The sequence below is a fragment of the Meriones unguiculatus genome, chromosome 7 (genome assembly GCF_030254825.1).
Source record: "Meriones unguiculatus strain TT.TT164.6M chromosome 7, Bangor_MerUng_6.1, whole genome shotgun sequence".
In the NCBI taxonomy this organism is placed as follows: domain Eukaryota; kingdom Metazoa; phylum Chordata; class Mammalia; order Rodentia; family Muridae; genus Meriones; species Meriones unguiculatus.
The window spans coordinates 91,064,770-91,207,207 of NC_083355.1; the positions used below are offsets into that span (position 1 = coordinate 91,064,770).

At 48.8% G+C, this 142,438-nt stretch overlaps 3 protein-coding genes across 7 annotated transcripts; 1 reads left to right on the plus strand and 2 right to left on the minus strand.

The window, feature by feature from the left end:
• The first annotated feature begins 7,964 nt into the window (after nt 1-7,964).
• Dnal1 (dynein axonemal light chain 1) lies at nt 7,965-35,671 on the plus strand. The gene is made up of 8 exons (XM_021660052.2): nt 7,965-8,088; nt 13,538-13,576; nt 15,954-16,063; nt 18,476-18,531; nt 22,656-22,711; nt 26,470-26,596; nt 27,832-27,972; nt 30,481-35,671. Exons 1-8 carry the CDS (start codon nt 8,086-8,088, stop codon nt 30,519-30,521), a joined length of 573 nt encoding a protein of 190 aa, XP_021515727.1. The 5' UTR covers nt 7,965-8,085; the 3' UTR covers nt 30,522-35,671.
• A 1,613-nt stretch (nt 35,672-37,284) lies between these two features.
• Pnma1 (PNMA family member 1) lies at nt 37,285-39,341 on the minus strand. Its single transcript, XM_021660036.2, has one exon. The coding sequence runs from the start codon at nt 39,080-39,082 to the stop codon at nt 38,021-38,023; it is 1,062 nt and encodes a 353-aa protein (XP_021515711.1). The 5' UTR covers nt 39,083-39,341; the 3' UTR covers nt 37,285-38,020.
• Nucleotides 39,342-40,355: 1,014 nt separating this feature from the next.
• On the minus strand, nt 40,356-108,719 carry Mideas (mitotic deacetylase associated SANT domain protein). Of its 5 annotated transcripts, none has more exons than XM_021660045.2 (13): nt 108,564-108,718; nt 62,978-64,627; nt 61,835-62,134; nt 53,257-53,602; nt 51,459-51,525; nt 50,825-50,967; nt 50,605-50,708; nt 49,895-49,970; nt 49,201-49,289; nt 47,038-47,187; nt 45,730-45,942; nt 44,177-44,373; nt 40,356-43,880 (listed from the first exon to the last, which is right to left on the minus strand). In XM_021660045.2, the coding sequence occupies exons 2-13, from the start codon at nt 64,382-64,384 to the stop codon at nt 43,718-43,720; spliced, it is 3,255 nt and encodes a 1,084-aa protein (XP_021515720.1). In that variant the 5' UTR covers nt 64,385-64,627; nt 108,564-108,718; the 3' UTR covers nt 40,356-43,717. The 5 variants fall into 5 exon arrangements, with proteins under 5 accessions (XP_021515720.1, XP_021515719.1, XP_060243830.1 ...); XM_021660044.2 differs by lacking the exon at nt 108,564-108,718 and adding an exon at nt 82,919-83,055; XM_060387847.1 differs by lacking the exon at nt 108,564-108,718 and adding an exon at nt 82,056-82,438.
• Between the last annotated feature and the right edge of the window lie 33,719 nt (nt 108,720-142,438).

The window sequence follows — 142,438 nt, forward strand, 5'->3', positions numbered from 1 at the left end:
AGAAAGAAAGAAAGAAAGAAAGAAAGAAAGAAAGAAAGAAAGAAAGAAAATGGCTGGAGACATAGTTCAGCGATAGAGTGCTTGCTAAATTGTCTAAGTCTGCTGCTATACATTTTAGACAACTGGAAATTCTTAATTCTTCCAAAGTATCACGACTTAAGCTCGGCTGTCTTATATGCATGTTTTCTTTTTGTAGATTTTCTTTTTGTAGATTTGGGGGCTAGAGAGATGGCTCAGAGGTTAAGAGTACTGGCTGCTCTTGCAAATGTCCTGAGTTCAATTCCCAGCAACCACATGGTGCTTCACAACCATCTATAATGAGGTCTGGTGCCCTCTTCTGGTCTGCAGGTGTACATGCAGGCAGAACACTGTATACATAATAAATAAATCTTTAAAAAATATTTTAGATTTATTTTATGTGTTTGAGTGCTTTTGCCTGCCTGTATATAATTTATACATATATGTAAACATGGGGGATATTTCAAATTCAAAACATAATGGAAAGCACATAGACTATATATATAGATATATTCTTCACTGTGTAAGATTCAAGAAGTACAGATAAAAAAGCAATTACCTTAGCTCATTTCCCAATCCCAGCTTTCTACTGAGGGCAACTTACTGTTGAAGAGACTGATACTGCCCTAATCCCCCTGAACGGTCACCTTGACAACCATTAGGGACTTTCCACGACCCTGATTATCGCCCAGATATATAATGACTCCTGAATGTACATCCTAAACAAATGTTACCAGGTTCCCCCAACCCACTCCTGACAAGGATTCGTCGCGGTCCTTCTGGTTTATTTGTGGTTTGTTTCTCCTTTATGAATGCTCTGAATCCAAGCTCTGAGTCCAAGAGCTCTTGGTGGCCTGCTCTGTCACGGGCTTAAATAAAGGACTGTTATTTGGCCTTACATGCATGGTAGTCTGTATTTTCTCGACTGGATTATAATACTGTTGCTAATCTGAAAACCCCCTTCTAGAACCATTTTTATACGCATAAAAGCAAACACATATAAAAATAGAATGTGTGGCTATATTTTGTGGGTTCAGTACCTTTTCACTCAAAACCAAAACCCATTCAAGTCATATACCGTAAGGGTCTGGGTCTTCTTCCACATACAAAACAAAACAAAACAAAAGCACTGAAACGAGTGCGAGGCAACAAGAGGATAGAGGTAGTTGTGTCCTAGGACGTGGGCGCTTCCACTAAGCAAGTTTAGGGAACACTGTCCCCTGGTGGCCAGTGAGGGATTTTAGATTTTAGGATCTGCGTCTATTTTCAGCCAGAAATCACTGCTCCGCTTTCGCTTCTCTTTTTCTCTGAGCGGTAGGCTAAGGATGAGAGCTTGCATCTTGCGTGCTGTCCCACTGTTAGATGGAAGCATAAATGTGACCATCCAAGCCTTGCTGCTGTTTGTACAGCCGGACAAACTTGGAAACCCCCGGCCTCAGCTTTCACGATGAAGCCTCGATTTTAGAAACAATCCTGAGACAAACTACCTGTCTGCAAAGGCATTAATTAGCGGCGAGGTAGCCGCGGAAACCAGGCTGCACCTGAGAGCTGGTTCTCTCTTTGTGGGTTCCGGGGATCAAATTCAGGTCACCGGGCTTGGCGACAGCACCTTTACCTGCTGAGATACCGCCCATCCCTCACCGTCCTTATTTCATTTTTGAGAATCTCTCACTAAACCTAGAGCTCGGCGTATCCAGATAGACTGGCGAGCAGCCATCCAGCCCCAGGGATCCTCTGCACCCAGCACTGCGCCTGCCAAACACTAGGTGGCGCTAGAGTCCAAGTGCAGTCTAACCCTTTGAGCTCCGGTCTTTTAACCATTCCTTGGGCACCGGATTACAATTTGGGTGTATCTCCTTACAAAGGCCTAATTGCTTTGAAAATAAAATGTGTTTTGGGTAAATTCGATTTATTGCTGTAGTTAGAATATGTAATTATTTAGGAGATCTGTGTTGGTTTAGGGAAATGGATGAGCTGCCTGATATCTAAAAGACAAAGCAATCAAGGAGCTAACTTTATGATTGTTGCTGTTATTGTTGTTATTAATTGAGATTTGAGAGAGGGCCTAATACTGTGGTTGGCCTAAAACTCCCTAGGTACATCAGGCTGGCCTCAAACTCACAGAGAGCCGCCTGTGTCTGTCTCCCAAATTCTGGGATTAAAAGTATGTGCCACAACGCCTGGCAAGAAGTTTATTCTACAACAAACCAACAATAGAGTAAGGAAAAGATGAAGCTCTTTTTTTTTTTCAGTCAAATGACTATAATGACAACCATAATCAGAATTATTGACTAGGGAAATTTGATAAAAAGATAATTCTAATTTGAGCTAATAAACCTCTTACCTATACAAAACCTTAACAGTTAAAGACTATTACAACTAATTTTATAATTGCTAATCATGTTGCAGATGCCAGTTTTCTTTTTTTTTTTTCTTCGATACACACCTTTGCTTAAAGAGTAAGGATTTTTTAAAAAACATATTTGGTACAGTTTTCTATCATTTAACATTTTAGTTGTTCTTATCAGTCTCCAGATTTTCCGAATTTTGGGAAAACATTTCAATATTATTTTATAACTTTCTCTCTACCAGGGTGATGGTGGCGCACACCTTTAGTCCCAGCACTCAGGAGGCAGAGGCAGGCCTGGTCTACAGCATGGGTTTCAGGAGAGCCAGAGCTACGCAGAGAAACAAAACAAAGCAACATTCTTTTACCCAGGCCTGAAATAATTGCAAACTGACACAAAGCCACATAGTCGGGTGAATAGCTTTAAGAATCTACTCAATGATTTTGCAGCATATAAATAAATAAATGAAAGAGGAAAAAAAGGAAAGGAAAAATCTATTATGTAATCTCTCTTTTTGTTTGTTTTCTGTTTTTCTGAGGAGACAGGGTTTCTCTGTGAAGCCTTAACTGTCTTGCACTCATTTTGTAGACCAGGCTGGCCTCCAACCCACAGAGATCGGCCTGCCTCTTCCTCCCTGAGTGCTGGGGATTACAGGTGTAGGCCACAGAGCCCAGCAAGCTTTTGTTTCTTGTGGAGCTGTTTTTAGCCTTAGAAAATATGAAACTCAAAGTACTTTTTATAGTTTTGTGTTTGTTTGTTGAGACAGGATAGATCTATGTACTCCTGGCTGTCCTGGAGCTTGGTGTTTGCAAGGGGCACAATAAAAATAAATAAATAAATAAATTAATTAATTAATTAATTAATTAAAAATAAATAAATCACTGACATGGCTGCTCCATAGGTAAGGGAAGGTTTTAGATTAAGAGAGAGAGAGAATAGCCAGAGGCATCTGGCAGAGTCGGTCATGGCTACCTCTCAGGGACAGAGAGAAAAGACAGGGAGAGGAGCAGCTACAGGAGCTGGGAAGAAAGCAAAACTGCTGGGAGAGTCCTGCTAGCTCAGTTAGAAGGGTTACGCTGTGATGGAAGGGGGGTGGCTTAGCAAGCACAGCCTGGGAACCTGTTGGAGGCTTGTTGGAGTTGACAGAGATCTAGATGCCCTTTCCTGAAGTTGGGGGCCCGTGGGAGCGGATAAGAAAGTAATGGCTCTTCCTGGCAAACAGAAAACCACTTTATATGATTTCCGAGGAATGCTGAATATTTGCCCGGTCAGAGTCCAGCCTGAGCTGAGAGAAGACTGCTTTCCTTGAGCGGTTATGACCAGGCTGGGCTGGCCTCAGACTGGCACAGAGAGAGAGCCCTCCTTCACCTGTCTCCCCAGGGCTGGGATTAAAGGCGGAGCCACATGCCCGGCTCACAGTATTGACTGATACAAAATGTGTCCAAATATGCTGAGCTATTTTGCAGAGAGAAGCAAATGTCTGGTAACATGAAGTTGATAGAGTGGTAAATGTGTAAAGTGGGGGTTTCAACACCACACGCATAAAGTAAGGATGTGTTCACTCCATGGTATGGTTGTGGTTTTTATTGTAGCTACGAGGGAGGGTATACCTAGAGGCGTCTGGGAGAGTCCAGAGCAGGGAGAGAAAGCAGTAGACTACACATGGCCAGTGCTGTCACCTGCTTGACCCGCTTAAACTCTGCAGGCCCTCCACTGGGACCTGCTTTAGTTCCTAGCATAACTGTGGCTCCTCTGGCAACACCTGCTGTCGCCTGTAGCATATCAGAAGCCATTTTGCCTCTAGGTCTCCATTTTGATTACAAGGTGAAATAGAGTTCAGATTCGCAGACCCTACCTGCCTGAGACCAGAATACAAGTCAATGGTTCAACACTTGCAGTAGATGATAAATACATGTTCTGCTTGAGTTCAAGATAAATGGAAGTTCTACTAGCGTTAAGACCGCAACATCCTGCTAGGTTCCTTTCTCCCGGAATGGTGGGGAACTGGAAAGCCCCCAAACCTATACCCCAGCTTTAAAATGCTTTGTCTAATTACCTAGATACAATATACTTGGAACAAAATTGATTATGTTCAGCTAGTCAAAATGATGTATTGCTGCCCGCCCCCTTCCTACACCTGGTTACCTGGTTACCATTGTGTTTGTTTGTTTGTTTGTTTGTTTTTTATATAAAAAGCCTGCCTTAGAAACAGACCAGCATCACAGTCTGGTTATTTAGTGGTCAGTGTCTTGATCCTGTAACAGCCAGTATATACTGAATGAACGGGGCCACAGGAGGAGGGGGGGACATCGAGGGAGGAAGAGAAGAGAGGAAGAAGAGAGAGAGAACAAGAGAGGGATTCAAGAGAGCTCATTGTTGAAGTGGCTGGGTTATCTATAGGAATGAGAAGCCGGGAGAAGTCCATGAGCTAGAGCAGTTTAGAGTAGGAGGCAGGGTGAGAAGAGCTGAGGGGAGCCACAGACACCGAGTGTGCCTAGAGGCCAGCATGTGCTCTGGTCTGCTAACAGGAACCACAGTTAGACGTCTGTGCAGAGTTCCTTTTGGACCTGACAATAAAACAAAACATATTTATGGTCAGTGGATTCCTGGCATGACAAAGTGGAAATATAAGCGAGCACGCAGACGACACTGGCTTACTGGCATTTCACTAGGAATATTAATTCCATAGGCTATAATCCATAGTTTCTTGGTAACGTGAGTAGTCTTCTGGTCATCGGCTAGTTTTGAGGACCAGATTCACACATATAATTGGTAAGGGATTTTTTGACAGGCAAGGGGGAAGTCTAGTTAGTAGAGATGGTGTAATAATATATTTAAAAATACCACACACAACAGATCTGTTAAGGAGAGATTTATTGTACGGAGGTGGGGAGAGAGAGACAGTGGGACAGTGGAAGAGCAGAGGAAAAGAGAGAAAAGGGGATAGGGAGAGGCGCTCCAGGAGAGAGAAGTCGGAGAGGGGAAGAGAAACTGAGGCAGAGAGAAAAGGAGGGAGGGGCAAAAGGCAGGGGCTTTTATTGCGGCCCCTGGCAGGCTCCAGGGGATATCATCACAAGGGGGTAAGCAACCTAGAGGAAGGCTTCCTACAAAAAAAAAAAAAAAAAAAGAGGAGCTGGGGAGGGGCAGTGAGGCAGGAATGAGGACGTTAGGCTGCTTCTCACATAAGGCAAATCACACAATATAAATGTAGATTCATCGGAAGCAGCTCTTGGTCACCATGCAAGAGAGGGGGTGGGGAGAGAGAGAGAAGAGAGAGAGAAGAGAGCACCAAAATGTCTGGATTATATGTTGAAGGGGAAGGGGAAGTCCCTGCCCTGGAAAGTTCAGGGTAGAAGGCCAGGTATGTCAGCCATGCTCGGCAGCAGATAGGAATGCTGGGAGAAACTGGGGCTGTTTGCCTCAGTTCTGGAGCACACCATTTCAGCTTTTTTGTTGATAATAAACTGATAATGTGCAAAGTGGCTGATGTCTTTTGAAAAACAGGGGTTTGGATATGTTACAAATACATGTTTTTATTTTCCTTTAATAAACATTTTATCATTCCTTATTTTAAAATGTGATTGCATTATCTTATTTCGTAATTAAATTTGTTATTTTTAAATTAAAAAAAATCACACCACAGAGCATTCAGGAAACACATGAGCAATAACATTGTATTAGTCAGTTTGAGCTGCCATGATCAGCTTCCACAAATTTATTTTCTCACAGTCTGGAGCCGGTGAGTTAAAGATGGAGGTGCTGGCCGGGAGGTCCCCGGATGGCCTTTTGTATCTTGCTGGTGGTCCTCCCAGTGTCTTTTACTCTTATAAGGACATGAGTCCTCGATTATGGCCCAATTTAACCTTCAAAGCCCTGTCTCTAGATACTGTGACAGTGACATTCAGATGTCAGCCTGTGAACAATCATTAACAATCATTCCACCTCCACAACACAATTTTAAATATGTGCTTGCACATTTTTGTGTGTACTATGTAGATTTTAAAGAGGATCCCAACAAACTATTTTGCTTGGCACCTTGAATTTTTACTTAAAATACTTAAAATACCAATCAATGCCTTTGGTTGGTAATAGCCTCGGGTGGTGAGGAAATGAATCAAACTGTACCGGAAAAGAGCCCCTGGCCATAAAGAATGTCTTAGCCTCAGCCTGACGGGTCACTCTGGTATCCAAAACAATCCATCCTGCTCCCAGTATAACTGCAAAGTAAAAGAGCTGTCAAGTTCCGCTGGCTACCTACCTTATGTCTCCAAGCCCCTCTAAGTGGGCTCAACCTTCATCCTGGGGAAAGCTTTGGTCCCCTCGCTCTCCCAGTAAAGCACTTGAGATCAAGTCTGTCTGCTTCTCTGCCTGCTGTTTTTCCCCCTTCACTTTTCATGTGAATAGATGCATTTCCACAATTTTGTTTGTTTGGTCTTTGTTTTTTGTTTTGTTTTGTTTTGTTTTTGCTTTTCGAGGCAGGGTTTAGCCTTGCTAAGGTGTATGTAGCCTTGGCTGTCCTGGACTTGCTTTGTAGACCAGGCTGGTCTCAAACTCACAGTGATCCGCCTGCCTCTGCTTCCCCGAGGGCTGGGATTACAGGTGTGCGCCACCGCGCAGGCTCAAAAACAATTTTTCTGTTTTTGTTTGGTATGCTGAGTATTACTTACTAACCAATTCTCTCTTGCCGGCATTTGGGTTTTCTTATTCCCATTAAAGCTTTGAACGTATTTAATCCTAGCAGTCAGGGAAGAGGTGGATCACTGTGAGTCTGAGGCCAGCCTGATCTACAAAGCAAGTTCAGGACAGCCAAGGCTACAAAGCGAAACCCTGTCTTGGGGAGGGGGGTCTTTGAACAGGTGTGTGCGCTGGGGCCAGTTACACACGCACTTCCTTGACTGTCTCTTGGGATGAAGGCTAAGAACTTCCGATTTGGTTGCAAAGGCACAGAAGTTTACAACGCTTTTAAATACCTATCACCGACAGCCGCTCAAGAAAGACTGCATCAGTTGTTCGCATCCGTGTATTTCTCCATACCCCTAGCAAGTCTGTTAAAGCATGAGTCTGTCCATGAATCCCAGCACTCAGGAGGCAGAGGCAGGCCAGTTCCAGGACTGCCAGCGCTGTACAGAGACACCCTGTCTGGGGTCGGGGGAGCAGGAAAGACAGAAAGTCTTATCTATTTAAATTTTCTAGCTGACTTCTTAGGGAAGGGGAAAAAAAAATACCCCGGTTGCACAGAAACCAACGTTTTGTAATACCTTTTTAAAGTGTGCAACTGAGATTTCAGGCGCCTGAGTTCTCCCTTGGAGGACTTAGGGTAAGGAAATGAGAAGCTCACAGTGTATTTTCTGGGTGTACTGCGGTAACCGTTAATTACCGTTTAAATAAATTTTAAAGTCTATTTTTAAAAAAAGTCCTTTTGTATCAGAAATGCAAACGTTATCAGGAGGCCTGAAAGTTCCGAGCTCAAGGTAACAAGGGCACTGGGAAAGCACCTGACTACTCCCGCGCGTGGTTGACTGAGCTCCGATGGACACCAAGCGAGCTGGAGGACCCGGGGGGCCGCCAGCCGTCCCACAATGCCCCGCTCGCGCCACCCGAACGGCGGCGAGAAAGGACCGCTGCCGGGGCCGCGGAGACGGAGCGCTCCGGAGGTGCGCCTGCGCGCTGACCCCGGCGGGCCCTAGCAACCGGAGCAGTGACGGTAGCAACCGCCGGAATGGTGAGTACCCTCCGGGCCTCGCAGCTAGACCCGAGACGGGATTGGGGGTGGGAAAAAGGGGGTGACCGTGGGGTGTGGAGGGCGGCGGGGCGCTGGCACCGCGCGAAGCGGGAGGAGGGGAATGCTGGCTCCGTGGAGCCGCAGGCCCAAGGCGGGAGCAGCCCGGGCAGGGGGTGGTCTGCGGAGAGGGAGGCCAGAGGCTGACAGGAAGTTGGGTTAAACTAGACAGGACTCTTGACAGAAGAAAAGGGAAGGCAGCTGGGAATTCTCCGAGAAGCGGGTCGGTGTGGGAAAGGCGACAGGACGGGCGCGCTGGGGAAGAGAGATCTCTTCCTACGGCCGTGATTTTAACTCTCCTCAAGCCCTGGTTGGATGGAGGGGTCGGGGCTGGACGCGGAGAGCTCCAGCCTCCGTGGCTGTGCTGTGCCCCAGTGCCCTCGTGGTGAGGGGGAGTCCTGTTACCTGGAGACGCTGTTAAAGCTCTCTCTCTGATGGGTATATTGGACCGGCGTTCCTAGCGTGTGTGAGATCCTAGGTTGGTTGGCTTTCTAGCAGTGCACAAGAAAAGAAAACCACTGACAAAACAGTGTCATTAGCAGGTGTGTGTGTGTGTGTGTGTGTGTGTGTGTGTGTGTGTGTGTTCAGTGCTACGTCAATGCACAGAAGTTAAGGCTAGGGTATTAAAATCATGAAGAGCTCATGACTCCCTCATACTGCCTGAAGATGGGCCTGGTCCTTCAGAAATGCAGGTCCACATATGACTTTTAAGATTTTCCAAGTGTGCCACCGTACGTGGCTACTTATTTTTAGACTTGCTCTCGCTGTGTGTGTGGGTGCCTGTGGAGTCCAGAACCCCCTGGAGCTGCAGCTACAGGTGGTCGTGAGGCACCCAGTGTGGGTGCTGGGACGGAACTGTGGGCCTGTGCAATGCAGCAACAAGCAGGCAGATCCCAGTTCAGATGGTTGTGGATTCTGGGAATTGAACTCAAGACCTTTGGAAGGGCAGACAGTGCTCTTAACCACTGGGCCATCTCTCCAGCCCAAGACCCACATTTAATATTATCGAAATACACCTGTACATAATTGATGGCCTCTTTTATTTTCTGTTTTCGAAGAGAGGGTTTCTCTGTGTAGCTTAGGCGTGCCTTGAATTTGTTATGCATCCTTGGCCGGCCTCAAACTTTTGATCCGCAGCCTACTGAGCCGTAGGAACACGGGCATATGCCATTATGTGTGGCAACTCTTATTCTTAGCGGTGTATGAAATAAGGGTATTATTTAATTAGTAGAGTTTTTATATTTGAAGAAATGTAGTGTTAGCATACTTTTTTTTTTTAAATCGCAAGTTCCACCAGCCAGAAGTTTGCTGGAGATGAATAATAGAATTGTATTTTACATGAGCTCTGTCCTCACCTGGCCGGCTGTATCACGATGTCCACTTGCTCCTGTAGGAATTTTTGGCTCCTATCTGTAAGAGGAACCAGTATTCTACAGCAACTCATATTGCAATAAACAGCTAGATGGCTTCTAACCCTATTCCAACAGTGTTGTGAAACTGTTCTCTTATGTGTCCCTTTTTTATGGGTCCCGGCAAGGGTTTCTCTGGGAAATAAAAGTGGGAGTGTTCAGTCAAAGGGTCTGTGTGTACTTAATTAATCTTCTCTTTCCGGGCTGTATAGAGCAGTTTTCACTTCCTCCACCATTGCATAAGAGTTCCTATTTCTCTATAGTTTTGCCAACTTTGCAAATCTGAAAATGTATGTGTGTATATATATATATATATATATATGATATTCTTTTGTTTTATTTTTAATTTTTTTTATTTTCAGAAAATACATGCTCTTGATAGTCTCATTAGTTTCCGGGTCAGGCTGTGAATTGTTAATTCATAGTTTTGCTAATTTAAAACTTTCTGTTTGTGAATTTTAGTAGCTTCTTTTTTTGTTTGTTTTTTGTTTTTAGGTTTTTGTTTTTTCGAGACAGGCTTTCTCTGTGTAGCTTTGGCTGTCCTGGATTTACTTTGTGGACCAAGCTGGCCTCAAACTCACATTGATCCTTCCCTCCCCGAGCGCTGGAACTACAGGCGTGTGCCACCACACCCGGCTTAAAGCTTCTTGTACATACTAGATGCTGTTATAGTCTTTTATTGGTTTCAGGTGGAAACCGTCTTCTCCCAATTATGTTGTTCGCTTTGTCAGCGTGTGCTTCCCCTACTCAACCATTTGTACAAACAGCGTTTTTCCTTTGGGGCTTCTACATGGACCATCATTTGCACTTAGTGGCAGTTTAATTTCCTCCTTTTGATCATTCCAATTTGTACTTCTTTTATGACAACACTGACAAAGAACTCTTTGTATTGTGTTAAACTAGCAGTGATAATGGACAGCCTTGATGTGTTTAGGATCCTAAAGAAAATTATTTTAATGTTACTGTCCCCGTTAGTCCATATTGACCGTCTTATTTAGGAGACATATTTTCTACACATAGATGCATATAACCTGGTTCCATTTGCTAACCTAACTTTCACCTTCTAACACATTATTTAATTTACTTAGTGCTTGTTTTGCTTATATTTACTTATATTTTTATATTTATTTACTTTATATATGCATATGGTGTATATATGGTTACATATATATCAGATTTAGACATCTATGTGTGTGTATTTTATACACAGTCACATATCTATCCTTATACTTCCTTTAATAGATGTAAGTTCTAGGAAGGCAGGAATCTCTTTTGTTCACTGATACGTCAGAATGAAATAGAAATCCCGGCGTGGTGGTATACACCTGCCATCTCAGGACCCAGAAAGGACAATATGACATAGAAGAATGTTTATCACAGAGCAGACATACAATGAACAGTTGTTAAAACAAATTCCCCCAGGTATGGTATTTGTTTCAGGTTTATTTTTTATTTTTTGATTTTATTAAGTAAGGATTTCTTTACACACACACACACACACACACACACACATATATATATAATTTACTTAATATTATTTCATGTGCATTGGTGTGAGGGTGTCAGACCTCTGGAACTGGAGATACAGACAGTTGTGAGCTGCCATGTGGGTACTGGGGATTGAACCCAGGTCCATCTGAAAGAGTATTCAGTGCTCCTAGCCACTGAGCCATCTCTCCAGCCCTAAGTTGGGATTTCTATTTGACTCTCAACTGACTACTTCTACTATCTAGTGTAGAAATGTATATGTATTCTGCACTTACTAAAAGAAACATTATCCTTTACATTAATCCATTAATTAATGATTGGTCTGTTTTGCTCCTAATATTGCTGTGCCTAGTATTTTCTTTCTTCTTTCCTTCATTCCTTCCTCTTTTTTATTCTGAGACAGAGTTTCCCTGTGTAGCCCTGGCTGCCTTGGAGCTGCTCTGTAGACCAGGCTGTCCTGGCCTCTGCCTCCCAAGTGCTAAGATTAAAGGTGTGTCGCCACCACCCAGCATGGATGAACTATTTTGATCATGCTCAGTATACATCATACTTGGCCTTGAGAATTCTGATGTCATCTCCAGAATCAAATCTACATTGAAAAAAAAGAAAGAGGTCTTCGTGATACGGCTATGACACCGTTTACAGTGGCCTCAGAAATGTGCAGCTTTTCCACACTTTCTAGGTTTTGAAACAACTTGTATAACAAAGAATATGTTCTTGAAGGGCTATTAGGACTCAGGTGTAAACTGTGTAGCCTTGGAGCTTTGGGAGAAAAGAACAGGCTACATCTCTGATTAGCATTTGAATGTTTTAAATATTGTGGTCTGTTCAGAGTTTTTGATGGTAGCGGTTCTGTTTCTCTAGGAATACATGTCTTGTTCAGGTCTTAAAGCTATTGCCATATTTTGCTCCTAAACATTTCATTTCTAGAATCTCTGTAGTATGTAGTTATTGATAGTTCTCGTATTCTTTATTTTTTTTTATTTGTGTATCTTTCATTTTTTTCTGGTCAAGCTTGCAAGAGACTTTAAGAACCACCTTTTAGTGTGCGCAATCATTTCTGGTTTTGATGTCTCCCTTTTTCTTCTGCCTTCTTTGAGTTTGCACTGATAACTTTTAAGTATGTTGAATGCTTAGCTCCTTTCTTTCTTATACCATGTTTTCTGGCAATATACACGAAGATAGAAATTTCTTATCAAATTTTGACTTCCCCTTCCCATCCCGCCCTGGCCACTGGGCACTGACCCCAGGACTTGAACAGGGGAGGGAAGCATTCCAGCTGCCGAGGTTCACTGCAGCATTTTGTTTGCTCTCTTCGAACTTATAAGAGCCTTTTGATGAGTAATTAGAACAGTATTCTACTCCTAGGTATTGTAATAGCTTATTTTTCCTGTTGTTTATGGTTCCTTTTTTTTTAAAGCTCCGATAATCCATTAAGAACATCTGTTGTATGCTTTCAAAGTTTTTAATATATTAAATTGAATCAAAGATGCTCTTTGTTATAAGATGAAACATTTTATGTTCTACTAAGAAAGAAAAAGTTGGAATTAAATTATACCAGATAATTTCCTGTCATTTTGAGTTCTCATTTTGTACTTATTTTTTGTGAGCCAGGTATGATTGCTCACACCTGTAATCCCAACACTAGGCGAGGCCAAGGCAGGTCTGGTCAACAAAGCAAGTCCAGGACGGCCAAGGCGACAGGGTCTCGGAAAACCAAAAAAATAAAATATATTCACTTTTATTTATTAGGTTTAATGGTGTGTGTGTGTGTGTGTGTGTGTGTGTATGTGTGTGTATGTGTGTGTATGTGTGTGTATGTGCTCACATAAGTGGCCAGAGGTACAGATCTCTTGGAGCTAGAGTTACAGATGGTTGTGAGCTGCTTTGCATGGGTACTAGGAGCTGAACTCAGGTACTTTGGAAGAACAGCAATTGCTCTTAACCACCTCAAGGTCTCTCCAGGCTCTTTGTACTTCTTGATAGAGCTCTATACTAACAGTTCTTTTACATATATTTAGACATACAGGTTTTTGTGGTCAGGTTATTCTTTGCAGACATGAAAAGAAATATATATAATAAAATTAATATTTTTCTAAAATTTTACTAGAGCTATTTGCCAGAGTGACTACAAATTGTTCCTAGTTAGAATGTGCATTCACTTTTCAATGTTAAGTTATGAAAATATATCAGTGAAATGAGATCTATTCTAATATCAAATATTGAAAGCTGTAGTTTTCGTACACCAAGTTGGAGTTAAATGTTTCGATATCACACAATCGTTTCCATATTTTCCCTGAGAGGATTTAAAGAGATCATTTGGTCCTTGGGAGAGAACTTAATCTCTTAATCATGCTTATATCATAGAGTTTCAAAGAAAGAATTGAGTACTTTAATGGTAGAAGTCAAGGCCAGAAATGATTGCATTGAAACTGAATCAACAAATCACAGCACTAAAGATGGCTTTGCTTCTTTTCCCTTTTCCCCTCTTTAAGGCAAAAGCAACAACAATCAAAGAAGCCCTGTCCAGATGGGTGAGTAGATGGCTTTTCCTTCCTTAAGAAGCTACACGAGGAAAGTTTGAACTGCTGTTTACATCCGACCATTTAGCAAAAGAGAATCTTGATTTTGTGGCAGTGGGTGCCTGAGCCTCCAGGTAGTGAAAGTGTATAGGGGTTAACATGTGATATAAATACACACACTCATAAACACAAATGGTATCAGGCAGTGTAGAAAATCTGAGTACAGTGATGGATCTTATCAATAACCCTGGTTGTGATATATTATAGTTCTGCTGAACATTATCACACACATCTTTGAGGGTGTGTGTGTGTGTGTGTGTGTGTGTGTGTGTGTGTGCGCGCGCGCGCATGCGTGGTGCTGGCGGTGGGTGGAGCCCAGGGCCTTACTCATGCTAGGCAAGTACAGTACTGTGGTGTGCACAGCTAACTCCTGAATTACTGTTCTAACCACTGAGCCGTGCATCTACCCTGCTTTCTAGCGAGACTTTGAATAAAAGTCTGTCAGCAGCCTAGGTATCTGGGAAACAGACAGAAGTGAATAGGATAATGAGATATTTGAAATCTGATTTAGTGCCCATAACTTTCTGCATTTGTTCTAACTGCGTTTTAAGGATTCATTTCTTGGTTGGAACGGGGTTGGGGGATGGCTCAGTAGTTAAGGTGTTTGCTGCAGTTCAGCTCTCCGGCACCCAGGGAAAACACAGGCGCACTAGCACCTGTAAATCCCAGCGCTGAGGAGGTGGAGCCAGGAGGACTCCTGGGGATGACCAGCCAGGCTAGCTGGCCTGTGAGCTCCAGGTTCAGGGGGGACACTCAGAAAGGAGTGTAGATGCTGGGGGTGAGGCTCAATGGTAGTGTGCTCCCCAAGTGTGCACAAGGCCCTAGGGTTGATCCCTAGCACCACATAAAATGGCGCAGGGTGATGCTGCCTAGAATCCGGGCATTCAGCAAACGAAGGTCGTATGACCAAGGCTGCAGGTGACTGCATAATATGTTCCCCGTCAGCCTGAGATCCAAAAGACCCTGGCTCCAGAAACCAGAAATAAGGGTGACTGAGGAAGACCCAGTCTCGGTCTGAGGCTTTCACAGGCACACTTGCACAAGTGTGCTTACACACATGAACACACACACAAACACATTTCTGCTGGGTCAAATATTCCATAACATTTGTTAATGAAAGAGTATAGACGAGACTCAGATTTGATCTTCCTTAAATTGCATTTTAGGACTTTACCTATTCATAATAACTAATATTTGGGGGTTTTGTTTTAGCTTCTTTTGGTTTTGGTTCATAGATTCCGTTTCTAGTTAGATTATGGCTAACAGTCTTCGCCTTTAAGATCTTTGAAGCATTAAGTATATTCCTTCATTGACTAACCCAACATTCTCCTTTTAACATTTAAAAGTCTTAACTGACATGTAATGATTGTACAATGTGAGTTTTGGTACATATTTAAAACAGATAATTATTCTATCAAGGTACAGATCTTTGACCTGGGATTTTTTTTATTCTTGTAATAAAAATCTTCTTTTGTAGCTCTTTGGGGATATGTGATTTATGGCCATAGCACCCTGATTGCACCCAGTCTTTTCTGAAATGTACAAGTTTACCACAGTCACTCTACTGTGCCAGAGAACACTCCAGCTCGCTCCTCCTATCTGATTTTGACTTTCCTTCCTTTTCTTCCCAGCCTCTGGTAACCATTAGTCTACTCTTGACTTCTGTAAGATAAGATCAACATTTTTAGCCTTCATGCACGAGTGAAAACATGAAATATTTATCCTTCTGGGCATTTTGCATTTCATCCAAAACAAACAACAACCAAAAAAAAAAAAAAAAGAGAGAGAGAGTCCTTTCAGCCCATCATGTTGGCACAAGTAATCCAGCACTGAAGATTACTAAGTGTCAGTTTCCTATGCCCAAACCTAGAAATGTGATGAAAATAAGCATGAGAGACCAGGGGATCACTTCGTTGGTAGAGTGCTTGCTGCCAAAGGAAGCTGAGTTCGGATCCCCAGAAGCCATGTAAAATGCTGGGCCTACTTCTTGGGTTGAGGGAATGAGGACATGAAGATGCCAGGGCATCCGCCTGCCTCTGCCTGCCAAGTGCTGGGCTTAAAGGCGTGTGCCAACACTGCCACTGACTCTTAGAGGATTTAAAATATTACAAATCAAAGTCCTTTCCATTTGTGAGGTCTTAACAGTTATCTGGCCCAGGTATATAGAAACATGGCTATTAAGGCCAACAAATGCCAAGAAGTGAATGGTGAATAATCTAAGTTATTAAAGTGTAATAGTTATTTTGAAACCCACATTGAAAGACCTTGTGAAATTCTGACTTCTTTGGCAACCAAGGATCATATTGTGCCAAATTAATTCTTCCCATAGGAAGAAAAGACTGGTCAGAAGCCATCTGAGGCCAAAGAGATAAAGCTATATGCCCAGATTCCTCCGATAGAGAAGATGGATGCCTCTCTATCCACACTTGGTAACTGCGAGTAAGTTTCCTCTTCCCATCTGCTTATTGCTGTTAAGTTTTCCTCCCTTTTCGCACACAGACTGGAAAAATGGTTTATTTCTTTCTGTGGTCTTTGTTGTTGTTTATTGTAATTTCTCTCTTGACAAAGCCAAATGTGAATAATTATCAGTTTATGAGATTATTGATAGAGCAATACTGAACAATACAAGCTTTTCTTGTGCAGTTTTTCTAAAACAATTGTAGATAGAGGTTCCCTAGTCTTCTGGGAGAAGCTAAATAGCACAACAAATTATTACTACTGTGTTAGTAGTCCACTTCCTAAGCAGGGAGATAGTAGCTCAAACCTGGGCAAACTTCAAAGACTCTGTTTCAAAATAACATAAAAAGTAAAAATCAGAAGGTCAGGGGAAGGACACTGGAGAGCTGGGTCCATGGCTCAAGCACTTGCCAGCCATTGAGAGCTGGAGCTCTCCAGAACCCCACATCAGGGCTGGGTAATGCCAAGCTCAGAAGGCAGAGACACGACACCACCAGAGCAAGCTCTCCATGTCAGTGATTGAGAGACCCTGCCCCAGTGAATCAGGTGGAAGAGAGGCGGAGGGTGGTTCAGGAGCATAGGTCATCAATATCGGGTCTCCACCTGTGTGCGCACACATGCACAGCACACACACAAATGGTAAAAACTGGGCTGCGGTCAAACTCATTAGACGAGTCCTTGCCTCGCACTTGTATGTGCAGGGCCTAGAGTTCCACCCACAGTACAGTAACAAAGTAGTAAAACAATCTAACAGTTTATTGTTTATTGCTTTCTCTTGTAATGTTACCTAACAAAATCAAAATCACATTTACTTACTAGATGCCTGAGAGACAGCTCAAACAACAAAACAAACGAAAAACCAACAACTTTAAAATATTGTTCAAAATGCCTGGAAAATACAATAAATATGAAAAAAAAAAGAATTAACATCAACCTAGGTTGCAAGACATTGTGGGACTAGTATTAGCATTTTGAGAATAATTCTAATTAGGCTGGGCATGGTGTTATATGCCTGTAATCTCAGTCCCTGACAGGCTGAGGCTGGTAAGTTGAGGCAGGAGGATCATTAGCACAGGGTCAGATAATGAGATTCTGTCTCATAAAAAACAAACAAAAAGTTCTAACTGGGATCAAATTATATCCATTTTGTAATCTTACTTTCCAAGTCTTTAAATACCAGATGATATTAATTCCTTTGGTTTGTTTTCTAGCATCCTGTACAGTTTTTAGCAGTGTTCTGTGCTAACTGGACACAGTTGTACTCTGAGACATCATATTTGTGCTTTCATGCTTCCTTGTCTCTTGTCAGGGCTGTAGAATACTCTAGAGTTCCCGAGGTCCTTTCCTGTCCTTCACCCTGCCTTTATCTAATTGTTGCCCTTTCTGTAGTAGATAAGCCCAATCCCAGCTTCTCAGAAGCAAATGTCTCCTAATGCAACCCTAATGTCTTACAGTAAGCAAATTGGACTGCTCTTGGACAGTCTCTGAAAACCTGTTAGACTGAGATCTTTGGAGTAAAAGAAAAAGCAAACATAGTTAGTTACTGATTGCCACTCAGTCCTTGTGATAAAAACATACTGCAGCACAGGAGGAAAAGTTTGCTCCAACTATGACTTCAAAGAAATCAAAATACATTTTTGCAAAGCCACCGACAGGCAGTGAGTGTGAGGTTTGTGTGACACACCAAAGCACACCCTCAGAGCGTGAAAGGAAGAGGCAGCCTGCTTGGGTTTTTGCAGACATCTTTTGGACAGGCTGCCTAAAGAGGAATTAGAGAATTCCTTCCGAAGCATAGGCTTAGATTAATTTAAAGGCATTCCTTTTTCTGTTGGTAGTGCTCAAGAGTGGGCGAGTGACTAGAAAATATGCAGCTTTGACCCTTTACATGCCAGGTATTTATATAGTAATTGCCTTTGCTTTTTTAAGCAGATTAAAAATGAATAATTCCTGTTCAAGTCAAATCATGAGGGTAAGATACATGTTTGAGGGTTTTAATTTTGGCTCTGCCACTTTGTAACTGTGTAATATTGGGAAAATGTTTAACAGCTTTGTACCTCAATTTCATTTGTAAAATGCAGTAAAAATAATATCTCAGAGGACTACGAAATATTGGATCAAAGGGTACATGTACTAAACATTTAATAATAACACCAACCTGCCCTTAAAAAGTTCGCTTTTCATTCTCTACAACGAGCGTATATTAACTTTAATAATCAATGGGGAAAGGATTTCAAAATGAAGAAATAACTTCTATTACTGAAGCAGAAAAATGGATTCAGTATAAAAAGAAACATGAATTAAAAATCTTCCATGGGCATTACTATTAAGAAGTAACTTCTGACATTCCACTTAGGTTTTTCATATTAATTAAAGTTCTCCTTTGTTCTTTTAAAGGAAGCTTTCCCTGTCTACAAACTGCATTGAAAAAATTGCTAACCTGAATGGCCTAAGTAAGTGATCCACAGTAACAGACGGCTCTTGAATTTCTAGTTATTGGAGCATACATTCCAGAGACACTGTGTCATTCCGGAGGCTGGCACCTGTTTTTATCACAGCAAATGTCAGATGATAGAGACTATATGTAAACCATGTCTTAAGTTTCGTTATCTGAGAGACTGACAGAGAGAGAGAGAGAGAGAGAGAGGAAAAGAGGAGAACCAGATGGTGTGAGACCTCAATATTTAAAGTCCTCTGAAAACTTTTATAGACTTAAAGTTGGGATGGCTGAGACGACGAGGTTTCTGATTGTGTCTTTTTTTGTTCAGATTTGTCTTGTGTGTGTTTTGAACTTGTAGTTAAATTGTAGTCCTCACTGTCCCTGTGGTCTCTCTGTGAGCAGTGCCACTGCCCGCCCTCCCAGCTGTCATGGCTTCCTATTCGTAATGGCTGGTTAGTTTCTAATGGCTGCTGCAATGTAGTGACTTGAGTGACAGAAACTTATTCACTAACCGTTTTAAAAGTTGCAAATATGAAATTAGTTTCACTGAGCCAAAAATCAAGCCTCTCTCAGACTTTTAGGAAGAGTCTTGCTCGTTCCATTTTCTGGTGCATGCCTCATTCCTTGGCTTCTGACTTCATCGTGTCAGTTTCTGCTTTTGTGGTTCAAGTACTTTCTGTTGTGTCTGTGTCAAGCCCCGTGAGAACACATGTGCACTTCAGCACACCCGGGTAGTGAGGATGGTCCCTGTCTCAAGAGTTCTTCCTTTCTTTTGTTATTTTGTTTTTCTTTCTTTCTTTCTTTCTTTCTTTCTTTCTTTCTTTCTTTCTTTCTTTCTTTCTTTCTTTCTCTTTCTTTCTTTCTTCTTTCTTTCTTTCTTTCTTTCTTTCTTTCTTTCTTTCTTTCTTTCTTTCTTTTTCAAGACAGGGTCTTACTGTGTAGTTCTGGCTGTCATGGAACTTACTATATAGACCAGGCTGGCCTTGAACTCACACAGATCTGCTGGCCTGTGCTTCCCAAGAGCTGGCCCTCTGGCAAGATCTTAGGGCATCTACAAAGGACTGTTGTGCCACACAGAGCAACAGTTGCAGGCTCCAGGGACTGGCCTGTAGGTATCTCTGGGGGAGCCACTATCGGTCTACAGCACTCTCACCACACAGCCCCTGCCCCAAGCCTGCCACTGAGCCCTTCATGTGGAGCCTCAGCTTCCCCCTAAGCCTTGCAGAAAAAAGAATACATCTGAATTTATTATACATTCCTGTAAATATACAAATCAAATGTCATGCATAAACTGGGACCGTTTGGAAAACAGTTTATACCCTCATAGCGTAGGTTCTAGTGTGCATTTTAAACTTCATTTTTTTATGTCAGTCATAACACTAAATTTGTGTGTTGTGGGTGTGTGTAGGTGCACATGTGTGCATGTGTGTTTAGGCAGAGGCCAACATTGGCTGTCTTTCTTCAAAAGCCATCTACCTTGTTGTGTAAAAAGGGTTTTTCTTCAGCTGGGCCATGGTGGATCATGCCTTTGATCTCAGCACTTGGGAGGAAGAGGCAGGCGGATCGCTGAGTTTGAGGCCAGCCTGGTCTGGAGAGCAAGTTCCAGGAAATCCAGGACTACACAGAGAAACCCCGTCTCAGGAAACCAGAATAAAATCAAGTAAAATAAGGCTTTTTAACAAGCCTTGTTGCTGGCCAAGTAGGCTAGGCTAGCCAGCCAGTCCCATTGTTCTGCCTGTTTTCACCTTGCTCCACTGGGATTCAAGCATCCAACGTACCAGCTTTTGTCATCAGACTCAGGTCTTCATGCTGGCACTGGACTCTCCGCCCAACCCACAACACACTAAATTGATTTCACTACCTATTACAGGGTCATGGCTTCTCATTTGAGAAGCCTCTGGACTCTTCTAACCGCATCTTAGCTGACCCTTTCTCTTTCTGCTCGTCAGTTAACTTACTGATGCCAGGTGCTCATTCTGACAACACTGTTCTCCCAGACCAGAGACATGTTAGTCGTTCATCTTTGCCTGATAACATTTAATGTCTGGTGTTGCACTCACTCATCCAAAAGCTTGTACTGCCAGGTCATTCTCAAACATAAGCATACTTTTTTTTTTTTTTTTTTTGCTTATTTGTTAGTTTTCTTTGATTGCTTTTGTTTTTGTTTCAGACAGGGTCTCACTGTGTAGCCCTGGCTGCCCTAGAATTCTTCACTGTGTAGATCCAGGTAGCCTCAAACTCACAGAGCTCTACCTGCCTCTGCTTCCTGGGTGCTGGGATTAAAAGTGTGCATTGCCATGCCTGGCCATACATTTTTTTTTTTTTTTAATAACTTTTGTCCATTTGCTTATACAGTGCTTCTCATCGAGTACAGTTTCATCATCTCACAAGAAAAACCCTGTAAGAAATTAAGGTCAGGATTAAGAATACCATGTTTAAATGCCACCTTCTGAGCTAGAGAGATGGCTCAGAGGTTAAGAACACTGGCTGCTCCTCCACAGGTGCTGAGTTCAATTCCCAGCAACCACATGGTGGCTCACAACCATCTATAATGTAATCTGGTGCCCTCTTCTGATCTGCAAGCACATATGCAGGCAGAATGCTGTATAAAAAAATAAATCTTTTTAAAAAATGCCACCTTCTCTCTAAGACTTCTCAAATGTCCACCACCGTAATCACTACTTTGAGAATATTTATAATAATTTAGTTTGGGTTTTAATATTTACCTACTGATATAATTATTGTAAAGACCAAATGAGTTCATGCATATAAAGGATAGACTTGTATATGGTACATACAAAATGATGACCAAAGCTGGATGTGGTAGTGTATGCACATAACTGAGCTACGTGGGAGGCCGAGGAAGGAGTTTGAGGCTAGCATGAGCAACCTTTGTAGGACCTTGTCTCAGGGATAAAACCTTGTTCAAAGGGGGAAGGATTGAAGCTAGGCATGGCAGCTCATGCCTATGCTCTCAGTACTTGGGAGACTCAGGCAGAATGATCTTTGCAAGTTCAAGGCCAGCAACATAATGCTACACCAGCCTGGGCTACAGAGTGAGACCTTGTCTAAAAAGAGGGGGAGGCTGGTGTTGAATTTCAGTGGTAGAATGCTTGTCTGCTGTGTAGAAGGCCTGGGTTCAGCCTCCAGAACTAAAAAGCAAAACAAAAAGCCTTCAGGAAAGATTAGCAAGGGTCAGAGTTGGGTGCGTGTTCCGTGCTTTGGGGGAAGCACCGCACCTTGGAAACCCTCCTGTCTTCATGTGAGGCAGACCCCTTACCCCATGATGAATGCTTGGGAGAAACTGTAGGAGGAAGGATTTGCTTTGGCTCATGGTTTCAGAGTTTTCAGTCAAGCTCATCTAAATCGTTGCTTTGGGCCTGAGAGCAGATGTACACCATGGCAGGGTGTCATGGCAGGGCGCTTGGTTGTGCTTCCCAAAAGTGAGAGGAAGAGGCCGCAGACAAGGCGTATCTCCAGGGTATACCCACACTGGCCTACTTTCCCCCTTGTCTCCAAGTCCTAGTTCCCACTGCCTCCCACTAATGCTACATATTCTGGGTCCATCAAGGGATTAATCTAGTAATGAAATCAAAACCATCATGATCCAGTCAGTTCCCTGAAGTTCCACCTCTGAAAAGTCTTGTGTTTGGAACAAAGCCTTTAATACATGAGCCTTGTAGGCTCATATCCGAACCATAGTGTCTGTCCCAGTCCACTCTGCACCCCCGTACCTCACTGTCTTTGAGTATTCAGGGCTGGAGGGAAGTGTCCACTGCTACTAGGCTTGCATCTAAAATGGTGCCTTCATTTCCATTTTCACTGACTCACTAATAATTTAGGCTATTTCAGGTTTTTCCTCTGCCTGGATGTCTTTGTAATTAAAGTAACTACAAAAGACCACTTGTGGGACTCTTTTTTCCAAAGTGGATTCTGAGACATGAACTCGGGTTGTCAAGCTTGGCAGCAAATGTCTACTAAACCGGCTTGCCTGCCCCCTTGCCTATTTTGTAGTAGAGTCTCTTCAACTGACTATGTAGAGATGCTTATTCTGTAAAGTTTCTTAGACTGTTGCTCTGCTAGATTCACGATAGTGTGTCTGCCTCTCACAAACAAAACGCTTTCTTTCCATGACAGAAAACTTGAGGATTTTGTCCTTAGGAAGAAACAACATAAAGAACCTAAATGGACTGGTAGGTTGGTGTTTATTACTTTTTAAAAAGCATGTATTTTTCTCATAAAAATAACATTGTTTGGCTTTTTGAGACACGGTTTCTCTGTGTAGCCCTGACTGTCCTGGAACTCACACTGTAGACCAGGCTGGCCTGGAACTCAGAGATCTGCCTGTCTCTGCCTCCCTCTGAACCCTGGGACTAAAGGTGTGTGCTATCACACCCAGCTGAAAATAATGTTTTTATATTGTAGACAGTTACAATTAGAAAAACAAATATGACATGTAGCCACAAACCACTGACAGTTTAAAACTGCTCACATATTGCTTGACTGCTTTATTTTTTCAATTCTTTGACAATTCACTAAAGTGAATTGTACTATGCATGCTGTTTTGTATCTCTTTTTTACCTTTATTTGTTTATTTTTGAGTCATATTTATTTCTAGTGTGTGTGTTTGTTTATGCTTGTGCCATGGCAACAGTGTGGATGTCAGAAGACAGAAGACAGCTTGAGAGGATTGGTTCCCTTCCATGCGTGAGTCCTGGGAATTAAACTCAGGTCACCGGACTTGGAAGAAATCATGTTTATGCTCTGAGCCATCTCACCAGCTCAGTGTCTCCTTTTAAAATTTAATATGCACAACTTTTCATGTAATCTGTTCAGTAAGTCCATGTGATATGTTTCCTGAATGCCTACGTGTGTGTATTTGTTTGTGTACACACCCTGGCATGCCTATGGAGGTCAGAGGAAAATGTGTGAGACTCTGTTCTCCTCTCCATCATGTGGGAACTGGGGATTAAACTCAGCTCATCAGGCGTGAGTCATCTCACTGACCTATATTTATTTGTTTGTGTGTGTGAGTTCTTTTCATAAATTCTCACTGCTTATCTGCTACCTTCTTTTTCTTTAGCTTTATATTATTTTCAACAACTTCTAGGCAAGTCCTCCCTCTTTTGCAAAATGTCTATGACTTTTCTTGAGTAGTTTACTCTGGAGAAATTTGATAATCACTTTTTAAAATTCTTGAATATAAATTCCTTTTGAAAATCTTAATAGAACTGTATTAAATGTATAAACTTATTTGAAAAAGATTAATGTTTTAATAACAATACATTTTTCTTACAGGAAGAGTTACTCATTTTGTTGTTCTTTCACAAAATTATATAAGTTTTAATTCCTTTAAGGCAGTGATTCTCAACCTGTGGATTGCAACACCTTCAGGGGTCGAATGACCCTTTCACAAGGTTCACCTAAGACCATAGGAAAACATAGCTATTTATGCTACGATTTATAGTAGCAGCAAAATTGCAGTTATGAAGTAACAATGAAAATAATTTTATGGTTGAGGTCACCACAATATGAGGAACTGTATTATAGGGTTGCAGCATTAGGATAGTTGAGGACCACTACCATAAGGCCTTCTGCATTTCTTCAGCAAAAACGTATTCTTGAAATTTATAGTTCTTGTTGCTTCGATGAAGGAGGCAGGTTTTCTTCAGCAAGTAATGGCCTATGAGATCGGAAGCTGTTGCTTTAGCTGGTTTGCAGCTTAGTGGTGGAGTACCTGCCTTGCATGTGTAAGGCCAGTGTAAGGCCAGCGTAAGCCCAGAGCTTCCAGAAGGGAAATGCATTGATTTTATGTGGTTGGGCAATCAGTTACCAACAATCCTTAAACAAGCCTTAAGAATTTATAAATCACACATGCTAAAGTCTTGTAAGCAATGTTATATTACCTGAATTCTCTTTTTAAGATTTATTTATTTATTTATTATGTATACAGTGTTCTGTCTGCATGCACACCTGCCTACCAGATCTCATTACAGATGGCTGTGAGCCACCATGTGGTTGCTGGAATTGAACTCAGGACCTCTGGAAAAACAGCCAGTGCTCTTAACCTCTGAGCCATCTCTCTAGCCCTATCTGAATTCTTTATACAAATCAAGCAGTAATGATCTGTCACTATATGATCCAAAATGATCTTAAGAGCCTCCAATAAGAACTTCCCACTTTACACTTCCTGACATCCTAGTCCCAGGGAAGAGCCCTAACTGTTGTATTTCCTTATTCACAGTGTGGTTCGGATTGAACCAAGAGCGCGATGCTTGTTAGGCCCAAGCTCCATGAGCTAAGCCGAGGCCCAGATCTTTTCAGTTTTTAACAAGTGTTTTTTCTGCTACCTCATCACACTTCATGGAGATATGAGAAAGACAGAGATCTAAGGCAATGAAATTGTATATAATGAAATTTAAATTATCTGAAGACTAATTCTTTTGCTATAAAGTTGTATGTGATACTGTAATTAGATCCTTTGGGAGAAGATACCAGAATATTCAGTTAGAGAACTTAGTTAAGTCATACTTTTTGATATAGGAGTGTCAAGATAGACTATAAAATTTTTTCTTCACTTTCTACTTGGAAAGTTAAAACTAAGAAGAAGTATGGAGTTGAGATGAGAGAATTAACTTAGGCTACCCTATTTTCAACTTTGCTCTTTTGTTTTACCACTATGGAAAATGCATTAAGGAGCTTATTCTATCTGCAGACTTTTAATAGACAATTACCCAGAGTTAGACCTGAGCCCAGTAGTCATCATCATGTAGATGTGTGTAAGTTGTAAGGGTGGAAGAGAGACACAAATGGAGACCGCGTGCATCCTGCCCAGTGCTTTGTTTTACAGGAAAAGATCGTTACATTTGTCTAATAGCTACTGAAAATAGTTGTGCAAATGGTGATGGTTTAAGAGGCAGTATGATACAACTTTTATGCTATAATACAAAGACAAACTGTTTAAAACTGAATTTTATCTATCAAAACGATGAGGTCTAAAGAGATTGGTAGTGTTTGCTCCATAAGAATAAGGTGGTTGTGTTTGACCCCCAGAACCCACTTAAAAGTTGATAGTATGTGGTTGTAATCCCAGAGCTGGGGAAGTAGAAATGGGGCCCCTGAGCCTTGCTGCCCAGCCAGCCCAGCCAAGTTGGTGACCCCCATGCCAGTGAGAGGCCCTGTCTCCAAGAACATGGCGGGCAGCTCCTGAAGAAGGAAGCACATGCACAGTGACAGTGTGGCTTGAGGGACGGGTAGTGAGACTGATAGGCAAGGCAGGGTAAATTTAGCAAAGTGGTCATGGTGTGTTCTGGATAGATGGGCCCCTAGCAGTTTTTTTTTTGGGGGGGTGGGGGGGGTGGGTGGTCTTTTTGTTATTTGGTTTGTTTTTTTGTTTTTGTTTTTGTTTTTTGTTTTTCCCCAGAGCTGAGGACCGATCGCAGGGCCTTGTGCTTGCTGGGCTAGTGCTCTACCACTGAGCTAAATCCCCAACCCCTCTCTCAATGTTTTAATAATTATTTTTTCTCTAATAAATGTTGGGGAAAATGTGAATTTTAGAGCAAGTTCTGGGACTTAATATAAATGAGATCTTAGAGCCCTATACAACACAAATAACTGGTTTATAGAAAATAAAATTGGTTTATCTACTTTTAAGTTTTCTCAGAGTCAAATAATATAACCTATTAGAAAGTAATTTTTTAAAATGATGGTGCCATTACTTCTCGTGTGATTTCAGTAGCTATTGCTGAATGTTTGTGAAGTAATTGTAGAACACAGTTGAGACCCACTTAGTGGGGAAGGGAATGTTCCGTGTCTTCATCAGATATGACTTCCACCACGAAGTGTTAACTCTTCAGCGGGTGGACATGGAAGTCTCAGGTCTCTTTAAAAGGAAGAAGACAGGCACAAAGGGTTAAAAATAAGAGTGTAGATTCCATGCTTTCTTTTCCAGGAAGCAGTAGGAGACACATTAGAAGAACTGTGGATTTCCTACAATTTTATTGAGAAGTTAAAAGGGATCCACGTGATGAAGAAACTGAAGATTCTCTACATGTCTAATAACCTGGTCAAGGACTGGGGTAAGCTGAGATCACCTCTTGCTAGTTCCCTCCTCCTGTTCATGGAAAAAGCCAACAGGAGCTGGGCATGCGGTGATGCTCACCTGTAATCCCCACATGCAGGCCGAGGCGGGATGGAGTTTGAGGAAGTGAAACCACCTCACAGCACTGATAAAAAGAGAAACCATCCAATCAGGGAAAAGTATACAAAAAATAGGAACCTTTATTTTTAAACACAGAGAAAATGAGCTTCAGGAGTAACTATAGAAATCCCAACATTTCAAGTACAAGAAGTGTATACTTAACTACTTACTTAGTCTTGCCCCATAAACATGGGGATCTGCGTTCAGATGCCCAGGACCCCTACAAAAGCTGGAATAGACAATGGGCATCTGCAATCCAAGTGCTGTGCGGAGGTGGAGACAAGGGTCCGAGGGCTTAATGAACAGCCAGTCAAGCCGAACCAGTGAGCCAGGTCCATGGAGAGGTCCTGTCCCAAAAAGTTAAGTGAAGAAGATTCAGGGAACACATCTGATGTCACTTCTGGTCTCCACATACAGACACGCACACACACATACATGCACACACTCATGTACACATTGACTTATAGCGAGTATGGTTGTGTAGGTCCTGGACTTGTTGATCATGAAAAAAAATGTATCTTCTAAAAACTAAAGAAATTCATTTAAATGTAAAAAACCTGGCATACTGATTTGATGCCTACATTGCTTTGCTTCTTTTTTGGTATGTTATTTTTTTCAGCATATTCTAACATCCTGCTGCATACACCATGAACAGTGCTGAACATTGTTCCAACACCACATAGTTCACAGCTGAGAGGGCACGTGTTTAGTAAGCCAGTATTTCTAAAACTGTTGTAAGCTCTGTGGTAAGGATTTGAATGAATCACTTTGGGAATTCAGAGGTGAGGGGAGGTGCAGAGATAAAGGCGGCTTAGCTTAGGCTGCCCTGATGCAGCAGCTCAGAGATTGATTTGCTCTTCTCTGCAGCACCAACCCTTCTCTGTTTATCCCATCATTAGGGCAGCATTGAAGGTTCAAGAGATAGGTCTCCCCCCATCCCATAATATCCTCAGATAATGGCTTTCTATTGTAAAGTTTCCTTTGATCTTTAAAATCTTAACCACTGCCCTGCACAGTCACATGTAGACCTAGTGATTGGATTCTGTGTCCAGAACCATGAGAGGACAGAAGCTCCACAGCTTCTGACGTGGAAAGTGTTCTCTGTGCTCACAGCTGAGTTTGTGAAGCTGGCGGAGCTGCCGTGCCTGGAAGACCTGGTGTTTGTGGGCAATCCCCTGGAGGAGAAGCAAGCTGCTGAGGGCAACTGGATCGAAGAAGCAGCCAAGCGTGTACCCAAACTGAAAAAGCTGGATGGTGAGCCGCCCTGGGACTGGGAAATAGTTTTTGTTTATTAGGTTTCTGTTGTTGTTTGTCTTTTGAGACAGTGTCTTACTATAAAGCCCAGGCAGGCCTAGAACTCCCTATATAGTCCAGGCTCACAAGTTCTAGGATTAAATCTACCACACCCAGCCATAGTAAGACATTCTTACTATCTCTCTGGGATGATGCCATCACTGTAGAGTAATTTATTAGGAAACCTGTAAAGGCCAGTGATCCCCAGCAAGTGTGACAGATGTATCTGTTGCCTTCATTCCCAAGACCCTGGAGGTCTTTCCACACCGGTGCTGTGGAAATAGGCTTTTTGTTTGTTTGGGTTTTGTTTTTGAATGAGATCTATGGTGATCATAGAAGTCTCTCTTGAAATAAATCACTGGCATTCCTTTCTTGCCCTGTCCCAGGACCCCAGCTCCCTCTCCTGCAGTCCTTGGGAAGGACTGTTCTAGTCTGGGCGGAATCATCACCCCCCTTCTTCACATTATTCTCAGTCTAAGTTCTTCAGAGACAGAACCAAGTATGTCTGTGGTCTGCCTTTGCTTTCTGTTTTGTCCCTAAAATAATTATGCGCACAGCCCAAGTCCCTGGACAGAAGAAAGGAAAATGCCCAGTGCTGGTGACGGTGGGGACAGTGACTACCATGCTGTCCATGTGTAAAGGCATATTTCCCACATTACCTTCATCCCCGCACTCAGGCTAAGTCATCCAAAGTAAAGGACCGAGTCACTCTCTCCACAGCACAGGTGTGCAGCATAGCTGTGGCAGGAGCAGTCAGGAGTCCTACAGGAATCTCAGGAATGGGGACAATACATACATCCGTTGTAGTCGTTGGGACCACTGACTTTAGTTTCAGCATGTATAATCGTCACTATTATCAGGAAAATGAACGTGGGCTGGGGTGGTGGCTCAGTTGCTCAGACGTTTGCCTTCTAAGCATAAAGCAAGTACAGTCTTTACGTAAGGACTTGAGTTTGACCTCCAAACCCATGCAAAACAACCAGGTGTTGTAGTGCAAGCTTGTGGTCCCAGCCCTGGGGAGGAGAGGACAGCTGGATTCTCCGGCTTGCTGGAAGCGCCTATCATAATCAGGGAGCTTCAGGCTAAGAAGGGACTGACTAACCCCCTCCCCCAACATGCATACAAAGTGGAGGCGCTAAAGAGGTGGCTTAGGAGTTAAGAACACTTGCTGTGTGATCATGAGAGCTGGATTCAGATCCCAGCACCCGCATAATAAGCCAGGCATCCCACAAACACTTGTGACTCTAGCTTGGAGGATCTGATACAGTCTCTGGTCTCCAGGGACATTATCCTCATGTGCAAAATTCCACAGAGTCCACATTAGGGGTTCTGTTTCACTCTTTTGTTTGTCGATTGGCTTTTAGATAGGCTCTTGCCATGAAAACAATAAGGCGTGTAAATAAATAAAATCTTAAAGAAAGAGCAAAGGGGACAGCACCTGAGGAGCCAAGGCTGAGGTTCTCCAGCATCCACACATGGACACGTGTGTGCCCCTGCACACACACACACACACACACACACACACACACACATCCAAAACAATGATGAACACAGTAAATTAAGGTTTCTTGTGCTCTTTACAGCCTCTCATTCCTTCTCCCCACCACCCAGCCTCTCATCTGTCTCTAGATCAGTCTGCTCTAGAGCTCTAAATGAGCCTTGCTAAATGTTTCCCTAGGCCTAAATGACATGACACAGCAACAGTCATGAGGCAGATAAGTTTCCAAGAGACTAGTAATGTGCTATCCAGGCTATCCAGGAGTGCACAGTTAGTTTTGTGACTCTTTAAGTGGTTTAGACTACATTTGCATAAATGAATATTTAACATTAAAAAAAGAGGACCCAGAGTATAGTTCAGCGGTAGAGTATGTACTTACCATATGTAAGATCCTGGGCTCAGTCCCCAGCACCAAATAAAGTAGGGGGTGGTGGGTGGATGAAAAGGAAATACAAGGTACATTAGAGTCTTGAATTTCAGCCATTCTGTGCTCACCTTTGGTTGACCTCTAGAGACCCTTTGAGGTTATTTGTTTTCACTTCTTTTAGAGGTGCATAGAGGAAGTGAAATCCTTCCCTTAAGAATGAAACAAGCAGGCCTGGCACAGTGGGACACACCTGGAATCCCAGAGCTCAGGGAGGCAGAGGTGGATCTCAGAGTTCGAGGCCAGCCTGGTCTACAGAGCAAGTCCAAGACAGCCAAGACTACATAGAGAAACCCTGTCTGAAAAAACCAAAATAAACAAAACAAAAAACCCCAAAAGAATGAAAGAAGCTAGGCATGGTGGTGCACACCTTTAATTCCAGCACTCAGGAGGCTAAGGAGGGTGGGTCTCTGATGTTAGAACCAGCCTGGTCTATATAGAGAGTTCCAGGATAGCCTGGGCTATAGAGAGAGACCTTGTTACAAAAAAAAAAAAAAAAAAAAAAAAGAGAGAGAGAGACCAGAAATAATTTTCTTTTTCATTTTAGGTACTCCAGTAATTAAGCAGGATGAGGAAGATGAAGGCTAAGGCTGTACTTTCCACTTTGTGTTAATTTATTTAAATGTTATGAGAACAATAGATAAGTTTTGTATAATTGTCTATTTTAAAGATTTTGTGGGGGCAGAGTTCTTATCATAAAACACATCTCTCACTTCCATCCTTAAAAAAAAAACCTTTTAGTGTTTCTCCCTCAAACTATTAACACCAATGTCAGTCCAGTCCCATCTTTGGAAACTACAAATGTCCAGAGTTTGTCCATTTACATATGTCAGCTGTCTCCTAAAATTCATAGACTGGTCATTTGTAAGAGCAAAGGGACCTGTTATCTGTACTGTTATTTAGTATTTTTTTAGGCCAGGCATTTTAAAGATAGGCTTTCAAATCTGTACGAGGTTCATGTCCTTATAACTCGGAAGCACAAATGCATCACCCCATTGGTTCAGAAGGCAGCGTGGTGATGGGAAGCATTCCTATTAGAACACAGCTTACCTGGACCCAAGGGCCCGACACTGGTGAGAAAAGGAAGAATGACTGTCGTGGGGTCTTCTTAGCTCGTGTTATATTTACTTCTTTTTCCAAAAACGTCTGCGCTGTCCACTGGAATTCGGGACCTAACGGATGGCCACTTAAGTCACTATGCACGACCAGACACCCTGTTGTCCCCATCAATGGCTAACTCAGCTGGCATGGCCAGCTCTATAGTAATGTGATTCCATTAACTTTTGTGGACCTTGCTTTATGCAGAGTTTTAAAAATAACTTCTCATATATTTAAAGCGGTAGTCAGTGGTTCTAAGTATCTACCATTAGTTTGTAAAAACTTTTCCTGAATGATTTAGCCTGCTGCCCTTTGTTTCATGGTTATAAGGGTACAAACTTAAAGACTGAATTTGGTACCTCTAAATAAAAAACAGTATTTCAAAATATATTTTTGAGACTATCTAAAATAGCTTTTAAAGTGTATCATGTAAGTGGTACGGAGGGAAGAGAGAGATGTTTCAGGACGGATCCTAGGCAAATGGCAGTATATTGCAGAGTGTCTCCTGTGGAACACTGTAGGTGTCTTAAGATCTGCAAAGCAATAGTGTGGAAATTAGAATGTATCATATAAGAAAAATATAAAATGTAAAAGGTCATCAGTGCCAGATGAAGTCATTGACTGATTGAGGAGAAGTCAGGAACCCCTGCCAAATTGTGCCTAAAGTCTCAGCCAGAGGCTGATTCTTGGTTCAGCCCCATCGATTCTACCTGGGAGTAATCTCAGTGAAAGGGGCAGAATCTTTTTTTTAAACGATTCCATAAGTAGTCTTGGTATGAAAAACTTACAGCTGTCATGCCACTAAGAATGGCTTGGTTCTGTAAGAGTCACACTGATCAAGAGGGACGACTGCTTTGACAATCATCTCTAAATTCAAGCAAAAATGCCTAGTCTTGGGCTGGAGAGATGGCTCGGAGGCCTGTGCTTGTTGCTCAGGACCTGAGTTTACTTCCCAGCACCCACGTGTAGGCTCACAGCCTCCCAGACTTCCAGGGTAGTAGCCGATGCCCTTTCTGGCATCCCTGGACACCAGACATACACAAGTTACGCAGACATACATGGAGGCAAAACGCCATACACATAATAAATTTTTACAAAGAATACCCAGCATAATACCTTATGCACGCCTTTTTAGCTTTTCCCCCTGACTGGCTTAACATTCAGAACCATTGGCATTTCCCCTGTGAGCCACAGTGGTGGGGCCTCATTCTCCTGGGTGGTGCAGAAGGCTGCAAGTGGATGGAACACTATTGTTACTTGAGTTTCGAGGAGGCAAGCCCTGTTACTACGTGTGGCTAGACTTCCTGAAAGGTACCCTGGGAGTGAGGATGGGAAGTGGATGACTTCATACTGCATCTGTGAAATGACTTAGAGTATGTGTTTTTGTTTTTTTCCAAATTCTGTAATTGGAAAATACCCCTCCATCATTTCTTAATGTCTTTTAATCACTGGTGGTTCTCAGAGATATGTACGGTGCTTTTCTGTATCCATTTGACACAAAAACCATTTTCAGCTCCTCTCCACAAATATTGGAATGTCTTTGATGCATCTCTGTTCCTGGAATTAAAGCCAAAATGCATTCAGTTTGAAAGTGGAATGGAAGGCCAGCCTAGTCTATAGAGCAAGTTCCAGAACAGCCAAGGCACAGAGAAACCCTGTCTTGAAAAACAAAGAACAAACAGAAAAAAAGAAGAAAGAAAGAAAGAAAGAAAGAAAGAAAGAAAGAAAGAAAGGAAAGAAAGAGAAAGAAAGAGGAGAAAAGAAAGAAAATGGAATGGAAGCTGGATATATGAAAGAGTTGAGGATATGAGGCTATCCCCCAGATCATTCTGTAAGTCTCCTTTTACTCCTAAACTGTAGTTGAGATGAGATGGGGCTTATGCCAATCAGACTGGAGATGGATCGGACCAACTTGTACTAAATGCTGTCGGTGTTCATTTGAACTTCTGCCCTTAGAGATAATGCTAGAGTGCTGGAACAGCCCAGTATTTTATTGTTTTCACCGTCGATATGATGGTATATTAGAATTCCACTTTCTGTGTTTCCTAATTCTTAGCTAATGGCCATATTATCTAGCCAGGTCTTGGAAGGCCTTTCTTCTCCTTTCTTACTGCAGCGGAGGTCCTCGGGGTCCACTGTTTACATTCTGGTCTCTGTAACTCACTGTGGTGGGGCTGTGCACTGTAGGCTGCTTAGCCGCACCGGTCTTTTACCCCCTATATGCCAATAGCTCCTCCTCTCCAGTTTTGGTAACAAAAGATGGCTCCAAACATTGCCCACTGTGCTCCGGAACAAAGGGAGATAGCCAGGTTCTCCCCTAGATAAGAACCAGTGTTTCTCGTTCCAGCATTCTTCTCTAGGCCGCGGTCACTTTTGCTCTGTAGTCAGGTGCTGCTGGAATTACTGTGAGAGAAAGTGACATGTTTTAACATCATGGCTGGAGCTGACCAGTAGTGTGGCCCTTTTGCCCAATGCTGATTTCATGTTCTGCTGTCTTAGAAACTTGGGCCCTGGAAGCTGCATCTTCTGTGTGCAGGATCTTAGCTCCAGTTACTCACCCTGCTCGTCTTAGGACAACGGTTAATCACTTCATCTCTCAGTCATCTAAAACAACTGTGTGATAGATTCTGTTCTGCCTCTAAAGCTTAATATTTGGAATATGCTTTAGAAGATGTGTCATCATGCATAGATTTTTCTTTTTTTTTGCAGATGTTGTCCGTCATTAAGTCTAGGCAGCACTGTGCTCAGTTGCTCATGCGTGAGCATTAGCTGGTGGACTTCCAGTGTGACTGGGACTCTGTGATTAGAAGGGTGCTGTGCCTAACTGGTCAGGAGCGTGGGTGCTTCCTGCAGCTGCCCTACATGTGGCTCTGGAGTGGAAACTTGTTGTTGAGTAGGTATTTCTTCAAATGCCTATGCCAGGCATCTGAACACAGAGCAAGGAGTGGTGAGAAATTAATCTGTCATTGGCTCCGAGCTGGTGAAATGGAAAATAGAGCTGGGCTCAGTGGCACACGCCTGTGATCCCAACATTCAGGGAGGCAGAGGCAGAGGCAGAGGCAGAGGCAGAGGCAGAGGCAGAGGCAGAGGCAGAGGCAGAGGCAGAGGCAGAGGCAGAGGCAGAGGCAGAGGCAGGTGGATCTCTGTGAGTTCAAGGCCAGCCTGGTCTACACAAAGAAACCCTGTCTCAGAAAACAAACAACAGGCCAGCCCAGAGAGTTTGGATTTAATCATTTACTTTGGAAACTGGGTGGGGGAAGAGAGGGAAGTGAAGAGTTACTGTCTGACTGAGGTAGTAGCCTACAGTTCACAGAGACTGTGAACACTCAAGCCTGGGTAAAGGGAGAAAGCAAACTGCAAGCTCTCCTTTGCCACAATCAGCCTTGGACACGCATGTGGGCTGGCAATGCGTCCACAAGCAATGAAGCCAGACTCAGTGCGGCAGAGCGTTGGAGCTGGTTCTCACAGCTGACTGACGTGTTCCTGGATCTTAACCTAGTGTGGCATCCACGCTCCGTACAAGTGTAGGCCAGGTGAAAGTTAAAATGCAAAGAGCTACATGAAGAGTCACTGGACTTTTAGAGTTCCATGTTTGTGTATCTGCCCCTGCCTTTTATTCTTCCTTAACTGCATGAAAGGAAACAGAAAAGCAGAACTAGACTTCTAGCCTGATAGAAAGTGGTTCAGTTAACACGTGGAGAAAGTATAATCATAGTCTCAATAATTTCCCATATTGGGCAGATTAGCGAGGACCCAGACAACCAAATTATGAGCTAACAAATTTAACAAGAAGGTAGAGAGAGTAAACTATTTTTTTAGAAGATTTGCACTTTAAAATTATGAGTGTGGTGGTGGAAAATACTTCCAAAGGGGAGGTGGGGAGCTACGGAGCCTGCACACAGGTGTCCCAGACTCAGGCTCCAACACTTGCTCACTCTAGCCACAGTTGCTGTCTTCATGGTCAGTTAGGATTTCCTGCCTTTCTTTCCTATTTGGGTAGTTATATTCAAGGTCGTCCTATTCAGAATAGAAACTTTGGGTATTTTCTTTCCTCTATCTAGATTGTCTTTCCTTATTTTTTCAATGTTTATTTTTTGGTTTTTCATGGCAGAGTTTCCCAGGATGCCCTGGAACTCACTCTGTAGACCAGGCTGGCCTTGAATTCAGAAATCCACCCTCCTCTGCCTCCTGAGTGCTGGAGTTAAAGGCGTGTGCCGACGCCACCTGGCCCATATCTAGATTTTAAAAATTCAATTTAGTGTTGGCTGCATAACAGGGGGGAGGGGATCTGGGCATCTCCGTCCCTGGGAGTCCCTGCCTGTGACGATGTTGCACTCCTGTCACAGCTGATGAAGAGCAGAAGTCCACACACAGTCCAGCGGCTTCTCCCAGCTTGTCCTTCAAGGCCAGGAGCGTCATTCTCAGAGCATTGGCTTCTAGAACCATGTTCATTCTGAAGAACATTTTAACATCTGTTAATGCTTTGGTAATAATCTTTTATACACAGGACTTTTGTAGCATGACTTTATGACTAAACTTATTGTGCGTTAAATTATTTAGTAATATTGACTTTCTGAATGTTATTTTGTGGAACTTGTTTTAAAATAGTAATAAATCATGTTATTTTATAGAAAAAAAAAGTCCATTGGTTATTGTGTTTTAGTTAATAGAGTAACTCTCATGATATTTGATTTTTGAAGCAATTCAGCTTTCAGTCCTTGCATGTGGTGACAGGGCCAGAGAGGAAAGACACATAGAAATGCTGGGGAAGAGAGAGACAGACAGAGCACACAATGGGTTTGAGGAGACACTTTCCTTCTTTCTCTTTCTTCCTTTCTTTAGTTGAGACAAGGTCTCAGCCCTGGTTGTCCTAGGGCTCACTTTGTAGAGCAGGCTGGCATCACCCTCAGAGATCTGCCAGCCGCCTGAGCGCCAGGATTAAAGGCATGTACCACAACACCTAGCTGAACTCATTTCTTCTTCTTCTACTACCAGTGAGAACTCCTTTCCCAACTTCCTAATCGCCCACCATTGTGTGTCCACTGGAAAGAGTGCTTCCGTGGTCAGCAAGCTGCTCCTGCACTTGATTACCCCAGTAAGCCTAGCCAAAAGACGCCTGAGAAGCAGGCCAACCCAGCAGGGTCAGGAGCACCAGACCCTTTGCCAGCGTTGTCTGTACTGTCAGCCAAAACAATTTTGCTACAGAATAGAACTACCATGCCATTTCTACTCTCCCACAGCTCTGTGAATGCACCTTTCTAAAACACAGTATCTTAAAATTCCGGAGCTCACAGCGAGAAAAACCTCAAATCAAATCATAGTTACTTTTAATTTACTGTTTCCTCGCCCAAAGGATGTGTGTGTCTGTCAGTGTTAACATCCACGGGTTAAGAGTCACAATTAAATGGCTCCCGAGTCCCGTCACCCCGTTCTCTGCCCGAGCTGTTGGTCCCCTGGCACCTCCACAGAGCAGAAGCTGGGGGATAGACAGGCGTGTGGCTTACATTACAGCAGCTCTGATCACACCCCTAAGAGAACACTGCACGGCCCTTCCACATTGACCCGGAAACTCAGAGAAGGCATCTGCAGCCACAGAATCTCTAGGGCCATCTTGGTGTAAAAAGGCCGCTGGGAAACAAATACCTCGCACACGTGTGACCTGACCACTGTTTCACCACTGCGACAAGGTGTCAGTCACACAGCGACTTTAAAAGAAAACGGTTGCCAGATAGCCTAAGCCGCATCTCAGATTTCTGTCAAATGTCATAGAAACACACATCAACTGTTGTCACTTGCCTCGAAGAAGCCCTGTGAAAACCGAACCCGCTAAGAGATATTGTGAAAGCCAGATGTGGCAGCACCCTGGAGAAAGAGGTGGAAGATCACAAGTTCAAGACTAGCCTGTGCTCTCTAGTGAGCCTGTACCTAAAAGAAATAGCTGGGGGTCGTGGCTCATACCTGTAACCCCGTTCTGTAGAGGCTGGGGGCAAGAGGATTGCTACAGGTTTGAGGCCAGCCTGAGCTACAGAGTGAATTTCAGGCCAGCCTCTCAAGAGTGGGACTGTGACAAAGAAACAAAATCACCAAGGAACACGCCCAACAAGATGTGTATGTGGGCGATATTGAGATTTAAGCTCATAGCAAGGGGGTCTAAAAAATTTTTTTTTGACATGAACAAAAATCCTTGTAAGAGAAAAATACACAGAGCTGAATTACATTGAAATTCTTTATACATCTCAGAAAAAAACAAAAAGGCTTTTCAAATTTTTATTTGTATACATCTATTTGGTGACTTCAAATTTAGAACACGTAGCATCAACATGACCAATAATTATATGACAAATATTTGAAGAGAGAGAGAAGTGCAGCCTGTTCATGGCAACTTCCCCGGTGATTTATATATGTATCCTATGCCAGGAAGAATCGATTGTACAGCCCATAAAAGCACTTTTTTTCTAACAAGCCACTTTTAGTCCCAGGATACTTTTCAGGTAAACAGATTCCAGTGTCCACCATGAGAAACTAGAAGTCTGCATTTTCAAGATAAGCAATATCACCTAATAGAACCACGTTCTTTCCATCGATACAAATTAGGAACAATTTACCGTGAAACTATCCACAAAGTTAGGAACAAACACAGGGGTTGGTGCCGCGGGCCAGGCCTGCGCTTAGCATCTGAACCTGCAGCCTCACAGTCATCTTGATAGGAAGTGTCACAGCTTCACGGTTCTCACAGCTGTCAAAATGCCACCAGGACGGCTGCCCTCGGGCATTCATTTTCGGCAGAATGACCCACCTCTACTGTTGCAGCTCGTGCCAATCACACAGTTCCGTGGATGTTGCTCGCATGTGCAGGCCTGACCCCTGTATCCCGTCCGTCAGAACACAAAACCAAACCAAAGCAAACCAGGAGGCTCGGTGTTTACTGAGCCAGGCAGGCTCACAAAGCTGCACAGGGCTAACAGAAGCAGCCGGGCCTCTTCAGGGACTCAGAAGTGGCCCTCCAGGCCTAGCTGCAAGAGGGCTGCCTCGGCTTCCTCCTCCTCCTCTTTGGCTTCCTCTTCGCGAATCTGCACCAGCAACTGGAAGAGGTTGGGTGCGGGTCTTTCGGCAGCCCCGGTCAGCCACAACTGCCTCCGGATGGCCCCGCTGTGGTTGGCCCCGGCGATGACCTGCTCCAGGCGAGCCTGGTTCACGTTATCTTTATCAATGGCCCCCTTCTCCACTACCTTCTGCAGCAGGGGCTCCAGGCGAATGACGTAAGAAGATAACTTTTCTCCGGGGTTCTGGTAAGTGTTCAGAAATCTGACCTGGGCGGCCCGGGAGCTCTCCACGCTCCCAAACACCTGCTCCAGAGCCTTCAGGCATTCTGCGGTGGTTATGGCTGGGTTGCTGGTCTTGAGGATGCGCACGACGTCAGCCGCGGGGCCCCTCAGACTCTCCATCAACCGCCGTCTCTTCTCTGTGTCAGCCACCTGCCAGTCCTCTATGATCTCATTCGAGTGCTCCAGCCAGGAATCAAAGGTCTCCTCGCCGGGCCCGGGAATGTCCCTCCCGGAGAAGAGCGTCAGCTTCTTATACCATATCGACTCGACCAGTGGCTGAATAACATTATCCAAAATACACTTGAGTATCTCTGCCGGCATCTCCGGGCCTGGAGCTGGAGCAGGGTTCTGAAACCCAAGCACACGACCAACATCTTGCACGCTCCACCCTTCCCTAGCTAGAAAGAGGTTCAGCCTTTCCAAAAACTCCGCGTCGGAAGTGGGGGGTTTGAACACCACTTTCCAGAGCCCTCCTTTGCCTGGCATCTCCCTGGGGATCAGGGAGTACTCCACCTCCCCAGTGAGCTCTAACAAGGCAGCTTTCGCGTTTTCTTCCCTCCAAAACATCCTCCCCAGTACTCGGTAGGGCACCTGGGGCATGGCGGCTTGGAGAGTCTCTTCGATCTCAGCCTCATCACAGTTCACGGGGATGCCCCAGACCAACAGAGCCCTCTGAGAGTTCACGTCCATCCCCCTGCACCAGTCTTCCAACAGGGTCATAGCCATGTCGCCCAACTATCAGTGAGGGTGCCAGTTCTACGAACACCGCTTGGGCCGGCCCACCACGGCGCCACAGGACCCAGGACAATACGACATGCTCACCTACCCCCGCTAGGCCGGGGGGCGACGAGCCTCAGGCAACCACGGTTCCCGAGCGACCCCGGAGTCCCGGCTCGCCCCTTCCGGAGTCAGCGCTGGGAACCGAACCGCGGGTCTCTCCCCTGGGGTCCGGGCCGGGGTGGGCTGGCTGCCGCGGTACGTGGCGTCAGCGCGGGCAGGGCGAAGGCCTGGTGGGCGTGGGGCGGCGGGCGCTGGGCGGGAGCTGGCCGGGGGCGGCGCGGGGCGGGGCAGCTCCTCCCACCGTCCCCGGCCCGGCGCGCGGGCGGTCGGCGCGGGCGTGGCAGGAGCGGGGCGCCCGGGTCCCGCGGCGGGAGCCGTGCCAGCCGGCGAGCACCGGGGACCGAGGCCGCGGGGAGGCGCGGAAGGCGGGGGAGCCAGGCGGGAGCGGCAAGGCCCAGCGCCGGCGACCACGCGCTCTCGCAATGGCCGCCGCGGTGGAAGGCGGAACCGGTCCCCGAGCCTCCCCAGGGTCGCCGTGGCAACCGTGTCCATGACGACGGAGATGGGCGGGCTCCAGCAAATCTGGCGGTTGCTATGGTACCAAGGCGGCGTTTGAGGAGTCTATTCTATGCTGGCGCATTTCTCCCCCCTTTCCCCGCCCCTCGTATTCCCCAGACTTTTCTTACCAATATTGCTAAGCATCATTTTTTTAAATCTAATTTTGCTACATATTTAAGTTGGCCTTATCGATATTCATCTACTATGACCTGTCTCATGCTGCTCATCCATTCTATGCATTCACTCTATGCTATGAAAACACCCAGCGCTCTAACTTCCCTCTACCACCTGATCGCGTTCCGCAGCTGCTCTGCTCCTCCCCATGAAAGAGAAGCGAGAATGCCATCTACAGGTTCTTGCGGGAGACTGGGCTGTCCTGTCTAAATTTTATAAATGTACATAAGACATGTATATTATATGTAAAAACATTTACATGTTGTACACACGTATGTACGTAACAACAAAACTTATCTATGAAGCCAGGCAAACTGCAAACATTTCTCCTTCTTGGAGAAATGTTCCCCTTAGTGAATATATAGGATAACAAAAAAGAAATGCGTATGGCTCCAAAATGTGGGGGAAGTTCCCTTCGAGCAAAGCAAGGCCTATCAGTCCCAGCTGATAAAAGCACCCCTATAAGAACGTGGCATTCAAACAGTAATTTTTTTTTAAAACCTTATTTAATAAAAGGTCTTAAGATACAGAACATTCAAAAGTAAATAAGTTACATTGGTACATTACAATCACATCAGCAAGATTCTCTTTAGTGTATTAATTTCTTTATAAAAAGCACACAAAAAATAAAATTTTCAGTCTTGTCTATCACAACTGTACAGCAAAGAGGTAATATTTATATATATATGTACACTATTTTTTAATATGTAACAGTCTTTTTTAAAAAGAGTGCCACAGGCAACAAACACATGAAAGGCAGTGTCTGATCATTTTGTTTCAAAATAAAAGGAATATACTTATTTTTATGCTAATAAAATATCTGTACAATAATCACAGACTGTCAAGGCTGTCCCTGTGCTCTGTCCTCTTCCACAAGGCTTTCAACGTTAAGAGACAAGTGAGGAAAAGTTCTAACAGCTGCAAAAATTTTTTCGAGGCAACAAACACAGCCAAATGTGGGTTAGACACAACTGTTTTATAAAAATATGCATACTTCCTGTAAAAACCTACGGGGTTAGGCTATGCCAGTCGAGTAATAAATAACTACCCAGAAAAGTGAGCCCCAATAAAAACATTTACACAACTGAGGCTTGAGGATGTGATGTGGTCCTCCTTCGTCTTTAACATCTGGCACAAGAGAAGAAAGAGGTTAGGCGACTGAGGCAGTTAAATATAGGCAATCCCTTTAGACGTGAGCAGCACAGGGGCCTCTGTGCCAGGGGTGAAGGTGGAGGTGGCGTAAGGGTGGGCATGTAACCTTAGCTGTGAGGGGGCTGCTGAAGGCGTGGAGGGCAGCAGTAGGAGCGCTGCCTCCTTAGATGGGGGAGACCTCAGAAATGGTCCAGAACACAGGCACTAATGTCAGTTTCATGCCCTCTGAATGTAGGGGGAGGCTGGGAGATAGGCGGGGTGACATGGTAGAGGGGGGCTATTGTAAAGCTCAACTTGTTATTCTTAAAGCAAAGGGCTCTCAATAGGAAGGGAAAAAAAAAAAAAAACCAAGCCCAAAATGTGTTCATGAGAAAGCACCAATAAAGATGTGCCTGCGCCAGCCTCTGTGGCTACTTGCCAAAAGAGGATCTGCCTCAAAATATTTCAGCCTTCACACTGCACCCTGGGGCGTGGGCCCCTCTGAAAGCGTCTGGTGGGATCACTACCTGAAGGTACCATCTTGACTTTTTTTCTGGTTTATATTCACCTGGTCTGGTCTCTGTAAACTTAGAAAAGTAGAATCACTTTTTTTTTTTTCATTAAGATTTCCAAGGATCAGCTGGTACCACTGAAGGGAAGTCTCATGAGGCTGAAGGGGTCTGGTATCACATGTCCACCAAGGCGCCTGAGCCAAGTATGATTTCAGTAGGAAAAACGAAACAGAGAAAAACCTTGGGGAAACGTAAGTAGCACTTTGGGGCTAAGCTGTGAAGGCACTCGTTATACAAGCGACTTAGAGGAGAGCCTAAGTGTGTTGTCCTCCTGCTTCTGGAGGGCACCGAATTTTTGCAAGCTCGGACTTCGAGTTTGTAGAAGCCTAGGAAAGAAACAAACAGGGAAACCGAAGGTTTAGGTAACTGCAGGGATCGGGGGGGGGGGGGGGGGCGTTTCTGTTACTTGCACAGACAGCTCTCATAGAACCCTATCAATGTGTAAGTGAATGTAAAAAATACCCAACAGTACATAGCTTAAAAACGAAACTCCGCCTCTCTTTCCAGTTTCCAACAGGGCTGTAGGTATTTCCTAAGAATAGTGAACAAATCCTTTTTACCTCTTTACTAACACTGACAGGGTCAGACACACATCCAGACTTTCTTCTGTACAACTGAAGTTAAGTAATGGTATCAGAAAAATAACCTAGGCCCCTTATGGAAATGGAAAGCAAAGGGGCCTCTAGAACATTCTGACCCTTTTGGTAATTCCATGCCAAATATGGTTGTGGTGGTGGTTGTTTTTTTTTTTTTTTTTTTCCAAGCCAGAATCCAGGCTGATAAAACAAAACTAGAATTCTGGCTTCCTGCCAACTCCCTCAAGCATTTTCAAAGTACAGAAAGGGCAGGACAGAGAACTGCCTTTGATCTCACCCACATCTGCTAGTTTCCTGTGACTGATAACTCCCCACCTTCCCAGCCAGCTCGGTGCTACCATCATACCTACTGGCAAGAGCAATAAGGTAAGGGACCCGAGGGCCTTGGAATCGGGGGATGGGCTGGGGATGCCAAGAAGGTGCCTTATTTTGGGATAAATGCACTTGGACCTCTGCAAAGCAAGAGGCCCCTGGTCCCTGAGGATGTTAAAAATTAAATATTAGCAATAAATAAATAGTTCCCAAATGACACGAGTCAAGGAATGAAGGCTCCTGTCTAAACTAGTTAGGAGACATCCCCCTCCCAGGGAAGGATCCAGAAATCTCCAGCATGCAGTATGGGGGGGGGTGAATATCGACATTAAGTGAGGTGTACTGGGGTTAGGTGTCGGCTACCGTGAGCAGGACAGGCGAGAAGGGAGCTGGCACCGAAGAGCAGGCCAGGCCTTTCCAGGACCTGCTTGACGCTCCCTTAGCAGCCTCCAGGACCCAAAGGTACAAGCCGGTAGGTAGCAGGGAGGGTCATCAGGCGTGTGGAAAGATCCCTCAGGCCTAGCTCGGCATCTTCCCGCCTCTGTACACTTCCCTTCTCTATAGCAGGCTGAGAGCAGAGGCATGAATACCAGGTCCTTCCTCAAACGTTTGAGAAGACTTTTTCCCAGCCCAAGTCGGGCTGTTAACAAGCAGCAAACGGATTGACTGCCCTCGGGGATACTCCTGAGGAAGTGGTGACCTTAAGACGGGACCATCGGAGCAGCTCCGGGCCTGGGCACACTTGCGCAGGGACAACACAGGTGTTAAGGCCACCATTCTCTAAGGAGTCCCTTTTGGGGGGGGGTTCGGAGGGGGCGCTTAGGGCGAGGTTTGCACAGCCGTCCAGGTCCTCTGGGGAAGGAGAAAGAACGCTGCCACGGGGTGGTGGGCTTGTGCTTGGCTTGCCATGGTGGTGGCTCCCTAGGGACCTGGGATGAAAGAGGCAGAGATGCAAAACAGACTGGCGACAGCAGAGATCGGAGAGGCCGCTGCAGAGCCCTTCCGGCCCGTCCGGAGGGGCCGGCTCTCTCAAGGCTCCAGGAAAGCAGAACTCGGGGGACAGACCAGATACGGAGAGAGAGAGAGAACTGGGTCCTGCAGCCCTTAACACTGTCCAGGGCCTTTGTCGATAAAAGGGCCTGTTTATTTTTCATCGGCGGGTTTGTTTTGCAGGGCAAGTTCCGCGTGACCCTCTCCTGGCTGCCTCTTGAGGATCCGGGGTGCGGGGCGGGGAGGGCTCAGCCCTTCTCGCCTTCGCCACTCTCTTCCCTCAGCGCCTGCTGGTGGGCCGCGGCCGCGGCGGCCTCCTCTTTCTCCTTGAGCCTCAGGGCCGCCGCCTTCTTCTCCTGCTCCGAGTGGCTCTTCATGTGGGCGCTGCGGCTCTTCACCTTGTAGAACACCCTGGCGCGGGGCAGGAGGGGGGCAGGGTGAGGGGCCGCCACCCCGGGGTCGGGCGGTGGCACCCTTCAACCACTCCCTCAAACCACAGTCCTCCCCACCCAGCCCCGCTGGTGCTCACCCCACTGGGGACAGTGCCACTCGGCTCCTCCCGCCCCATCCAACCATCTGCTCGGTGGTGACGTCACTGCCCTGGAAACCAGCGAGCCAATCCAAAAAATCCCGATCCCGGCGCCCCTCCCCCGCAGCTCCGGGACCCCAGCTTGGGTGAGGGCCCTGCGGAGACCCGGTCTTCTCACCTGCCGCACTTTTTGCAAGGGAACGTGTTCTCCTGGTTTTGCGTCTTATTGAAGGCCTCGGCTTTTTTCTTCTTCTCGGTGAAGGGCAGCGCCCTCCGTGACTTCCCCGGCCCCTCCCTCGGCTTGTCTGAGGTCTGAGCGCCCGCAGACCCCGGGGCGTTGGGTTCGTGGCTCCGGAGAATGAGGACGTCGTTGGCCTGGAGACAAGCAACAAGAAGGGTGTGTTTAAGAGGCAGGTGTGGATCCGGAATTCTGCTACCCCGGGCAACAGAGGGGCCCTAAAAAAGTCCATACAGATATCTCTTCCCCACCCCACCCCCAGGCCTTCCAGTAACCAGACCCCTTGGCGACCTCCAGGGGGGTTACTGCAGCTTGGGCTGGCTCTAGCTCTCTCACAGAGAGTGGTGTGCCACGCACTGGCAGTTATATCACTACTTCTTAACTCTGTGCTCATGTTTGCTGACATTTAGTCCAATCATGTCTCCAGGCCAGAAAGGCAGGTGGTAGAGAGGCAGGTCCTCAGACAGTGTAATGAAAGGGACAGATGTGACGGGTCACTTGCCGAGGGAGTGCCAGTGTGTGTGGGGGAGAGGGGAAGAATGGGTGTCACAGAGCAGAGGCCCCACAGGGTACACCCCAAGGAGGTGACTTCTTTGGCCCCAGCTGGCCCTCAGAAGTGATAAAGGTGGCCTGGGTCACCCCTCGGAGGGTTCACAAAGACGGCAGAACTAGACAGCGCTAGCATGGCAACCACACAGCTCCTGACAGGAGCGCAGGCCAGCTCAGAGGAAGCCAGCAGCTGTGTCTGCTGACAGGTGTTCCACAGATAAGCATGTACAAACTGCCATCTCTCCGGCTTCCTGGGAGGACTCTCCTGACAGGGGAGCCTCGATGAGAGGCCTTGCTTAGCCTGTGAAGGGACAGAGCCCAAAGCCCTGGGTGAGTCAAATGGCATCCCTGGACCCGACTTCCCCCCTCTTTCTGAGTACCAGCTAGCACTTCGTGTGGTTCCTGTGAGGAACTGGTGAGGTCATGGACACAAGGCACTCAGCCAAGAGCATGAAGGCATGAAGGGCCACTACTGGTTTTCTCCTAGGCTCAGCTCTTCTTCAGTCATGTCAGGCAATGCTCTAGGGCAGTCATGACTGAGCTCCAGCTTATGAACGCTTCCCCCACGTTGTACACATCCACTGGATTTTCACAAGACCGTCTACCTCTGCACCTCAGACACAGAAACGCTTCTACAGTGCGCGTGCGTGTATGTATATATGTGTGTGTGTATAACATTCATGTATCTTATATATTGTATATTTATAACAGAAAAACAAATTGCAGACTGGATCATGCTGTCTCCATCACCTTCAACCTCAGTTTGCTCAGCTGTACAGTGAGATTTATAATAGCTCTTCATACATAGGGTTGAGGCCCAAATGACGACATGAGATTCCTGGTCCACTTCCTGAGCTACAACCACCGGGATCACCATGGTCTCGCTGTCCTCCCATCCACACCCCCCAGGCCTGGCTCAGGGAGGGAAGGTGGAGGTCACTTACCACCTCATTGGCCTGTAGTGTCTGCGTAGCTTTGACAGCAGCGGCCCGCCGGCTGCGTTCCTGGCCCTCTTCCTGCTCTCCCTTCTCCCGGGCTTCTGGCATCTCCTCCTCCCCCTCCTTCCTGGGCTCCTTCACTTCCCTCTTGGGCTCCAGCCTCTTTTCACTTGGGGACTCTCTTCGGGGAGGAGGCACCCTGGGGAACTTCTGAGAAGTCTATGGGCAAGAACGCTCTCAGTCATTCCAGAGTGCAGACTATGGTCCGGCCCAGGCTCCGGAGTACCTGCTGGTCCTGCAGCCCTATCTTGGCCCAGGGCAGCCTCCATCCTAAGTCACAGCCCTCCCATGGCCAGTTGGCCCCAGAAACAGGATAGTCTTGACCTGGGGTGCCCTCACAGTGAGACTGGATTGGTATGGAGGAAGCAAGCCAGGACCCACAAACCACCTGGCCTCCTGGATAGATGCCCAGAATCTTCTGGGCGCCCTTTGGGCAGGGTGACCTCGTGTAAGGCAGGAGCTCGGAACTCCAACTTAACTATCTGTGACACTGTCTCTATCTCTACTCCCCATCTGCAATCTGGGGACCCAACTACTCCCTGGTCTTAAAGTTAGCATGCCACCAAGTATAGACTTGTAACCTAGAGACAATGTCAAGAGGATTCATGGGCACAGAACTAAAGTGCAGCATCTTTCAAGGGTGAAAGTTGGGGTTGGTGCTAATGTGCCTCTTCTGCTTTCCTAGACCTGATAATCTGTTTAAGCAAGAAGCCAGCCCTGTCTCAGAGTCCTGGCAGGCAACCGCAGCATGTAGCTGGCTTTTCGTAACAGTGTTTGGTTTTCATGTGTACTTATTTTTCCCCGGTACCTTCTATTTATGGGAAACAATCCTGGTTTTCTATTGAGGATTATAATATAGAGCTTTCCTTTTGAGAAAAGAAAAATGAGTTGACTCAAAAAGGAAAATCAATAATGGAAGTTGTGCGGGACGTAACAGGAACAGTAAGAGTGGCACGCGTTGAGGCACGGACAAAGCGGAAACCCTGAAGGCGGTGCGAGAAGGGCTAGAGCTCAGAAGCAGCATTGGCGGCCTGCTCCGAGGACGCAGCAGGGTGAGGCTGTGCCTCCGATTCGCCAGTGTTCTACACTGGCAGTCGACAAGGGAGAACTTAAGTTCAGGGCCTGGATCACGGGTCCCTGCTCTCCTCTCCACCCTCTGTCCTGTAAACCCGGAGGCTTGTCCTGAAGCTTCTGGTGGGGTCTGGCCCCAGGCGCCACCGAGCGTGAGGCGGCAGGGGCCGGCGAGGGGCTCACCTTAACGTCCACTTCCACCTCCTCCTGGGCCGACTTCTCATCACTCATGTCCACGTCGCCGAAGGTGAGCGTCCCATTTCGGCCAATTTTCACCTGTTTCTTGTAGGTATAGTAGAACTCCACGCACTGGGCCACAGTCTTGGTCTGGATCTGAATAAAAGACAAAACTGGCTCAGAGGGGGCCCGACTCCACCCGCCTCCTTTAGCCTTAGGCCAAACAGCTAGACCCCAAACCCTATTTCTGAATGCTTGCTCGGCAACAAACCCCTGCCCAATAACAGAGGCTTCTGCAGCGTGTCAGCGAATAACACCAGGACCAGAACTTCCGGGGAGATTTGCCTACGGACCACATATTAGAGGGCTGTGACCTATGAGAGCCCCAATTCAAGAGGCAGCACTGGGGCAGCAGGGCCAGGGGGGACCCAGAGCCTTGCCTGGGTCAGGATCTGTAGTCTAGCGGTACGACTGAACTCATTCTGATCCCTCATAAGCTTTGCAGAAGTTCCCCAGGCTCTTCCCAGAGTCCCCAGGTGAAAGGGGCCCACCATCCTAATTTCTGCTCTGCACATGTAAGCAATGAGCGATGTGATGCTTGAAAGCTTGATCGTCTCCACAGGCCTCTCAATCCGCAGCTGAAACTGCTCGCTAACACTAAGGAGAGTTACAATTGAAGATAATCCCCTAACCCTGTACTAGGGATTGAACACAGGGCCGTGCCCATGCTGGGCAAATGCCCTTCCATTAAATAGTACTTCCAATACTACCCCCGTTCTTCGTTAATTTTAAGACAGGATCTAAGTCATCCAGGCTGGCCTTGAACTCACTTCAGTAGACCAGGCTGGTTCTGAACTTGAGTCCTCCTGCCTCACCCTCCCAAATTGCTGTGATTACAGGTCTACACCTCCAGGCCCAGCTGGAGCTTACTTTCAGTGATTAGCTGAAACAGGAGGGAAGAGAGTTGTGTGTATTTCATGGGTGTGTAACAGGATAAATGGTAAAACTGTAAAATCTTAGCCAGGCATTAATTAATGGATGTCCGTGAATTACCCTTCGACACTTTCTGTACCTTTAAATTTTTAAAACATTTTTTTATATATTTTTATTTCACGTGCACAGGTGTTTTGCCTGCATGAATGTCTGTGAGTTCCTCTGTAGCAGCTCGTTGTGTGTGCTGGGACTTGAACCTGGGTCTCTGGAAGAGCAGCCAATGCTCTCAACTGCTAAGCCCTCTCCCCAGCCCCCGTTTGACAATTTCAAACTAAAGTAAATAATATCTGGCATCTTCCGAATGCAAAGCCAATAGAGCAGTGCAAACTCCCTTCATCCACCAGGGAAACAGTTTCCGCTCCTCTCCAGGGAGCAGTGCCAGGCGAGGAAGAGAAATGTCACAGTGTCATGTCCAGGAGGATTCTGGGAAAACCGTTAAAAAGAAAACGTTGGAAAACCCAAAGAGGAAACAGAAGGCCCTCAGCTTTGCTGCTAACCGCCACCAAAGGGCTGTGCATCCTAAGGCACGTCACTCCACCTTCCTAATTCCTGTTTTTTCATGTGTGAAGAGCAAGTGATATGATGCTAGAACGAACCACAAGATCCTCTCCATTGCCCAACCCCCTCTTCAGGGGGTGGGGAGTTGGTTTTTCCAGACAGAGTTTCTCTGTATAATAGCTTTGGCTGTCCTGGACTTGCTTTGTAGACCAGGCTGGCCTTGAACTCACAAAGATCCACCTGCCTCTGCCCCGGAGTGCTGGGATTAAAGGCGTGGGCCTCCACGCCCAGCTCTGAGGGACCTCTCTAACTCTGACATCTAGCTCTCCCATTTTGTTCCAATTTTAGTATTATGTGTTGCCGAATCAAGCACTGGCTCTCCCATTTCCTAGAACTATTTGACCACTGGGCTTGGTTTGGGTGATAAAGTCCCACACAGGGACTGTTTGACACTCCCCTACCTGGCCCCTAGGGTCAGCCATCTCTCTAGGCTTAAAGTCCTGTCTGGAGAGCTCAGAAGTCAGCAGATCCTCTCTGCAAGCCGTGTGGCTTACAAAGCTGTCTCTGAGGCTACTTAGCGGCAGCGATCTAACTTCAGTGATGGGGCTTGAACTCAGGCACACCGGGCAAGCACCGCTTGGTGAGCGGCCACAGGACCCCTCCCTCGCCCCTGCTCACCAGCTTCTGCACCAGGAAGAAATCTTTCTTATAGATGGCAATGCCCTTGTTGAACAGCTTCCTCTCCGCCATCTTCCACTGGTCAGAGCCTGCAGAGCAAAGAAGGTGCCAGGCTGTGAGTCAGGCAGGAGCCTGAGCATCTGCACTCTGACCCACCGAAAGGTGAGGCTATCGCATCTGCCTCCCAGCTTCCTAAAGCCTCAGCCCCCGAATGAACATGACAACCTGTCTCTCCAGGTCTGAGAAGGACTAAGAACCTTTTGGGGCTCCGCCTGGTAGAGACAAACGTGGAGCTAACAGAGGCTCACAACAGTAGCTGCTGGGATTGCATGACTGCACCAACATCCCTCTTACAGTACCGCATCTAGAATAGCACAAGCAAGGCAAGGCTAAAGCTCCGGAAATCAGCTCTGGCTGCACTCCCTAGGTTTCTGACCTTTGTACCTCTGACCTAGTGTCTCTCTCTCTCCCTTTTTGCCTGGCTTGCCTACCCACTTTAGGCTACCCCTCAAGGGCACAGGGAGCCCCCAAGAGGGCTACTCATCCTTGATACTAGTTTTCCTGCTTTGGCTGTTGGCTGACTCTCCCTGTCCCAATCCTCATTCCAGGATGTCACTCAGCACTGAGCAGGGGCCTATTCCATGCTGGAGCCCCTTGAGGCTCTGGGCCACAGGCCCACCGCAGTCAGGCCCACCTGTGTAGTGATACGTTGCCAGCGGGTGATTGTGGGGCCGCAGGGGCTTCTTCAGTAGCAGCTTATTCAGCGTTTCCTGGAGGGGACGAGAGAACAGTGAGGAAGCTGGCCAACAGCCACAATGAAAGATGGAGTAGCCCAGGCTTGGGCAACGCACAGAGAGCCTCCTTGGGTGTCTGGGTAAACACTTACTCTTGCCTGGCTTAACTGCATGGAAGGACAGGCTGCTGAGGATTCAGGCCATAAGGCCATTGCAGGAATGCTTTAAGGGAGCCAACGACCAAAACAAGTAGTATGGACGGAGAATGCCCTCGGTGGCAATCCTATCTGGGTGTGGGGATCTTACTGATCTAGAATCAGGGGTTAGATTCCACACTAGGACCTTTCATACCCAGCCAGGGTTTGACACTTAAAGAGTTTCCTTAGGCCAAACCCCAATAGCCTCTTCTTTGGTTAGAGCCCTTGTGGCTGCCTCAAGTCACTATTCCAAGTCATCCCCATGCTCAGGAGGCAAAGGCAAGGCAGAGGGTCACGATTTCGAGAGGGTTAAAAAAGAGAGGAAAAAAAACCACACACACCCACAAAGACGTATGCAAAACAGCAAACATAAATAAACATTTTATACCACCAGGCCTGGTTCTAGCAGCAGACAGGGAGAGATCAGCACCTGCCTTCCTAAGGGACCTCTTGAATTGACAAGGTTGTCTTACCAGGATGTCCCCCCTGGATTCATGCAGATAGTGCAGAGCCAGTTCCTGGTTGGTGCCAGCACCGGGGAAGATGCTTGAACAGGCAGCTGTCAGCAGGTCATCCACTAGATTCACCGGAAGGACAACAGGAAGTCATGCTCAGGGCTGAACCTTGCAGGACCCAGCCGGCCCATCTGCTCACCAGCCTGCCACGCCCCGCTCACTGGAGATCTCTCCTTACCCTGCCTTTGCTTCTCTCGGCTGCTCTCAAGATGTTCCCACGGCTGCCACACCAGGTCAGCCTTATGGGGATCTGCAGCTGCCAGGGCCCGGTCTCTCATCATGGGAATTTCTGCTTGGAACCGGGTACCAACGTTGATCCGTCTGCAGGGGTGGAAGGGCAGGGAGTGAGGCCTCACCTTGTAGGGACAGAGAACCTGACTTTCTCCCTAGAATGGGAAAAAAACGGTGCAGTTGGCAGATGCTGAATGCAGCAAGGCCATAGCTGGACGTAGGGAATCTGGCTTCTAGGGACAGTGAGGACACACTGGGCCCTCAGGCTCAGGAGGGGAAAGCTACTCCTCCACATTTGACAAGTAAGGAGAGTCTCTTGGAAACCCCCACCCCACCCCCAGCTCTCCCTAGTGACACATTGAAGCCAACCTGGTCCCTCCCTTTCCTCTCTGCAACTTCCACACGAAAGCTGGCAGAGGACGGCAGAGCCCAGGACAGACTACAGAAGCCCTGAGAGACTGCCTGGCTCTATGTGGCCTCCACACAGCCCTGCTCTTGCTCCCAAGGCTAGTCTGCAACACATCAGGGGCCCTTGGCCACCCACACGCCACGGGGCCACACACACGCAGGGCTGCACTTACGGTTCGATGCTCACAGGGGTGGCCTCCCCCATCACCGAGAGGACGGGTGGGGTGACTTCAGAACTGTCTATGGGCAAAGAACATGCTGGTGAATGGCCCCTTCCTCCCCTCAGGGAGACACTCCCGTCCTAGTCCGCCATCCCGCACACACAGGAGTCACAGCGGTGACTCACCGAGTACACTCAGAACTTAGGCACCTGGTCCTTGCTCTGCAACCTGATGACTGTGCAACTCAGGCCCTTTATTGAGCATGTGCGGGCCTCAGTTTTCACATCTGCAAAAGGGGGCTGTTTCTTTCTGTCTCCTTGCGGGAATGAGAATTCTGAATGAAGCAAGAGCCTGGAACTCCCGTTTATTAGCTAGTATGCCAGCAAGACCACCAAAGCCCAGCTCCTGCTGCCAGGAGCTCCCACTTTATACAACAAGCTTCGGTGCAGAATTATGCTTTGCTTCTCTTTTATTCTAGCAAAGAGGCTGAGCGCAGGCAAGCCAGGGAGACAGTACAGGGGTCTCTTTTCATTTCCTCTCTGGAATATTTTTTTTTTTGCCTCACTTTTCCTTCAACTTAACCTGACTGCATCAAGATACTCCCTTCCTCAAAACAAAACAACACACAAAACCTCTGTTGCTGCCCCCCTGTTAGCATGACACAAAACCTGAAACCCTCAGCCGTTCAAGGCCGTTCCCTGTGCCCGCCCCTCCCCCCACCCGAGCCCAGCCTCCCGACCACAGGGGCTAACCTCGAGGCCCTCCTTCCCCCTGCTCAGTCCAAGTGCGCTCCTGCAGCATGCTGCCTGCCCCTCCCACTCTGCAGTTCAAGCTCAGCTCTGTCTCCACCCCCTCCCAAATTCCTTCCTTATCTATCCAGGCTTCTGCAGGCTACAAACAGTGTCAGCCTCATTCACTGGGTGTCGGTCCTACAACTGCTAGGAACCTCTGTCTTCCTACCTCCCAAGCTTTCTGGTCACTTCCCGAATGATCCCGACCGCACTTTCTTTAGACTAGGCAGTGGTGTCCCACACATTCTTGGAGCCCGCAGAGGATACGGTTCAAGGTCTTATACCCAATGCTCAGTAAACACCTGTTGGGCCGGCTGACATCTTCTCGGCTGTCCGCTCAGCACAAACCAAGCCGGAGAGAGAAACTTCCCAGGGTAGAAAAACCTACTACTGCTTGCCAGCAAAGGGCAATTTCCACCCACAGACACCAGGAGGCACTAAAGAGCCACACCAAGGATGAGTGGGGTCAGAGGTTAACAGGATGAAGAAAGTAAGGGATCAGGTGACTCCACTTTCCAAGGTTTCCCAAGAACCCCTTTGTGAATTGGACTTTTTTTTTTTTTTTTTTTGGTCTCACACCATCCAGGCCTGTTCTTGACCAAAATGACTGCTCAACAGGCATAAAGGACCAGATCAGTCACCTACTATGAATGATGCTAACGTCTCTGATCCCCACCACCATCCACGGAGGAGGTAGCCATTAGGCTGAACCATAGGGAACTGCTATTTGTCAATCAGCTGAATATCGGCAACTCCATCATCAGCCAAGCATGACTAATCTAATCCCTGCCGAACACTGAAGGGACTGAGGTCTGAGCAGTTCGGCTTGCACGGGGAATGTGACAGTCAACAGTGGCACGGGGATCAGAATCCAAGCAGGCCTCATCCCAGGCCCCCTGCCCTGGGGGGGTGGGGGAGATTGCAGAGTTCCTCCTACAGCGTCCAGCCGCTATAACCACCCAGCAGACTGACCGGTCCCTCTGACCTTCCCACCACCACGGCCACCCGAGGTCACTCACTCGAGCGGAGCAGGGTACGATGGGCGCTCTTTGGCGTGACGGGAGGAGGAGCTGGGATGCTGCTGGTTGATATGATGGCATTGAAGTAGAGGCCAGAGCCTTCCCGGACGGGGCTAAGGATGGGGGGTGGCGTGTAGGGGGGCAGCTCAAAGCTCCGCTCGGAGGGGTGGTCGGCAAGGCGGACAGGAGAACGGAGGTGGCTCTGGTAGGGGGTGATGTTGGAGTAGACAGGAGGGGCGATGAAAGTGCCAGCCTTGGTGGGGATGATGAGGGGCTCTGGCCGTGGCCGCTGCTTTGGTTTCCTCAAGGAAGGCTCCCCCTCCAACTTGACATTCAGGTCTTCAGCCTGGAGAAGGAAACAGACAGAAGAGGCTCAGCCTCTTGTGTCCCCAGAAACCGGCAGACTTGATCAGATTCTGCCGGTGTCATCTCCAGAACTACCTGTGGGCTGTTTTGGCCAAGGCAGTCTGGAAGATGAGAAGAGCTGAAGCCCAGCCCACTGTCTCCTCTGGGCAGATTCAAAGGCTAGCAAACCTCACAGAGAGGCCAGGGTAAGTGTTTAGATCTTGGAAGCCATCTGTCCTACTTTCACTTTTCTTTTCTTTCTTTCCTTCCTTCTTTCCTTCCTTTCTTTCTTTTTAAAGGCTAGGTGATGGTGGTGCATGGCTGTTAATCCCAGCACATAGGGAGGCAGAGGCAGGCGGATCTCTGTGAGTTCGAGGCCAGCCTGGTCTACAGAGTGAGCTCCAGGACAGCCAGAGCTACACAGAGAATCCCTGCCCTGGGTTCTGTAAGAAAGCAGGCTGAGTGAGTCATGATGAACCATGGCGGGCTTGCTGCAGCTCCAGCCCCAGTTTCCAGCCCTCACTTCCTGTCCTGACTCCCCTTCATGCTGGACTGTGAACTCTAAGAGACAAACTCTCTCCTGTTCAAGTTGCTGCTGGTGTTTATCATAGCCAACAGGAAAGATGCCTCCTGAGTGCACCAGATATCCAGACAAAACCATCTCTCACTATTTACAGGTAGGAGATTTCAATTGTTTTGAGTAATTTTTTACTTTTAAGAAAAAAAGCTAGGGGGAAGGAAGGCAGGGAGGGAGGAAAGGAAGAAAGGCAGGCAGTAGTATGTATGTATTCTGATTCCAGCCAAAACTGTTTATGGCAGAAATGATACAATGTGAACTGTGCCTCAGAATAATTCAAGGTCAGAGGCAGAGGCGAAGGCTGTGGCGGTGGTGGTAGCACACACCTTTTAATCCCAGCACTCGGGAGGCAGAGGCAGGCAGATCTCTGAGTTTGAGGCCAGCCTACTCTACAGAGTAAGTCCAGGACAGCCAGCGCTGCAAAGAGAAACCCTGCTTCAAAAAAATCAAAAACAAACAAAACAAATAGTAAGACAATAAATCAAGAACAGGTGAGGTAAGACTGTATTTTGAGGTGACTGTGAGAAATGATTAAGCATTCACTCACTAGACCCTTCTCTGTTTTTATGCATGATCGGAAATGTCTATAATATAAAGAAATATACTTAATAAACAAGTAACAAAATATAAACTTCCTCCCACCCCTGGCCACAGAAGGAGACCCCAGAAAGCAGACAACCTTGGCCTTCTTATCCTTCGGTATGTCACAGTAATCCTGGAGCCCTCTGGTATTTCGAAAACCCTCACAGACAGGGACTCAGAAGAGGCAATCCGGGGTCAGCTTGGCCATTACCCGGCCCTGTGACCTTAGGTCAGTGCCCAGGTTTGCAGCGGTTAGAAGTTTGATGATGTGGAGAGGGCCAGGGACCTGCACGTGTTAGGCAAGTGCCCTGCCAGTAAGCTGCACCAAGCTCCCTGTGCGAAGGCTGAATCTCATTTGTACCCCAAGCACACACTCCCGTGGGGGTTTAACCCCCAAAGCCTGATGTCAGCAGAAGGTGGAAACTGAAGTTGGGATGGTACTTAGAAGCAGGGAAGTGACTGATTAGGTTCAGATAAGGTCATTACAGGGGAGCCACTATGGTTAGATCCTGGGTGGCCTCAGACGAATGCAGAGACCAGAGACGCAGACAGACACATATGTTCCCTATCTGTTTTTTGTTTTTTGTTTTTTTCTCCCAGTGAGGTGCTGCAATTATCTTAGAGCTCTTCCTGAAGGATGACAGTCACCAGAAAAAGCCCCTGGACTTTGTACCTCTAGAACAACTGTTAGGCTGTCTCGGGTTTGGTTACAGTGATGAAGTGCAGACTGATACAGTCTCTAGACTTTTCTGGACCTATTTCCTCAGGTATGAAATGGAGGTGTTGACTGTGGAGTTCTCAGGCTCCTTCCTACCCCCTCTCAAGACAAACTGCCAGGCCTCAGCTTCCAGCCTCTAGCAGACTTTCCCCCAACCACAGAACAAGGCCTCAGAGAGCCGATAAGCTTGAATTAATCACCTCACAGTGATCTTGAAGGTCCTGCCTCTCGCCTATTAACATGCATGCAGGCCGGCTCTCCGACTGAATAAACAGGAAACCTGAACTGAATACAGAAAAAAGACATTCCCGAAAATATCAGAACAAATCGCTTGGCAAAGAATTAAAGACCCAAGACCTGGGGTGGGCGTGGGGTCAAACAGTTGAGTCCAGCATCTGAGCGGCCTTATGCCTGAGGGTGAATCAATCCTATTACTGCAAGAAGCAACTGGGAGGGACTAAGGGCTAGGCAGAGTTGAACAACTCCAAGAGCTACCAGAATAAAAACTGCGGCTCAGAAGATCGGAGAATGGCAAGCAGGCTTGTCCGTACAGGGAATAAGGCTTAAATCGCCTCATCTGTTTCTGATTAAGTAAAAGTGACTCAGATTTCTAGGGCCCTAGGCCCTAAGGGCCCATCAGAGGTCAAGATAAATGCTCTTGGGAAGAAGAGAATTGGAGGGACACAGACATGGACAGTCAGGCACACGCACTAGCCTTTCAGGCAAATTTTAACAATGAAGTCATGGCTTCAGGTGTGGCAAATAAAATGGCATATAGAGATGAATTCTAGGAGGTGGAAAGATGTTATAGAAGGCTTTAAAGTGATATCCATGGTGGGAAGATGCTAAAATGAGTGCTATTGAAGGAAAAGAAGATTATGCAGAAAACAGTAAGTACGGAGGGCTGGAGAGATGGCTTGGCAGGGAAAGTGCCTGACACTCAAACAGCAGGACCCCAGTTGGGATCCTCGGAACCCACATTAAATAAAAGCCAGATGTGACAGCAAACATTGGTAATCCCAAGGCTTCGGAGGTGGAGACAGGAGGATCCCTGGGGCCTACTTAGCCAGCCAGTCTAGCTGAAGTACCGAGCTCTGGGTCCAGTAAGAGAAAGACATCCAACACCATCCTCTGGCCATCACAGGCACACATACAAGCAGGCACATCTGTGCGCATGTGCATACATATGAACTCTAACACACAGTGCTGGAGTTACTCCTCCATTTTCAGGATATCTAGTGCTAAAATAACAATGTCAGGGGTCTGTAGAGATGGCTCAGCGGTTAAGAGAACTGATTGCCCTTCCAGAGGACCCAGGTTCAATTCCCAGCAGCCGCGAGGTAGCTCACAGCTAACTGTAATTTCATCCCTGAGGAACTAACACCCTCTTCAGGCCTCCATGGACACCAGGCCCATCTGGGGTACATAGATATACGCGCAGGCAAAACACCCATTCACACAAAAGCCAACAAACAAGTAAATGAAACTAAGAGGAGCTGGGCGTGGCGGCGCATGCCTCTGATCCCAGCGCTCAGGAGGCAGCGTGAGGAGGAGCTCAGAGTTCAAGGCCAGCCTGGTCTACAGAGCTAGTTCCTGGAACCTGCTCTCTCAGGGTTTCTACACTGAGAAATCCTGTCTCAAAAAACAAACAAACAAACAAGAAGAAGGAGCAGTATTAGGAGCAGCCCTGTGTTGGGAGCTGGTGCATAACTGTACATTGCACAATCCCAACCCTGCTCTGTTAAGAGAAACTGAGGCTGCGTAGATGGCTCAGGGAGCAGAGTACTCGCCACGCTAAGTGTAAGGACCTGAGACTGGATCCCCAGCACACACTCAGGTCAAGACACGGCAGATCCCTCTGTGATGCCAGCCCTCCCATGGCCAGATGAGAAGTGGAGACAGGAGAACCCTGGGAAGCTGGGAGGCCAAGCGGCCGGAGGACACTCATAGCAGCAAACGGTCAGACTGTGATCAAGGTTGAAGGCACTGAACAGCAGAGGCTGCCCCCGGACTTCCACACACATGATGGGGGTGCGCGCGCGCACGCACACACACCTTTCTAAGCTAGGCTAGATGGCCCAGTGAGTACAAACACTTACCAAGCCTGACAACTCCAACCCAATCCCTGGAACACACACAGTGATAGGAGAGAATGGACTCACACAAATTGCCCCTGACTTCCACATACACACCCTAAACATTCACACTCACGACCAAGCAGAGGCATGGGGGCAGGGAAAGCCGTAAAGTCAAACCCACCTTCAGACATCACTGTTCCTTTGAGACAGCAGTTTTTCTATAAAGCCCAGGCTGGCCTGAGCTGGGAGAGCTGCCTGCTCTGCCTCCCGAGCTCTAGGATTAAAGGCGTGCGCTACCATGCCCAGCTCACATCCAGACATCCTGCACGGTCTGATGCTACGTTCTGGATGGGGTTTACTCCCCAAGGGTTCACAGTGCAGAGGCCCGGTCCCCAGCACAGGCCGCGAGAAATGGGGACTACTCAAGGCAATCAAGCCGGGGGCATGGCCTCTAGAAGACACTGATGCTGCGTAAGAACTGAGGAAACTCTCAAGAGCGCAAGCTGTTAGAAAGAGCAAGCAAGATTCCTCCTGCTTCATATCTGCCTGTATGTCTGTCTCTGTCATGCCATCTGACATACTGTGAAGGAGCCAAGGGGACCCTTCCTAGAGGCTGAAAACAAAACCATTTAATCTTGGACTTTCAACCTCCAAAAAGCACCAGCTTCAGTTATTTTAATGCAGCAACAGAATATAAACTAATATACTTAAAATTCAATTTTAAAACAAGATGATTGATATACAGGAAAGCAGGATGTGATCTAAAAAAATTATGGAATGCCAGGGGTGCTGGCACACAGCTATAATCCTAGCATGCAGGAGGCAGAGGCAGGTGAATCTCTGTTTGAGCCCAGCCTGGTCTACATAGCAAGTTCCAGCCCAAACAAAACTAGAAAAAAAATGGAGTCATGATATAAACCTTTAAGAACTAGATTTACTCCACACAATAAAATTAAAGGTCAGAAAGTTGAGACTTTCATCAAAAAAACTTGAAACTCTGGTGACAATCAGGCAGAGGTGAAATGGGGCCAGTGAGATGGCTCAGTAGGTAAAGGCATTTGCCACCAAGCCTGCCGACTTGAGCTCAAGCTTAGAGTCTCACACGGTGGGAGGAGCCAATTGCCGGAAGCTGCCCTCTGACCTCCACAGCAACACCACGACACATACAGCCCACATTCGATCGGTCAATCGAGCAATAAATAAACAATAGATGTACAAAACAGTTCATATTTTTAAAATTTTGCATTTCTTTTATGTGTCTTGAGTGCCTGCATGCTAGTCCACGCTACATACATGCAGTACCCACAGAGGTCAGAAGGGGGCATTGCATCCCCTGAAACTGGAGTTATAGATGGTTGGGAGCCACCATGTGAGTGTTGGCAACTAAGCCTGGGAGAGCAACAAGTTCTCTTAACCGCTGAGCAACCTCTCCAGCCTCAAATATTTTAAGTTTAGCAACTAGCTGGGCATGGTGGCACAAACCGTTAATCCCAGCAGTAGTCAGGCAGAGACAGATGGGTCTCCGTTAATTCAAGGCCAACCAGGGATCTTACCTTCAAACAAACAAACAAACAAACAAAAAAAATCAAGTAAGATGGCCATACTAAGCATTTGATGAATGGGTTTAATGCAGCAGATACAACAAAAGAGAGAAATAGCAATGAAATGAGATCAAACTGAAATTCAGGAAGAAAAGAGGGAAAAAAAAACTGAGACACAAATGAAATGGACTAACACACACATAACTGGAGATACAGAAAGAAAGGCGAGAGAAAAAGCTCAAGAAGGAGTTCAGAAGCACTGAACACTCTAAGTAACATAAACAGCAAAACTGTCAAAAATCTAAGACAAAAACAACCAAACTACACTGCAGATCTTGAGGGTGACAAGATAAAAATATTCATTAAAACAACAATAGTGGCTGTTGGTCGTGGCACATGCTTTTAAACCCAGCATTGGGGAGGCAGAGGCAGGCGGGTCTCTGAGTTCAAGGCCAGCCTGGTCTACAAAGTGAGTTCCAGGACAGCCAGGGCTACACAGAGAAACCCTTTCTCAAAATACCAAATATGCAAGTAAAACAGTGAGTCCTTGATGCTGCAGGGACAATGGAAGCCCAAAGACAATGGATGAGGTCTTTAAAACTCCAACAGAAAATAGCTACAGACCTAGGTTCCACCCTCAGCAAAGTTATCCTTCATAAAGGAGATCAAACAAAATACTTTCCAGAAAAAAAAAATTAGTAAAATTCATCAATCTCAGACTCACACCAAAAGAAAACACTAAGCAGTGTTTTTCAAGTAACATAAATTATAGAAGACGGGAGCTGGAGAAATGAGAAAAATTAACAACAAAAATGACACACGTAATTGGGGAGATTGGAGTAAATCTACAACACTTAACTAAATAGATATGTTCTGTTGATGTTAAAATATACAGAACCTAAAATGCCTGTTGATAATTCTTCAAGCTGGGGATTGGCAGGAAATGGAGTTAAAACCTTGTAGGAACTTTGTTCTCTCCAGGAAGTGGTAAAAGTACTATTACATTAGATTTTAATAAATCAAGGCTGCATATTTTTTAAGTCTCCTCAACCAGGGAATGAAGCTCTATGCCATAAGGCAGTCACCGTTTAAACCAAGCTGGCCTCCCCCCTACACAGCTACAGAGCGCCAGCCATGTGATACCTGTCAGTGAACTGAGAAAGCAGTCTCCCCGCAGAAATCCAGGTAAGACGCCAACTACAGTAACCATGAACAGAGAAATTAGTATGTAACTAATATGCTGTTGACAAAAGATGGGAGTGACAAGCCCAGCCAACTGAAAGCACAACGGGGAGAGGGGAAACAACAAAACAGAGCACAACAAAGACAGGATGACGTAAGCAGAACACTAACAGCAGGTGATAGAGTTCAACCTAGGTATAGCAGTCATTATATAAAGTCGAGATTCTAGCAACAGTCTGAAAAGGGGGAGCGCTCAGTCGGACGGGAGAATGGCTACTGCCAAGGGATGGAGCAGGAGGGAGGACTGCAAAGATGATCACCAAAAGAAACAATTTCGGTAAATGGGGGGTAGAAGTTCATTAGGCCTATTGTACTGCATTATTGTACTGTACTATTGATTATTGTATTAATTTATTTCTCTTAGAAACATTGCTAAGAGACCAGGTCATAAATGTTTTCACTATAAAAAAAGGACTATGGTTCAATAGATCTACTACGTATATACATGTGGACATCATACTGTAGACCATGCATGCAATTTTTATTAATAAGTAGATTTTTTAAACCTGTAAATTGTACTGATGCTCTTATTAAAAGACAAAGGTTGCTAAGGCAGAAAACAACAGGCCGCAATTATATACTCCTTGAAAATATTCCTGAAGAATACAGAGAAGATGAAAGTGCACGGAGAGAAAAGAAACAGCTGCCAACAATAACCAAAGGAACCCTGAACACCAAAAGACGCTAAAGATGAAAAGAAACTCCTCAGAGTAAGTCCCATCCAGGTCCATGTGAACTGAAAACACTGTATCAAAACAGTGACAAAAGCAATGACAGGAGTAAAAGATCTTAGAGGAAGATTCCACCTCTTCGCTCAGAACTGAACAGAACAAGAAAATATTTTTACATCCCAGAAGCAAGCTCAGGGTCTTCACTTCACTAGGGGCCATTAAAATTTCCTGACCTGCAAAAAAAAAAAAAAAAGCGCACATCCTACATTCTCCCTAACGACCACCATTGTCTCCTATCCTCTGCGTACCTTAGTACAAGTTTGATTTGAGAAATAAAAAACAGCCAGTGCTCTTAACCACTGATCCATCTTTCCCCAATAACTGGAAAGTCAATCCGTGGGTAAGAGCACTGGCTGTTTTTTCATGGGATCAGGGTTCCATTCCCAGCACCCACGTGGAAGCTCATACTGTCTACAACTACAGATCCAAGGGAATCTCTCTTCTAGATTCCAAGGGTACCAATTACAAGTGGCAAATAGACATAAAACACAAAATTACTTTTTAAAATTTATACTGGGCTGGGCAATGGTGGCACACGCCTGTAATCGCAGCACTTGGGAGGTAGAGGCAGGAGGATCTATCTCTGTGAGTTCCAGGACAGCTAGGTCTATAGAGTGAGACCTTGTCTCCCAAAAACAAAACAAAACACAACAAAAAAGAGAAGGCAAACAGTGTCTCCCTGGGTTACTTGAGGCCTTCCCTTGCAGTCTTTGGAAATAGAAGCCCTCCCTCACTGGACCAGAAAGTGAACACCCCTCTCATACCTGAGCCGGAGCGTCTGTCCCAGGAACTCGGGCGGACCGCCTGCCGGTCACGATGACTGAAGGCTTGTGCTCAGTGGGGTACTGTTCGAGACCCTTCTCGTCCTCATCAGCACTTCCAACTTGGGCCACCTCAGTTGGACCCACAGTCCTCACAGGAACAGACACCGGGATAATGAGGGGCGCCATCCCGCTCTCCTCCCGAGCCCGCTTGGCGGCTAAGGCAGGCTCGGAAAACTCCACCCCGCACTTGCCGGTTGAGGCCAAGACGCTCTTCTGCTTCTCCTCAGAGCCATTGGCATCCTGGGTGAGAGGGAGATTGAGGAATGGCAGTGAGGTTCAGAAGAGGAGCCCACCCCTCTGCTGACCTAGGGCGCCCACGACCACTCAGTCCAGCGACTCAGTCACCTACTGCTCTTTGAGAGCCTGGCCTTTCCTGGACCATCCCTCTCCCTACACTCTCAGATATTCTCCACAGCCTCCCCTCGGCCTGGCCGTGCCACCCTGGCCTGAAGCAGCAGAGTCCAGGCGGTCATTTTAGTCCAAGGGTGGCTTGCACATGCTTCATCTGACCTACAGGCTGTGACCTGTAACAAAGCATCTGGCTGGGGCAAGACGAAGGGAGGCCTTTGCAGCTACTTCCTCATGGTTATCTGATGGGGGTGGGGTGGGGTAAAGACCCCAAATTCTGTAGCCTCCTGTGTGTCACCCTGGACATAAAGGCGGCAGTGGCTGGGAGGCGTCTATCCTGACTACATGGCTCAGCTTCTTCACTGAAACCGGGGATGGGTGACAAAGCCTTGCTATCCGGTTTGATGAGAAGTTACTTTTGAGCAAGCATAAAATACCATTAAAACCCCGAGTTTTAACACAAGTGCTCAAATCCTGTTAGGTTTGCCTCCCTTTACGCTTTAAAAAAAAAAAAGAAAGAAAAGAAAAGAAACTTTATTACAACGTTCCTACCCGCCAAACTCCATTGGTAGAAACCTCAGGGCCCTGCAGGTCTGGGTGCCTCACGCAGGGGTTTTCTGAAGGAAGAACTTCCATTTCCTTTAGACAATCGAAAGAACTATCCTAGAAAGCCCAGCATCGTTTGTTATTTTCCCCCTGACCCTCCCCCATGGCAGATGCTGCCCTCCCTCTCACCTGCAGCGAGGCCAGCTCCACCGCCTTCTGCGCCAGGGTCAGCAAATTAGCCTCCTGGGACGCCCTGCGCCTCCGCCGTGTGCTCTGGATCACCCCGCCTCGTATCGTCTGCCCACAGTCCCCCAGCACCCCAGCCCTCATGACCTCCTCGTTACCCATGGCAGGAGGCTCCCGACCATTGGGTGCCAGTCTCTCCCCGTCAGCCAGCAGCTGCGACTCCCTCAGTTCTAACGGGAATCCCAGGGCTTCAGGATGCGGCTGCCCCAGGGCGCCCGGCGGCGGTGGCTGCTGTAGAGGCCAGTGATGGAGGAACAGATTGCCCGCGGGCTCCTGCCCAGCTTGGGTGCCAGCTCCGTCGAGGGAGCTGGGAGGCAGAATCCCCTCCTTGGAGAGACGGCGGGAGCGGCGCGGGAAGGACATCTGAGGCTGAGGTAGCACAGGCTGTGGGGCAGCGTCCTGCAGGAGGGCCTTGCGCAGCTCTGGGTTCATGTCCGGGTTGTGGGGGAAAGGGTAAGGGGCCATGCCGTGGTGAGCCAAGTGGGTCTGTCCCAGTGGCCCACCGGGTGCCAGGCCAAAGTCCTGGGGCTGCTGCGAAGGCGGTTGGTGCATGGAGTAGAAGTTCTCAAATAGCTGCATCTGAGGCAGGGCTGCCGGTTGCTGCTGCTGTTGCTGCTGCTGCTGCTTCGGAGACGGGAAGGTGGTGGTGGGGTTGGAGGGCTGCGGGCCCTGCCGGAAGACCTGGCGGTTCACCTGGTGACCAAAGGCCAGCTGGAAGGGCTGCAGGGGCAGTGTCTGGTTTGGGGGTTTCTTGGCTGCGTGGAAAGAGTTCAAGGGTGCTTGGGGCCGCCCCACCTCCAGGGGCACTGCGTTTCCATAGTGATCCAGCTGGGGACCCCCCGGTTTGTTTCCCTTCAGGGCCTCAGGGTGGTTATAGTAGGGAGAGACCCCCACGCCTGGATGAGGGCTCCCTTTGGGTCCACTGTAGAGAGACAGGCGGTTCCACGCGGGGTGGGGCGGGGGCTGGCCAGGTTGTTGCTGCCAGCCACTGTCACTGATCCCTCCACCCCCTCCACGCTCCAGGCCCCGCCCGGGAGCCATCACGGAGTTGGGCCACTTCACTGAGCTTACTTGGGCCTGCTGGGACAACATGGCTGCCGTGGTCCGCTCAGACCCGTACACCACATTGTTGAGCAGCGCCAGGCTGTTGGGAGGGGGGAGCTCCACGGGCTGGGCGGTGGAGGCGATCCCCGCTGGACCTTCGTGGGCCCCGTACTGCTCCTCTTTTGCTCTGAGGGACTGTGGTGGAGCCTGCAGCGGCGGTGGCTGTTCCTTGGCAGCTGGCTCCTGATTCCCAAAAGGGCAACGCTTGCGCTTATTCTGAGCCTTGGGCTGGGCCTGGAGGTTCATGGTGTGGCCAACTGAGCCCTGGCAATGAGACGCCCTTCAGTAGCTGCCCATCCCTTGGGAGAAGGTCCTGCTGGAAGCCTGGCCCCAGTCCAGTAGCCAGTGAGGGCGGAAGAGGGGCAGAGGGAAAAACTCAGGAGCCCTCAGGCTGGAGCCAAGAAATGTCCACTGGTCCTTCCTCTTCTGGAGAGGCTCTTGAGCTCTGCTACACTTCCCCAGTCATGATGTTGCACGGGGTCCTGGAGCCTGCAGAGGAAAAATAGCAGTGACAGGATCAGCCACAGGACCCCTCCATGTGAGCACCAGTGTCCTCCTGCCTCAGGTCGCCGAGGAGCCCTGTATGCAGGGCACTGCCAGGAAGGCAGCAGGGTCACTAGTCTCCCCGGGTCTGCGCTCTCCTCTCCTCCCACCACCTCCTGGCTAGACTCCACTCTGCTGCATTTGGTTGTGTAATTTGTGCCCTGTAAGAAGACACAGGCTTAGGGGCCAGGTGGGGCTGACACATAGCTTAAGCCCCAAGTTAAACTCAGAAGGGAAAACAAAGGACGAACAAAGAGCCTTGTCCTATTCAACCAGGATCCAGCACTGCGCAACCCGGGCCTGGTCCTCCTTACACATTGTCTATCTGTCTACACAACAGCCCCAGACCCAGAAGAATATTCCTCCGGCCGCTCCCTCCTTCGTTTGAAGCAGAGGAAGTCAGGAGACAGGGACTATTCCAGCATGGCCACCCCATCCTCTGTAGTCACACCAGGCTCTTGCAAAGCTCAGGGCCCAGAGAGCCAGGCTTGCAGCCTTTTATGCTGAGGCATGTAGGTGAGGCCCCACCCCTGGGAAGAGCCGCTGGGTGGGGCTCTGGCTGCCACAGTCTTTCTCAAACTAGCCGGGAACCTGTTTTGCAACCCTGGCTGGATAGGGGCCCAATTTAGTCTAGTAGCTGGTCAGCAGCTGCTGCCGGCAGCGGGCTGCCACCTCCTTCCCCTCCGCTGCTAGAGGGTGGCTGGCCAGAGCAGGGTCTAGCACAAAGGGCGTGGAGTTCCAGAAATTAGGCCCCCGAGGCTTCCCGGGATGGAAAGTGTGCAGTTTTTCTACTTCACCACAGTTTCGTGGGTTAGGTTCCTGGGATTGGGGCTTTATTACAAGCCAAGCACCTGTGTGAGTCAGGCTCCCCACCTCAATTCTAACTTGATGTTTAAAAGGATTGTTATATGGTTATTGCTACAGAACAGCTGTAAAATACATTGCCTGTGTTTTAAAACATCCATAGCTGCTTGCGTTATCGTTAAGTTTTTGTTCTTCAGCTTATTTCTTTAGTCGGTTGCTTGTTTTCTCCCCGGGGAAGTTGATAGGAGTAGCTTATACAGCCCACCAGTTCCCCAAGATTCTGGCCTTGGCTCACTAAAGTAGGAAGGCTAGGGGTGAGCAAGGGATGAATCCGCAGATGTTTGTAAAGTCAGCCACTGGACGCAACAGAGATTACCACGGCAGGTGGGGCAGTTCCCAGAAAACCGGCGGAGAACAGGCCCGGTGTCACAAGCCCCGCCCACGGGGAGCCCTGCCCACACCTAGCTCCAGTTCCCCTCCCAGACACACCATGCTATCGCTGCTCTGCACGTTTCCGCAACTCCGGCCCTGGCTCCCGGACTGGCCTGCCTGCCAGCCTGGCTGCCTGACTCACTGGAGGCCCCCTCCCTCTCTTTCACTTTCACCCAGCACCCAGAAGGGGAGTAACTTCCTCCTCCATTTCCTTCCTCAGCTCCTGGGCCTGCAGACGGTGGGAGTCCCCGGGCCTGTGCACTCCTTTTGTTTTCATTTGTGGAAACTGCCGGGACAGAGGGACAAACGGACAGAAGGCACTGAACCACCCTAGCACCAGCAGATAGGGGAGAATTTGGACAAGAGCTCAGGCCCGGAGAACCTGTTTGAACAAACCCTTCTCTTGCTTTTAACGGCACCCCCTCTCCCCTCCCCCCCCTTTCATGGGCAGCCAGACCAATTCACAGCAGAGAACTGAAAGACAGCGGGGGCTGGGAAAATCCTCCTGGGGCCCCCCCGTGAAGCTGAAGGGTGGGACTGCAAGTTCCACCTATCTGAGAAAGACCCAAACCCCGAAAAACTAGAAAGACGTGTGTGTCTGCAGCCAGGCAGAGGAAGGAAGGACACGTGAGAGGGGAGGAGACAGGTCGCGACAGGACAGAGGGAAGGCCAGCAGGCCATGTGCCTCTAGGGAGGTGCAGGCTCAGGGATGCTCCAACACGCACTAGTGCCTGTCGTCCGCCCCCCCTCCCCGGGAGCCACAGCATGGGCTCTGGGGGCCTGGAACAGGGGAAGGCCCACGTGGCAGGCGGACAGGGGTGCATGTGCAGACATTTTCCTGTCAGAGGGGGCCTAGGCAGGGGAATGGCTATTCAGTGCCCGGTTCTGGGGGGAGGGGGGAGTTGGAGAACATGAAATGGAAGTCCGGGAAGGAAGCGCCTCCGGGATGTGGGATACGGTTGCTCTTGCCAGTGGGTGTGTAAACCAGGGGGTGGGATCAGCTGTTCCGCTTCCTCCCCTGCACAAGAGGGAGAAGCCATCACCGGGCACAGTACAACAGGACAGACAGGGACTTGCACAGGACAGGAGGCGGTGTGGGGAAAGGCTGAGTCGCCCCATAAGCTTCTCTGCAGAGGTTCCCCACAACCATGCCCTTCCTGCCGTGCAAGCAGAGAGCAAGCTTACAGGCCTAAGAGACGAGGAAGTGGGAAGGGCCACCAAGGCAGCCAAGCTCTAAGTAGCCCTGACAGTAATCATGCAGCCAGCTCGCCTGTGCCAGGAGGGTCCAAAGTACTCTGTGTTTGTTTTTTTAATTCTTATATAAAGCAGGGAGATTTTAACTCCCAATTTGAAGGTAAGCTAGGTAAGGATTACAGGAACAAGGTAATTTGCCTCCGGTCACACATGGTGATGTTGTCACCAGGACTTGAAGGCCGGCCTGTCTCTCTCTCTCTCTCCCCACATCCCACTCTGATTTTAGGCCCCCCTGTGCTCCCCTTTCCTTAGGCCCAGGTCAAGGGCTTGCTGGACACAGACAGCTCCTCATTAGCTCCGGCCAGTCCTCTCCTACTCTTGTTGAAGTTTTGGCAGGTAACCCTCTCCCCAAACATACCTGAGACCTCCAATCTTAAGAGAAGCAAGGAAGGCGCCTCACCAGAGACAGCAGGTCTAAGGTCTAGCTGCAGGAGTCATGACACCTGCACTGGCTACACTGGCCCACCCCACCCTGGCACGTCTGGCCCTGCTTCAGTCTTGGGTGCCGTGGTAGGGCTTTCAGCTCTCAGAGTACACTGGCACCTCCCACCCCTGCAGGACTGAGCCACTTCCTCTCCTTTCTCCTGTCCCACCCTCACTCTCCTCGGCCCCTCAGGTGTGTAAATCAGCCTGACCTTCCTCACAGTGAGGAAGAAGGAAGCCACCTTCTCCAAAGACTGCCAGCTAAAGGGCCAAACCCCCCGAGGCTCAAGGAGAGGGTGAAAGGAGAAACCCCCGGCAGGCAGGTCACCCCTGGGACCAGCGACAGGGCCCCTGACAACGGATGCAAGAGTACAGCAGAAGGAAAGCCACAGCCACCGTGGGGCCCCAGACGCTGCCACCACTTTGTCAGTCTATGTGACTGGCTGTCACACTCTGTCCTGTGGTCCCTTCCTCTAGGAGCCTCCCCACTGCAACCAATCTCTGACCAAGGAGCCACAGGTGTCCCCAGGCTGAAAACAAAGCCAACGTCATTATCAGTGGCCTGGGACCACTGAGGGCCTCAGAAAGATCTATGGTGGAAAACATCCTCTCTACAGAAAAAAAAGAAAGGAAAACAAAACAAAACAGGGTGCACCAGGCAAAAGAAAGAAGTGCTGACCCCACATATGGGTTTCAGAGACGCATGAGATGGTTCTAGGAAGTCCTTGGGTGTACTATGTGCTAACAGTCACTATACACTAAAGGGATGTCAAGTGACATAGCAGCCCACCTGCTTGCCTAACTATGGCTGGCCCGTCCAGGAGAATCTACAGGTCCCTTAACACAGGGGAGGTGGACCTGTAACGGCCCCTGAGAGAAGACTGGGCCACTCACCAGCCGCCTGGGCCATTCAATTTGCTCGTCTGGGACACAAGATTGCCGTGAGTCACAGACACCAAGGATGGGGTGGCCCAGCCTGTTCCAGGGTCATAGTGGCTCAACTCGGAAACGAAGGTTAGAGCCAGCCGGAAAGCCCTCCCAGCCCTTAGAGGGCTAATACAATCCTACTCCAAACTGTTTCTTTAGGGGCAGTCTTACTAGAGACTTACTCAGGCTCGCCTCGAACTCTAGACCCTCTTACCTTAGCTGCCTGAGTCCTGACGCTACACATATGTGCTGTCCCTCCCAAGTCCAGCTCAAGGAAGCACAGGAATCAGAGCTTGGGATCCGCTACCCAAGAGTAAACGAAACATAACAGGGTACCCTACAAGACCCTTACCTCCAAGCAAGTCATGTCTCTGAGCGCTGAAAAGGCCACCTCTGGGACAAGTCTGAACCACCCACCTTGCCCAGAAATCCCCAGAGACTCTGGCTCCTGCTGCCTCTCCTAGCTTCAGGCACGAAGAATGTGGTCAAGGCCTCATCAACCTATTTCCCACCGTGCCGCTAGGTCTCTGACTAGGCTGGGTACGTGCCTTTACACCTTTTCACGTTTGGCCACGACTCTCTCATCCTTTTGCCAGTGCTTCTCCTGGGAAGCTCTCTGACCCCAAGGCTGGAAGAGGGATTGCACAGTGAGCTTATCCTGGTCGCCTGACCCCACCCTCGTGCAGCAGCACACCAACTCCCAGCACCTGCTTCCTCACCTCTGCTGCAGACCCCGGTGCCCAGACACTTGATCTGGAACCGCCCACTCCCAGGATCGGCGGCACTTCAGGACTCAGCCAAGCAAAACTGCTCACAGGCAGACATCCAGCCTGGGCCCCTGCCTAGTCCTGAGGCCAGTTTATCTCCCAGACAGACAGCACAGTTCCCCGAGCTGCTGAAGCGATAGGGTCCACACTAGCTCTCTCCGACAACACACACACAGAGCCCGTGTCCTCTCCGACAAAGCTGGACACAAGTCCTTCTCCAGTGGCGGGCCTGTGAGTCATTTGCTCCTGGACCATCATTCACGGCCCCATACTACAGGCAAGCCACCTGGAAAAGTACCAGCTCTCCTGTCCCCAAGGCTTCTCACCCCTGCCTGGGCCATGGCCAGGGGTGCAGGCCTTTAAAGTCTGTTTACCTCATGCCCTGATATAGTTAGACTGGGTCTTAAAACACCAACATGTATCTAAAACATTAAAAGACCATACCAACAGGCATGGCCAAGCTGGGGTCCCTAGTCCAGCTTCACTTTCTGAATGGCCCTTTCTCAGATAACTGAAGTCTCTGGCTACAGCCAGCGTTCTGGAAATGCCATCTTGGGCCAGTTAAGAGTTCCGAGGTCTTGGATAAACCTTACCTCTAGACAGACACAAAGTAGCTGTCAACTACATGCCGTTTGTCCCCCACTCTACTGCAATAAGGAATTTCCTCTCAGGCCAGAGGTTTGTCCAGACCACTGGATACAGAAGCACTGTTCTCAAGGGTTTTGCATGCCAATGAGAAAGAAGCTTTGATGCATAATACCTGACACAGGGAGCAGCAAGGACTGCAGAGCAGGCAGGAGGCCTATGACTGACCCATTCCCCAGACTGAACTTAAGCTCAGAGCTGCAGAACCTAGATGGACAGGCTGGGTAGGGAGTCCCTCAGCTACGGAGCTGGATGGGCTCAGAAATCTGGCCCAAGTTCAAACTGGATAGAGTATGGGCTTTGACAGCCAAAAGGCCAACACGAGGTGCTTTTAAAGGGCTGTGTATGAGAGGGGGCTCCTCGGCATGATAAGGTTCTCAGGGACCCAGGCCAGGCAACCACCATAATTGCCTCCTTCTTCATTACCCTACAAACACCAGCGATATGTCCACCGGGAACCAGGATAACCAGTTTCCTTTTATAGGGAGAAGGTTCATGCAGAGAGAAGTGCAGCTGAAGCAGAGCAGCAAGCGCCCAGACACAGCCTCCACTGAGGGGCTGACTGACTGCTTGCGTACCAGACAAGTGTCACCACCAACTACAGGAAACCCCTCCCAGTAAGGACTCAAGGATCAAAAAGACAAGAGTGACGCTGACAGCTACATTCTCCGTCAGATAAGGCCGGGCACATGGCTCAGAAAAGCGCTTGCCACTCAGATATGGGGTTCTCAGTTTCGCTCTCCAGCACCCGTATCAAAAACTGGACACGACAGGACATCTATAACCCCAGTATGGGGAGGTGGAGACAGGAGCCCGCCATCTAGTCTAGCCAATTGCCAAGGTCCAAGTTCAATAAGAGATGTGACTCAAAAATCAGGTCGCGATATGAATGAGGAAGACACCCAACACTGACCTCTGGCCTTCACACTCACATCTGCACATGCACAAACAGCCCTGCAGCCATGTCCTCAAATGGCTGAACCTTGGGTGAGGGCCTCCCGTCACACCACCAGAGTCTGCTCTTACTCTTCCCTTCTGGAAAGGTCCAACTCCCTAGTAGGTCTAGGGCAGGGCTCTCTGGAGGCTGCCTGAGTGTCCCAGTGCCAACCTCGGCCCTGAGCCAAGATCCAGAGGAGGCCAGTCACAGGGGCCTTGCTTAACACTGCCCGCCCTGCCTCTTCCCCCACTGCACACGCCCTGCCACAGCTGTGCAGGTCTGCCTGGGCCCCTTCAGCCATTCAACAGGCATTTGATGACACTGGCTGCATGCCAGGCTCGAGGGAGACACGGGAGACAAGGCATGGTCTTTGCCCGGTGAAGCTCCTAGTGAAGCAGGCAGAGACAGACACAGAAACACACACCAACCAGAATGCAGGGAAGGGGAGGGCTACAGATAAACACAGAGGACAGGTGACCCCCAGGCAGTTCCCTCTTTGAGCTTCTGCTGGAGTTGGCCCTTCTGCCTTCAGGTCCAGCTTCTGTAAACTCTGCTGATGGTCTATCTCCAGCACATACTGTCACCCTTCCTGACTCTTCTTGCCAATCCCTCACTGCTCCTCCCTGCTTCATGGGGCTTGTCGGGGGGACTGGGTATCCGGCCCAATAATCTCCACTCACTGACTGGTTCCTGCATTTGAGGAACCAAGAAGGGAACCTAGGTAACAAGCACCAGCCACACAAAACAGTACCGCCAGCGCTGCCCGCACGCCCAAGGTACGCACGCACTTGTTCAGACACTCTTTCCCAACTGAGGCACGAGGAGAGGGAGGCTCTGAAAAGCAGCTTGGCCCAGGAACCAGGCTGCTGGCTCCAAGTCAGATAGCTGTCCCCTCCCCCATCACCACGCTCTTGCAGCCTGTCTGTATCCTGCAGTGAGTCTCAACCCCATCCTGGGTCTGAAACGGGGAAGAGAGGAAACAGGAGGTAAACCCGTAGTGCTTCCTAAGGAGCCTAGACAATGTGCTGGAGTCGGGGAGAAGATGGAGAACCGGGGCCAGGTAATAAAGTTTCCTAGGAACCATCACTGCAAGGGTAGTGTTCTCTGTAGAAGGCACAGGGGTTCCAAGGAGCCCTCCTGGGTGGGTGATGTCTGCTTCCAGAAGCCCCTGGGAATGACTATGATTGTCACAGAGCCCAAGGTCCAACTGAGTGCCCATGCTTATGGAGCTCTTAATGCACGGGCAGCATCTCATTTGACTCTCACTTTTCTGTTTCACTTTACAGGCCAGGAGGTGAATACTCAAAAATATATACTTAACACAAATGAAGGCAGTAATGGGGGAAATGTAGAATAAGACATAAAAATGAAATGGCAAAATGAGGCATAAATTCCACCTTATCAACAACTACTTAAAATGTCAGTCAATGAACTAAATAAATACTCATTTTTAAAGGCTGTGGTAGGCAGAATTTTTTTCGTTGTTTTTTTGTTTTGTTTTGAGACAGGGTTTCTCTGTGTAGCCTTGGTTGTCCTGGAACTTGCTCTGTAGACCAGGCTGGCCTCGAGCTCACAGAGATCTACCTACCTCTGCCTCCTGAGTACCTGGAATTAAAGGCATGCACCACCACTTCCAGCTAGAATTTCTTAAAGATGATCCAATTATATGTAGTTTACAAAAGACATAAACAGGTTAAAAAATAATGAATAAAAAGAGACAGACGCTGGCACTGTGAGAGGCAGAGGCAGGCAGCTCTCTGTGAGTTGGAGGCCAACTTGGTCTATCTAGTGAGTTTCAGGCCTTCCAAGGCTACATAGTGAGACTTTGTCTCAGCCCCACCCCACCGCAAGAGACAGGAAAGAAGAGAGGTTTGGGGAAGATGGCTTTCATTGTTTGCTGTAAGCATGAGGGCCTGAGTTCAGAGGTCCAGCACCCACATAAAAAATGGAACGCAGCCATGCACACCTGTAGCCCCCAGGCCAACCAGTCTGGCCAAATCAGTGAGCTCCAGCTTTAATGAGAGATCTGTCTCAAAAAATAAGATAGTGAAAAGACATTATCTGATGCTGACCTCTGGCCTTCACACACATCTGGCACACACACACACATAAACGCCTACACACCTGCATACACAGGAACACTTAATACATTCGCAAAATAAACATACACACAAAAAAATAGATAAAAGATAAAAGAATGAAAAAAAAATACAATACAAATAGCACCCAAAGGAGAACTGGAAGGACCGCACAGTATTTGGGTAAAACTGATCTTAAAGCTGGGATCAGTGGGTTAATAAGCCTGTAGTCCCAGCGCACGGGGAGGCAGAGGCAGGTGGATCTCTGTGAGTTCAAAGCCAGCCTGGTCTACAAAGCGAGTCTAAAACAGCCAGGGCTACACAGAAAAAAACCAACAAACAAGCAAACACACACACACACACACAAAAAAAAAAAAACAAACAACCGTCCCCCATCTTTAGACAAAAACTGTTACTAGAGACAAAGCAAAACTATGTCACGGTAACAATGATGGTCCATCAAGAAACTGCCGGTTATAAACATATAGGTACGTGACAACAACCACGAAACAAAACCATGAAGCAAACGCTGCCAGAATGGCAGGGAGGAGCAGTCAGTTCAACAGTTCTCACCAAAGACTTCAATATACTACTTCTTACTTTATTTTTTATATTTATTTATTTATTTATTTATTTATTTATTTATTTTGAGACAAGGTTTCTAGAACTCGATGCAATCCCATGGCTCAAACTCTCAAAGTTCTGGGATAAATAAAGACATGAATCCGCAAACCCAGACTCAACATTCCATTTTCAATAATGGACAATACAATTAAACAGGAGATCAACAAGAAAAAGACCGTCATCCAGGCATCACTTGCCCGACGACAATACCATATACTCGCTTCAGAGAGCACGTGGGCTAGGGAAGATCATAAATCAAGGAAGTCTTAATAAATTTAAAAGGACTGAAATCATACCAAGTTCGTTCTTTGATCAAAATGACCGAAGATTCGAAAGCGGATAATAAATTTGAGGAATTTGCAGAACACAGAGGTTCAAAGGCCTGTTCTACTCCCCCCGGCTTGTAAACGCCACGGCACCCCTCATCACGCACGGTACATCATCAACTTCTGCAATCGTGTAGGCATTTTCTTGCCCTTTCCTCATGCCAGACACAGTGATCCTGACCCGAAGCCTGAGCCCAGAATTAAAACGGCTCGCACGAAGCCAGGTGTGGTGGTGCACACTGTTAATCGGTATATAGAGGGAGCGGGATTTCTGTGAGTTCGAGGCCAGCCTGGCCCACATAATGAGTTCTAGGCCTGCCAGAGATACACAGTGATACCCTGTCTCAAAAAGAGGGGTAGGGGATGTCAAATAGCTTCAGGATGAAGCAGCCTTTGCATTTGGTCATCTTGCAGCTTTGCTTTTTTTCCTTGGGGAAAAAAAATGGCCACAGGCCAGTATTTCCGCTCTGTGGTCAGTGTACAGAATACCCTAAATGTACGTGCTTCCCGAAAGACAGGAGCTAACATTCACAGGACACTCACCTGAACCAGACGCTTTGCAAACCCTGACTCATTAAAGCCATCCTCGCCAGCCTCATGAGGAGGGACCCCATCCTTTCCACTGAGGTTAGCTCAGGCTCTGCTCTGAGTGTGGCAGAATCAAGTTCCAGATGTTGTCTGCCTCCAAGGGCCCCCTCTTCCCACCCTGCCACACCTGTGGTTCCCAGAACGAACGGACAATACTTTTGAGAAGCCTACAAAGGCAGGTATAACACCCCTCTCAAGAAACGAGCCAAATCCTCTAGAAATATGCCCCAACTGGGGGTGCTGATGAAAAGCTCCTGAAAGTGAGAGGGCCCAGGCGGTACACAGGCCATGGGGAGGAGCCTGCAGAGGTTAGGCTGGAAGCTGCGGGTCAGCAGGACCTCGGTCAGGTAAAGGCCTCCCACCACATCCGGATAGCCTGGGCCTCTCTCCAGAGCCACCTAGCAAAGCAGAGCTCAGCCGGGAAAGCCGAAGAGGTTCTAAGTATGGAGGGCTGTCCACGTTCATCCCACCTATCTCCTCATTCAGCTCAGTAATCCAGAGAAAGAAATTTGTCTTCGGATACATGGCCGGGAGCAGAGCCGGGCTCCGGTGGCAAGGACTTCAAAAACAATGCTTTATGCCTTCATCTAAGAAAGCCCAGTTCTTGGCAAGACACTGGGGGAAAAGCTGGAGCCAAGGTCAACCACACCACTACACAAACACGTCCACTGAGGGAGCTGCCGTGCAAACACGGTGCTGAAAACTCCTGCTTCGTCCTCCAAAGCAGACGTCTCCTCCTCCCTCTTTTCCACCAACAGACCTGTAAAATTCTAAGGGGTCAAAGGTCAGAGGAGCAAGGCGGCAAGCCCAGGACTGGCGCCGGGAGACTGCCTGTCTCAGTAACTCTTCCTGCAAACTTTCTCCTCGGAGTCTCAGGCTTGGCCTCTGGTTTGGATGCCACCGAGCTGTTTGAAACGGATGACAGGAAAGCCAGGCGAACAGAAGCCTCCGGAGATACCGCTTCTCCCTGAAGACTGTGGGACAATGATGCTCTTACAAGTGTGGCTGGCTGGGAAAGGCCCAGTAGGTGAGTGGCTCTGGAGAGACTACGGCGATGCCCGCTGCCTGGGGATCCTATGGAAGAGCCGTGTCTTTCTCCTCAGGAGCCACAGCTTCCCATCCTCTCCAGCATTACCCCCACAAGTGGCTTCAAAATAAAGCCTGCCCTTCCCAGGCCACCAGATACCCCAAATGCCCATAAGGCTCGAGTTCTTATCCCTCCCCCTGATGCCCTGAAGCCTGAGTCCAGTCAGTTCCATCCTTAGGTTCCTATGGACACTGAGCATCTGATCAAGTCCCAGGCAAGCACATCTCTGCATGGGGTTCTACTGCGTCTTCTGAACTTGGGTTTGTAAATAAAAGCTGCTCCTGGCACATGCTAAATGAGGGAGAGGGAGCCTAGGAACCACACACTCCCAAGATCTCTCAGCAGAAACCCCTGCTTTGTGGCTGATGAAACCAAGGCCCAGAGAGGTAAACTGACCGTGAGCCCATGGTCGCTTGCCCTGAGGACACACAGATGACTATGTGAACAGAGCTGTGGTTAGGGCTGCCAAGTGGATGCCCTCACATTTGGCACCTGTTTTAGTCACTGTTCTACTGCTGTGAAGAGACACCACGACCAAAGCAACTTATAAGAGAAAGCATTTATTTACTCGGGGCTGGCTTACAGTTCCAGAGGTTTAGTCCCTTATCAGTAATGGTGGGGAGCATGGTGACATGCAGGCAGACAAGGTGCAGGAGAGGTAGCTGAGTTGTTCTACATCCAGATCCACAGGCAGCAGGAAGAGAGAGACACTGGGCCTCGCTTGGACTTCTGAAACCTCAAAGTCTACCTCCAATGACACAGTTCCTCTAATAAGGCCACACCCACTCCAAGGCCACACCCCCTAATCCTTTTCAAACAGTGCCACTCCCTGGTGACTAAGCATTCCAACAGATGAGCCTGGAGGGAGGGGGACATTCTTATTCAAGCTAGTACAGCACCCCTTCAGACCTGCCAGGTCCTTGACAACTGTTTGGCTCATGAAGCTGGGAGCCTGGTGTATGGGGTCATAAGCCTTCATCCACCCCAGGTTTTCCTGGCTTTCCTGCTCTTGAGAGGGACAAGACCCATCTGGTTGCCGGGCTAGGCATGAAGGGTATTGGTATCTGCTTGCCTGAGGCAAGAATAAAAAATGGAAGTGAATGCATTCCCCGATGTTCCCAGTGACCTAGAAGCACAAAAACCAGCTGCCAGGAATGCTGGATTCCCAGCATGGCTGTCCCGAACCTCTTAAAAGGTCTGCAGGGTAGGTGTAGAGAGCTGCCCATCTTTCTCACCCAAACACCGAGTCAAGCATCAGGCCCTTTCTCAGGCCCTTTCTCAGGCCCCGGTCAAGATGCAGGACCTCTGCCAAATGCTGGCACATTCCTTGCATTTCTCCTGTCTTTGAGCAGCTGCTGTACAGCCTTTTCTCCTATGGTGATTTATTCTTTATTGTTCCTGAAATACACCCAGAGGCCTTTGGCATGCCACGCCAGGCACCCGCAGAACATTCAGCCTAAGCCCCAAGTACACACAAACCAGGCACGCTGGGACCTGGGCCAAGACAACAGGAGTGACAGGGCCTATGGTCAAACCCAGCAGTAGGAAGACCAAGATCCCACCCAAACCCTAGTCTACGGTCTCCAGAATTTTTCTTAGGATGGTAGAGGCTGGGGTACATTTGGGAGAGGAAACAGTTGGAAGGCCTAAATCAAGCCTCATCACCCCTGCCAAGCCTGAGTGCATAGCCCAGGCAACCCCCGACCCAAAATGGGTTTCTGGTTGCCCTGTAAGTGAAGTGTATGGGGAGAGAGGCACAGAGGGATCTTTTCCGCCCCCCTCGGCCCCAAATATCTCCCCTACCAACCGGTCTGATGATGTCCCAATGTCTACCGTCTCACTGCATTCCATGGGTGTGAGGCGCCGTTCCCCTGTGCATATGGAAAGGGTCACAAGAAGAGTGGAGCTGTGTGGTAAGAAGGCACAACTGTGGACCACCTCTCCCAGCACCAGCTTTTGTGAGCCTCAGCCTCCTTATCAGTAAGTGGGCATAACAGTATTGAAGTGCCTGCAGAATCAGATGAGGTAACACGCAGATGAAGTGCCTGCACGAAGTGGGTACTCGATAAATGCTATTTCCTTCTCCCTTTCGCTGGGCCTGGAAGAAACGAATGGCTTGCCTCTTTTCAGATCCACAGCTGGCTGACAGCAGCTCTGGGCAGAACAAGGAGGCAAGGAGTCCCAGCAACAGTGTTGGGCTCTGCAGACATGCAGGACATCTGGTCAACAGACTCAGGAGAGAGGGCTGGCAAGAATTCCAGAGCACACGCAGCACAGGCCTCCTCTAGACTCAACCGTGCCAGCACGGACTGCAGGGACACAGTGGGACAAAAGTATTTCCCAGAGAACACTGGTGGGGCTTGCCCGCAAAGATGAGCCACCACCCTCCCGGGCTCACTGTAAGAACAGCAATAAAAGGGGAGGCGCCACGGCCCGGGGGAGGCTGGCGAAGGGTGGCCTGGGGAAGTGGGAACAGGGATGGCAGATGTTCCTTACGCCTGCTTTCAAAAGTAAGCAAGTCTGCCCAGCAGCCAGCCGTGGCAGTGAAGGTCCCACAAGTGCAAGGACCAGCCTGGTTATTTTGGGCACTTCTGCCCAGAGCCTGCGAGGGAAAAAACTGCCACTAGAAATATGGAAGGGGACAGAAGGCACACCAGCAGCCACCACGTAGAGGGGGCCTTACACCCTTTCTTCTTTTCCTGGCTGTCACTGTCAGATCCTACCTGCGTGCTGTGTAGCATGAATACTTCTGCTTTCACTTAGATCCAGCTCCCCAACTCCACTCCAGTGCATGCACTCTCAACAAGCACACACACACACACACACACGCGCGCGCGCGCGCGCGCGCGCGCAAATAATTATGGAGCCAGTAGGTTAAGCCACACCCAGGAGCTTAGACAGTATTCCTCTGCGTTCTTCCAACTTCCAAACTGGTAAGGCTTGAGGACAGGCACCGGATGTAGGCACACACCCTCTTCTCACTTCCCAAGGTTAAATGGGAACTGACAACTCAGTCTCCTTGGCCTCCCGATGTGGTGAGAAAGGCGTTCAGCGAGATGACCCCCCCAGATGTTTTCGAGCTCTGGACTCCCCAAAGCTGGGGGAGCCCAGGATTGCGAACTACAGCCAACCAGGGCCTTGGACCCAGTGAGGTCAGGTGAGGATACAGGTGCTCGCCCCAGGAGCTGCCCCGGGCTGAAAGGGAGGGTGTGCTGGGAGGAGCTTGAAGCGTGGGGCCCACCTGCACAGCAGAGTAGCAAATTTACCTGCGTCAGCCCCCTTTCTGAGCTTTCCTTTCCCAGCTGGCAACTTTAGGGCTTCTGCCTACCCAACTCAGGGAAAAGCTGAAGCCCAAATCCCCCTTCCCGCATTCCTTCTCTGAAGCTCATCTCCCAGAAGAATCTGGATGGCTTCAGGGAATCCCAGCCTGGCTGCAAGCCATAGTACTTCCCTCCCTTCCAGCTTCGGCGAACAGATCTCACCTAGGCTGCTCCCCTCCCCCTCCCTGAGGCTTGAAGGGAAGGAGGGCCCTTCAGCCACAAGCTCCCTGTGGCTGGGAGAAAGGCAAAGGCAGCAGGGAGCATGTTCCCGGGCTGGCCACAGTGCGAGTGCGGCGCCATTCCAGGAAGAGAGAGCAACAGCTGCCAGGGAAGCAATGGGCCACTTGTCCTGCACCCCCCCCTCCACAGCAGTCCAGTAAGCAACAGGCTCTCGCAGGGTGACCTGCATCTCCCCCATCAAAGCCTCGGCTCTTCTGACTGACACGGGGCAGCTTCCTTCCCATGCACTAGTTCAGTGTTTCACCTCATCCCTACTCCTGCTTCGGTTGGGGAAAGGGCCAAAGTGCTCTTTGGTGGGTCAATGCCCACCCCAGCTCCACCCAAACCTCCATCCAGGTCACAATGTCAGGGTTCAGGCGAAGAAAAAAAAAAGAGAGAGAGAGAATGTACTTTGTCCTAGGCTGCAAACCATCTATGGCTGCCCAGGTGAGCTGTTCAGCCAGAGAGGCCTGGGAGGGTAGGTTCTCCCAGAGCATGATGTGACCTCTGGGAAGCTGAGCCTCCTCTCCACAGACCGTCCCTTGTACCAGCATGGGCCTGGGTGGCCTGGAGTGAACCAAAATAATTGTAACCCAAGACCTAAGGAGTTAGAAAATAAGCTCCATTTGAGCAAGACGCAGCGGGCCCCAGACACTGATTTCCTACCACAAGCAGGACACCCTTCGTTTCCTTACAGCACCCTTCCCCCTCTAGAAAAGGCGAATGGGAGCTGGACCTGCACCTAGGGAATGGCTAGCTAGCACCTACTGCGAACCTACTTACCATCACCCCATCAATTCGAAACGAAATCCTGTCTCACCTTTCTTTACAGCAACCGTACAAAGTACTATTCTCTCCATTTTACAGAGAAGAAAACCGAGGCTCAGGAAATTAGGCAATGCCCAAGGCCATGCTGCAGGAGGAGTGGGGTGTGAACCTGGGTACTCAGCACTCGTGCCCATGCACCCGCCAGGCTTCCTTCAGGCACTGCCTGGTGACTGTCCACACACCATCCAGGAATGGCTGTTCCAGCATGGAGGCGGAGGTGGGTGTGGACAAGTTTTGCTTGATGGCTCTGGAATTTGAATTGATGGTCCCCCCCACACACACATACACACAACTGCTACAGTTCCCAAGTGTGTGACTGTGAGAGCTTGTGTCAGGGTGCGCAAGTGTTGGGGTGGGAGGAGGGTGATCTGGATTCCAAAGAGCAGTCTCCAACACAGAGGTGATGCTGTAATGCCTCTGATTCATAAAATGAGCTCACAGTCTCAGTGTCCCGAATGCTGCTTCAAATGCAAATGCAGGTCCCCTTACTAAGGCCTGAGGATTTCTGCACTCCTAGCTCCAGCCCAGGGTGCAATTTCATTTCCTTTAGCCTCACAGCACCGTGATGTGCAGAAGCAATTTCTCCAACCAAAAGCCACCCCGGCTGCCTTGCCTGCAATGAGTCAGGCCCCCCCAAGCTGTCCCCAAACCAGTACACGGACACACACAGGAAGGGTGCCAATCTGTCCTGGCCAAAGGAAATGGCTCTACACACAGCTCTCACTGTGAGGTCCCCTTGGGGTCAGGATGGCAGAGACACAGGCTCCCCAAGACTAAATGCACAGGAGTGGTGAGGGGTGCGCTACCAACCAACACAGGATCCTTGTGGTGAGCTGATCCTCTGAGACTACCGACTCAGTGATGCAGATAAAGTAGCAGTTCCGTGTTCAGAAAGAAAAGGCCTTGGGTGACATGTGAAACAGGACCAAAGGGATAAGCAGGAGGCTCCCAGCTACCTATGCTCTCAGCAAGCTTCTCTTTTGGGTGACAAAAAAGGCTAAAGATTGGTGGTCCGGGCCCACAGGAAACCAGCCGGACGCACGCTCCATCCTCGACCTAACCCCATCTTTTTCCAGAGGCCTCAGCTCCAGCGAGCCCTTCCCTGGGTCCTACGAGCCCTCAACTGCATCTATAGCTGTATGTGGCCTGCCCCTCTTCCATTTATTAGAACAGCAGCCCGGGGACAAACACGACGGCTGCTTTTGAAACCTCACGTTTAAAAGTTAAACTTTCATCCCTGTGGGCCCTCCATGGAACTCTTTCTAGAACTGAGAGTAAGGGGTTGGTTCTACCGGAGCTTGGAGCTGCCACACTGGCAGGTGACAGGCCTTCCCAGAGCATGCTGCAAACCTGGGGGCATTCTCCAGGCTCTTCACCCCTTGACCCCTGGGAGTTACAGCCCAGAGAAACCAGCCAGGGGCCAATCCAATTAGAATGGAGCCTGGGCCAGGGCTTCGCAATGAGATAGTTTATCACAGTAATTGAATGTTTACACCCTGCGGAGCAGCAGGCAGGAGAGGCCCCCCAACCGTAGGTCTGTCTGTCCCTTTTGGTTCTGGAGTCATCTGACCATACCGAAAGGGTGCATTTCTCTGCTGCTAAAGGTGCATAGGTCGTACTTTCCCTGGGTGGCTCTGAACTAAGACTGATGGTTTCACCACCCCAGGTTGGGGATCAGCAATACCATTCTCCGTCTTTACCAAACCCCCTCAGTCCTAAAACCATAGGGGGAGGATGAGCCAGCCTTCCAGGGCAGGCTCCCTGTGCTGGATGACGCCACCTTTCCCCTCCCCAGCCACAGCTGCCACCTGGATCCCCTGCACACACGCACGTGCCGCGGTGGCCTCAGAGACCAGCCACTGCTCCCCTATCCTGCCTCCCCTGAGCACAGAGGTCCGAAGTGGGATGGTGGAAGCAGGAAGTAGCCGCCGAAGTTGCAGCTAACAAAGTTTAAAACGAACCAAGAAACTTCCCCTTTCATCTTTCCAGCAGCCTGGGCCAGAAGATGGTTTGGGACAGTCAGTGGCCTCCCTCTTGGGTGACACACGCCTCCCCCAGGTTCTGCCTTGGTTCTGCGGCTTGAAAGCCCCAAGTGCTTAAAGTTGCTCAGCTTACCAAAGTCTTTTCTCTGAGGCCTGGATGGGGGGCGCACCAGAGATCCACATGCCCCTCATTGTGAGAGCGTGCGGGGCGGGGGAATGATTAACTCCACCGAGCCCGCCATATGCAGGGCCCAGACGAACCCGGGCTCCAAAGCTCACGACAAGCACCATAAAACACAGCACCGGGCCGGGAACGCGGGCGTGCGGGGGCGGGCGAGACGGATGACAGGTCCGAGGTGCACCAGCAGCGCCGGGTGCGCGGGGTGAGGCGGCTCCACGCTCATCCTCCGGCTGGCGGGCGCTCGCACTCCAGCCTAGGCCTCTCCAGTCCCGGCCCGGTCCCCAGCCCCCCTACCCCACCGCAGGTCCGTCCCTGCAAAGTGTCCCCGACCCCACCGCGCCGACACAGCGCCCAGCACGCTGGGACGAGAAGGGGCGCCCGCTCCAAGTTCTCGCAGCTCGCGAGCGTCTCGTCGCGCCTCCCCGGCCCGGCACGCCAGCGGGTCCCTGCGGTCACCACGTTTCTCCCTCGCGCGCGCGCGCGCGCACAGGAGCAGCAGCCGCGGTCCCCGTCCTCCCGTCCGTCCCCCGCCAGCCGCCGGGTACCGGGCGTGGAGAGGCTCGGGAGGGCTTTCCAAGCCGGGCCGCGCCCGGGTGGGCGGGCCGCGGGCGAGCTGCGTAGCTTGCACAAACACGGCGGGGCTGCGCAGCACACGCAGCAGCGGGGCGCGGGCGGAGGCGGCCCACGGCGGCCCACGCACCCGCTCCCGCCGCCCCGCAGGCCGCACAAGTTGGCCGCCGGAGGCCCCGCGCGTGCAGAGCTGCAGCCGCCGCCTGCAGGCCTCGGCCGCCCGCCCGCCCAGCACCACCACTTACCCGGTTCTCCCGCTCGGCCTCCGGCCTCAACGATCCCCCTTCCTTCCGCCGCGAGCCGCCGCCTTGGGTCGCCTCGGAACAGCCCCTTACCGCCTGCACGCACTCCCGGCTTTTGAAAACAAAACAGGCGCCGTCGCCTCCCCCGCGCGGCGTTCGCGAGGCTTAAGCCCGGCTCGCGCCTCCCGAAGCTGGCAAGTTTGCTGGCGGGGCCCCGGGCAGGACGTGCGTGCTGTCACCCGCTGCTCGCGACACGGCGGCCTCGGCGCGCCCCGCGCCCTCACAGTCCACCTCGAGAGCGCTCTCCCTCCCTGCGTGTCACCCCCAGTCCTGCGATGCAGTGTCAGGATTGCACGGCTCTGACTCATCGGTTGAGCTCACAGCTTGAAAAAAAAGAGAGAGAGAGAGAGAGAGAGAGAGAGGGCGAGAGGCGACAGCGAAGGAGGAGGACTCGCTGGCGTGCTACAAAGGATTGCACAACTCGAGGCTGGGAGCGCCGGGCGCCCAGTGGCTGGCCGGAGCGCGCGGCACGGCGGCGAGCAGGAACCAGCTCTACCACTTCATCAGCACAACTGTCTCGGGGCGGCCTCTGCGCCTGCAGGCTCCGCGCCGCCCACTTCCTGCGACCAAATAAGGCTGGGGAGGCGTCTTCAAACCTCCCGGCGGCTGCCGGGGCTGGGGATTTCCAGCAGACCTTACCTCCACTTGCCAGGCTGCGGCCACCCTCCCCACCCCCACCCCCAGCCTAGGCCTGAGCGAGCCCCCGATGGCTCTTCTCTAACCAGCAGGGCCACGCGGCTTGTTCCTTGCACACCAAGGTCAGGAGGAGACGGTGACGAAATGTTTGGAAACCCAGCCAGGCTGCCAGGAAAAGTGTGTGTATGCGCGCGCGCGCGCCATGGTGAAGAGGGCACAAGTCGCTTTCCTCCACAAAGAAAACGGTGGCTTTGGATGCAGTAAAACATGCACTCCGAGGCAATTTATTAACAGCCTCCCTGAGTGACGAGTTCTAAGCCACCAGCCTGCCCGTGGTGTGAAGGTTATAGAGAAACCAACCCCGTCCCTATAAAGGGCTCACATGACCATTACTTGAGAGATGAAAAGCTCTTGGGTTGAATTCTCACGACTCAGGCCAAAGTTGGGCAGCTTTGACTTAAGGCCACATCCCTGGCCTTCTCCTCCTTGCCATTCTTAAACGGCCCTGACATAATTTTCTGGCCCTAGCCCACCATGCCTCTTTTCCCGTTTTGGTGGATGATGGGAAACTCAGGAGTTCTTCCAGAGCTGAGGGGAAGTCAGGTGTGTTTTGCTGTCTGGATGTTGTTGCTTCTTAAGATGAGTCAGAAGGCTTTCCTTTGAAGGAAAAACCACTGAGGAAACACACCGTGTTCTGGTGGCCACTTTCCCCTGCCACCAATCCTGAGCGTCAGGCGCACCTCTTCCTCTCAGAAGTGGAAGGGCAGCAGAAAGCTTGTGGGGCCTGAGTCTTCACCTTAGGGAGGGAGTGGACGACACAGACAACAGGGAACCTTCTCCATGGAAACCTGCAAGAACTAAGGCTTTCCCAGCCTCAGCCTCCTCTTGGCTGGCTTCGCTGCTACCTGTGTGCACCTGGCTGGCACTTACCCTCCTCCCCCCAGAAGACAAGGGCTTATTTGTCCTGTTACCACAAACAGGGCAGAGGATTTTAGCTACAAAGTACCAGGGAGCATGCAAGGGGCCTAGATCAGATGACCTCTTAAAAATCTCTTCCTGTTTAAGATCCATGATGTCACTGTGGAAAAAAAAAATGAATGGACCGAGTCTAGGAAACCCCTTTCTACAAAGGACCAGTTTGGCATCTGCTATGACGAGTCTCCAGACTCTCCCCATCCATCGACAGAACAGACCTAATAATCTGTCACCTTTCTTCTCTTCTTTCAGTCTCCCAAAGAGTAAGTGACCGTCCAGCTGAGGCGCCTACAGTCCCCCACGTACAAGCTGGACTCTCGGTGCTCCTGGCAGAGGCTGGGTGTAAAAGCCATTCTGGTTTCTCTCTTTGCAGGTTTTCTTCCTCCCTGTGACAGTTCATTGAGGGGAGGAAAATAAAAGCAACCCACTTGGTCTCCAGTGCCCACTACTGCCAGGTCCTTCATTAAGTAGGGCCACCCTGGCATTCCTGAAGGCTCAGCCCCTGCAGCTAACCCCGGCCAGGTCAGAGGGAGCCTCAAAGGTTACTACAAACCTGCCCTGGGACATCCCCCAAAATGACCTGAGGAGCCCATCTGGGAACAGTCTGCAGCCTTAGAGCCAGAGCCTCCTGGGAACGAGTAACAGGCACTCCAAAGAGCCCTGCTCAGCCTGCTCTCACCGGACTTCCTCCCTCCCCACAGCAGCCCGGGGAGGAGAGGCAGGTGGCAAGATGTATGAGAAAGAGAAGTCAGTGGCCCTGGGGGAGTGCTGCCTACCTTGAGTGTCTTCACTCGGCTAAATTTCTAAATTTGGGCCACCTCAGAACGGAGAGGGGGTCTGGTCTGACTGGGAAGCCTCCCTCCCAGCAAGCAGGTGGCGTGGGGTGGTATGGAGGAAGCTATGGACTTTCTGGGAAAGCCTTGGAGGTCAGTCTTGCTGCAGATAGGACAGGGCAGAGTCACTGACTTGTTAAGTGAAAGTTTTGGTTTTAGAAGAGCTCCCGTCCCTCCTACAAGTCTCTTTTAGAACTGGGGGTAGGGGGGTAGGGAGGATTACCCACAGAATGCCATCTCCTTTTCTACCACCCACTTCTGCACAAACTACAGGGAAGAGAGGAATCCAGTTCCTGGTGTCTGCTAAGAAACACTCCAGGAAGCAAAGCACCCTGGCCTGTCCTTCCAGCTCTGAGTCCATCTGAGGGGCAGAGTGTAGCTTTACAGAGGCTGTCTGGGATGATGTCAGCTCTCGTGACAGCTCAGAATGCAGAATGGCCATCACCTATGTCCAGCCCATTAAACTCTTCAGGGACTTGCTGGGAGGCCAGAGAGGTGGCTCAGCAAATAAGAACCCTAGTTGCTCTTGCAAAGGACCCAGGTTGGGTTCCTAAAACCCACATGGTAGCTCACAACCATGCATAATTCCAGTTCCTGAGGATCTGATACCCTCTTCTGATCTCCACAGGTACCTGAGGCACACACATTTATGCAGGCAAAAAAAAAAAAAAAAAAATCACGCAAATAAAATGAATTCTTTTTTAAAAATCTTCCATGGGTGATTTTATGGTATGAGTTAAATCACAGCAAATGTTATAATAAAGAATGGGGAGAGGATTCCAAGAAGCCCAGGGTCTTACCACCCATCTACCACCACTAACTTCCTGTTGGTATCAGTCACTATAAAGAGTTTCAAGTAGGATATAGTACATGAGGCTTAGCATTTAGTTGCAAGGGGAGGGAAGAGAGAGAAGAAAGGGAGGGGATATGAGGAGAAGGAAATAGTGCCCACACGATAATCTCAGAACTCAGGAGACTGAGGCAGGAAGAGCAAGAATTCGGGGGAAGCTGGGGCTACATACCAATACTGCTTTAAAAAAAAAAAAAAGACTTGTTTTCTTTTCCCTAGTCCCCAAGTTTGCATGCCTGTTCCTTCTCTGTCCCTTCCTACTGAAGTCAGTACAAGTGGAGTGCTAACCTTCATTGGGTAGAAATACTACTGAGGGCACCATAAGGCTGCATGCCAGGCGCCTTATGTTACAAGAGAAGAGAAGGAAAGTTGTGGGAAAGATAGGACACCAGGACTGAGCCTGGATCCTGTGTACAATAAATACCAATAAAAACCGTGGGGCAGTTGTAAGGAGCCTTCCTTCTCTGAGGTTTGTTTTGTTTTTCTGCCTGTAAGAAATCCATCATATTCTAAGGGTTTTATAACTTATTTCACTGCACTTATTCCTCTCCACTGCTTTCTCCCTTCCAGGAACTTCCAATTCCGGGAAAGATCCTTACACACAAACACACACCCAGACAAGGCCCCATTGGTCCCAAGATGACGCTCTGTTGGACTCCGCCAGAGGGACTAGTTCCAAAATCAATCTGGTGTCTTATCTGGGGTGTCCTTCCTAGGCTGCCCCCACTCCGTGCCTTTTGAACCTTTTCCACTATTCCTTTCCACAACACTGTGAACCTGAGCTGGTTAGGGACACCCCTCTGACGGCTGTGTTTTCTCCTTATGCCTTACCAGGTCCTTCCTGAAGGTGTGGACTGCTCAAAGTCATGAAATAAAGTTAAGAAGCCCCTGAGTTTGTTCTCTTTTACCCATGAGACCCTGACACCCCCCTCCTCGGTTCACAGTTACTTCACCTGTTCCAGAAAATGCCTGCCACACCAGCCCCCAGCTGTCTGCATCCCCTGGTACTTCCCTCCTGCCCCTCCCCTGCAGGCCCTGCCAGGTTCCCAGTGCCTTTGTCAGGCCTGAAAGGGAGCTCCTATAGATCTCCTCAGCTGCTGCCGTCAGTCTGGGAGAGACATCTGGCCGAGTGCAGGCAGAAGAACAAAACAGGTGTGGCTGCCAGGGAGGGCTGGCCAGCAGGGCCAAGGGACACAGACAGACAGCCTTTCTTTAAGGGGCAAGAGCTGCCAGCTTCTCAGATGCTTCCCTTTAGCACAGTCCCAGACTCACTGTAGGACCAGCTCTGGACAGACTCCCTTGTTGGCGGCTGGCCAGAACTCAGCTTCCCTACATCAATGCAGCGAGCCAGGAAGAAAGGGATCCCCAGAGATCCAGTGTGTGCAATGGAGCATGCTTTGAAATAAAAACAAATATTGATAAGTCACGGACTGAAATCCAAAATTCATAGTTATGCGAGGTTAAGACCTACTTCCAAATCCTGGCTCACACTAGCCTGATGACCTCAAGCAGCTTACTTGAACACTCCATTCGCTCATCTGCAAAGCGGAGATGAGAGAGTTCTAAATGGTGTGACCATCATTCTCACCTCCAAACTGAGCCCTTTGCTTCTGGCCACACATGCTGTACGACCCACAAGCCATCAGGGCCTGTTCCTTCGTAGTTCCTGTCACCTACCGCATAAAGCTAGGGCTGTGGAGCAGACTGTTAGGACACTCACATTCTTGGGACCATCCAAAGCTCTTCTCCTCCCAGCAGTAACCCAGGCCCAAGCCTCCCAGCAGACTCTGCCGCTCGCAGCGCAGCGCTCCCAGGAAGCCTTCCTTCATTCCTCCAAGCATGGGAAGCCTATGCATACATGACGTCAGAGTTCTTCAAGGTTCGTTTTACCAGGCTAGCAACTGAGTGCTGGCTGAAAGGTCACCGCCGCCACCACCAAAGGAGCCTCTAGTGGGACTGTCTGTGGTGTGGGGGCTGTGTGTGAGCTCCGGCTGCAACACCTCCTCACCTTGCCAAATTAACTGCTGTTTCCCTCCCTCCTAACAGAAGGTGCTCAGTGAAAACCCCTTGCACCCAAACCCTTCTAGGTCTCTGCTCCTACACACTGGTCCTTCGGTTCCCTTTACTCCATCACCTCCCTATCGCTCTACTCCGTTTGCTGACCTTCTCTGGGTCAGAGCACCATAAGCCAGATCAGAACTCCTCAAAGGCACAGCTTAGATCTTGGTAACCCCAACGTCTACACGGTGCCTGCACTTGGTAGTCCTAGTGAATACTTCTGTAAGAGCTTGCAATCAATCAATCAATGGAGCATAACTTAATTTCTATGTTTCCTGTTATTCTGTTTTTGTATGTCCTGCCCCACCCCCCATCTTGGCACCTCTGAAATCAGGATGCTTGTGCCCATGGATAACGCGGATTTGTGGTTGTTTGGTTTGGTTACACTCTGGATTTTGGCGTCTGTGTGTGAGAGAGGGACTTGCCATGTTGCCCATACTGGCTTTAAACTACTGGTTTTAAGCCATTTTCTTTACTCACCTTCAATACTGGGGCTATAGGCCTGGATGCATGATTTATTTACCAGAATTTTCTCTTTTTTAAAAAATGTTATTATTTTTAAAGAGTGTGCTTGTGTGTGTGCATATGTACGTCTATGCATCCGTATGTGCATGTAAACAGAGGTGCCGGCAGCGTCCAGAAAACAGAACTGGAGCTTCTGGAGCTGGAGCTACGGGCAGTGTGAGCCATCTGGTAGGAGTGTTGGGAACTCAGCTCAGGTCCTCTGCAAGAACGGTAGGCACTCTCCAAGGCGGAGCCAACTCTCCAGCCCCATTTTCTCTTTTCAGCCTGACTTATCAGAATCATTAGCTTCAGCAGTATGCGATATTACTATTACTGACATGTGGTCATCTGGGTCCTAGAGCCTACAACCTGCAGTCCACTGCATTATGAGGCCCCTGTCTAAGCGTGGTGGCTGCTGGGGCATTCAGGTTCTCGTAAAGCAACCTACAATTTTCCATGGAAAAGAAAGACTTCCGTGTCCGGGTACCTCAAGACAACTCAATGAAAGCAGGTCCGGAGGATGTGGTGCAGGCTCTGGACTGAGAAATGTAAGCAAAGATCTAAGTTGATTCTTCCTCACTTGCCAGGAAGACCTACACAGGACCTACCAAACACACTAGGGCATGCCCTGGGAGGAAGCCATTACCCCCATTTTATAGTAACGAAGGCTGAGGCTAGACAAGGTGAAACCCGATCTCCCAAGGTCATATAGATGGACTCCATCTTGGACACAGATTCTGTGTTTCCCAAATTAGGAAGCAGAATAAAACGAGGGGGCTGCAGGCTGGAGCCTGGTGAGCCATCCTCCCTCACAGGGATATTTTATCTGACCCGTAGATTATGTTTTATTTTTAACTTACTTTAGGGCCAAGTTTTTGTTTTTTAATCAGGAGATTTAGGAACTGGAGAAATGACTTGGCAGCTGAGAGCATTGACCGCTCTTCCACAAGACCTGGGCTCAATTCCCAGCACTCACGCAGAGGCTGACAAGCATCTGTAACTCCAGTTCTACAGGCTCTGACGCCCTCATCCGGCTTCCTGGGGTACTTCACATAACTGGTACATGGACATAAAAAGGCAAATCTCTTACATGCACAAAATAAAAACAAATAGGTCTCAAAAACATTTTTAAATAAGCCAGAAGATTCAAACTGAAAGTCAGGGTTTCTGTTTTGTCACGAAAGAAAAAAAAAAAAAACATTGGAACCCGGTGGTGGCACTTAGCACCCAGGCGGAAGAGGCAGGCAAATCTCGATCTCTGAGTTCGAGGCCAGCCTGGTCTACAGATGGAGGTCCAGGAGAGCCAGGGCTATGCAGATAAACCCTGTGTGGTGTGGGGGAGGCACTGGTTACATCTAACTTGGAGAAGGAATTGGGTGGTGTATCAAGGGGTGTGTAACAGCCAAGTCACTTGGCTGTTACACATCCTAATTTTCTGCTCTTCCTGATCCCTCCTAGGTCATGGATTACTGTCATTCACCATCCTGCCTGTGCCAGCTTGTCATCTCATTCACCCAGTTCCCTGCTGGCCCTGAAGCGTGTGACCCCTGGACAAGAAGAACTCCAGGGCCCTCTCCAGCTCTAAGGCCTGAGGCTGCTCTCTAGGCACTTTCCCGGCAACCACCCTCCAAGGAGCTCAGTTCTGAAGCTCCTGCAGAAGCTCCCAGGCGAGCCCCTGCCTCCCTGTAGCCTCCAGCCCTTCAGCCTCTTTCTCAGGCCTCCCCCAGGGCCTGTTACTTGTACCCACAGCAGTCAAGAGGCTGAAGGCCAGAGTCCCCAGGGTGGTCAGCCCCTTGGATGGAAGGGTGAATCAGACAAGACTGGGGCATAGGCCCCACCCCAGCAGGGAAGGAGGAAGGGCTGTGTATTTCCCAAGAGGAAAGGTACAATGCGTAAGCAGGAGTTTCTGCAGTCAGAGGTGCCGAGCGGGGCCCGACACATGCGGAAACACCAGCAGCACATCCTCGGGAGGAAAACTGTAGTCTCAGCAGCGATTTTAGGATATGCAAATCAGAACACCATTAAGGCCCCATTACAGCTGAGTCAACTTGAAAATAAATAAATAAGACAAGAAGGCCGCTGTTGGGAGGGCTTTGGGGAAACAGCCGTACCTACACAGCCGCGCTGCTGTGATCTGACATTGTCTTGCAAGAATCAAGACTCTGACCAGGTAAATATGACCGAGAGACTACCTCCCGTTAAGAGTCTGAAATAGCACCAAACAGGGTTGGAACGAGAGATGCTCACAGCAACTGTATATGAAGCCAAGAAACAGAAGTCTACTCTGATTATGGTACAACATTGCAACGGGATGGGCTCTCTACACCAACCAATCTGATGAAGTCACTGATGGAGTGACAAAATTCGCCCAAAGAAATGTGGACAGGCCGTCTCACAAACAGACATCACGGGAGCATCGGAAGCAATCAGGGAGAAGCCTGAACTGAACAGAGGCGCCAAATGCTGCCCAGTCCTGTCAGGCTGATGAGGTCGGTTTAAATAACAATGATTGATGATGACGTCTGAGCCACCCGGGGCCAAGGCCCCAGAGGGGCAACTAGGCTCAAACCCCAGGCATCCAGATGAGGACAACAAAAGAATTGTCAAGAGGTAGAGGGGGAATGGTTGGGGGCAGAGGACCCCAGAATTTTCTTTATCTGGACAACTCTGAAAGACACCTCTCACAGGAAAAAAAAAAAGTTACCCAAATAAACCCACATCATTTAACCTCTGGCATGCTCAGTGCTAACTCTTGCTGCAGCATGCACACTCTCAATTTTACTAATACCTCGGTTCAGCCCCTTCTGAGGCGACATCAGGGCTCTTTGTGGGCTAGCCTAGGAACCCAGAAACCATTTATAGCACTGTTTCTATGGAAATGTGTTTCAAGCTTCAAAGGGACTGAGCAGCTGAGAACCCTGGGGCACACACGTGGCCTCTAAATTACAGAACTGAGATGGGCTGGTCCTATACTCAGGAAGATGGCCTGCTACTTAGATTCTGCAGTAATGAATATTCAGCCACCAGCAGTGATCAGAACTGAGCGCTCCATCACGACTGGGTGAAGATGGAGCCAGAGTCCCTAGGAACAGCCACCATGTGCGAGGGAAATGTGACAGGCTGCCCCCTGGCTCCCATCACATGCACGAGCATGGCCTGTCCTGGAAGATACGAAAATATCCTGGACACCCCTCACGAGCATCCAGGCAAGCCCTGAAGCCACAGTCTTTCCAATTCCTCTCTGACCCTGGCAAACCTCCAGCCGCAAGGTCCTATTTCAATCTGATCACAGACCAAAAGAACCCCAGGTCTTTGGCAGTTCTGGAATTTGGTGTTAGCCCACATACGCTTGAGATAAAAGGGTCCCAGATAGGCCTGGACACAGCCAAGCCTATCTTCAAGCTCTGTTACAGTGGCCCCTGCTCTAGCAAGCTCCAACCTGCTCTAGCAAGTATCCTCCAGATTCTCCCAGAGTTCTGCAGCTCCACCCACTTCAAGACTCCAAACCCTGCCAATGAATCTCCATTTCCTGCTGGGTCACGATCCTGGGCTGGTCACAAGGGTCCCCAAACAGAAATATCGTATGTCAAGAAAGTTCCCCACTTTGAAGAAAAGGCTACACTGAAGGGGCTGGCTAACATGAGAGTGGCAGGGCCTTTGGCAGAGCACTGCCAACTCAGAGATGCCCTCATTTGACAGGGTGGTCAGAAAAAGGTTGGCTCTCGGCTGCGGCACAGCTCCAGGTTGCAAGCTGGTAGCCATACGGGGGAAGCAGACACCCTGTTTGCTAAGGCAAAGGTGGACTGGGTGAAGGTGGAGGCATTATATGACCAGCACTAAAAAAAACAGCTCTCAGTTTAACACTAAAGTATGTACTACAATGGACACACCCAAGACACTACCTCACTGGGGCCCCACCTGGCTGACGCCGGGCTGTGGAGGTCAGCTTGCAAAGCACTGCTACCTGCTAGGAACCAAACAGAGAACACTGGCTCTCACCACCTGTGGCTAAGGCTGGCTTGCAAGTGAGTGGGTGGTTCAGAGCCCAGGGCTACATGCTCATCCTGCTGGCTGGTTCCCTGGAAACTCAGGTGTGAACAACCTTCTGGGTCTCTGAAACCACCTGGGGTTTCATGAACCAGCGGCCAAATGGCGGGGTCCTCACTCCGTGAACCCAGCCTGTGTGGTCAAGCCAATCTGGATTCCCCAGCCCCGACATGCAGCAACAGTAGCTGATAAGCCAGAGCAGTTGGGCCTCTCTGGTGGTAACAGATGGGACGCTTAGAGTCCCTCCCTGACCTTCCCGCCCATTTCCAAAGTCTCTGATGTTGGGGCCTAATCTTTTTTAAAGTACAAGATAGTATGCATCAAATATTACAAATACTCCAAACAGGACCTCTTCACCGTAAACCCAGGATTTGCATTCCATCAATTTATGCTAGGACCAAGCACTCAGGATTTCATGCATTCTTCTCATGTACTTGTAAAGGCAGTTTTATGTTTTACTTAGTTTCATCAAAATTCGTCGACATTTTCCCATGGGTCAGCATCATCTTCACACAATACTTCCTCCCCAATACCCAGGTATCATAAACTATGCAGCCACATGGAACCCTGCCCTGACAGTTTTCTTGCTGTCTTGAACATCATTGCCACAAATATTGGTGTGCATATAGCTGCTCCTTTTTAGAATTAATTCCCAAGAGAAGCTCTAATAGGTGAAAGGCCAATTAGCATTTTCTTACAGCTTCAGGCGTGGCATTTAAAAATATATATCGCTCCCTGTCAACTACCAGTGTTATGCTATAGAACGACGCAGTGAGGGGGTGCCGTGGCGTGCCCATGCCAAGGTGTGCTCCTGAGAAATTATGCAACAGACCTGGTGTAAGAAAGTTTATTTAGGGGAAGGGAGAGGAGGGCCTGGAGAAGAGGTAGAAGCAGTGAGTGAGCCATGAAGGAGGGGGCAGGGATGCAAAAAGCAAGAGAAATGGCACAGAGAGCTGAGAGGGCAGGGTTGGAGCGGGGTCCTCTTATCTGGTGGTGGCTAAGGATGGCCACCTGGCTGCAGGCAGGTGATGTAAGACATGGCTGGGTCCCTGAGGGCAGACCAGTAGAATCCCCTTCAGGCTAACAAGCAGGACCACCTGTTTTCCAAAGCCCTCCTGACAGTACCTCTCAATCCCAGCAATCAGGGCACATGGCGCCGCCATCACCACCACCCTCACCTCCACCGCCCAATGCCTAGGATCGAACTCAGAGCTCCATACGTATCTATCTCCTCCCTCCTCTGTGCGTGTGTGGTGTGGTGTTGTGGTATGTGTGGTATGTCTATGTACATAGGTGCACACAGCCAGTACGTCCCAGTAAGCTTCCTGCCTCCACCACCATGCCCAGGCCTGGGGTTATAGGCATATGCTGCCACGCCCAGTTTTTTAAGTGACTGTTGGAATCCAAACTCAGGTCACACTTCTGCAACAAATGCTCTTACCCACTGAGCCATCCCCCTAACCTAAATCTTGACTCCTAAATCTTGACTCTACTCTTAAAATGTACATTTTCCGAGGCTGGAGAGATGGCTGCTCTTCCAGAGGACCCTGGTTCAAATGCCCAGCACCTACACGGCAGCTCACAACTGTCTGTAACTCGTTCCAAGGGATACGACACCCTCACATGACATACATGCTGACAAAACACCAATGCAAATAATAATAAATAAATAAATAAATTCTTCTTTAAAAGATGTCCGTTTTCCAGTTCTTCTGTGGGTTGGGCATCTGGAGTAATGTTCTATGACTGAATGCCCTAGGGTACGGGAGGTGGTACAACTGCTTTGTTGAAGAGGCGCAATGATGAAGAGACATTTAGAGGGCTAGATGGTAGAGGGCTGGGTGAAAAGACAGAAGAGCGGGCCCCACAGAGATAAAAGATGCTGAAACCTCCCTGGACATCAGCTCACACATCTGCCATCCAGGCAGTGGCTGCTGATGACCACCCGATCTGATCTGCCAAGAATAAAGATGGCTCCTAAAAGGCAGAGGAAACAGCACGGTACTTCCAAGTTCTGGAAATATATCTAGGAAGAGCGCAAGCCATGCAAATCACCGATGTTCTAACAGGCAAAGCCCGGGAGTTCTGCCTGAGGTTACCTCAGCTTTGAGAAAGAAAGTCCTGTTCCTCAGCCACGGCGAGAAAGATGTTTCCCACAGGGCTCTCCAGGTGGTATGCAGCCCCAAGATGTCTGTTCAGAGAAGGACAGCCTCCACAGACCTCTCGTTCCCACCAGGAGGACACCTGGAAGGCAGTGTCCACAGGCTTGCAGCATCTCCAAACGGCAAAGACCTCACGTGTTCTAAACCATGTTACAGACACGCAAAAGCCCCAAGTTCTGATTTGGGACTCACGCTACACCCTGAAGTCACTGTCAGGAAGACAAGTTTCTCCCCACCCTCTGACAGGAAGAACGACTCGCCGAGCAGGGCCTTCATCTGAAAGAGCCCAAGGTTGCCTGTCTCCCTTCCTACAGCAGGCTGACTCATCCTTCCTCATTCCCTCTCTGTGAAGAGCCAGCAGACTGTGGGAGCCTGGGCCGTGCAGGGGAGCGGAGGTCCCCTCCGAGGGCGGCCAGAATTTGCGCTTTCTCAGATGGAGAAGGCAAATCTGCTACCTTCACACCAGTTCCTCCCCACAGACACCTGGTCAGGATGTCTCTCTCTTCTGAGTCCAACTCAGGGTAGGCAAGCCTAGGAGCTGCATGCTCTGACTCCCCTTCTGCTCTCACCAGGGTCTGGCAAGCCTCAAAGAAAACAGCAGAGCACCAAAGGTTCAATTTGTAGCAGCAGGTACTAAAGGAGACTGGGGGAGGGGGGGAATGGCATGGAGAGCTGTCCTGCAGACAACCAACCCCCCATGCATACCTAACCACCTGAGCACCAGGTCTCAGCATACCCACAATCCCTCAGGCCGCCCTCAGTACCCTCCCTATGGAACCCCTGTGTGCCAGGCCAGTGAGACTCCCGGCACACCTGCATCTGACTCCAACATCTCCCAGTTTGGAAACTGATGCCAGAAACTCAAAGGTGGTGGCTCAAAGGGGACAATGTGCAAGCAGGTGACTTCCAGCTGGCTCGGTGAACATCTGCCAAGAGGGAAAAAGGGCAGAGAGGACATTCCAGAGGCAGGGAACAATGAGACAAATGCAGAGAGGAGCAGTGAGGACTTGGCTCCAACAGGAAGGGTCGTGCTAAGGCAACAGGGCTTCGAGAAGGTGGGCTGGGACTTAAATCAAGGGCCTCTGTGCTATTCTGAGAGAAAGGTGGGGTTTCTCTTGCAGGATGTGGGCAGCCTTAAGGGTTGTCAAGAAGGCTGACATGACCAAAGCTGTACTTTAATAGAATAACTCGGGTCTCTTGAGACTTCGTTTCCGCTTTAATGATGCTCTTAACACAAGTTCTTTCACCTGGACATCCACGGGCCCATTCAGTGTAAATCAGCTCAGAGTCAAAACGGCCAGGAATGCAACCTTTGCCCCACCGGCCTGTCAATCCTGACCCTACACTGGTCACCAAGCTTCAACATCAGGGGGTAAAAAAAAAAATCCTGAACCGCTACTGATAGTCGCCACGGCTACGCACTGGTAAGTTCAAAACTGCATTTTTTTTTCTTTTTTACAGAGATTAGTCCATTGGTCTAAGGTTCCTGGAACCAAACGGCCACATTTTCACTCACAATGTGAGTGAGGACAAGAAGGGGCCTGGAACTCACAGTAACTTTTGAAGAATTGAGCAAGGATGTGGGACAGGTGTTGCTGACAGTCCCAGGCAACGCCCTAGCTCCTATCTCAGGAAGAAGGCTGGGCAGAACATCTTAACCTACATTGACACCGTCACAGCTGGAGGGGTGCCCACTGCTGGGGTACCAGAGGCCTCGGCTGTTTCACAACCCAAAGCAGAGGCTAAATAAACACTAACGTCTGGTCTGAAGAGCAAGGCGGCACCCTCCCGAGCACCTCACGGGTCCTGTGAGGCTCCTGCGGCCTTGGAAGAGGAACAAAATTCAAGCCGGCACTGTTACCTAGACAGCGATACGCCTCGGTGGTGGTGTCTGCAATCAAATGGGCCGGGCCCCCCCCCCCCCACATGCTGGGATGCCCATTCTCTTCTGCTGGAATGGCCCCGACTGCAGAGAAGAAACCCAGCTGCTGGCGAGATGCTCGGCTCTCCAGAGCCTACGAGAATCCTAACGCTCAGCCGGAGGTTAAAGATTCAGAAAGATGTCCGAAAGGATTATGATGTTTTAACGGCCCAAGAGGGATGTCCTGTCCCTTTCTCCTACTTCCAACCATGGCCCCCCATCTAAGTGCTAGAATAAGCTATGGGTTCTGCGGGCGGGGTACCTGTCCCCTTAGCATGGGTACCCCTCCCTCAGCTTTGGACACCTGGCACTGAGACCCAGAGCAAGGCAGAATTCCGTCCACCACTGGAAAACCTGCAAGCTCCCAGACCTGGCTCCCGGGGACCAGCCGCAAGCACACAGACAGACAAGGTAAGCTGAGCTGACTCAATGGGCTGTGCCTAGAGCTTCCGTTCTCACCCTGTGGGACCCGTACTGGGATAATTACAATACAGTTCTTCGTAACAGTGGCAAAATTAGTTATGAAGTAGCAAAGAAATAATGTTATGGGGTGGGGGTGGGGATCACCACAACATGAGGAACTGTATTAAAGGGTTGCAGCATCAGGAAGGTTGAGAACCACTGGCCTAGGGAATGAGTGGTACCCAAAGGCAGGGGAAGTTCAGAACTCATTCTGCAGGGCTTGATACCACCCAGGCCTGATCTCAGCAATAATCTGGGGCCAGTGTCTCCACCCCCTTGGCTCTGGTTCTGGCTCTCCTGCTTCCCACAAATCCTGATTGATTTCTGAACCTAACTCCAGGACATGCAACGAGACACCAGATACCCTTCCGATAAATTTCTTTTCAGGTCAGCTAGAGTCACCTTCCACTTGTAGACCTAAAAACTGGATTTACCCCAGTATCTCCCATCTACACAGAGGCCCCTGTGACCCGTGAAACTGCACATCATTCAAGCCTCTGAGTTTCAGCTGGGGATGTAGCTCAGTAACGGGATGCTTGCCTAACACGCATAAGGCTCTTGGTTTGATTCCCAGGGCTGGGGGACAGGTGGGAGAGGAGGAGGAGTGGGAATGGGGAGAAGAGCTGCCTTGCCTCTCTTTCTCTCTGTGAAGAATCTAACGAAAATACCTGTAACTATCCCAAAGCATCACAGCCGCCTGAGGATGACTGCTGTGGCAAGTGCTATCAAGGCTGGACACAATCCTGGCTCTTAAAGCTGACCAGATGCCCTGAATGAGAAGTATCAGTATCAGAAGGAAAAGACATCCCTGCTGCCTTGGACCCTCCTCTCCTTTCTCACCAGCTCGGGGAAAGGCGGATTTGGACTGAGGAAACCGAGGTTGTAGACCTCGTGGGAAGACACCTCACATGGGATGCCTCCCTCCACTGTAATGCCTCAACAGCCTAATTCCTTACCCATTATGTCTTTCCAACGCTCTCTGTCTTTGACTTCCCACTGGCCAATGGTGGATCTACTTTAACTCAGTTTAAGAAACACTAATGGAGGGCTCTCACAAAGTGCTATGCACCGTAATTTCGTGTGAAAAATCACAGTCCTTGTTCTCATCAAATACCAAGCTTTCTCCTGCCTTGGTCTCCTGACTTCCCATTCTCCTGTTTCCTTCCTTCCTCCCCTCGCTGTCTTCTCCAGCTCTGTTGTTAACTCTCTTCAGCCACATCCCTAATCAGTGACTTCCCCACTTCCTCTCTGCATGATGTCGTTTTTCTCTTCGAGCTCCCGCCGCTTCCTATGTACTGGTGATCCCCCAAAAACCTGCTCCAGAATGTCTGACAGACCAAAGAGGCTAGAGAGAAGACGAGGCTCATCGGAACTGCTGCCACCATTCCGACTTAGATGGCGTGTCTTTGGAGGAGTCTGATGAGAATCAGGTGGAAGGGACAAATCCCACAGGCTGTATTTGGGGGGAGGGGGGTCCTGCCCCAGACCCATTTGCCCACTGGACATCTCCCTCTCAGATGCCCCACAGGTTCCTACACATCAGCATGGCTAAACTCAGGCTCAGTTTTCCCCTCGGATTGGCTCTGCCTTCTCTGTCTCCAACAAAAACCTGAGGTCAGCTTTTGACTTCTTCACATTGAACATTCAGTGGGTCTGTCAAGCCAACTCCCTGACGTCTCCTTGACCAGCTTCCACCTTTCTCCTCTTTCAAGAACTGCAATACCTTCTGGTGCCTTTTGGGCCAGTCTCCCCAACCTCCAACTCTCCCCAACGCTACAGTTTGAGGGAGCTTTGGAAAGGAAACTCTCATCCCCCCACGTCCCTAGGCACACACCCCTACCTAGTTCTAGCTTTTCCCCACTGTCTCAGGAGTGGTCCAGACCTCTCTGCCGACATGTACAACCAGCCCCCAGCCTGGCTGCCCACCTCTGCCACTTCTCAGCACTCTCTGCCACTTGCAATTGGCTCCCAAGCAGATCTGTTGTTCCACCACCCCGGGCTTTGCTGAGCTGTTCCCTGCCTCTACAATGCCCTGGGCTCCCTTTGTCACCTGGTGGATGCCTATTTGCTTTCAGACTCTAGTGAGGCGCAGGCGGCCTCAACTTCATTTTGTGTGTCGGGGGGGTAGGGAGGGGGGTTTGGAGTAGGGGAAGGTTCTTGTTTTGTTTTGTTGTTTTCAAAGCAGAGTTTCTCAGAATAGCCTTGGCTAGCTCTGTCTCTGTAGACCAGGCTAGCCTCCAACCACCTGCCTCTGCCTCCCGAGTGCTGGAATTAAAGGCATGTGCCGCCTCTGCCTGGGGAGCCTCTCCTTCATTCCACGGCAGCCCGCATAGCACACATACCCTGCGAAGTAAGGTCACACTAGGCCTTCCCTGACTTTCACCCTCTCTTGACCCTAGAAGAGTTAACTGGTCCTGAACACTGAATGATCTCATGTTTAACTGCTCCCGGATGTTGTGCCTAACTGTCCCCTCACAGACCGTAAATGTGGAGTAGGAGCTTGAACCTTCTTCATCACGGTACCCCTAGGGCCACCGTACCTCACTTTCTTCATCACTGTGCCCTCGACAAATGAACGTGGCGTGAGAGAAAGGATGAAGACAGTTGAGGGGAAACACCCTTGTAAACCACACAGTGCAAAGTTACCACTGCCGTGGCTATGACCAATTTTCTTCTCTACAACTGGGGAAGTCAGCTTCTAAACGCCATCTGCGACAGCCACCTTAGAGAGGCAGCAGAAGACATCTTGAGCCTCTACCTCCTCTAGCGCAAGACAAGGTCCGGGAGGATGATGGCTCCAGAGGTCCCGCAGAGCTTATGCAGAAGACACATGCATATCCGGTACTTCTCTGCAAGCCTCTTGCTGGCCTTCGGCGGGAAGGTCCAGGAAGGGTAGGGGCAAGCAGAGGCTGTAGACAGACCACAGCCTTAGAGCGAGGCAGCCCTACAAATGTGGGGCTCAGCCCCACATCAAGAACAGGCAACCCAAACACAAGGCCTTCATCTGCAATCCTAGGTGAACAAATTTAAAACCTGCCCCATTAGGGGATCCCATTATCCCGTGGGCACCTACTGGAAGACTGTTCACTGCTTAACCCCATATGGTTATTTCCTAACTTACAGCCCCCATGATCTGCCCAGGAGGCACTCAACAACGGGCGCCTTTACCATGGTCATTTACATTAAACAGGTTCAAAGAGTCAAGCTTATTAGAAGAAAGGAGAGAGACCAGGGCAGGGGAGGGAATGAAGGAAGAGACAGAACATAACGGAGCAAGGACCAAAAAAAAAAAAAAAAAAAAAAAAGGTCCCGTAAACTTGCTGTTCCAATCAAGGGTAAGCATGAGCCAAGAGCCCACGACTGTTGTGGAGGACATCCTAAGGCCATCACTTCAGCACACTGTGTAATTCAACAGCATTTAAAGTCACACACATTTCACACCACACCTCACACTTGATCCGATGTTCACTCTTCTACTAATAGAACAGGTTAAAATAAATTTAAAGGCATGGTGGCAGAGGCAGGCGGATCTCTCTGTGAGTTCAAGGCCAGCCCGGTCTACAAAGTGAGTCCAGGGAAGCCAGGGCTGTTACAAAGAGAAACCTTGTCTCGAAAAACAACAACAAAACAAACAAACAAACCAAAAATCAAATATCAAGAGCCTATACGATCTAGGCATGATGGTGCAAACCTGGAACCACAACACCAGGAAGGCTGCAGGAAGATCAGAAGTTCAAAGCCAGCCTGAACGAACAGCGAACTCTAAGACGGCCTGAACACAATGAAAGACCCAGTCTCAAAAAAGAAGAAGAAGAACAACAACAACAATCATGCATGCTGACATCTGGGTCCCCTAAAGGGCTTTCATGATTAACCTTGAATATATCTGTATTCTTTATCTTATCTACGGAGGATCCCACCAAATTCCATTCTCCCGGGGAAAGATGCTGTATCCTCACCTGGGCTACCAGGCTTCTGTGAACACATGGGACCCACTTTGAACCCCTCCCTGGTGCCAGGGTCAGAGCTCCACAGCTGTTCCCCAACACCGGCCCTATGTAAATCGGCTGTGTCAGGGTGTCATGCCATGCCCCTCTTCGTCCCTCTTGGGAGCTCTGGGAGGGTTTCTCTGTCTTCCTGGCCTGTTTCTCAAGCCACGTTCTGTACCTACCGTACACTAAGTCACTTCGCTGGCCAACTAACCGGTTAGAAAGCTTGGGGGACTTAACAAATGGCTAGCAACTAAAATCAGTTAAGGGCTAAGGGTGTAGCTCACTGACAGAGCAGATGTTGGCACGTGTGAAGCCCTGGGTGGGATACCAAGGGAGAGAGCACAGACAGCCTTCCCGGCTTTCCATCTTTAACGACACAAATCCTGGGTGATGATGTTGTCACCACAGCTGTTATTAAACTAGGGCAGGCAGGTAACAGCCCCTAAGATCCCTCCTTATTTTGCCAAACAGCAGATTCTAAAAAGTACTGACTGACTTAAATTTGACTTGGCTTCAGTTCAAAGATGTTTTTTTGTTTGTTTGTTTGTTTGTTTTTCTTTTTCTTTTCTCTTTTTGTCTCCCTCCCGCCAAGACAGGGTTTCAGCCTTGACTGTCCTGGGAACTCGCTCTACAGGCCAGGCTAGCCTCGAACTCAAGAGATCTGACTGCCTCTGCCTCTCAAGTGCTGGGATTAAAGGCCTGCGCCACCACTGCCTGGCCAAAAATGGTTTTCTATGAAAATCTCAGATCCACCAATATGTAGCCATTAAGAATTTTCAGTAGAGCTGGGTGGTGGTGGCACACGTCTTTAAATCCCAGCAGAGGCAGCTGGATCTCTGTGAGTCTGAAGCCAGCCTGGTCTAAAGAGTGAGTCCCAGGATACCCAGGGCTTCGCGGAGACACCCTGGAGAAAGAGAGACAGAGACGGAGAGACTGAGAGATTTCAACTGCAAGTGGATTCGGTGTGTTCATTGCAGCACTGTTTGCAATGGCAGGGGCTGGGGCTAGTCCAAGCATTCCTCTCTAAGTGGCCAGCGGTATTCAGACAGCAGAACAGGGAAAGTGAGGCGGCCTCACACAGCCTGGGAGAGAACATCTCCAAACTTCTGCATATGGATTCATGTTCCCCTCTGTTTGCTGAGACTGCCTCTGGAGGAGTAGCTGAAAAAGTGCCACGTATGCTCGTGTAGGAGAGAGAAACCACAGGACTGCAAGCGTGGCGAGCACTAGCGGATGGGACCTCTTCAAAATTTATGTAATCAACGTTTATCGAGTTTCTCTTTTTCGCATGTCTGTGAGGTATGCGTGCGTGCGTGTGGTAGGTGCGTCTGTGTGTGTGGTATGCATGCATGAATGTTTGTCCATGTTCACATGCACGGGCAAGTGAACAAGGGCGCTCCTACATGTGAAGGCCAGAGGTTTATGTCAGGCGTCCTCCTCCACTGCCTCTCACCCTCTGCGCTAAGGCAGGGCCTCTCGTCTGATCCCGGAGCTCACTGATTCAGCTAGCCAGTGATCTCATCTGGGATTTCAGACAGGCCATTATGTCCTTGAGTGTGTACTGGGCAAACCCCAGTACTTGCAGGGCAAGTACTTTGTCACCGAGCCATCTCTCCAGCCCCCATATTAATATTTTACAATAGTTTCTGGGCTTTGTGTTGTTTCAGAAAAATCTTTCTCTCGTGATTAACAATACATATTTTCTAATTCTCTTAAATATATGTATATGTCTGTATAGCATAAGTCTGCTGAGACTTATTTATACCCATGTAACATATCATTTGAACTATGCATATATGTGAGCTTTCCAAATAGGAAATGGAAAAACTGGGGGAGGAGAGTCTACTAAATTTTATTTTAAGATTAAAGAATCTACCTTATAGGTGTATTTTATAATGCATAAACTATATGTTGAGTATAAGAAAAGGAAAAGTCTAGGGCTGGTGAGCAGGATCAGCGGGTAAGGGTAGAGCTGAGTTCAATCCTCATGTAAAGGTGGAAGGAGAACACTGACGTCACAGAGTTGTCCTCTGACTCCTACCCATGCACCACGTCACACACAGGCATGCCACACTCACTCATGCACATCATATATACAATATTTTTAAGAAGAAAGGATTAAATTTACAAGGTCAGGTTGTGAGTCACAGCCTAAGAACTGGGTGGAGGCAATGGACCCCCGTGTCCATTTTCCCATGTCAGAGGTTAGCCAGGATCCCCCCAACCTCCCAAGACTCAGTTTTCTACTTTAGCTTTGGAGGTCAGCTCCTGATTACACAAAGCAAGCCTGCAGTCACCTAGGAAATAGCCCAGCTCAAATCTTGCCTCAGGTTCCCTCAGAAGGCCAAGCCAACCTAGAGAATGAGCCTGTGCCCTAAAGGCAGGCCCCAAGGCATTGTGGGGCACCATGGGCAGGACAAACCACCTAAATCAGGTCAAGGAAGAGTGTGCGCCAATGCTGGACTGATACTGTCTGACACCCGGAGAGAAAGCAGTGCTAGACATGGGGAAAATTAATGAGGTGAAGAGTCCGAGGGATCCAGAGAGAAACTAACAGGCAGCGAAGGAAGGCCCAGAAAAGGGTTTGCAAATAAGACCACCAATCATGGGGTTTGAGGCTTAGCTTAGGTGCCTACCTATGCACAAGTAGACAAATTCAGCTATCATCATCACCATCATCACTACCATCATCACAGCCACCACCTCCATCATCACCAACATCATCATCACTGCCACCGCCACCATTATCATCACCATGTTTACCAAAATGTGCTGTAAGTAGAGGAACAGGCCTGGGGGATATAAATATACACAGAACAAGGGTGTCCAGGTTAGTTTCAAATTGATCATTTTCACCTATCTAAACGTACATTGAAAAAAGCTGAAGGGCTAGCCTGAGTGAAACCAGGCTCAAAAGAGAAGCTGAAAAACTTCACCTGGGGCTAAGGTTTGCTTGGGCAGAAGGTCCCAATGGACATTACCAGACTCCCAGGCAGAGGCCACAGGGCAGGGCGGGGAAATGCTTAAGGAAGGAAACATGAACAGGGCAGGAAGAGAGCAGGGCTGAGCCGAGTGGAAGAGAGGAAGAGGGAGGCATTCCAGGCCTCTAGGAAAGCATGAGAGAGGCCAGAACGCTTGCCACCAGTGGCTGGACAAACAGCCACAGCGGGTCACTGGGTCAGGACAGTGAGTTGGGGTAGAAGAACAGCGGAGGCCAGACTTCTATGTGGAAGGCCCTGACCACCAGCCTGGAAGTCCTATCCTTCCCGTGGAGACAGTGCCGAGCCATCGCTGAGCAGCCGGCAAGAAGGAGGATGACCCCTGCGAACAGGCATTTAAGGAAGATTACAGAGCAGCCCTTTATCTGATGCTTATTCAAAGCCCCCATGTGTATTTCAAGTGGCACTTGAGACACAAAGTCCTAACACTTTGGCCCTGTGTCGTGTGGACCAGAAAAAAAGAAGGTTTAAGGGTCTCACAAAGAAATGCTTCATTGAGAACAAGAACTCCAGCGAGGGCTGCTTTATGGAAGGGACCAAGCCTGAGGTTCAGCGCATCTGGAGGATGGCAGCACTTTGTTCAGGGTCTGGAATGTCCTCTTCAGCGAGGGCTGCTCCACCTCCCGTCTTGGAGGTAAGTTGTTTTAACAAAACACTGCGTTGTGCAGGGCCTGGGGCAGCCGAAGGAAGCAGAGAGCTAGAAATAGAAGCTGCAGCTTGGACCGTCTAAAAGGCCTTCTCCACTGAGACCACCTCCTTCACAAAAATCTGCTCCTCCCAGTAGCCTTTTGGTCGGTCCCACCCCCCACCCCCTCTGGAGTTACTGGACACCATAATCACCCGCTGTAGCATTTCCTATTGGAGCAATAAAAGTATTTGTTACGTAGTCGGGTTTTGAGTCAGAGCCTGTTTTCACTGTTGCTTCTAACTGTGCATGGCTAGGCAGCAGGCAGGGCAGCTTAGGGGCCGTGAACTGAGGAGCGACATCAAGCTATAAACCAGCGTTTACGTAAGGTGGGTGAGGAAGTCAGGCCTGCACTTCAGACCACCGCAGGGCAAGTCTGTGAACAGAGGCAAAGCCTGGTAAACCGGGGGAAGGGCCCGAGTTCTGTGTGAAACTCAGCCAGGCTATACTGGGGGGGGGGGACCCTGCTCCAAATGACCCCACAGCTCCGGGCAATGGGACCCTCCTGCCATTCTGCCAGCCACGCCAGGAGGGCCTTTAAGTGTTTCAGGTCTCATCAAGGCACAGGAAGGACGTAAAAGATCATAAACTCACAGTCCTCCTGGTCATGTGGCAAGGGCCTCCACAGACAAGTTCAGTAAAAACCCAATATCCCTGGAACAAGTGGGTTACACAATTCAAGGTAACTCCTGCTGTAGCAGGACTTTTGTTCTAAATCTCATTCCCCTGTGGCTACTGTGGGACTAGACTTTCCAGAACTATCCTGATTTTGCATGTTTTTCCTCCGGTCTCTGAAAGCACACAGATATACCTGGCAGGGACCATGCCCTAATGTTTTGGTCTAACAAACGGTCACCATGCCAGTGACATACAGCTGGCACAAGGCTGGAAACCAGCAGTTGGCTTCCAAGTGAAACGTCACTGTTTGGTTTGGGAAAGCAGCCATCGAAGGAACACCGGCATACTGGAGTCACCAGTACCTGCTGCTCTGAGCCATCTGTGGCACTGCAGGGGATTGGTGCCAGGCAGTCACATGGGAAGTAACGGAAAAGCACCGCCTGGGGAAATCTTCAGCCCAGGACCAACCATAAGACTGATATTTGAGATGACAGAAGGGTGGCCTTGCACAAATCCGGCACGTGCTTTCGGACTCTGTGACAGAAAAATTGTGCTGGTTCTCGGCTACAGTTGATGACCTCAAGAAACTGTTATCCTTCTGCTACGTGCAGGCTGGGCATGAGTATGGGCCACAGAGGATCATATATTTAAACGCTTGGTCCCTTGTTGGTGGAGCTGTTTGGGAAGGACTATGAGGTGTGGCCTTGTTTGAAGGGGTGTGTTGCTGGAAGTAGGTTTGAGGTTTCCAACGGCCATACCAGGCTCAGTGGCCCCACGGCTGGCTCCTCTCTCTGCCTTCTGCTTGTGGAGCAGATGAAAGCTTTCAGCCACTGATCCAGAGCCACGCCTGCCTGCCTGCCTCCCTGCCTGCCTGTTGCCATGTATCCCCACCATGTTGGTCACCCTCCGAAACTGTAAGCAAGTCTCCAATTAAATGCTTTCCTGTGTGAGTTGCCTTGGTTACAGTGTCTCTTCACATCAATAGAAAAGTAGCAAAGACAGCCTGCTTCCTGCAGGGCAGCATTTGAATAGATATAAGAACCCCTGACCTGGCCTGGATGCAGAATTAACCAGAGAGGTAGGTGTAGGGACCACACTAGAGAAAATACGTGAGGTCACCCTCACCCCCCCCACACACACACACCCATCAATAACAGTCTCAAAGCCCCAGCATCATTTCCTTTAGCCACTAAGCATGCTTCCCCTTTGCCCAGAACACAATAAAAGAATTAGGACCCACCTAAATTTCTGCAGCTGATACTCCAAGCTCAAAGTCTGGCTGGCCAGCTCAGACATACATGACCTCTGATTCTTCCTTATAGCTAGCCCCAATCCTGCTACCCGCGCGATTCTGCTATTTCAAACAGCCTTTCCGCTAAGGGAGGGTTGATAGTCATCTCCCATCTCCTTTTCCTGCTGACGTCATCCCACATTTTCTCAGGACAAGTGAAGGTACAGTTCCTGGCACGGTTTTCAGGCCGCCCAAGATATTTATTCTAGTAGCGAGTACTAGAAAGGGCCTGCTGTCCTGAGTAGGCTCCAAACTCTCAGGACATCAGTAAGTTGTCAGAGATTACAGAACAGGCAAGGAAACAAATCACCCAGAAAAAAAATAATAATAATAATTAAAAGGGTAAAAAGAAGTTGGGGACTGGAGTTCTGGCCCAGATCTTTCCCTAAGCATTTGCAATGCAAATCTGCGTTTTATTCACCACCACCAAGACCTTGCACAATAGCGAGTATGTGTGTGTGTGTGTGTGTGTGTGTGTGTGTACACGTCCACGCCAACAAAGCCTGACTGTGCAATCACGCTGTAATTACAGACCGGCAGGAAGCTGCTGCTAGGGACTGCACCATCCAACCTCCAGACATCCCATCTCTCCAAGTGTCCACGGCCTGTACAAACATTCCTGCACACACCGAGTCCCCGCCGCCGCCTGCTCCAGATTCGAGCACAAACCAGGGGGCCTGGTGGTCGGCCACCGGGCCTCGCCAAGGCCCTTGCTACACGGCGAAGATGTCACAAATTTCTCAGCCGTTCTCGAAAGCGCCAAAGCCACGAGGCTACATGGGAGGGAAGCACCTCCAAAGTTCCCAGGCACACTCCTGCACCCCTAGCAGTTTTAGAACACAGAAAAGAACAAGATGCGACGGAGTCCACTGGAAGCGGCTCCCTGGGTTTTATATAGAAAACACTCACAGATGTACGTGGGTGTGCTGACAGTTTTTATGGCTAAATTGCAAAGTGTTAGGCCTTAGAGAGCTTGCTGTTGGGTATGGGGCGTGGTGGGGAGGGAGGTAGAGTGTCGAGTCGGGGCTTGGTTTCAGGGAGACCTGGGAACAACTCGGGTTTTGTCCATTTAGGAAATGGAATAGTCTGTTGACCCAAACTCCGGAGCTGCTCAGCTCTCCCGTCACCGCAAGGCCGAGCAAACAAAAGTAGAGGGAAAGTTCCCGTAACTTCCTTTCTGCAACCTGGCGGAGGGCTGCGTAGAGGAAGGGAACGTTTCCCAGGGAAACACCGGGAACGGCTGGGAAAGCGGCTGCAAAGGAGCCTGGAGAGATGGGGCTCAGGGCGGAGGGCTGGCTCCCGGACGCGGGTCCCCGGGAGGCCCCTCCGGGTTATCCGTGCTCTCGGGGGGTCGCTCCCGGAGAGGGCTGGGCTGCACCCGGGCCGCCCCAAGTCCCGGGTCGAAGCAGCCACCGGCCGAGACCTCCGCCGCCCTGCCTCTCTCCTGCACCCCCACCCCCAGCGCCCCAGGGCCCGGCCGGCGCCGCCAAGCCCGAACCGACCCCGGATCCTTCCCGAGCCCCCGGGAGAAGGGCACGCGGCGCCCGCAGCTCACCTGCACGCTGGATCCCCGGGGCGGCTCCGAGGGCCGGGGGGAGAGGGAGCGAGGCGAGCGCGACCCGCAGACTCAAACTTTGTTGCTCCCGGGACGGCGCAGTCGTCACTTCCTCGCCGAACAGGGCTGTGACCCAGCAGCTAGCGCGGCGGCGCGCAGGGCCCTGCAGCCTCCCGCCCCGCCCGCGCCCCGGCTCCGCGCGCCCCCGCGCCGCCCCGCGCGGCCCCCAGCCCGACCCCCGGCGGCTCCAGCACCCGCCGTGCGCTCGGGGGAAGTGTGATCCGAGGCGCCCTGCTCTCCCTTGGGTGGCGTTGAAAGCGCACGGGCTGAGTTCAAAGGACCCAAGAGGAAAATGTTCCCCACGGTGCCCCCCTCCCCCCGCATACACACACACACACACACACACACACACACACACACACACACACACACACACACAGGGTCCGGAGAGAGGAGATAAAGATTGGGGTATTTGGGCTAGAGAGGTCATGCGTGAAAGCGGAGCACTATTTCCCTAAATAATGCCGGGCCTACTTCAAACCCCACTCTCCTGCCCTCGTGCCCCTTAAAGGTCTACACAGTTGTTCTGTCGCTTTCCCCGGGCTGTCCTCGCAGACGACTTTACCACGCATCTGTGTTTCAGGAACTATGTCATCACCCACGTCGAGTCTGGGAAATAGTCGTCCTGATCCCTTTCTTCTCGCATTTCCACCTCTTCCTTTTGCACGCAAGTCCCAGGGTCTTTGGATCCTGATGCGTTCCAGTGTCAACACAAGATGGAAGTGATTTACAAGGTGGATCCTGAACGGAGGAGCTCCAGGCAATAGTAATTTTGAAGTTTATCATTGCCCAAAATAAATTTTCTCAGCATGTTCAAAATTATGTCAACAGCGCGCTGCCTTCTGAGTCCCTGGTACGAGGTAACAAAGCAGTCAAATTCCTAATTCCCTTCGGCTGGAGAGAGGACTAGGCTAGCCTTTGCTGTGGTTTTCAAAGAAAAAAGAAAAAAAAAAGGAGACAGCCAAAACGTCAGGGCAAGGCTTTCCCAACAGAAACATTTAGCCCCGCTGACGCTTGCCCTGGAAAACAGGGACCCATAAAAGGCCATCAAAGACTTCACCTAAAGCTGGACAATTTTCTCTTTTTTCACCCCAAATACTACTCCTACTAACACATTGACCTGATAATACCTCCCTCCCCATCGTGTGTTTAATCTTCGCACTGAAGCCCAGAAAACCCTAAGCTTGAGTGAAGGTTTTGTGTCAAAAGGTGATGTAAGATAAATGGAAAATGACATCTGGGAAATATTCCCCCAGCCAAGTCTGTTTGATTCCCTCAGGGGAAGCCACAGACACACCCAAAGATTAGAAGCATGTAGACCCAGACCCAGGCTCTCCTGACTGCTCAAATTCTTCCTCCATCTTGCAGCTGCCAATGCACTGGCTCTGACTTTTACTGTTGAACACACAAAATGTACCTTGAAAGGAACACAATATTGCTTTAAGAAGTATATCATTAGACTCAGATGTAATTCTTTGGTGTTTTTATTAATCATACTGTGACGGAGTAAAAAGGTATCACAAAGGTAACTGCCCATTCTAACTCTGGGATAGAAGCCTGGGATGATTTCTTACAGCAGTGATCAGGCTTCTGAGGAAAATGGTGTGACTCCGCATTTGCTAAGACAAGGGCAGAATATTTCTTTGTTCGGTGCCGAGATTCTCAACCCTCTGTAGCAACTTCATGAATATTCAGTATTTCTTCATGCCCGGGAGTAATTAGCAGAGCCCACAAATGTGTGAAGGCCTGACATTCACACACACCACTTTTTCTCAGGACATGTGGAGGACGTGGTAGACAGCTCCCTGCCAGTGATCTCTGCCTCCTGGCATTCACACCCTTACACCATCCCTTCCTAACTCCACTGACTCAGTTCTAACAAACAGAACATGGCAGAAGAAATGGGACGTCCCTTGTGAGAGTGGGTTACAAAGAAAGCTGTGGTTTCCATCCTGGGTGCTCTCCTTCACTCGGTCTTGCTCACTATAGGGGAAGCCAGCCACCACATCCGAAGACAGCCCCTTGCAAAGGTGTTGGGACCTACTAAAAACCATCTGAGTGAGTGTAGAGGAATTTTAATTCAGTGACGTGGTCACACTGGCTGGAATACAGACACACTTTTAATTCCAGGAGACAAAGGCAAGCAGATCTCCGAGTTCAAGGCCAGCCTGGAATAGAGCAAGTTTCAGATAAATAAATGCTTGGGTCCAGTCATGGTGGTACATGCCTTTAATCCCAGAATTCAGGAGACAGAGGCATGCGGATCTCCGAGTACTAGTCAGTTCTGTTCAGGCAGGTCGGTTGAGGGGCATGCAATGGAGTTGAACTTGTGGCAGTTCAGTTCATGGAATTCAAGACAGTTATTACAGGGACGGCTTTACAGAGACAGGTTGTAGAGAGAACAAGCTAGACACAGGTGAAGACAGAATGAGCCAGAGTATGAGAAGGATCCAGGAGATCAGAACAGTTGCTAGAGTTTGAAACCTAGAGGAAGAAGCAAGATGGATTCAGTCAGCTTGGAGAGGAGTTTTGAGCCAGAACAGACAAGTTGAACCAGCCAACCAGAGTTCAGAAAGAGCTAAAAACGGGTGGACTTATTCAGCAGTAAGTCTCAGAGGCTGAAAATATTCTAGGTCTAGATTAGATTGTGTGGAGGCTAGAGGCTTCCAGGACTAGGCCTAGACTAGCAGACCGAGGCAGTCAGCCTTGGAGATGACTATTACCTCAGGCGAATAAAAGATACTTTTACAAGTGAGTTTGGAAAAGTGTGTTTCCCTCAGCTCCCATGTTACCCAAGCCTTCTGAAGTCTCTTAGCCAGAGAAGCAGCTGAACAATAATCTCAGTAGTGGTGGTGGGTGGCGCATGCCTATAATCCCAGCACTCAAGAGGCAGAGGCAGGCAGATCTCTAAGAGTTCAAGGCCAGCCTGGTCTACAGAGCTAGTTCTAGGACAGCCAGAACTACCAAAACAAACAAACAAACAAGAACAAACCCACACCAATAGCCTCATCCCAGCTAAGCTATCTGGATACCTGACCCGCAGAAACTGTACAAGTTCAAGCGTTTGCTTTCTCGAGCTGATCTGTGTTTAAACACATGGTTGCACAAGTGTGTGCATGTGACACCGGAGACTGAACCCAGTCCCTTGAGTACTCTAAGCAAGCGTCCTACTGCTGGACCACTTCGGCATCCCCAGGCAAGCTGCTGTGCTTTAGGTGGTTGTTGCACAGCTCCAAAGTCAACACCTGGGACAGCCTCACATGCCCTTGGCGACTCCTGCTCTGCAAAACCAGGTCCTTGCGCAGATTTAAGTATAATACCTGCAGCTGAGCCTTCACCCCTTTTGCAGAACAGAGGTTATCTTTCCATTTAAACTAGGTCAGAGGGTGTGGAGTGCTGCTCCGTCCCCGGCAGCCCTGGCGTCGTCAGGCGTCTCCTACTTCACAACACAGGCAGATGCCTTTGAGTCACGAGAATTTACATCTGTCCAGGCATCCCCTTCTTCCTCCCTGGGAATCTACACTAGTTTCTGAGATCCTGGCACACAGGAGTTAGGCTTTCCACTCTAGAAGGAAAACATGACAGAAGTGACTTAGACTCTGGCAGCCACGAAGGGTAGGTAGGTGGTTGGTTGGAGAAGGATCTGAAAACACAGAAATTGGCTGGGGGTGCAGATCAGTGGTAGAGCACTTGCCTGGCACATATGAAGCCCTGGGTTCAATTCCCACGAACCGCCAAAAAACAAAACAGAAAAATAAAGAAAAGAAAGCTATGCTACTTTGGGCTACAGAACATAGCCCAAGGATGGAATGCTTCCTTGGCAAGCCTGCAATCTTGTGTTTGATTCCCACCAAATATATATACATATATGTATAATATATATACATATATTATGTTGCTTTATTGTTTATATATACATATATATCTATACACACATATATAAACAATAAAGCAACATAATTAAATTTAAAATAAAAACTAAAAGCCATGCCTGGTGACATAGGCCTGAAAACCCAGCTATTCAGGAGGCTGAGGAAGGAAGGAAGGAAGGGCAAATTTAAAGCCATCCTGGGCAACTCAGTGAAATCCTGTCCCAAAATAAAAAATAAAACAAGGATATAACCCAGGGTTGGGGTACTCAGCTTGCTTCCCCAGGGCCTGATGGTCAATCAATCCTCAGTACTGTAACAATAAAGAAAATGGTAATAATAAATACACAAACTAGAAAGAAACGTGTGTGTTTGTGTGTGTGTGTGTGTGTGTAGATCCTGAAAGCGCAAGCCACTCACTCTGATAAGAATCGCTTCCCTGCTGCTTCCAGGCTGAGGAGAACAGGCTGCCCACGTGACTGGGTCTTTCGCTCAGCATACTTCCTCTCTGGCAGGAGCATATTATTTACTTTTAAAATAACAAAACAAAGTTTTAGGAAGTAGGAAAGCTGTCAGCCTCCTTTAGGCCCGTCAGGGCAAGCATCTGCCTGTGATTGCCCTAATGTTCCCTCTCCTCAGCCCCTCCTGCAGAGACTGGCTATTGGACAGGCCATTTCTGGTTTCCCTCCAGAGACACCAGGCTCTGATTTTTCTCATGTGCAGTGGCTGCAACCTCTGTGTTGCTATGCCGTCATCTGGTTGCTATGACTCGTGAGGTGGTGAATGTGCCAGAACGTGAATCTATTAATTTAACAGGAACTGGGCTCAGCACATATATTCCTTGTTAGATCATCTGCTTTGCTCCCTAAACCACATCCAACGTCCTCAGCAATGGGCGTGTTTCCTGGAGTCTGCTTCTGCAAAAATGTCAAATGCCCTGGCTTCTGAGGGTTCCCAGTTTTGTGTGGTTAAATTGCCAAGATGGAGAGGAAGGCAAAAAGATCAGTTTAAGATCTAACCTCCCTGGTCCTCATTCTTTATGAGTTTAGGTCTTCTCTGCAGGAGAAGCATTCACTGATGTTTACAGGAATGCCTCCCCCTCCCACCCACACCCCGTGAACCCCAAGTGCTCACTAGCCAGTTCTGAGCCTCCCACAACCAGGCCAGATGTTGTAGTTCCAAGAAAAGGGATCCTGTCCTTTTCTGTTGACCACAGAGGCATTTTCCATTCATCCCTCAGTTACCATTCGCAGAATACTACTGGGTGTACTAAGGACACAAAGATGAAAGGGACAAAGTCTCTCCCTAGTGGGAGAAAATGACACATACATCACAGAGCAGCAGGAGCAATGTTAAGACTCCAGCTTTGCATAAGGCAGGAGATCTCAGACAAGGGAGTTTAAATCTGGCAAGGCGGGGTCTAACTCACTACCCAGATTTTTTCTTTAAAAACAAAACAAAATGTTAGCTGGGCAAGGTGGCATATTCCTATAATCCCAGCACTCAGGAGGCAGAGGCAGGGGGATCTCTGTGAGTTCGAGGCCAGCCTGGTCTACAAAGTGAGTTCAGGACAGCCAAGGCTACACAGAGAAACCCTGTGTGGAAGGTACAATATAGTGTATTTGCACAGATGAAAATGTCAACTATCCCTCCTAACTTCAGACAGAAGCTTGATGGATCTGGGTGTGTGGAACATTAACAGTCATGCACTGGAGGACCTCTGAGGGGCTGGGCATTAAGGTATCCTCCCATTGCATAGTTTAATGAACTAGCTTCACCCCCGGTGCTTTCTAACTCATCCTTCCTTGGTAAGTCAGAGATGGAGTTCCTTAAGGCCTTTCTTAACAGATCAGAGACCTTCCACCCAGAACAGTGAGGCTAAGCCAGCTCTAAGGCTTAGAAAAGCCCATCCTCTTTCTAGCCCAGGCAAAGGCGGGAAAGGCAAACAGGAGAGACAGGAGAGAGAGAAGCATACCAGGCCTTTTCCTCCTCACCAAGCCTTGAGTGCGGGCGTCACCTAACGCAGTGATTCTCAACCTGTGGGTCATGACTTTTTCACAGGGGTTGCATTATCAGATATCCTGGATATCAGATATTTACGTTATGATTCATAACAGCAGCAAAGTTACAGTTCTGAAGTAACTGTACAGTTCATAACTTAGAGTTATGAAGGAGCAATGGAAGTTATTTTATGGTCGGGGTCACCACAACATGAGGAACTGTGTTAAAGGGTCACAGCCTCAGGAAGGCTGAGAACCACTGTTCAGACCCAGGGGCACTGATGCCGCTCTCCACTAGGGATCTGGGGGGAAAAAACTGTACCTAAGGTTGATTTACACCAAGCCAGGGACAGCCCTGGAAAAGTGAATCTGCTTCTCAAACCTAAGGAAGCAGACAGAGAAGGTAGACAACTCCTTAGCGAAGAGCACTTCTTACTCTTCCAGAAGACCTGGGTTCGATTCCCACCACCCACACTTCCTTATCTCCAGTTTTACAGGATCCGATAGCCCTTTTCTACCACCAAGGGCAGGAGACACGCCCATTGTTCTCATACATACCCGTAGTAAACAAAACACACATGCATACACACACTGAAAATAAATAGACCTTAAAAGAAAGAAAGACAGCATCTCTGAACTGAGCCTTCCCGGCTGCCACCACCTCCCCCACAGCACTGATGCTACGTCACTACATTGGGACATCCCTCGGGGCAAGATGACCCTGCAGCCAGTGCAGGGGAGGATCAGGGTCTGCAGCCAGTGGGAAATCAGAGGAAAATGAGTGCTGACTTGGAAGAGGGAGAAACAAACGCAGAACGGCCTTGTGGGAAAATGGATCACGAGCCTGCTTGCCAACAGGAAGAGAATCCTAAAGCGTGAACAGGAACTCAGGCTACTGGTAGCTCCACGTACTGTAAGGGACAAAGACTCTGCACTGTCCCCAGACTGTCTTCAGGTCCCATCTTTGGTGCAGACTATGTGACCATGGAAGGACTCTGTCTCAAAAACAAAAAGAGAGGGAGGGAGGAAAGGGAGGGAGATTGGTCAGGTGGCCCAGTGGGTAAGGGCACTTGTTGCCAAGCCTGATGACCTGAGTTCAGACCTTGGAACACACGTGGTAGAAGGAGACCCAATTCGCACAGGTCTTCCTCTGACTTCCGCGCACACATAAAATGAATAAATAACAAAGAAAGAGAAGGAAGGAGAAGCTGGGATCATGAGCCAGTAAGCGAAGTTGGTTTCTCGAAGCTGGAAAAAGGAGGGGAAGAAGCAAATTCTCCCTCAGGGTCTCAGAAGGGTGCATAGTCTTGCCAAGCGATCCTGTGCTGGACCTTTGACCTACAAAACCACAAGGCTGATAAGAGCAAATAATAAATAAATCCTATGTTATTTTAAGCGAACACATTTCTGGTAGTTTGTTACAGTCACCGTAGAGCGTGAATAACGCGGAGGCATTGACTTTCTAAATGTTTTCTGGAAGATGCTCATGCTGTTCAACAAAAGCCCTTGTTTTCATATTAGAACTTGAGCAAGGCTGGGTGGACCAGGCAAAAATCCCAGGAGGCCTCCAGAGTAATCGGCTGCTAGAAACTCAATGGCCTCGGTCCCAAACTGTATGAACCCACATTGAAAGTGCAGTCTGGACGCAGTCTTCATGGTCAGGCATGGGCTTTAGGTCACACACCGTATCCTGAAGCTTTTCTCTGAGTTACTGCTCATTATGTTTCTTAAGCAGTCCACCAATACCTGTATGTTGAAAGCTTGGTCCCCTGCTCCTACCACAGGGAGGCAGTAGAACACTCAGAGGTGGGTCTAGGTGGAAGGAAGTTAGGTCACTGAAAGCAGGTATTGGGACACTAGCCACTTCCAGTGTCTCTCCTTGCTCCTGCAAAAGTAAATAGTACTCTTCAGACACGAGCTTCCACCCCAAGACACTGGTGCTACCATAACCCCAAAGCAACAGGGCTGTGCCAGCATGGCCCGAGATCTCTGAAACCACCAAGGCAAGCCCTGTCTTTCATGAAGTCGTTTATCTTAGGTAGTTTGTCATAAGGATAGAAAGGTGACTAACATTCATCAGGCTGGCAGCCGTGTGGAGGCCACGGGCGGGGATGGTCAACAGCAGTAAGCCAGAGCTGTCAACAGTTCTGGGAGGAGTTCTGTGTATTCAACCCCAGGTCTCCAGACTGGCGGCACAACCACCCGGGTTTCACAGGCATGTCCTTTTTGTTTTTTCCATGAATGGAAAATACAACCACAGGAGTCCAGGCACTATGCCCCAGCATTATGGGGTCCAGGCTGACCAGCAATGCCTGAGTCTCCTCCTGTCACGTCACTCCGCTTTTCCCTGTTGGCGACAGGTGACTCTCCAACAGGCGGGCCCAGCTCAAAGGTCAGAGCTCATTGCACAGGAAGTGTTTCTGTAAGTCTCTGCCAGTCATAAATGCCGGTTCTGTGGCATCAACCTTAGCATACCGTGGGAGGTGCCCTCTGGGTTCACAGCCAAGAGCGTTAGGCATCTCCGGGTTACTTTAGGGCCTATAGCTTCCTCAGAGAAGAGGGGAGCTTCCTTTCCTGTATATGGCAGTGTCTGGGAATCCCAGGAAGGAACTGGGTCTTTGGTCTCCTTCAACAGTTTCTGCGTGTGGGGTGGATCTTTGTGAACAGAAGTTCTTCACAGTAGCTTCTGGGAACCACGTGAGAGAGCTGTAGTCTGGATTGCCTGGACGAAGCCAAGGGCTCTACATACTTCCTGATTTAGCTTTTTCTGCTTCCCAATTCAAAACTGAGTTCCCCAGAAGTCAGTGAGGTGGAAGGGTCGCATGGGATGACCAGCTCAAATTACGAGTGTGTATGTGGGGGGGGGGCTTATTTCCATGCAGACCAACCTGTCACATCACTGAAGGATCTGTATCCTTGTGTCCCTCTTTTAGAATCTTGAGGGATTTTTTTCACTTGCATGGCCTTTGTCCTTTGTCCTGTCATGTTGGGCTCTACCTGATTTCCTGACATATTTGTTGCCCTCTGCACCCAGCTGAAGGGTATGGTCACTGACTCACCATCCAGGACCTCAAGGCCTGAGTCCAGTCAAGGAGCTACCTCCGGCCTGATGAGGTGGCAAAGGGCCTCAGGACACACACAAACAACACTACAGATTCCTTCTGAACCCAAACCCCAGGTCCCGCCCCAATGCCAGTGGTATCTTGGGGTTCTTGTCCCTCCTCTTCCAGGCAGAGAAACACAACAGTCTTAGGCCTAAGATCTAAGGGCCTGGGTCTTACAGACACAAAACACCGGCTTTTAGAAATGTGCTCCAGGGGCCCTGGAGAGATGGCTCAGTGGTTAAGAGGACTGGCTGCTCTTCCAGAGGTTCTGAGTTCAATCCCCAGCAACCACATGGCAGCTTGCAACCTGTAATGGAATCTTATTCTCTCTTCCAGTGTGCATGTAGACAGAGCACTCATATGCATTAAATAAGCAAACAAATAAATCTATCTTTGGGCTTGGCAAGATGGCTCACCAGTTAAGAGCACCTGCTCTTCCTGCAGAGAATCCAGGTTCTATTCCCAGCACCCACATGGTGGCTCACAACCATCTCTAACTCCCTCCACGTCTAGTGACCTGATGCCCTCTTCTGACCTCTGCTGGTATCAGGCAAACACGCAGCGCACAGGAATACACGCAGCCAAAACATCCATTCACACCAAATTGAAAAATCTCAAAAGAAAGAAAGAAAGAAAGAAAAAATGTAGTCTACAGTTCAAGTAAAACCTACTTTATGATCAATCTGGATGTGATTTCAGATGACAGACAAGACCACGTCAGGAATCCTGCCTATTGAATGCTGGTGATTGACAAGCCTTACCGTATTTACCTTGGACGTTGATGGAGATGATGCAAGAGATGACTGGGCACCCTACAATCAGCTGCAATGTGGCAACCACAGATTTTCCCAGAATGCGCTATTTCCAGAAAGCCGGTAGCGTTTGGAAAGCTACATTCTCCTCCCATCTGTGGGGTTATGGGCTTCTAGGGATTATTCTTAAAGACACACAAAACAACAACTTAAAAAGCATCCAAAGCCAGGGGGAGAGAGTGACCCGAGGGCAATGGATACTGAAAAGTGAGGCAAATGTCAAACCCCACAAACAGGCCTCCAGTTGTTCTTTCCATAACTGAAACCAGTAAGAAGCCATATGCAAAGAGCACAGCAGTTGACTTGGGCGCCTGCATCCTTACCTGCATCCTCACCTCCATCCCTTGCCCTAGGATGGTAGCAGAGGCTGTTTTCTCATAGGTACCTAACATTTGCTGGGAGACACGGGTCTCTTGCATATTTGCACGCCTGGAAAGCAGAGTCACTGGTGGCCCTTGGTTCCAGATTCTTGTTTATACAGCAACTTCTTTCCTGGAGCAAAGCGAAGCCTGCTTATTGGTCCAGCACTTAGGTTCTGACGCTCTAAATGTTGAACTTTGCTCTTGTCACATGACTTACTATACTCAGGGGTCTTTTGGCCATCTTTGCTTTGGGGATTGTGGCTGAGGGAGCAAACACACACACACACACACACACACACACAAACACACACAAAACCGTCAGTAACCTGACTATTGCTATTGCCATAAGTAAATGGTTTTTGTTTGTTTGTTTTTATGTACCCAGAAGTCCTGCATCTCATCAGACAGGCAGACTCATTGGTTACCTTGCGAGAAAGAGAAAACTTGAGAGTCTCCACGGTTCTTAACACTGTCTCATTTCATTCTCACGTAACACATTCCCCCAGTCCACCAGCAAATGCCCCTCCTACCCACGTTGCTGAAAGCCACATTTTGGACCAACAGGAAAATGCTCACTCAGAGCTGAAGACAGATCAAATTAACGAGCAAGACTGAAAGTAGGGCAGGACCCAGTGACAGGCTGAGAGATCCGGCAGCTTGCTTTAGGCTCCAGAGCAGAGAAGGATCACCGTGATTCTGGGCTGCTAACAGCTGTATCGTCAGCTGTGGGTCCCAGCAAACGAATGCCTAGGTTGGCCACGAAGAAGATCGTATTTGACTACCTTTCTTTGACGGGCACTTCTCAACAGCTCAGGCGGACAAACGCGTTGGTTTTCCTCTCTGTAAAATGAACTGAGTGGGATGGCATGGTTCCCAAGGCATCTTCCAGCTTCAGAAGTTTGTGACAGGGCTGCATGGCATACACATGAGGCACTCGACCCAATTAAAAATAACGATTGCAGAGGAGACTGTGATGCGGAGGAGGAAAACCAGGCATTAGCAACGAAGACGCCTGAGGGCTGAGCCCGCCTGCCACTCCTGGCTATGTGATACCCTAGAATAAGTCCCCTTGAGGATTCAGGTTTTGTGCATAGATGGGAAATGACTTCAGATGCCTTGGGGAGGTGGCTTTCAAGTTCATCGTGAAGAAGTCACTTTCTCAGTTCTCCTTTGATTTTTCTGTCGCCACTGCAAGCCTCTTAGTCTAGCTCTGTGCATCTTCCACAGCCTTCAACACCTGCTCACTCTCCGACCGCACCCCCTCACATGCCTACCGGCCCACGCCCTGTCCCCCGTATTTTTTTCTCAAAAAAGAGAGAAGTCTCAGTTTCACACAAACCAAGGAAAACGCTGGCCAGAATGCATTTAATAACATTGCCTAGCTCTTGTTTTATTTATCTTTATTTTGCTTTCTACAGACGGCAGATAACACAAGTTTTCCATTCATGTGTTAATAAAAATTTTCCTTTAAAAGCAAGCTACTTTATGAAAACTAAAAATTGATTAAAGAAATGGCTATAGTCTATGCATAAGAAAACTGAAGTATATACTGTACTTTCTCTTTCTCTCTGTGTGTTTCTCTGAGACAAGTGTCTTCTAATAGCCCTAGCTATGTTGGAATCCACTGTGTAGGCCACCAGGCTGGCCTCTGCACACTCAAAAGTGTTAAAGGCAGGCACCACCACACCTGGCTTCTTCTCAGTGATGGCTTTAATATGGGTGAACTGGATGGTATGTGAAATTTTTACCTCCATAAAGATGTTTAAAGTAAATTAGGGCCCCAGTATCTAGCTTAGTGTCACAACACTTACCTTTCATAGACAGGACCCTGGGTTCAATCCTAGCACCAAAATTTATTAATTAGAAGATAAAGTGTAAATTACCTTCTGTTGGGCTTTTCTTCTAACATGGGCTTCCAGGAATGAAGAGATGGCTGAGCTGTTGAGGGCACCTGCTGCCCTTCCAGAGCACAGAAGTTCAGTTCCCGGCACCCACACTGGGTGGCCCGCGGATACCCGAAACCCCGGCTTGAGGGACTCTCTCACCCTCTTCTGGACTCTAAGAGATATGGTCTCCTATTTACACATTCACTTACAGACACACACACACACATATACACAACTAAAAATAAACTGCTAATATCAGCTTCCTGTTCAGATCTTGACCAACTGTCTAGCATTGAACCAGTGCTGATTCCTGACTCCTTGAGGCCTGGAGGGGTGTCTTGATCCCCCCACTGGTCTTCTGATTTGATGGTTAATCTCCCCAGCTGAGTAGCCACTCCCAGAATACTCTTCTCTTTCGTTATTGTCAGCCCCAATTCAAGCCGCCACCTCTGGTTGGCTGAATGACTATGATCCGCTCTTTGGTCTCCAAAGACAGTGGGAAGTCCTTCTCCAAGTGGGGTGAAAAGCCAGTTTTCTAAAGTGAAGCCTGACTATGAATCCTCCTGGTTATGGTGCAGCTCTGCTGTGCATAAAGTATTGTCCTCTCCTCTTAGAGTTGAGAGATTTTTGTGACAGGAGCCTCCTGAGCCCTCCATCCTCTCCTCTGTCAAGCCTTTTCTTCATGTAAGCCCGTGATGTGACATGATTTCCAGTCCCTGAAGGCTGCTAGGTATGCTTGACATATCCTTGGTGCTCACAGTCAACAAATCTGCCTCTTCTCTTGCCTTTGTTCCTTCGGCCTGGAATGTGTTTTCCTCCCTGTTGTGTGACAAGCTTTGCCTGGGGAGACCCAACACACACATCTACGCATCCCAGATAGGGAGCCCACTACCAATCAAAGTATGGTTGCCACCAAAGTCCAATTTGGTGAACCGATGAATTGTATTGGGGTTACTTACAGGAGCAGAAATGACTCAAAAACAGCTGAATCACCAAAGTCCACCCCAGCGTTGACAACAGCTCACTAAAGCTGGGAAGCAGGAACATACTACCTAGCCTGAAGGCAGCTCAACAGGTTGGAGAATGTCCTCTCCAGGTGGTCTAAGCCTCCTCCAGGCAGCTGGCCTGGTTTCATAGTCACTTTTGCAGTTCAGTTTGTCTGTTCTTGGCTGCTGGTCTCCTCTGAAGTCTTCTTTGTAGGTGGGCTCTGCTTACTCTGGTAGGGAGGGGTCTACAAAATCTGGACAGTTTCAGGGACTTGAAGCTGCTTCAGTTGTTTATCTTCCTTCTCAAGGAGCTTCCTAGCAAGGATATAATGTTTCAATCTCAGGGAAAACTGTTATACAATACCCCCCCCCCTTTATTTTCCTATCTCCGACTGATCCTTTTAGACTCTGCCCCCTGTCACCTTTTCATGAAATACTCCCTTGCCCTTCTCTATCAGATGTAACTCTCTGTACTCAGATAGTACAGAGTCTGGGCCTTCATCTTTCATGAACCAGAATCATGGCATGACAGTTTGAAGCATAGGGCTCTACAGCCAAACTTCATGGCCGTAGATTATTTATATGTAAGAATGTTTTGCCTGCTAGTATGTATGTGGACCACGTGTGTACCTGGCATCCTCCAAAGTCAGAAGTAGGCGTTGGATTTCCTGGAAAAAGCATTCCAGATAGTTGTGAGCCATCGTGTTGGTGCTGGGAATTGTACCCGGGTACTCCCTAAGAGCAGCAAGTGCTCTTAACTGCTGAGCCTACTTTCTGGCCAAAAATTACCTGGATTTAAATTCTAAGGACACCTCTTGCCTCAGCTGTGTGACTGTAGGTGAGACACTTAATGTCTCTGGGCCTCCATTGCCTCCCCTATAAGGAGATGATAATAATACAGCGATGGTTACAATTACACAAAACAATGCCAGGTCAATATGTTGACCAGGACAGAGTCTGGCATACAGTAAGCACTTAATAAATGTTAGCTGTTATTATTACAGCATGCATCATTGTCCACTGTAAATACCAGGTCCCTCTGTCTTCCTTGAGGGCAGGGAGTATGTCTCATTTACCATCATCTCTTAGAAACTATCATGGCACCCAACACCTATTTTGTTGAATACAGATCTTGGAATGGCGGCAGGAAGGTGTATTTTTCTATCTGTCTGTATTTAGCTCAGCTGACTCTGGCTAATCCTGAAGGTCTTCCGGATTCTCAAGACCAATTTTCCTCACACTAGCCCAGGGAGGGCACACCCCAAATCATTCTGACGGCATTCAGCTTTCAGATGTAAACATACAAACTCCCATACAAGACAGGAATGCCCCCAGGTGGTGTGGAAGGAAAATCTCTGCCACACAGTTCCTTAGAAATGTCCTCTCAGCTCCTCCACCACCCTCTGTTCTAATTAGTCACAATGAGGTATGAGCCACACCCAAAAGACCAGGTCAGGCATGGCTTCAACGAAGTTTGCCGGGCCAGGGTGCTGCGGAGGCCAGTGAAGAGAGGTTGGAACCCTGCCGCCAAGGTTTCCTGCAGAGAGGCTGGGTCAGCTCACACTTGGCTGGCTAGGCCAAAAGACAGTGCTGGGTGCACACAAGAAGGCTGGCTCCAGCTGGGAGCCAAGATGGGAAGGCAGGAACCCGAGCAAGCCAAAGACAAGGGCAAGAGGCAAGCAACACTGACAGGAGGCCAGAAGAGCTGGGAAAGGTCAGAGTCGAGCAGGTGACAACTGCTGGCCGAGGGCCCAGCAGCGAGGAGGCTTCTCAAAAAACAAGGCCAAGGCCCCCCCCAATTCTTTCTTTCTCTCCCTGAATAAGAGATAAAAAGAGAGAAGGCTCCTGAGGATTACCCCCTTCCAGTTCGCGAATTAAGTCAGCAGGGGCAGCACTTGCCACAGGCCAGCTGAAAGACTCCCATGTGGACCTGCCTCAGGGAGGTGCAGCTGGCTCCTGGATGATCAGCCTGCTTCCTGGGCTGGCAACTGGTAACGCGGCAAAGGCAGACACAGAGGACTGGGGCCTAGAATCCGCTACTGAAGCAGCCCAGTGACATCATACACTTCATCTCATCCTCTGGGTTCTAGTTCTTCATTAAAAAAAAAAAAAAGCAAAAAAGCATTGGAATAATGCCCAGTGGTTGCAAACTTCTAATATAAAGACAAACCAGGGCTGGGGGTGATGGTCATTGACTTGAGTCATAGCCATAGCGCTTTGGAGGCAGAGGCAGGAGGTCCCTGCGAATCTGAAGCCAGCCTGGTCCCCACGGCAAGTTCTAGAATTGTCCTTGTAATCAGTCAATAGGAACATCTTCTCCTGTTGTTTGCAGAAGGTCAAAGTGCAGAATCACAGCCTCCGTGCAAAGCGCACCCACCCCCCCATCTAACCCACACAGAAGCCTCTGAAGAAACACAAGGCAAGAACAACAGTAGACTAAAACGAAAACAAACGCCAGACAAACAACAGTAACAAAAACCGAGGGACACCTACCTTTTGGAGCAGCAGTTTTAAAGTATGTGTTTACTGTAAGTACGTAACGTTTATTGCTCACCTATCAGTGATGCTGATGGGACAGCAGGGTGGCAGGTGGCATCTGTCACTCTTTGGCTACTCGGCTGTGGAATCCTTCTCAGATCTTGTGGACGACTCCACCTTATGAGTGACAGCGGATGTCAGCCCCCTGGCACATTTCCGACACGTGCCTGCAGGACTTTCTCATCCACACGCTTAGACATGGGACCCGCACTCGGTCGCCCCGGTGCACTGCCCTGGGACTCGGAACCAGGGGCGCACACCAACCGATTATTGTGTTAGTAGCCGCCTTTTCTAATACCCGCCCTGGCTCCCAGGTAATTGACACAGAGACGTATTAGATCTACTCAAAAAACTTTAGCACTCGGCCCGGGCAGATAGTCATCCATTCTAACCCAACTACGCTAGCCTGGCTACCTCTCAGCCATGTCCTTACCTTCTAGACCTGTCCTGGCTGCTCCTGCTCTGTCTTTGTCTTCATGGAGACAGGCCTCCTGGCGACATCCTCCTCAATCTTCTTCCTCCTTCACCTCTCCCTCTCGCTCGTTCCTACCTGAGACCCCCTCACTGGGAATGGAAGCCCCACCTCCTGTCTTCTCTTGCCCAGCTACAGGCTGATCAGCTTTTTATTAACCAATCAGGGATAACTGGGGAACATTCTTTATACAACATGGATCCATGAGATTTGTCAATGATCACAATGCCCATGTCCAGACTGCAACCAGATCTTGGGTCCCAGAAGTCAGCATCTGGATACATAGTGCACAAGACCACCCCTCAATACCACAGAGTCCAGCAAAGAACCTTATCTGTGACAGTGGCCACAGGGCTATGGCTGCCTTGTCCAGCTCCCAGAGGAACAGCAACAAGAGAATGCCTGCAAGTGTGGCCCAGGTTGTCAAGGTCTCTGCAGGGCTTCAGAGGCACCATTTTGACCTTGTTCACACTTATGCCCTGACCCTGGCCCTCCATCCTTCCCAGGGCCTCTGAGAGCAGCATTCCATAAGTTCTCTTTCCATAAGTTCCTTTCCATAAGTTCTCTTTGTATTTGAATCAGCCAGTTGCTGCTCTGTTTTAAAGTCAGAGCTTTGAACAATCTAAGTCAGTCTCAGAAGTGAGCCCAGTTTTGTGTTTTGCTTGAGTAAGAATGGCTCTGAGGAGATTCCAAATACATCACTGCCCACATGCTAACTCACTGAAGTCTTAGGAGGTCGATTGATCAAGAACACTGTCCTCTCCTAACTGAGGTATGGCCGAGCGTGTGGCTTGCCCATAGTCAAGGGCTCACATCAAGGCAGTCTCACTCCGAGATTTGTGTTCTTTTTTTGAGGGGAGGGTGCTCGAGACAGGGTTTCTCTGTGTAGCCGGCTGTCCTGGAACTGCTATGTAGGTAGACCAGGTTGGCCTTGACTCAGAGATCCACCTGCCTCTGTCTCCTGAGTGCTGGGATTGAAGACCTGCACAGACTGTGTGTGTGCATAATTAATTATATGTAAATACATTTATTACTGTTTTGCATTGCTACGGATTAAACCCACGGCTTCAGACAGTTTATGCTAAGTGAGTGCACCATAATCCTCTGGTATCTCTTTTGAGGTTCAAAAGAGGAAGAAAGCAGATGTACCAAGCTGCAGGACCGAGCCTGTTTCTGCACTCCGTAGGGAAATAAAAATCAAACAGAGAAACCAAGCTAGAAGCCCTAAAGAAAATTAGTGATTTTGTTTCAAAGCTGAGTGAGTAACTGTCCAAATATCCAATAACTTTACTTTACCATCATCATAAACAGAAGATCAGGCAACAAATACCTAAAACTTTTGAAGGAGTCCTAAGGAACTTCAGAACTGGGACATGTCCGGACAGACCGGTACAGCACAGCGCTTGTCCCGTCACACCCACTGGGGCCAGACCGGGCTGGCGATGCCACAGGAGCTTGTGGCTTGTGTTGAAGTCTGAAGTCTGTACAAAACTCAGCTTAAAAGGAAGAAGCAGAGCCAACAAGATGGTTCAGCCCCAGAGGTGCTTGCCACCCAAGGATGCGACCCTGACGGCGTGAGTTCAATCCTGGCCACCTCATAAAGGTGGAAGAAGAGAACCGACTCCACAGAGTTGTCCTCTGACCTCCCCCTGGCCGCCATCACGCACATATAATAATAATTAAACTAGAATTTTTAAAAAATGATTAAGAAGCAAACAAAACAAACAATGACAACAAACCACATGCATAGATTTGTAAAAGGGCAGAGAGCCCTAACAGCCAACGTGGGAATAGGTTAAGCAACAAAATAAAAGTTTTGGATTACAACTTGTAAGTATTAAATAAATACCTGTGAGTCTATGGTTACATAATTGCGTTTACGGTGTTAGTTTATGTTCAGTGCTGAAGGCCGGACCCAGAACCTTATGCCTTCTAAGCAATCTACCAGCGAGCCACACCCCAACCTATGTTATGTACTGGTCTGGATTGTTTGTTCCTTTGTTTTGTTTCGTTTGAGACAGGGTTTCTCTGTGTAGCCCTGGCTGTCCTGGACTCACTTTGTAGACCAGGCTGGTTTTGAACTCACCGGCCTCTGCCTCCTCAGAGTGCTGGGATTACAGGTATGAGCCACCACACCCAGCTTACCTAAAGTGTTTTGGTTTTTTGTTTTTTTGTTTTTTTTTAAGATTTATTTTGACTTTTACTTGGCAGGGATGGAGGTAAGAGCTGGGGGGATTTCGGTACACACACGTGAGTGTTGTGCTGGTGAAAGCCGTGGCATCAGATACTCCTAGAGTGATTTCAGGCAGCTATGAGCTACCCACTGTGGGTGCTGAGACTAGAACCCAGGCCTTCTGCAAGAGAAACACCTACTTTTAACCCCTGTACTCCTTCCCTTGCCATAGAGAATTGATTATTTTGTTGTTTTGTTCTTTTGAGACAGGGTTTCCCTGTGTAGCCTTGGCTGTCCTGGACTCACTTTATAGACCAGGCTGGCCTCCAACTCACAGAGATCCGCCTGCCTCTGCCTCCCAGAGTACTGGGATTACAGGCGTGCACCATCACACCTGGATCATATAAAAGTTTTTAAGAATGGAACAAACAAACAAAAAAAACATTCCTGATCAAAGTCAACAACTACAATTACAATGTTGACATTATGTATCTTCGATATGAGGTCATGAAATCTCACCCCTGCTCAAATCCGAAAACCTAAGTCTCCTCATGAGGAAAACAAAACAAAAACGTAGGTAGGCTAGTACTGTTAGAAAGCCCTCCTGTAAGACATCCCACTTCTCCCAAGCCTAAAAGTGCACCAAAAGCAAAAGCCTAGGAAATTGACACAGTTATGAGGATCACAACGGAGAGACTCTGATTAGAAGGTGGCACTACAAACTGGATTCTAAAACCAAAAACAAGGCCATTGGTTAAATACTAAGGAAATCTAAACAAATGATGGCCTTCTGTTAATAATCTGTCTGTAAATGTTGATCCATCCATCAGTCATGACAGATACGTCATATCTGAAGGGGCTCTAGCCAGCCAGAGCATGGCAAACATGGCCCTGGCAAGCCCTGCCCTTCTCCCCCATTCCCTCTGCCTTGCTAAAAACCATTAGCTCACATTCCCAAAGCTAGCCACCAAGGCCTGTTCCCTTATCTGGCCACTTCCTCCTTCAGTGGCTGACTGCCAAATATCTAAGTATTGATGTCCAACAATCAAAAGCTCCCTTTGGCTCACCTAATTAACATGCCCAATCAAAACCAGCCAACTCATCCTAACTCGTGTTTCCCCTTTTATCTCTAAAAACCACCCTTTCCCTGTGGGCCTGTCTTCTCTTTACCCAGAGGCAGTCCTGTGTCCCTCCAGGAGCCCTTCCCCTTCTCCATTGTTCCTTTCCTCTTCTAGCTCATCCTCTGTCTCCTGTGTTTGTCTCCTGTTCCCTGTCCTCTGTCCCTCTGGGACAAATAAATCTCCTTTGTGCTAAGAATCTGGTCTTGGAGTGTACTGTGCTAATACTGGCGCTTTCATTATCTATGTAAGGAGAAAGAAGGTTCTGGAGAGGGTAATAAGAGAACCCTAAACCAGCTGTTGAATTTCTTCATCTACTTAATTCTTTTTCTCAAAAAAAAAGAGTATTAGTAAAAATAATAAAATTCAAAAGAAGTAGTTTGCCTAAGATGCAGTGTAAGCCACTAAGATACTAACACACTGAGTAAGTATTAACTCATTTTCTTAAAAATAAATTTTATTTATCAATAATTTCATTTTATCAGTTTACCACTCCCAGATCCAATTCTCCAAACAAGTTCCTAAGAAGCAATTTGAAAAGTACTAGTAAACCTCCCCACTCAAAAGAAAGAAAGAAAGAGAGAAAGAAAGAAAGAAAGAAAGAAAGACAAAACAAAAAAAGGCTGGGCCTGGTGACTCACAGCTGTAATCCCGGCATTCTGCAAGGCAGAGGCAGGTGGATCTCTGTGAGTTGGAGGCCAGCCTGGTCTACAGTGCAAGTCTAGGACAGCCAAGGCTACACAGAGAAACCCTGTCTCAACAAACACAAACAAACAAAAAGGAATATTCGTAGATACAAAATGAATGATAAAGAAAGGTCACAAAGCTAACAGGGAAAAGAACCCAGGGAAAACGGTTGTTCTGGTGGTATACACAGGCCTGTAGTCAGCCCTGGGGACGTGGAGGCAAGATTAGGGTCATCCTCTGCTTATACTGAGTTGATAAACTATCCTGGGGTACAGGTGACCTTTCTTTGTGGGGGGGGATGTTAAAAGGATTGGAACCACAACCTCAAGCCTGTGGGTTGTGGCTCTGCAGGGTCTATAGGAAGCCCCGGTTGCAGATTCTGCTTGAATTGTCATCCGTCACGCCATTTCTGTCCAATGCCATCTGCCTTGGCACCCAGGTGTTGAATCAGCCCTGACCCCGAGTCTCTGGAAAGCATCCAACATTTTGGTGAGTTGGGTACAACCGGAAGTCGAAAAGGGCGATGGGGCTACGTGTTGGAGCGGCCCCTTGGGGTGAAAGGGTTAGGCTAACTTTGTAACCTATATGTCTTCTAAAACCTATAGTTTTGAGTTTTAGGTCCAGGTTAAGCTAAAGCCTCTTAGTACCTTTCCAGAGAGTAAAGAAATGTGACCCTATCTGTGAGGACAAATATAAAAAAAGGGCAAGCAAGCAATGACCTTCATTCAGCAAAAGAAGGACCAGACCCTTGTCCTTGAGATAGCGTTTCTTAGCAACAAACCTAGACTTCTTCTGAGTAGCTTTTGACCTCCAGCCAAGAGCCCGCAGCCCTAATCTTCAAGGATGAGCTAACCACCCCCACCTTAAATTGCAGCTGCATCCACACTTGGCAGGACTGGCCAAGCTTGAGCACCTAAGACTAACCAATTATCTTACTTTATAGCTTCCTCATCCAATCCTAAATTGCCAAAACTAGAACTTCAAATCTCCCGCAATTTTTCTTTTAAAAACCTAAAGGCCTTTGTCTCCGGGTGCCACTCTTTGCTGACCGGCAGGGGTGACCCCATTGTACAATGGTTAATAAACCTCTTGCTTTTGCAACGAGTCTTGGTCTGGGGGAGTTTCTGGGAAGGGCACGATTGAACTCCTGAGCTGTGAGACCCTAGGTCTTACAGGGGCAAGGAGAATCAGCAGTTGCGCTCACAGCCAGTGGAGGACTCTGAGGGATTGATGGGAGCGAGTCTGTACCTCCAGCTCGGTGTGGCTGGCAGCAGTGGCCTTTGTGAGAAGCACAGAAGAGGTGTCGTCCCGGGCAGACTGCAGCCCGGCAAAGGGAGGGCGCACCTCCCGCTCCAAGGACCTCTGGGTAAACCAAGTCTCAGCTTGTCCCTCCAAGTCGAGTCTGGTGGCCAGGACCTTTTGGGCCTTCCGGTCTAGGTACAACTCCATCTTCAAGGGTTTTTCCAGCTCCATAGCTGCCTCCACCTGTACTCCCGGTCAAGGGGGCCCAGGGTGTAGGACAGAGAATAAGGAGACACTTCCATCTTGTCTGTAGCTCGCTTCAGGTATGTTCCGAGATCCTAGGATTAAATTCCACCTCCATCCTGGGTCCACGCAGCCCGGACCCTCCCACCTGCAGGCCCTCAGTATTTAACTCACAGTGTTAAGGACTGCACACTTGGGCGTGGGTAACTTCATGTTTTACTCCCGTTGGTTTGGAGGCCTGGGCTCAAGCCAGCGTTCCAAGCTGAGACTAGTTTGTAAACCACGGCACCACTTGAACTACTTTGACTTGAGCTAAATACTTTTCAGTTGTTCTTTAAGAAACAGTTAACTATATTGGGGAGGAGGAGGGGAGGTAGGGGGTGATGGATCTTTGTGAGTTTGAGGCCAGCCTGGTCTACAAAGGAAGTTTCAGGACAGCCAGGGCTACCCGGGGCGGGTTGGGAGGGAACTATCTTGTAAAACAAACAAACAAAAAAACAAAACAAAAAAAGAAAAAACAGTTAAATACATTTTAATGAGATTCTAACTGACACCCCTGAGTCATCCCCCGGACTCTCTGAACACAGTGAAATTCACTGAGCAGCGCCGATTGAAGGAAGATCAGAGACAGTGTTCTTAGTCTCTGCCCCTAAAACTTTCTGGACCCGTGAAGTGGAGGAAAAGTTCCAAACTTCCAGGGAAATCACCCTCGGCTCAGTGACTTCCTCCCGGCCACCGCCCAAGTCGCTCTGGGTGGGAGCAGCTGAGGCCAAGGGAGCGGTTGTTTGCTTTTCTCCGGCATCTGCCTGTCAGACCCGGGACCCCCCAGCAGTGGAGGGACCTGGGCAGGGCAGGCTGGCGTCGAGTGGGAGAACAGACGTGCCCTCTCCCATGCTCAGCTGTACCCTCCCGCCTGCCAAGCTGTGGACGTTTTAAAGGTTTGAGGTTCAACGGGAAGAGAAAAGTAGCGATTTTAAATCACTGGGCTGAGGCACAAGGCTAATTAATCCTCCTGTGGCCAGAGGAGAGTGCTTTAAAACTCCGCTTAGAGCCAGTGGGGGCAGCAAGGAAATTCCTGGGCTTTACCCACCCCTCCTGGGGTGGTTGGGTACCTGTGCAGGGGGTCAGTGTGTGTCTTGTTTCCGTGCTTTTGGAAATGTCAGGCTCCGTGCTTGTGCTTGTTTGGGATGAGGCTATGGAGGGGCAGATCCTGTGAGAAGATCTGTACCCCATTTCTTCCTGGTTGAAATGGAGAGCGCCCCCTCCTTCAGTCCGCCCTGGAGGCTTAGTCAGCTCCTTTCTCCATCCTTCCTCTCAGCCCACAGTCATTGCTACCTCGCCGAGTGGGGTATCTTCTTTTTTTTTTTTTTTTTTTTTTCAAGACAGGGTTTCACTGTGTAGTCTTGGCTGTCCCAGACTCACTTTGTAGAGCAGGCTGGCCTCAAACTCACAGAGCTCTGCCTGCCTCTGCCTCCCCCCAGTGCTGGGGTTAAAGGCATGTGCTGCCACTCCCAGCTGGTGTGGGGCATCTTGAAGAGTTCCTTTCCTTGACTCTCTTCTTCCTGGTTCCAATAATCCCCCCATCCTGCCCCTGTTCCTGCCTTCACTTCCTTTTCGTTTCCCCGCCCCTACTATTTCACTAAACTCTCCCTTGCCAAGGTTCCTAGAATCTTCTATGCTGCAAAATAATAGGTCCATCTGTCTGCTCGTCAAACATCCCCCCAGAACCATTTGGCATAGCTGACTATATTCTTCTCTCTGTCTGTCCATCTGTCTGTCTCTGTTGTTTCTCTGACTCTGTCACTCTCTGTGTCTTTCTTGTTTTTAATGATGACCTCTCCTGGTCTGTTTCCCCCCACTTTTTGGTCCTCTTCTGAGTCTCTAGGACAGTCAGCCCTTTACCCACTCTGTTCAGGTTGGGGTACCTCAAGGCTTACTCCTAAAATGGCATCCAATCACCAGGGTTCCCAGATAAACCACAGAATGCCCAGTTAAACTTGAATGTTAAGTATCAGATATTTTTAGTGTAAGTATGTTTCAAATATTCTGCGATATTCTAAGTAAGTATTCAACACTCATTTCAAATTCAGACCTAACTGGGCATCCTACATTTTGATTTACTAATCCAGATAACTCCAGAAGTATTTTGGCCTAAACAGCCTGACTTGAATCTGCTGAAGCTCCTAAATTGAACTAAATGTGACACAGAAAAGAATCTATGGAATGACACCATGTCAATGGGCCAGAGTTCTCCAACTAGTGAAAGCTTTGCCTGGAGGATGGATCACCCATCTTTCTCAACAACGAGTAAATTATGTCTGGTTTCTGTTTTCAATGACAGCACAATACTAAAGATAGCGTGGAAGAAAAGAAATTTTTGCATGTGGTTCTGGTCTAAGATCCAGGGGTATATCTAGAAATGGCTCCCTCAGTGCAAAATTCCAAAATCACACAGAAAGAGACAGGGTGTGTGTGTGTGTGTAGAGTTTGTGTATGTGTGTGTGTGTGTGTATGGTCACCATGAAAGTCAGCATGGCTTTGGGCTTCTGAGTTACACGGGACCCTAGTTCTAGGCTTCCCCTGTGCTCCCTGCCCTACACTCCACAGGGCAGCAATACCGAGCCATACTGGAATCCCCAAAGTCAGTCCGGAGAGAAGTCTCCTTTCACTAGGCCAGGAATAAGCAGAGGAATTGATGTGAGGAGAGAGGAAAGGCTGAGCTCCCACTACCGGGTGAGATGGGGTCAGAGCTGAGACACAGCAGCTGCGGTGCAAGGAAAGAAGCTTTAGAAACACCTTAGAAAGCAAGTTTGGGGTGTCTTTGGGTTTTTACTGCTATAACGAAACACCATGACCACAAGCAACCTGGGAGGAAAGGGTTTATTTTGCTTGTACTTCCATGTCACAGTCCCTCATCAAAGGAAGTCAGGACAGGAACCTAGAGGCAGGAGCTGATGCGGAGGCCATGGAGGGGTGCTGCTTACTGGCTTGCTCAACATGGCTTGAGCAGCCTTTCTTTCTTTCTTTCTTTCTTTCTTTCTTTCTTTCTTTCTTTCTTTCTTTCTCAAGATTTATCGATTTATTGTCTACACAATGTTCTGCCTGCATGTACACCTGCACGCCAGAAGAGGGCACCAGATCTCATTATAGATGGTTGTGAGCCACCATGTGGTTGCTGGGAATTGAACTCAGGACCTCTGGAAGGACAGCCAGTGCTCTTGACCTCTGAGGAACCTCTCCAGCCTGAGCCTACTTTCTTTCTTTTTTTTTTTTTTTTTTAAAAAAAAAACACATTTTCTAAAGATTTATTTATACAGTATTATATCTGCATCTATGCCTGAATGCCTGCCAGAAGAGAGCACCAGATCCCATTATAGATGGCTGTGAGCCACCATGTGGTTGCTGGGAATTGAACTGAGGACCTCTGGAAGAACAGCCAGTGCTCTTAACCTCTGAGCCATCTCTCCAGCCCCTGAGCCTACTTTCTTATAGAACCTAGAACCACCAGCCCAGGGACCGCATTGCCCACAATAGACTGGACCCTTCCCTACCAATCACTAGTTAAGAAAAATGCCGTAAAGGCTTGCCCACAGCCCGATCTCTTGGGGGCATTTTCTCATCCGAGGCTCCCTCGTCAAAATAACTTCAGCTTGTATTAATGACAGGAAAACTAGCCAGCACAACAGGTAACATGGTATATGACCACCTTTTCCTGCTCAGGGTGATTTCAAGCAAGCTAATGTGGATGCTGTGATGGATTTTCATGATTTCCCAAGGTGCCAAGCGTTCTTCAGGCCATGGGCCCACAGATTCTGTCTATCTCTGTCACCTTCCTTACCATGAGTTCACACGATGATGGTCCTCAACCTTCCTAACGCTGCAACCCTTTAATTACAGTTTCCTCATGTTACGGTGATTTCCAACCATAGGATTATTTTTGTTACTACTTCCGTAACTATAATTTTGTTACTGTTACAATCATATACCCGATATGAAGGCTATCAGTTGTGACCCTCAAGGGGGTCGGAACCCAGCAGGTGAGAACTACTGCCATAGGGTAAACAAGTAAGTGGTTGAATGAGTAAGTGCATGCGTGGCCTTGGTCCTTTGTAGAGATGGTGGGTCCTTTGATAGGATTTTGATGTTTTAAAATATCTCTCTCTAATACACATACACACACAGAGGCATTTTAGCCTTTGCCATTTTCACCCATAAGGAGGGAATGCTTCAGACTGAGAACCAAGTTCCCTGATGTAGAAGCTCCAGAGTCACTTTCTCAGGTGTAGAGACGCTCACTTCCCCTGTGGAGGAAAGCCTGGCCACTTCCTGTTTTCACTGGCAGCTCAGCTCTGTGAGGTCTCCGGTGTCGTGTTGCGTGGCTTGTACCACTGTCACAGAGCTGCCATCAGGCTCATACCCCAGTGAGAGGACCACCTTGGGAAGGAGACCCTGACCAAGTCAGGGACAAAAGTGAGGGTGGCCAAGGGTCTCTCCAGAGAGGGGTGGTGCTTTGGGATGGTCTGAATTCTGTGCCCCTCGCTGTCTGTCCACTCAAGACAAAGGCAAATGATGCTCTTGTCTTCACCCTGTTCCTCTAACAGGCAGGAAACACAGAGAAGCTGAGCGGAAGGCAACCCGTGAGAACACAGGGCATCAGCCCCCGTGAGAACACTAGGCATCAGTGTAAACCAGTTTAAAAGTGACACAGTGAGTTGTTTGAGCTCACTGTGTAGACCAGGCTGGCTCAAAGTCACAGAGGTCTGCCTGCCTCTGCCTCCTGGATGCTGAGACTAAAGGGACGCGTTGTTGTTGTTTGTCTTTTATTTTCCTTTTTAATGGAAACAAATGGGAAGTTCTTTTTCTTTTCAAATCCAGACTGCAGACAGTGTTTCTGTGCCAGCGGATGAAGCTGTGGCAGTGGAGGCTGCCTCTTCATTCCAGCTGCGCGGTGCTGGGATTCCACAAACTGGCTGGCAAGCAAAAAACACATTTCCTTACACAGTTCTAAAGGCTGGGCCAAACCTCAGGTGTAGGGATGGCCCGTCTCAACATCTGGGTGAGGGCGACGGAGGCCAGGCTCCCTCTGCTAGGCACGTGGGGTTCCTCCATGCCTCTTCCTTCTCTCTGGCGGTTTGCCTGGGCTTGTGGTGGTGGCACGCTGATCTCTGCCACCTCTATCGTGTGTGTCTCTGTCTTCATGTGGCCGTATTCTTGTAACTGGTGTCATGTGGAATTAAGGCTCCATCCTATTCTGACAGGACCCCCCATCTTAATTATTTAGGCAAAGATGGCTTCCAAGTGAGGTCATAGCCTGGGGTAATGTGTTTAAAACTTCACCATATTCTTTGGGAGTGGGAAAGAAGTGTTCCAACACAATAAATATATTACAATTAAAATAGGATTCTGAGCCGGACGGCGTGGAACCTACCTTTAACCCCAGAGTTCTGTAGGCAGAGGCAGATGGATCTGTGAGTTCAAGGCCAGCCTGGACTACATAGAGAAATCCTGTCCTGACGAAGGGTGGGGGAGGGAAGGGGGGAGGGGGGAGCAAGGATTCAGAATCGGGCATGGTGGCCCTTGCCTTTAATCCCAGCACTCAGGAGGCAGAGGAGACAGATCTCTGTGAGTTAGAGGATAGCAGGACAGCCAGGGCTGAAGAGAGAGCCTGTCTGAAATAGAATGAAATAAAAGAAGGATTCGGTTTACCAGCTCATTCACAGAATCGAGTCGGTACACGTGGGATTGCTGACTTTTGCCTTAGTGACCTGTCACCACGCTCTGGTACCTACCTTCACCCCAACCCCTGACCTGCAGAGACACTTCCTGGCTGCAAGTCCTGCTTTGCCCCCTCCTTTTCATTGTCTGGGTCTGATAGTGCAGATCCAAGCTTCCCGAGTAAAACGAACGTCACAAACCGCTCTGGGAACAGCCTTTGTCCTGCCCCTATAAGCCAGTTTCCTCAAAAACCCACCATTTGTGCATGGTGTAAGCACCACACCCCTGTACATGGGAAAGCTCAGGCAGGAAGGTAGAAAGTTCAAGTCCAGCCTGGGCTACATAACAAGTTCTGTGTCACCCTGAGCTGCTTAGTAAGGTCCTGTCTTTAAAGAGGAGGGAGCAAGCTGGGCATGGGAGTACACGCCTTTAATCCTAGGATCTGGGAGGCAGAAGCAGGTGCCTCTCTGTGATTTTGAGGCCAGCCTGGTCTATATAGTGAGTTCTAGGACAGCCAGGGCTATGTTGAAATAACTAAAGGGAGAAAGAGAATGTGAAACTGGGAAGGGAGCAAAGGAGGGAGGAGGAGAGGGGGGAAAGAAGAGGAGAGACATGGGGAGGGAGAGGGAGAGAGAGAGAGAGAGAGAGAGAGAGAGAGAGAGAGAAATAGCCTCAGGGAAGTGCCCTCCAACCCTCCTGCCCATCCCCTTTGCTAAAGTTTTGTTGCCTCAGTTCCCTGGGTTTCCCTGTGAGGAAACGCACCTACCAGGATTTCCCTGTGAGCAGTGACACCTTCCTGGGCGTTGTTTAAACCTCCTGATTGTCCTGATTGCTCCTCCCTTGGAACTAAGTCACCTAGCCATAGGTGATCACCCCACCCAGGAAAATTTTTTCAATGCTCCAGGAACTGCCATTGAAAAGACTTTGTAGACCAGGCTGGCCTCCAACTCACTGAGATCTGACTGCCTCTGCCTCTCAAGTGTTTGGATTAAAGGCTTTTGCCACCACACCCGGCTGTGACCAGCCAGTGTTTGAGTTCCCTTTCACTCGAGTGTTTAATTTAGTCCTTCCTGTTCTACTTAGTTAATATTTTTGAGGTACAGTTCACATCAGGTAAAAATGACTTGTAAAATATGATGGTTTTAGAATACCTACAGGGCTGAGGCTCAGGAGATGGCCCAGTGGTTAGGAGCCCTGGCTGCTCTTTCAGAGGACCTGTGTTACAATAGTAAAGCTTGCTGTTAATCTTAAACAGCTGTATAACCAAATCACCACACAGAGACTGGGTTTTTAGTTAACCTAGAACACAAAGCTGGGCAATATTTACTCCCTCCTAAACCTCCAAGCCCTCAGTTTACTAAGATTTAGATTTCCCACGTTATACTTGCTTTTTGTGAAATCTTAGGTCTAGTTCATGCTCTACATCCTCCAAGATCTCTCTTCCCGCTCTGCTCTCCTAGCTCTCCTCCCACCCCTTCTCCTCCCACTCATCCCTGCCTTCTGGCTCCTCCCCTCTTTCCTGTCCTCTGGCTCCTCCCTGCTCAACATTGTGTCTAGTTGCTTTATTTTGTCCTGTTTACACAAGAGTTGAGACAGGATGCTTAGAATGAGTATCACAATGCAATATCCGATTGAAACCAGAGAGTTGGGGGTGGGGTGGGGGAGAAATCAGTATTTGAATGAACAAGGGTAAGGTGTATATATTAAAAAAAAAACAAAAAACAAAAAAAACATTATACCAACAGACCTGGGTTTGGTTTTCAGCATCCACATGCTGGGTCAAGTCTTCTGGGACTCCAGTCCCTTCAGAGGGCTTCAGAGTCCCTTCTTCTGACCTCTGGGGGCATTGTACCCATGGGGAGGGCTTACACAAGTGAGTGCCCAGGGAAGTTAGCTGCGGGATTCCTCTCGGAGTCACAGGCTGTCTGACAGGTGCTGGGAATCGAACTCTTTAACAGTGAAATTTTAAATTACATTTATTCAGTTATTTTTGCAGGGGTGAGGTGCAAAAGTGTCACAGTGTGTGTGTGTGTGTGTGTGTGTGTTTAGGTCAGAGGATAACTTGCAGCTCTGTTCTTCCACTATGTGGGTTCCAGGTATGAAGCTCGGATCGTCAGCCTCTGTGGCAGACACCTTTACCACTGACCCGTCCATCGTACCTTATTTTTATTTTTGCTGGTGCTGGGCATTGAATCCAGGGCCTTACACAGGCCAGGGAAGCACTGTGTCACCCTGAGCTGCTTTCCCCAGCCCCAAGAGTTGTTCACACTTAGTTTGAGGAAAGATCTTCATGCAGTCAACAACCATTGACTTCCAGCATGTCAAAGTCAAATACCTGCATCATAGGATGCATTCCCCCGGCTCCGGCCAGCCCACATCAGAATGAGGCACTGCACATTGACAGTCTCCCCTGACCTCAAGCCTGAGGAAGAAGGAACACAGATGCAGAACCCTCCCGGGAGGCCTCGCCGCTGTCACCTCCCCACAGGTCCACCCACCCTCCTGCAGCTCTGGCTCATTTTCTGAGGTTTCGGTTATTCATTTCTGCATCACACAATGTTTGGGTTTGGAATTCTTCCTTATATCTTTGAGCAAATGTTACACATCTTTCTCTCTCCTGCATCCACCTATTTTTGTGAGTTGATGGTAACATTGTTGTTGTTTTGCTGCTGCTGTTGCTGTTGTTGAGACAGGGTTTCTCTGTGTAGCCCTGGCAGGCTGGCCTGGAACTGACAGAGATCCTCTGCCTCCTGGGTGCTGGGTGCTGGGATGAGAGGTTTGCACCTCCACCTCTTGCCTGGCAATGTTGGTTTTAGTTTCTGAGAGCACTGGTTTTGCATGGTGCTGTTCTTCAAAGCCTCAACTTTCTGTTTATTTGAATCCTTCCCCAAGCAGTCAACAAGTGAACAAATTCAATAATCAAACTTCTTTTTGTATGATTAGGAATGGAGCCAAAAGAAAGATAATTAGAATCTGATGTCTTTGCATATAAAGTCATTCCTTAATTTGGGGGTGGGGGTTGAGGCAGGGTTTCTCTGTATAGCTTTTGTGGCCTTGGCTGTTCTAGACTCACTTTGTAGACCAAGAGCAGGTGGCCTCGAACTCACAGCAATCCGCTTGCCTCTGCCTCCCTGAGTGCTGGGATTTAGGCGTTCGCCATCACGTCCAGCCTCTGCCTTGTTCTTTAAAGCACTGGGGTTATAGGCCAGCGCTTCATGCTGCTTGAACCAAACCACCAAAGAATGTAGTTAACAGGGGCTAACTATAGATCTCTTCAACGAGATAACCCAGCTCCCTGGGGAAAATGAGCCGAACCCTAGCCATCCCAAACCTTCTTCACTTCCAGACAGTCACAGCACATTCAACTCAAGGGCAGCTCAGTCACTCTTCCAGATTTTTTTTCCCTTTTTTTCTTGGAGACAAGGTTGAAACTATCTAGTCCAAACTGGTCTTGAACTCAGTATCTTCCTCCTTGAGCTTCCTAGGGCTGGGATTATTGGTGTGTATTACCATGCCTGGCCACATTAGCAATTTCTTCAGGCAATAACACTATGTTTTTCTATTACACGCTGTTTTTAAAAGACCCGTCTTACACAAGTATTACTGCAACAACAAAAAGTAAGCTAATTCCTCAAGCCTTTACCCCAATTCAAATGCATGTTCAGAATGTTTAGCACATGCAGCCAAGAGCACACGCTTGAATCTGCGCTTTGCAGAATAACTTTAAAAAATGAGCAGCCTCTGGATGGTGGAGAAGCCGGCAGACGTCAGTGGCTCCCGGGGCGGCCCTGAACGCACGGGGCGCTTTGCCAGAGTGGACCGTTCATGGTGCCTCTGCCCCCTTCTGGAAGACTGGAGAAACTGCAGGCTCTGGCGGAAGGACACTTGGAAAAACTGACCTCGTGACTCTGTTCTGACAGCAACTACCACAGAGCAACTAATCACGTTCCCTACCCACTTTTTACACACAAATCTTGAGAAAGTCAGAATTTGTGTAGGTATTTGCATACGTGTAAAATATGCAGGAAAAATTATTATTTTAATGCTCCCTCTTCACATTTCTTTATAGTATTACACTGGCTTGTTCTGCTGTTTGTTTTGTTTTGTTTTTTAACCTATTGACACTTTTGAAGGCCCCCTCACAAGACCTCATAAACAGCTTCCTTAAACTTGGGGCCTTTTGTCAGTCTATACCAGTCTGTTTCTTTATTATTTTTTTCTTTGCAGTGTTCTTTCTTGCTGGGCCATCTCTCCAGCCACTATTTCCTTGTGTCGTTTCCAGAATTGCTCCTATTCTCCCTCCTCCCCACCTCCCCCCCAGTATTTCTAAGGCAATTTACTGCTGTCTATTTTCTTCTATCAAATGTTTGTCCACACTGGTTTGGGTTATCTGACTGAATGTATCTAACTTTTGCTATCTCCACTTATTCATTTTTGAGATAGGGTCTCGCTACGTCAGCCAGACTGGCTTTGAACTCATGGAGAACTGCCTGCCTCTGCCTCCGAGTGCTGGGATCACAAGGGCGGAAGCTGCCACCACCAGGCAACAATGATTTATTTTTATTATATTTAAGTATGTGTCTGTGTACCTTCCGTGTGGGAATGTGGACGTGGTGATGGCACCTGTGGAGGTCAGAGGCCTTGGATCCTTCCGGAGCTGGAGTGTTAGAGGGTGGTGAGTCATTCCCTGTGGCTGCTGGACCTGGATTCTGCAAGAGCAGTATATACTCCTAACCACCGAGCCGTCTCTTCAGCCTCTCGTGCTGTCTTGACTCTGTCAATGTTCAAGAAGTTCTGCTGGTAAAAAAAAAAAAAAAAAAATCTAATTTCTGGGCTGAGGATGGCAGAGAGCTTGCCTGGAATGCAGAGGGGCCTGGGTCTGATCCCTAGGCACACACACACACACACACACACACACCCACCACAAAGTCACATCCAAATTTTCTGATTTGCTTTAAGTTACAATAAAAGGACTTCACTTGGATCCCTCCTAAAGGAAGCCTGAGACAAGGAGTAGGGTGTCAACAGGATGTCCCCGATGTGAAAGGAGGGCAGAGTGACTCCGGGGAGGAAGGAGGCCACAAAGGATGTGTTCGGGCACCGATTGTCGCCATGGACAAGTGGTTCCATCTCCTCGGAGACCCTCTGAAGAGCTCTGTAGACACCACCTGGGTTTTCCTGTTAGTGCACAGGAAAGCGGGTCCTTCGTCCAGCAGCCGCCTCCTCCACTTACTCCCTCCTACCACCGCCCCCACTCCAGCCTCCAGGTGGACATCCCACTATGGCTCGGTCTGTAGGCGGACTGAGCAACAGCCCAAGCTGAAGAAAGAATCCTGAGCGGGAGTCTGCTGGAGTGTCAGTGGAAACCCGTCATTATATACAGATACTCTCGGGGTTCCCTGTGTAGCCCTGGCCATCCTGGAACTCACTCTGTAAACCGGGCTGGCCTCGAACTCACAGAGGACCAGCTGCAGCTGCCTCCCAAGCGCTGGAATGAAGGTGTGTGCCACCACTGCCTGGCTGATACTCTTCTCTTTGTCTTCCATTTCTTTTGATGTTATGAGGTGGGGTCTCAGTGTGTAGCCTATGGCAAGCAGAAGATGTCAAACGCCATTCAGGCGCTTAGCTAAATGGCAAGGATAGTAAGAAACAGCCATTCCTTAGTTTAGTTTTGAAGCCAACAACTGTTCCAGAGTTGACTTCACAAAAGGGAGCTGAGGGTGAGGAAGGTGTAGGACTGATACAGGTGGAGCTCCTTAAAGGGTTTGGTTTGGTTTTGTTTCTTCTTTTTCCATCTTCTTTATTCCTCTGATAAAATACCTGCCCAGAAGCAGGAAGGGTTTAAAGGAGGAAAGGTTTGTTTGGATTTAACGGTTGGTGGTGGAGGTGATGGGGGAGGACTGGGGAAACACGGGTCACAGGGCATCTTCTGTCACCTCCCAGAGATCTAGGCAGGCTCTGCCTCCCAGAGGTTTCCCCAAAGTCCCAGGCCCTCACCACCCGGGGACTAAGTGCAAACACACTTAGTCTGTGGAGGACGTCGAATATTCAAACTACACACCACCACGCAGGCAACAGCTGGTTGACTGATCCCTTGTCAAGGGACCTCACTTGAGCCTAGTTTCTGACTTTTTAAATAGAATACAACCCTTGGCTGGCTTGCTGTTTACAGGCTTTTGTTTTATTTTGTTTTGTCTTCTTGGTTTGTTTTACCACCACAGGATGGTTTGTTTTTGTTTTTGTTTTTGCCACCCAACCCCAGAGTCAGCTCTGGAATCGATCCCCGAATCAGCTCTAGATACTTAAAATCCTACGATTAGAAATTAATCCATTTGATCTCTTTTCATAGTTTATGGAACAGGATACATTTTAATCCTTCTTGGCCATTTCTCCCCAAGCGTGGGTGAACTTATGACCCTCTCCTGAGAGCTAGTTTTGAAAGAGGAGACAGGGAAGAAGGAGGAATGCTCTAAGCCTGGATTAAGGGGACGCCACACTAGGTCATCACCCTAGAAAAGAGCAAGAACACATGTGTCTCTGGATTTACTCGCAAGAATGTTCTTGGCATCATGTTCATGATGGACTTGAAACAATGCTACTCATCAAGA

What these genes read in the sequence shown, in the direction of transcription:
- Dnal1 (XM_021660052.2), top strand. An exon ending in TGCTAACCTGAATGGCCTAA is followed by an intron (nt 18,532 to 22,655) that starts GTAAGTGATCCA and finishes TTTCCATGACAG; the next exon opens with AAAACTTGAGGATTTTGTCC. An exon ending in CAAACTGAAAAAGCTGGATG is followed by an intron (nt 27,973 to 30,480) that starts GTGAGCCGCCCT and finishes TTTTCATTTTAG; the next exon opens with GTACTCCAGTAATTAAGCAG.
- Pnma1 (XM_021660036.2), bottom strand. Translation starts at nt 39,082, where the DNA reads ATGGCTATGACCCTGTTGGAAGACTGGTGCAGGGGGATGGACGTGAAC.
- Mideas (XM_021660045.2), bottom strand. Translation starts at nt 64,384, where the DNA reads ATGAACCTCCAGGCCCAGCCCAAGGCTCAGAATAAGCGCAAGCGTTGC. An exon ending in TCGTACCCTGCTCCGCTCGA is followed by an intron (nt 51,526 to 53,256) that starts GTGAGTGACCTC and finishes CTTTGCCCATAG; the next exon opens with ACAGTTCTGAAGTCACCCCA. An exon ending in CACTACAGGCCAATGAGGTG is followed by an intron (nt 44,374 to 45,729) that starts GTAAGTGACCTC and finishes GCTTGTCTCCAG; the next exon opens with GCCAACGACGTCCTCATTCT.